Source organism: Enoplosus armatus, chromosome 3, assembly GCF_043641665.1.
Source record: "Enoplosus armatus isolate fEnoArm2 chromosome 3, fEnoArm2.hap1, whole genome shotgun sequence".
Taxonomy (NCBI): Eukaryota; Metazoa; Chordata; class Actinopteri; order Centrarchiformes; family Enoplosidae; genus Enoplosus; species Enoplosus armatus.
Genome location: NC_092182.1, coordinates 7111937 through 7247564, shown reverse-complemented (window position 1 = coordinate 7247564; position 135628 = coordinate 7111937). Strand labels below are relative to the sequence as shown.

At 42.1% G+C, this 135628-nt stretch overlaps 2 protein-coding genes across 2 annotated transcripts; both read right to left on the bottom strand.

Annotated features, from left to right (window-relative positions):
- Positions 1-22313: 22313 nt before the first annotated feature.
- LOC139282278 (uncharacterized) lies at positions 22314-23141 on the bottom strand (the record flags this gene model as incomplete). Its single annotated transcript, XM_070901885.1, has 1 exon — positions 22314-23141. A coding segment is annotated over one exon (828 nt), but the record flags the coding sequence as incomplete, so codon positions are not given.
- Positions 23142-43593: 20452 nt separating this feature from the next.
- On the bottom strand, positions 43594-127713 carry suclg2 (succinate-CoA ligase GDP-forming subunit beta). The gene is given in 12 exon segments (XM_070902370.1): positions 43594-44673; positions 52900-53020; positions 84183-84325; positions 85639-85800; positions 90149-90245; positions 91827-91916; positions 93029-93181; positions 94826-94916; positions 95912-96011; positions 111401-111542; positions 127565-127698; positions 127701-127713. Coding segments are annotated over 12 exon segments (1359 nt in total). The 3' UTR covers positions 43594-44560.
- Positions 127714-135628: the final 7915 nt, after the last annotated feature.

Genomic DNA, 135628 nt, shown 5'->3' with positions numbered 1-135628 from the left:
AAAAACCTTTTTGTGAGAGTCTAGTTTTTTTGTTTACACTCAGGTTTTTAGTGGATGGATGGATGAGAACATATTTACACACTCAATTTATTCATTCTGTCAATGAACAATGACTTTGACATTTGATTAACTGTTTAAATCATTTAACAAGCCAACAAGACTAAGAGTCTTTGGGCACTATTCGGACCCAGCGGTTCTTTGAGCTAAATGCTAACGTCAGCATGCTAACATGCTCACAGTGATGATGCTAAACATGCTAATGCTCAGCAGCTATAATGTTTACCATGTTCACCATCATAGTGTAGTGTGTTAGCATGCTAACATTAAAATTACAAAGTATTGCTGAAGCGTACAAGTATGTCAGTATTTTGTGGTAAAAAAACCCGAAGTATTAACATTTTGACCTGCTGGTGGCGCTAGAGGAAAAGTCAGGGGCTCACCAAAGTGCACACAGTCTCATTGTATGATTCAGTCTAAATATTCGTCGAGTGAATGTTAACTTCTTTCTCATGATCATGAATGCACACATACGCTTTTCTGTTTCGTGCTTCCTAACTATTCACTTCACAGTAATCTAATCAGACTATGAAAATATTAATATCCAGTTTTCTGTCCTGCTGCTTCCTGATCTAGAGGAACTGGTGCTTAAGCAGTTTTAAACCATCTGAAAGTATATGTAGACAGGTAGCATGTGTGCATGGTTGGGAGAGAACTGGCTGTGGACCACTGCCCACCTCTTCATTATCAAAACGGGAGCAAAATGCTCAGCTGGCATTTCAATTTCCAACGCCTGAATGGCCCGAGTAATGGCAAATGGGGGGGGGGGGGGGGGGGGGTGCTCTTGCTCCTCCTCTACCTGGCTTTGCCTCCATATACACCTGACCTGGGGGAAGTCTTCACCCTCTGTGTCAGAAAACCCAGGATGTCAACTTCATCTGACAGATCCAGCCCCTCCTCCCCTACTAGGGCAGAGGTTGGGTGCTGGGTAGTAGATGGAGTTGTCCCTGCAGCCACAGGGGAGGGCATTGCCAACCCCCACTTGGTCATTCCACCAACACTACCTTTGGCAGCTCAGCCTGCTGTGGCTGCCCAATGAGAGTGGCTGGACGTTTACGTGAAAATGCCAAGAGCCCTAACCTCCCTCACTCTGGCTTGCAGGATAAAACAATTTCCTGCAGGAGGCCCGGCCCCCGACTGGCCATGCATGCATGGACCTAAGCAATGCACACAATTATACAATCCTTTGGCACCTTCAAACTGGTCAAACAGGTCAAACAGGTCAAACAGGTGTGGCCCACTGGACTTGCCATTTTCTTTGTACAACAAAATAATGTGAATGCTTGTGAAACCGTCCAGTCCCCGTACATGTGGAATATGTAGGGTGGAGAGCGAGTCTCGACACGATAGACAACCTCAGGGGACTGCCATGAGACGTTTTTCACTTGCAGTGTTTACATAATAAAACTGGCAATAAGTTTCGAAATACTGTAGACATGGAAGTATTGCCAATGTAACTAGAGGCTTTATCTCCTCTTTAGTCACTGTTAATACATTGTGAATAAGTGCTTAAGTCTGTAATGCACATACAGTAAAAAGAAACGGTCACTGAAGTGTGATATTGGCTTTTGATCGTTCTCAGATAATACTGTCTTTTTACATTTTTGTCAGTATTGGTTTAATTTGAATTTTGATGCTGAAACATTATAAACTATGATGTGTGTTCCACTGTAATGTAACAATTCTGTGTTGAGGGACATTTAGCAGGAACATTTGCTATTTGGGCGAGAATGGATTTGCATGCACTGTTAAATGATTTGATGCCGTGTGTATTTGTGAGTGAATGCGTTTGTCGGAGTGGGATAGACAAAATGATAATGTGTATTACAGATAATCCAAAATCCAGCTAATGTAGGTTTATATTTGAAGGTGATGGCAGCTTTTTGGGATTCTCTGTGTTCCAGAGAATTTAATGAAAGCTTTATTTTACTAGTTTGATTATTGTAGCTGTATTTCAACTTCTGACATCTTACACGCACATGTGGTGTACAATGTACCATTGATACTATGGATAACACTACACTGTCAAACGTAATAAAACTCCCATGTCTGTCATTCTGTTTTCTTTATATATATATTTATATATATATTATGATAGATTTTTGTCGTGTTTCAGAAATTTGTCTTGCATCAGTCAGACCTATTTGTTGTGGGTGATGATTTGTTCTACAAATGAGGAGAATAAATAGTCCTGTCTCATTTCCTCCGTCACTTATTGTTGAGTCCAGGACATACGAAAGCAGGTTTTTGCATTCCACATTCAAGCAGCGAGGTAAATGACACTCAGACACAAGAGGAATGCCGTCCAACCGAGATCTACCACGCGGCGTCTCAATGTTGGTGGCTGTGTCCAATTTTTCACGACAATTAGAAGACTGGGGAACAAGTTTGGAAATGTCAGCAGCTTAAGGGCGTGAGCACCTAATGAAGCAAGGCCCGGATGTTCCAGGCTAGTGCTCTGAGCTGCATGCGGCCCTGCACACATCAGCAAATCAGTGGGCCAATAAATTAGAAATGCACGCGCAAACACACACATGCGCACACATCTCCCTTCCCTTTTCTGAGTATTATACAAGGTCTTTGGACATGACAAGGTGGAAAGGCACCCCAGAGACGAAGCAATGGGTGCCGTGGCCGGAAATCAGTTTATCATTATTATATTTCCTCTCACCTCCTGTTCCCCTCTGGCCTGCTGACCCTCCTCTACAGCCTGCCCTCTCCGCAATGTGTGTTCTCTCGAGCTTGACCGTTGTCCTCCATGCTCAATGGTAAAAAAAAAAAAAAAGACTTCTGGGTCTCCAGAGGGTGACTAGGCTGTGTTGCCAAAAAAACTTGAATTATTAACAACATGCCTTCAGGAAGTTTGATATTCCCCTTTATTGTGTAGCAATTTCATATTAAGTGCAATGTTACAGGGCACATATATGTTTCCCTCCACTGAGATTAATAGAAGCCTCCTCAGTACCTTTGGCTTTCAGAGACCATGCAGTTTCAGGGCCTTGTTAAAGACGCCTGAGTAGGATTGAGTAATTTTAATTGCAAAATGGCTGGATTTTAAGTGGCATCCATGTCTGCAAATAAAAAAAAGTGAATTCATAAACAGGAAGAGAGGCTGTGACTGAGTTTCTTACTCATCTCTTAATGAGGACTACAATTAGAATGTATGACCATGTACAAACTCTAATTGACAACTCTCAGTTAACTGTCAGTCCTGGTTAAACTAGTAGCCAACCTGTGAGTGCGTGATTGTAATTGGGTATCACTCTTCATGAAAACATCCTGCCTGTGTGCAATTTTGTGTTCATCTGCGTCTGCCTGCATAAATGCAGCGAGCGTGGACAAGACACTGGTTCTCTGGATGTTGATAACCAGCCCGTCTCCTGACCTTTGGATCTGTGTGAATCAGATCTCAGTTGTTTACAATAGGTTGGCTGACCTGATGAATCTGGAGTGGTCTTACACAAGAGAGGAGTCGGAGACAAGCGGGAAGGAAAGAATGTGCTCCCAGAGGGCTCAAAGAGCACTGGCATCTATCAACAGAAGAAATTGAATGGGATGTTTCAGAGCAGCAGAGATTAGATAGACCCAGGGTGTTGAGCAAGCACAGGCTACCAATGTAATGCTTCCCTCGCCGGAGTGAGATCAAACTTACAGAACACGGTGAAGCAAGGGCAACACACACACACACACACACACACACACACACACACACACACTGAGCATCCTACAGTGGCCTTTAGGTTTGAAGTAGAGATGTGATGCTTTGTTATTTGCTCAGGGAGTACACTGAAGGATAATGCTAGATAACACTAGAGATGTGCCATTTCCACATTAGCCACGTCAGGTATCATGTGATTCCCAGTGGAGTGTTAGTATTAACATCTGAGCAAAGGTTCATCAAGAAGGGCTTACATAGTAGGTTTCATCAAGCGCCGTTTGAAATGTCACAACATGTTCCTGTGAAGAAGGTGATATTTGTTTTTAGTTGACAGACTCCAAAACTTTGTCTTGAACATAGAGAACTCCTTGAACCATCTAAATATCTTTCGATTCAAAGACCTAGTTGAGTTATTTGGTCACACATCATTCATTCATTCACAATCAGCCCATCTGCCCTCTACAGGCCCTTAGAAAACATTGCAATGCCTGATGACATACGGATCATTCAGTTTTCTTCTCTAAGTATTACGTCTGAACTTTGTAAGGTGACACCATGTCCTTAATTTCCTTTTGAATATAAAGCAAACCAGAATGAATGAATATGTTGAGGCAAGGACGGAAAATAAAATGCTTGAATATGAAGTTGACACCCTGCTGGTGCTATCACGGAGGATTGATGGAGCACTCATAGCGATGTTAAAGAACAGTTTGGAAATAGGATTTTTGGAAACGTACTCGCTTTTTGCCGACTAGATGAGAAGATTGATAACAAAAGGCCTTAGATTTTGACACATATGTGTATAGTGAGCGTGAGATTTTACATTCGAAAAATCTTTTCAGTGCTCTCTGATGGACAAACTGTAATTGTGATACTGTTTCTAAATGACCTTTAACCTAATTTGGCATTTCTGTAGCAATTTCTTGTTACTTATCAGCTGACAATACCAATATATCTGCAACCAGCCTGCCTTTTTATCGGTCGGGTTCTAGTGGACTTGCATCATAATCCATTTATCTGCTATTGATTCATATGTTCAGTTGTAGCTCACAGAAAGATTTGCAGGGGAATATTCCTCAGGCGTAAAGGGTTTGTTTGCTTAGCTTAGCTCCCCCACAACTCCACCTACTACCCACTTTCCTCCCACTGTCTAGTCTTTGTCACAGTACGACAAATAATGGTCACTTGTTTGAGTGTTCATGCTGGGATCATCGATGTTTGCATGGGAGAGAGAGACAAACAGGGACAGAGAACCACAAAATGTGGAGTGAATTGGTGCAAAATAAAGAATGAAAGGGGCGGGAAAAGGGTTGCAGCAAGTAAAAGAGGGGTCGTTTACTACTTGGGGAGGTATAGCGAACCCCTTTTCCATCCATCATCCCTGTCTCTGTCCCGTCCACTGAGCAGGAGAGGTAATGAAAGTAATTTAACGTACATCTATAATTAATATGCTCTCTTTGGGCGGTGTGGCCGGGCCGAGTGGGTGATGGAGTGTGTTTATTATGTGTGTGTGAGGGAGCTGGCATGACGGGGCACTGGGCCACTGACATGGTAATTCACTAGCCATCACTCCAGCAGCGCCGAGGTCAGATTGGTGCAGCTATATGGGACACCGCCGGCCTCAGCGCTCCCATAGGTACGGATGGAAAGTGGGTTTTTGTTCTTTCCCGTCTCTTTTTCTTTCCTCCTCTCTGAGTCTCCTGAAGAAAGGGGAGAAAGGAGAGAAAGGAGGCGCAGCACGTAGCAGCGCCCCAGGCCAATGTTCTCCCTCTATGTGTCCTGCTCTTTCTCGCTTTCTTTCTCTCCCAGTCTTTCTTTCTCTTGCCTTCCTCAACTCTGTCTCCTAATATCCTCTCCTCCTCCAAGAAAACTCAGTGAATGCACTTCAGGAATTCCTTCTTTTTTTTCTTCTTCTTCTTTTTTTAAAGGCAGACTGCTTTGCACAAACACAGTTCAAACCCGACTGCCCTCAGTGCTGTCTCCTTTTGAAACTCCCTGCTCTTTGAATACCATCCGTTTGAAGAGAATGCCCTCTGTGCACACTCTCTTTGCATTTGCACACACACACAAACACACAGGCATATTAGGCTCATGTAGAAATACGCTTACAATCGCACATGCACACATAACCCACATTCACACTCACACCAAAACACACATGCATGCACACACACCTACATCAAATTTCAGCAGTGTCATTGGTATAGAGAGTGAATTTCTCCTCCTCTTTGAACTCATACTCCCTTATTTCATCTCTTTCTCTCTCTCAGGCTACACTTATATGCATGGCCTTACTCCGGCTACTGGCCATTCTCCAGTAAAGGTCTAATCAGGTTAAACTACTTACATGCTTCTTTCACACCCTACAACTGTGTGTTCTTGTTGTTGCCTTGAATAAAGCACTTAAGGTAGGTTCGCTCAAATAACATATTTTCCTACCTGCCTCGAGAGGTATTGATCCTTGCAGTTTGTGTTTTTTTGTGTTTTTTTTTGCCCAAGGACTCGTCTTTCTAGAGACATTGTCACCACCAGGTTTCATAGGGGTTTTTATCAATCACAAGTCGGGAAATTCAAGTATCACAGCAGCACAAGTACAAGAACTGATGCATAAAAACAAAAACTGGAGTACTATATGCATTATGAACATGTGAACAGTGTTGGGTAAAGTGTCCTGTGTTGCATATAGCAGTGTTAGCAGCTTAAAATACAGTTATACCGATAACTGTATAATTCAAGTAGTCCCACTGTTCACAGTGAGGTCTATGGATTATGTGGAGTTGAACACAGTTTCTGGAAAAACAAACCGCTGTGACATTTCAAAATATCATGTTTCAGTGATGTGAGCACCACAACCAACACTCCATTTACATCCATTGTATCAGGGTGGCAGCTGAAATGATTGTGTGCTGTCTGTGTTGCCATAGACACATCAATGAGCCACGGTGTTGCACTACGTGACATGTTCCTTCATTATGATGAACATTGGCACTGTAGATTATTTTGAGTTGATCCCACAGACACCATGCCAGAAATACTCACTAGCGCGTATTAATCCTCAGTTGAAAGTAGTCCCCTAGAGAATACTGTCCTGAGTAATGTTTGCTAAAAGCTACGGTGCCCAGCTTCATGGGATTCATTAACAGTAAGAAACATCTAGAATAACACCAGTATTACCCTTTAAAACTTGGACAAATAAAATTGCCTCTAAAGGTAAGTGAAATTTGAGTAAACTGACTCCCTCTTTGCCATTAAGACGTTATTATTTAAGTAATTTGCACAATCATACTTTTCTATCTTGACAGCAAACTGGTGAACGATAATCTTGTGAGTGTCTCCAGATGTGGAAAACCAAAAGTCAAATTATTTTCTTTTTTGCCTGCCTTCCCCTGTCGACTGTCCTTTCCCCCCTCCTCTGTGCCGCATGTGTTTAAGGCTTTGTCAACAGATGTGGAGAGGGTCACTAGGTGTGTGGACTTTGCCAGCCAGAGTGCCCACATGTCTGATTTTAATGGGCAGCATATGGAGGTGGTGACTGATGAGTGGGACTCGGCCGCTGACAGGTGCTGAGTCGTCTGTTGCGCTGACCCCTGCCCCACAACGGACCAAATCAGAGGACACCTTCATTCAGCAAGGCCTGACCCTAACACACACACAGGCACACACACACACACACACACACACACACACACACACACACACACAAATCTCTCTAACTCAGTGTTGGCTTTACATTTATTTGCTAACTCCAAGCTGGTAGAAAAGCATGTTCACTCCCACGCTTGCACTTATAGAAATATATGGAGAACGTTCAGTCCTTGCTGTACATGTATTATCTGCATTCTTGTTTTTCTTGGGCTTCTGTGTAGGTGTAAATATTACACTCTGAATGCCAGTATTTCAGTTTTTATTTTTGAATATTGTTCTGTTTTCAAGGATTCAAAATTTGTCCAGAAACTTCAAATCGTGGATGCATCAAAGTTGTCTTGTGTTGAATAAAGTTTCAGAGTATGACCTCAGACGTAGACAGGGAAACGCCCTGCATGGCTTACACACACTCACATCTCATAGACAGATTTAGAGCTTCAATTCCAGAGGCTCGTGTCTTTAGACGGTGGGAGGAAACAAACACGGGGAGGACACGCAAACTTGACACAGAAAGGTCCCAGTCGAGTTCAAAGCCAGCATCTTCTTGCTGTGCTGAGCCCCTGTGCTCACCTTCTGCTCACGTACTCTGCTTCAGTTTACATTACATCTAACGATTGAGGTTGCTGTGGTCTCATCAGTCTCTGGTTAACTAATTCAGGAAGGAGTTTGTTGTAACATTTCCTTCACCTGGAGCTGTGTGCTTGTCTAATAGGTGTAGTCAGCACTCCAGTCTGGATCTTAGTTTCTCTCTTTGGATCTTATTTTACATTATTATAATAGACGGCAATTCAGAAGAGCTCTCAGAAAGGTGCCGCTTCATCCGGCATCCCAGCTATTACAGGGTTGATTCTAGGCTCATGGAACCAGCTTCATCTTTGGAAAAAATGTTTTTATATTAGAGATGCATTTTTTGACAAAATACACAGTCAGAGAACTTGCCGTATTAAACCTCTGCACAAATGTTTTGCAGGTCCTTTTCTGCTTGTGAGATCGAGAAAATAACTGAAACACCATCTGAATATTATGCTGTTTACGTGGACAAATCATGAGCACATTGTTCTAAAATTGTAAATGTTTTTATAGAGCGGTGAAAACAAGTCTGCGTCTTGCAAGTCAATACCTCCATTTCCGTGTGAGGAGATGATTTCGTATACAATATAATTGGGTTTTCTGAGGTAATGACCTTGCAACCCCCCCCCCCCCCTTTTCTCTCTTTCCTGTGATTTAGAGATGGGAGAAACAGTTTGACGCAGGGCCCAGAAGATGCAGTTGGATTCTATGGCAACTGGCGCCTGCAATAAGGTCGCATAGGAGGTGTTTAATTAGTGGGCCACAGCCGTCCCTGCAGAGGAGCTTTTTATTACCTCAATATGTCATAGAGTGCATCAGCTAGCAGCCACACAAATACACACATATGCACAGAGGCAGGCATCTACACATGCAAACACACACACACAGCAGTGCTGCCCAGCCAGAGGATGGCAGTGCAGGAAAAAAAAATCTGTGTGAATGAGTGTTTTGTGTGACAGAAAAAGCGACAAAGAGAACGGCAGAATGAGAGAGTGAAAGTGAGAAAAGAGGAAGAGATAGAGGGACTGAGTGAGGCTCGGTGAAATATCAGCTAAGTGAGGATCAGCCCCAGAACTGGCAAGAGCAGGGAAAGGACAAACAGAAAGTAGGGAGGGAGAAACGTGGCCACTGTGGCGACGCTCCATGCTGAGTTGTCACCCAGCAGAGCATTCACTCCTCTCATTACTAGCTCGCCGAGATTTTTTGAGGTGCTTAGCCAGCTGATTGCTGGGTCACTTTGGCCGGCAGAAATGAGTGGCATCTGTTCAGTCCTGACTGTGCGCGCTCGCCGCTAAGCCAGTTGGATGTATCACTTTACCGTGGGCGTGGGGTGCCAGGGCCATTAACACATGCCAGCCCTGTGAATGGCTACGCAGCTACGTCGTGCGTGCCAATGCATCATTAGCCGAGGCAGAGGATGACTGTGAGACATGAACACACACACACACACACACAGGGAGACACACAGACGGCGTATGTTTTTGTTATGATCTCTGATAGCTGTTTGCTCATGAGCTGGATCTTTTTTTATGTGTGTGCAGTTGAACAAACAGACCTCATGTGGATAATCAAATTAAAGAAAGTGTGTGTGTGTGTGTGTGTTTGTGCACATTTAAGCATTCATATGAGTCCGTGGATAAATAACTGGTCAGTATGAAAGTATACAGCGTTGCTTCATAGTATACGTGCCTTTACTTTAATCTCCGTAGCTGAAGATGTTAATGAGCACTGCGAGGACCCCTGGGGCAACTCCTTTCTCCACCCCAACCACGCTCCAACTGCTCCATCAGCTTGAGGTGGCATTCTCGGTGCCCGTCTGAAGCTTTTACAGGAGAATGGAGTCGTGCCATGGGGGTCCTGAAGGGAGAGATGAATGGTTTTGTGGATATGGATGAAAGTGAAACCCTGCCTGTCATCTTTACGTGCTCTTCTCTCCCTGCGTCTCTCATTTCCAAGTTCACTAAAATCTCTTCCCCCCGGTGACCTTTTCCTGTGGCTGTTGGTGGTGGGGTGTTAAACTGTGGAACTACATTGTGGGTGGCCCACATTGGAGCAGGTGATTGATTAGATTTTTACAAGAGCAATGTAGAACCTGAGCCAGTAATTGGCACAGTGCTTTGTGTTTTTTTTCTTATTATTTCTACTCCTCAGCGTGCTTGATCTATGTTCCTTCTTGCTCACATGGCGGATGATTTAAGAAAGCAATTTTAAAGCCACTGGTGAGGAGTTTAAAGTGTGGAACAAACACTGACAAAAAAAGGTGTGTTTGCCAGCAGAGGTCAGTGTTGCTCCATTGATGAAGTTAAAGGCCGGTTACCTCTCTCTGTCTGTCATCCCTCCTTCATTCTCTGTCTGTTTTCTCTCTTTACTGTCTCACTCTTTCCATTCATCTCACCCTCTGGATCATGCTCTAGGAGTACTGGGAACATTACGTGGTAATCACAGTGTAGCATACATAGTGTATCTTCTCTCCTCACACCTCCCTCAAACACAGCCCAGCAGACACTGTGCTCTCGCTGAACAACCGTGAGCTATAATTGCATTTGACTCCACTTAATCTGGTGGCTTTACGAACAATGGAACATAAAAGACGAGCCTTAAATGGGGAAATCCAATGAGCAACGTTGGAGAGAAATTAATAGAGTTGAGTGTTAGAGATGCTAACAGGATATTGACACAGATTAAGACACACACATGAGAGAAGAGAGATTAAAATTCTGCCATCAAAGGATCCCTCCCATCCCATATTGATTGGTGAATGTGTTGTTGTCAACGTTTAGATTTGATTACCGCTGACACGCAGGGCTGAGGCTGAAACACAAGGCTGGTAATGGCCGCGATGCCTCGTGCATATCAAATATAGCCCGAATCCTACCGGAGTAATTAATATCGCACTGTGGTTATGAATTTCCTGGCATAAACGGCCAATTGGATTTGCATGGCTTGCACGGCGGTAATTAAGATGAAACATCAGGGAAAATGTTACATGAATGTTTCAGCTAATGCCCCCCCCCCCTGTGTTCCTTTCTTTCTGGTAGGACTTCTCCTTTAGTTTCAGTTTTTCTTAAATATTTGCAGAGTAAACGAGGTGTTGACATTTCGCCTTTTCATCGTCATGCAGCTCGGAGGAGACACATTGGGGTAATTTCACAGCCGTGCCGGGTAATGGCAGGGAGTGACACAGGCCATGCCGAGTTACTCCTCAGAAAAAAAATGCTTATGGTGGGTTGTCACAAAATGCTTTCCACAGCTCTTGATTTTCTCATGTTTCAGCTCCCTTTAGATGGCTGGAATGCTGTGTGTCCCTAAAGGGGGATTTGGTTGATTTCTTTCTTTTTTTTTTTTTTTTAAACCTCCTCTGTCCCATTTTACACTGGATTGTATTTCCTGTGTGCTATTGGCCCAAACCTCCGGGGGCTTTGATGGCGGTTTCTCAAAAATCATCCCATCAAAAAGCTGTCAGTGTAGTTTGAGATCAGCCGGCTGTCATCAGGTGGGGGCAGATATTGACCTTGTGGTAGGTAAGCTACACCACACACCACTATTTTCAGCCCATCACGGGCAGATGTGGTGATCATTGGGCCATGTTAACAATTGATTTTGTTACTATCTTGTCTCAGAAGACGGCGCATGGTGGTGACTTAAACGTAATAATGAGCCCTTTAAACATTCTAAAGTCAGAGCTTACAAAACAAGCATGCTTTTTGTAATTAATGTTTTAGTGCTGTAGGGACCTCAAACGAAATTCCATTCACCTCAATTGTGCTGGGAATGGAAGCAGAAATCCATTCAGATATCTCAAAACGCATCATTAACACATGCAGTATTATGGTGTGCTTTTTCTGAGTGGGGTCGAGGGGTATGTTTTTTCTATTTGTCACATATTTTTTGGGAGTGTGGCATTTATTAAGTGCCTTTTGTGACGTTTTAATGCAGAAATGTCTTAAATCCAAAGACAGTTTTCAAAAGACAATAAAAGCAACACTGACCCTTAAACTATCTGCATGACTAGAAACTGTACCACTGGATGTGAAAAAACATGTACATGTTTTTGTAATTTGGGTGAACGCAAATTTGACATGTTTCATTTTTTTTGCAAACCCGCGTGCTGTATGAATAAATACACTCATCTGGGCACCGCTGAAGAGATCAAGTGCCCCTAATGTCCTAAAACCATAATCGGCCCGAATCATCCCCAGCATAAACGTTCTCTAAAGCCATATTCAAAAATCACACATGAAATATTATATTCTGGTGTGTGTGTGTGTGTGTGTGTGTGTGTGTGTGTGTGTGAGAGAGAGAGCGAGGGCATGCATGCGTTTCCCATGGTGAGTGTGTGTGTGTTAGCCCGGCGGTGGGGCGATGCGTCTTTGTCCTTCCTCCTCTCCCCCTACAGATGAGATGACTGATTCTGGGGTATGGGGGCTCTTCCCTCACTCTGTGTCATTTCCAGGCCAGCGCCCCCCGGGGACCCTCCACGACGTTCCCTACCCAGCAGCCCCTAGAGCCCTCCGGGCCTATGACACACATAACACATTGGCTCTGTCACCACCACAGCTTATTTTAGAGTGGCCTCCTTGGCTGCTGGCAGAACTTTAACTTATGTAAATCATATTAATAAATTTGCGGGAGTTGGGGGGGGGGTGAAGTTGCTCTGAGGATTTCAGCACACATGCCAGCGCCAGAAGGTGAGCGGGACAGTGACAGTAAGTCGACAGATGAAGGTAGAGGAGGAGGAGGAGGAGAGATGGCATGCAGTACGGTCCAGTAAGTATTGTGCTGGTGCTAGAGATACAAAGTAAAAGAAGGTCAGGACAAAAAAATGATTTACAGTGGGTGCAGGTGGGGGTTTGTTATGGCCGGTGATTTTACAAGTAAAACAATGAAATTGAAGCCAAGTGATGGATAACAGGACAAGTACAATACACCTGCTGCAGGATCTGAAAGAAAAAGTAATTATGGTGGAAAATCTGCTCATTTTTTGGAGCAAAAAGACTACAATTCCATCATTCATTGTAACTGTATGTGTGCTCATGTGTTTGCATGTTCATCCTTTGATAGGATTGCATTCAATTGGCTATGGGAAACCAAGAAGACGCAGTTTTTCTATTTGTTCAATTGAGCCCCCGCTGCCGGCTTCTAATGGGTCTTTCCTCTGAGCTCATCTTCTCTATTTCATCTAACACCTGCCTCCCTGTCACAGACGTGGAGAGAACAAGACAGACGGAGACCTCGTCTCTCAGCTGAGGGTCAAATGACTGCTGTAATTCCTGATCTTCCTGTTCTTCTTTCTCTCCACTGAATGATAAAAAAGAAAGGTAAAGAAAATGGTAAAAAATACCAAAAAATAAATATGAGATTTCATGTTTTCTTTTCATCATTAAAACGATTCAAACACATTCATTGCAGGTTGTATCAGCGTACAATGTCATACACGATGGAGACAAAACAGCAGCGAGACAGATAAAAAAGAAGCCGGAGAGATGTGTCGATGTGATGATGTAAGGTGAAATCCTGCATGTTGAGCACCGCTCAGGACGGCAGAGAGAGCCATTGATCGGCGAGGAGGAGATACTAATGCAATCGATGCAACACACTGATGAGAGTGTTTGCAGGAAGTGAAGCCCATCATCTTCCTCTCTCACCTCACCTGACATCCACGTCAGGGAAGCAGACTTAACTGACAGGGAAGCAAAATGTGAATAGAAGATGGCTGGACGGAGTTGCTCTTAGCTCACGTCTGACAGACAGTTAAACTTTATTTACTCTGGCTAATATGTGATGAACATGCCTACTCAGCATGCCGCGTGTTCACTTACTCTGACAGTGTGTTAAATGTAGCACTATGCATTGTAGGTGAGCTGGAGGTTCAAATGACGGGCGTCGGGTCGATTCACTTCTCTGTATGTGATATACAGGATGCATAATTAAACCAACAAGTCTGTCTCTTAATACTTTCCGGCTACCCCGTTGTCCATCCTCCTCTACTTAAGACGTATCTGTGCAAAGAAATTATGGTTAGCATTAAGTTTAGCCAACTAAAACACTTGGTTATGTTAAGGGATTGAGTCCTTTAGTCCTTGTTTATCATGTTAATGGCAGCTGGAATGAATTACTTTTTGAATATATTTGTCCTGGTCAGAGGGTTTTTATAACTGCAACCTAATGGGAGGAGTTGGAATGAGTTATTGAAGGGGTGTGTGATGAGGGCTACTGGACTGTGATGGTGTGTGTGGAATTGCCTCAAAACAAACTACAGAGCCCACGTCATAATGAAGGATCAGGTCACCCAGTGCAACAGTGTGGCTCACTGATGTGGAGAGGCACAGAGGAATAAGCTATAACAGGCTTTGACCACACAGACATTGTTGGTTTTTAGTCTTTTCATAATATTCCTGGACAATAAGAAAAATCTGAAATATTGCAGCCTGACACTTTAAGATTTACGTATATTTAAAAAAAAAAAAAGAAATAGGGGAATGGATTTTCCAGTTTATTTTCAGGGTTAATCTGTCCCCGTCTCGCTTTATTACCTCCATGGATAATACTCACTCACTGTGTTGCTCCGTTGACAGACACACACACACCCACTCTCCTCCAGTGTGTGGCTCTTAATTACAGGCAGCCTTTGGCGGGGCGGGAGTGACGGCAGACAGAGTGAGGAGGCAGTGGGGTCTGCGTGCACCCAGAGGGTCACTGTCACACCGCTCTCTCAGCTTGCTGACGACCACAGACTGAATACTGATCACATCTTACACACTGGAGGCTTAAACACGGGGAGAGTGAGTGGGAGAAAAACTGGCTGCCAATGAAATTAATTAGCCTCTGCCAGCTTCATAATAACGTTTGGGTCAGTTGTATTCAAATGACAACTGTGTTTGGATTTGTTTTTATGTTTGTGTGTGTGTGTGTGTGTGTGTGTGGCTGTACAAATTGAAAGGATAATCCTGTCTGTTCACACAGTGTAAATCTGATTTTGTTTATCTCTTTCAGTGGAGAAGGAGCCATGAACTTCTCTTTTTGTTGCTTCTTGGCTTCTATATCTGAGCATGTTTGTGCACTTGTGTGGGTGTGTAATTTGGACACACTTGCCTTGCGGTTTACCTTATTTCCCTCGAACCACAGAGAGAAGAAGAGCCTTCGTTCGCTGGCAGTCGCTGCAGCCTCGCAGCCCATGTGTTGATTACAAGGCCCAGCACACATACATATGTTCCCTGTCTGTGTGGCTCAACAAGATGCAGACTGGTTACATGCTTTACTAATCATTCCAACAGCACAATCTCTCCAGGGACACGAGCCAAACTCCATATTTCAGCACACACTTGTCAACATAATGGTATCAACAGCCTTAGAAATACGATATTATAGGAGAGGAGGACAAACAGCACAGTCTGCTGCCTGCCACTGTCTCCTGCTTCTGCAAAGAATGAGAGAAATGTGGTGCTTTAAGCAGATATTGCAGACATTTGATTGGCTCGTGATTGGTCGATTGGCTGCTATGACTATTTTCATTATTGATTAATCTGCTGATTGTTTTCTCAGCTAACTGATTAATCGTTTGGTCTATAATATGTCAGAAAATTGAGAGAAATGCCCTTTAAAGTTGCCCAAAGTTTCATCTTGAAATTGCTTGTTTTCTTCAACTAACAGCCCAAAACACAAAGATATTCAGTTTACTATCACATCAGACAAAGAAAAGCAGCAAATACTCACAGTTGGGGAGCTGGAATCAAAGCGTGTTTGGCATTTTTGCTGAAAAAAAAAAAGAATCAAAATAGTTGCAGATGAATTATCTGTCAGTCGATTAATTGATGAATTGTTTCAGCACCAGACTTACTCGATGTACTAGCCTTTATTAAAGATAAATCCATGAGACTTGCCTTGACCACATTGTTAATGCCATAATAATAAAGCAATGAACAAATGCAAAAATGTCAAAAGATCAATTAAGTAATCATACCAACACTGAATTTCACATTTAAGTTCAGTTTGTCAAGCATGTTGAATGTTTTGTTCTGATTGTATATGCTTCCTATTTGTTTTTGTTTAGGATATTGTTAGAACCACAGGTTTCTTGCTTATTGAAAATGTGTATTTATTTATTTTTAAATTTGTTTTACATTTCTTTCTTTATGTTTTATTTTATGATGTTTTCATTTACAGAAATTGTTATATTTTATATAATTTAATTACATTTTATTTTCAATTTTTTGTGGCGTTGGTAGTGGAATATCTTTGTCGCCTGGACTGCTGCCTTTTCCCCTGACTTTCTGCCCCCCCCCCCATCTCCTCTGTTTTTTTTTTTTTTGTACCTCATTACTATTTTATTCCTTCGTTTCTGTGTGTAAACACTGTGCAAATACACCACTGTGAACATGAGCAGTAATTTACTTCATTAAGACGAATCACACTGCGAGCACAAGATTTGTTTGGACACAGAGGAGAATACAAAAACAATTATTTCCTAATCTTAACTCAAATACATTTTAAAGCATTCCAAATAAAAAGTCACAATTATGTCTACATGAGTACAGCTAACAGCTTCTCTCAGTCCTGCTCCAGCACACAAATCCAGTCGTAACACTTTCTTTTTTAAACCTTGTACCATTTAGGCTTATCTCAGCAAAAGTACAGGGTGATATAATGTTATCGTTTGAATTTCTGAGAGCTCTAGCTGATGAATAAAAGTAAGTAATAGTCTAATATACTGTAACCCCTCTGGGCTGAGAGTATCACTCCCTCAGATAGAAACCACATCTACATTTCTACTGTCGGATAGTAGGACTTTGGCACTACGGGCTAAATCTTTTTTTAACATTTATTTATATTTAATATTTTATTTGTTTGGAAATGAATGTGTTACAAGTGAAGATGAGCAGAAACAGATCACGTACTGTCGTATAAAACTTGTTCTCTGTGTAAAGCTCTCGGGTCTCTGTGGCGTAAAACTGGAGGAGCGGAGCGTTAAATCATCTTCACCCTGTCAGCACAAAGACAAAGAGCTGCCTCCGAGCAAGCAGAGCTGGTCATAGGTGAGTCACACACACACATAGATACACACAGATAAAGACACAAGACCCACGTGCTGCGACACAGACACACCCACTCCCACACATACATACACACACTGGAGACAAGGCTGGCTAGAAGAGTGGCTGGCTGGGGTGCCCTTGGCTTGATCTTCAGGCCTGGCCACTGTTAATGGACACAGTGGCTACACACACCACCCTCTTTCCACACACACACACACACACATTTTCATCATGCCCCACCATCCACTAACCTTTGTTGTCCCTCTGACCCCCCACCTCGGGGCCTCTGCTGTCCTGTCACACTGCTGTGAGATCACCCCCAGTCTCCTGCTGGGCAGTCAGGAGGTGGTGATCGGAGTAGGGGGCACGGTGTGTGTGTGTGTGTGTGTGTGTGTGTGTGTGTGTGTGTCGAGGAGGAGGAAAACAGTTCTGGGAGCACGTCACGTCTCTGTGGACCTCACTAGTGGAAAACCAGCTGATATCTTGTCCATTATCTGTCTGTTATTCCACTTCTCCTTTCATTCTTTCATTTCCTCATGTGTCCATTCGAGCTTTTTCCAAAGGTAGAATGGAGACCTGCTGTCGTCTCCTCGAGTGACCCAGTGGCTTGTATGTTTGTTCAGGCTGCATAATTCATAAAGCTGCTGGGCAGGTCATGTGACCCACCCGCAGCAGCTAGCAGTGAAGTGAAGGGGAGGAGGGGGAGGAGGAAGGAGGGAGAGCTGCGGTGGTGGTGTTTGGTTCAGAGGTGAGAAAGGCCTCACACTCCCTGTGCTCTCACTCCCTGACGTGATTCCTTCCTTCTCAGCCAATCCCAAACTGCGGATCGGATTCTCGCTGTCTCTCTTCCTGTCTTCAGGGAATGTTTACGTGTGACCATTTGCAACAAACTGTTCAAGTGATTTTTTCCCCCCCTTTGAGTGCTACAACCTAAAACTACTATCTCACTCCAACCCTTTGACTCCCGGATGGATAGATAGATGGAGAGCAAGGGGTCAAGAATTTTTGAATAGAGAACTGGAAACTGGCCCCTGGAAAACAAATGTTTTTGTGGTACAGCCCAAAAATGATGCGACTACTTTTGTGTTTAATTAATTTAATTAGCTAAACACACATTTTTTTAGATCTACAAGCCGTACTATAATGCTAATAAGATGATGATGAATCAGGTTATAATCCCGTTATTTTATTTTTCATATTGATGGCGAAGAAGACTTGGAGGTTGTAGCTCCAGGTGGAATGCTTGGCACCACAGCAGTCGCATCCAGGTTTCCTCAGGAAATTGCTTTAGTCAGGGATCTCTTTGCAGCCACTGTAGACAGGAACAATTACAATGACCAAAAACTATTTCACCATTTCAATCTACATGTGGGCATGTCTACGGAAGAGTATTAGTGCCAGGCATAAGAAAAAAATAAATCAGAGGAGGAGAAATAAAGTCGAAATGTCAAGAATAAAGTTAGCGTAAACAGATGAGAGCTGTCTGTCTTTCAATTAAATCAAATTCAATTCAATTTTATTTATATAGCGCCAAATCACAACAAAGTCTCATGACACTTTACAAAATAGAGCAGGTCTAGACCGACTCTTTATAATGTTATTACAGAGACCCAACTGTTCCCACCATGAGCAAGCACTTTGGCGACAGTGGCAAGGAAAAACTTCCTTTTAAGAGGCAGAAACCTCGAGCAGAACCAGACTCTAGGTGGGCGGTCATCTGCTTTGACTGGTTGGGTTTGAGAGAGAGAGGGGGGGGGGGGGGGGGGGGACAGACAGACAGACAGAAAGAGACAGAGAGAGAGAGATAGACGTAGAGACACAGATAGACAGACAGACAGGCAGAGATGTATGGCAGCACTAGCAAGAGAAATAGCAGCTATAGTAATACTGGAAATATGACAGATAATAGTAGTTACAGCTGTAATACTAGCTGAGATTAATAATAGCAGCTTTAATAGTAACAGAACTACGACTAAACATAATAACTGTAGTGATGAGAGTCAGGCAGGCCCATGGCGGCAGCACCCAGGCGTACCAGGACCACGATCCACAGCAACCTGCGAGACAACAAAGCACAAAGAAACTCCGAGGAAGAAATAAAGTTAGTAACATGCATTGGACTGTGATGAATGTGCAAAGATGAAGAGGGAGAGGAGGAAAGCTCAGTGCATCATGGGAAGTCTCCCCAGCAGTGTAGGCCTATAGCAGCATAACTAGGGGGCTGGTCCAGGCAGGCCTGAGCCAGCCCTTAATTATAAGCGTTATCAAAAAGCAAAGTTTTAAGCCTACTCTTAAAAGTAGAGAGTGTGTCTGCCTCCCGGACCCAAACTGGGAGCCGATTCCACAGGAGAGGAGCTTGATAGCTGAAGGCTCTGGCTCCTGTTCTGTTTTTGGAGACTCTAGGAACCACAAGCAACCCTGCATTCTGGGAGCGGAGTGCTCTAGTGGGTTAATAGGGTACTATGAGCTCTTTAAGATATGATGGTGCCTGTAAGCTTTGTAAGTCAGGAGAAGGATTTTAAACTCTATTCTAGATTTTACAGGGAGCTAGAGCAGCGAAGCTAATATAGGAGAAATATGATCTCTTTTCCTGGTTCCTGTCAGTACACGTGCTGCAGCATTCTGGATCAGCTGGAGAGTCCTCAGGGACTTATTGGGACAGCCTGATAATAAGGAATTGCAATAATCCAGCCGGGACGTAACAAATGGACTAATTTTTCTGCATCTGTTTGAGACAGGATCTTCCTGATTTTTGCAATGTTACGTAGGTGAAAGAAGGCAGTCCTTGAAGTTTGTTTTACGTGGGAGTTAAAGGACATGTCCTGATCAAAGACAACTCTGAGATTCCTCACGGTGGCGCTGGAGGCCAGGGCAATGCCATCTAGGGTAACAATATCCTTAGATACTGTGTTTCTGAGGTGTTCAGGGCCGAGAACAATAACTTCTGTCTTGTCTGAGTTCAACATCAGATAATTACAGGTCATCCAGGTCTTTATGTCCTTAAGGCATGCTTGGAGCTTGGCTAACTGATGAGGTTCTTCTGGCTTGATCGATAAATATAGCTGGGTATCGTCCGCAAAGCAATGAAAATGTATGGAGTGTTTTCTAATAATATCCCCTAAAGGAAGCATATATAAGGTGAATAGTATTGGTCCAAGCACAGAACCTTGTGGAACTCCATGACTGACTTTGGCGTACATGGAGGATTCATCATTAACATGTACAAACTGAGATCGATCTGATAAATACGACTTAAACCAGCTTAGTGCGGTTCCTTTGATGCCAATTAAATGTTCCAGTCTCTGTAATAGGATATGATGGTCAATGGTGTCGAATGCAGCACTAAGATCTAACAAAACAAGTATAGAGACAAGTCCTTTGTCTGATGCAGTTAGAAGGTCATTTGTAACTTTCACCAGTGCTGTCTCTGTGCTATGATGACCTCTGAAACCTGATTGAAAGTCCTCAAGCAACTTATTGTCATGTAGAAAGTCACACAGCTGGTTGGCGACTGCTTTCTCAAGAATCTTGGAGAGAAAGGGAAGGTTAGATATAGGTCTATAGTTGGCTAAAACCTCTGGATCAAGAGTGGGCTTTTTAAGAAGAGGTTTAATTACAGCTACTTTAAAGGACTGTGGTACGTAGCCTCTTAATAAAGACAGATTGATCATGTCTAGTAAAGAAGTGCTGACTAAAGGTAAAACCTCTTTGAGCAGCCAGGTTGGGATGGGGTCTAAGAGACAAGTTGATGGTTTTAGTAATTTGGTGAAGGTCAATGGGAGAAAAGCAATCTAAATATACATCAGGTTTTACAGCTATTTCTGAGATTCCTGTGTTTGAAGGTAAGGTACCACCTGAAGACAGGAGGTGATCAATTCTGTCTCTAATAGTTAGAATTTTATCATTAAAGAAGCTCATGAAATCATTACTGCTGAGGGTTATAGGAATACATGGCTCCATAGAGCTGTGACTCTCTGTCAGCCTGGCTACAGTGCTGAAGAGAAACCTGGGGTTGTTCTTGTTCTCTTCTATTAATGTTGAGTAATAGGCTGCTCTGGCTTTACAGAGGGCCTTCCTATAAGTTCTAAGACTATCTTGCCAAATTAAACTTGATTCCTCCAGTTTGGTGGAGCGCCATTTCCTTTCAAGTTTCTGCACTGTTTGCTTTAATTTGCGGGTTTGGGTGTTATACCATGGAGCCGACTTTCTTTGTTTTATTATCTTCTTTTTAAGAGGGGCAATAGAGTCACGTGTCAATCGCATTGAGCCTGCAGCACTGTCACAAGATTGTTCATTTGAGAGGGATGAAGGTTAGCATAGGAGTCCTCAGTTGTATTGAGACATGGCATTGAATTTAATGCAGATGGAATCACTTCCTTAAATTTAGCTACAGCACTATCAGATAGATGTCTGGTGTAAGCTTTTTTGTCTAATGGTGTGTAGTCCAGTAATAGGAATTCAAAAGTTATTAAATAATGGTCCGATAACAAAGGATTCTGTGGAAAGACAGTTAGATGTTCAATTTCAAGTCCATATGTCAGAACCAGGTCGAGGGTGTGATTAAAACAGTGAGTGGGTTTCTGTACCCTCTGACAGAAGCCGATCGAATCCAATAAAGAGGTAAATGCAGTACCAAGGCTATCCTTATCAACGTCCACATGAATATTAAAATCCCCTACGATAATGACTTTGTCTGTTTTAAGGACTAAACCTGATAAAATCTCTGAGAATTCAGATAAGAATTCAGAGTATGGACCTGGAGCGCGATAGACTATAACGAATAAGACTGGCTTCAGTGTTTTCCAGGTTGGGAGTGAGAGACTCAAAATGAGGCTTTCAAATGAGTTATAATCCAGTTTAGGTCTAGAGTTCATCAACAGGCTTGAGTCAAAGATGGCTGCAACTCCACCTCCTCGGCCGGTGCCTCGAGGGATGTGAGTGTTAGTGTGACTGGGCGGAGTGGATTCATTCAGGCTGACATACTCTTCATGACACAGCCAGGTTTCTGTCAGACACAGTAGATCAATATGATTCTCTGATATTAGCTCGTTTACTAATACAGCTTTAGATGACAGAGATCTGATGTGAACAGTCCACACTTCATTTTCCTATTGTTTTGGCCTATAGCAGTGGTGGTCTTAATTTTTTATTAAGTTTTTATTAATGACTCCTCTCCTGTTTAACTTTGGTTGAATTAATTTAAGTGGTCGGGGGGCAGACACAGTCATTATGGGGTTTTGGGTGGGTAACTGCTCTAATGGAAGCGCAGAGAAGCGTGTAGGAGTGTGACTCTGCCTCCTGGTCTTGACTCTGGGTTGTCACGGTTTTGGTTCACTAATAACGTCGGTCAGATTTCTAGATATGAGAGCCGCTCCATCCAAAGTGGGATGAATGCCGTCTCTCCTCATCAGACCAGGTCTCCTCCAGAAAGTCCGCCAAGTATCTACGAAGCCCACATCGTTTGCTGGACACCACCTCGACAGCCAGCGGTTGAATGATGACATGCGGCTAAACATATCATCACTGGTCAAATTGTGTAGGGGCCCAGAGAAAACTACGGAGTCCAACATAGTTTTTGCAAACGTACACACCGACTCCACGTTAATTTTAGTGACCTCCGATTGGCGTAACCGGGAGTCATTACCGCCAACGTGAATAACAATCTTACTGTATTCACGCTTATCCTTAGCCAGCAGTTTTAAATTTGATTCAATGTCGCCCGCTCTGGCCCCAGGAATGCATTTCACTATGGTCGCTGGTGTCGCTAACATCACGTTTCTGACTATGGAGCTGCCAATTACCAGAATCTGCTTCTCAGCGGGTGTGTCGCTGAGTGGGGAGAACCTGTTAGAAACATGAAGTGGTTGGTGGTGAACCGTGGGCTTCTGCCGAGGGCTATGCTTTCTTCGGACAGTCACCCAGCCTCCCTGGCTTCCCGGCTGCTCGGGAGCTGCCGGGGGACGGCTAGCAGGAGCTACACTGAGTCGGTCCGCACCGGCTACTGGGGGCTGGCCGACTACAGCCGTCTCCATGGTGCGGAACTGCGCCTCCAACTCGCTGAGCCGCGCCTCCAGCACGCTAAATAAACTACATTTATTACATTTACCATTATCGCTAAAGGAGGCGGGGGAATAACTAAACATCTGACACACCGAGCAGGACAGAGCAGGAGAGTGAGAAGGAGAGCGAGAAGGAGAGAGAGAAGCCATCGCTAGCTGCTAAGCTAATGTAACAGACAGAACAGTGTGTAAACAACTGTGAGATTAGCGAAAAAGTCGCTAAAAGAAGGAGAGAACTATCAGTGTTAAGCAAAACTTTTGACACTCATTTATGTGTCAAATGAGTGATGTTGATGACCTGGCCTGACCTGATCTTACTATTGGAGAAAATGAAACCAGTTACATGATGTATGAGTCAATATGAAGCAGCAGCCTGTTCTATTCTATTCTATTATGACTTTATTCTCGATACAACTTTTCTTCTTGAAAAATTCAGACTTTTTTCTTGAAATATTATGACTTAATTCTTGAAATCTCATATATTTTTTATATGTAAACCTACCTCTAAGTACAATGTTAATTGTAATAAGATGTTTTAAGCTTCCTTAGAGAGATAAGCATAACGTCCTGGTGTAATTTCAGACAGCTAAATGTAGCTTGTTTCAAGTACAGTCGAGTGTTGTTGTGAAGTTCAGTATATGATTCTAGCAGCCTTGACCCACTTATATACAGGCGGTTATGTGTACTTTAATGTTGCTTGACATTAAGAAACCTGTAAGTAACTGAAAAACAATGGAAATGTGAGATATCGGCAGTCATTTTGTGGAATGGTGTAAATTAACTAGTATACATTTATAAATAATAAAAATACATTGTTTAGATATTTTCAAATCTAAACTTATTAGACATTTTAAGTAGCCTGCCTGTTAATGCCAGATTTCCTAATTCTCTGTCCTTCCACAGTGAATGACACCTCAGATTTTATTCACCATGCAGCCAAAATCTCGGCAGCTGGGCTTCTAAGCCGGGACCACGACGCCGACCAACTGTATTGCAGAGATATGAGTCGAGGCCTTAGGAAGTGTCTCCTGAAGGGGGATTTTTTTGGGGGAAGATTACGGAGTGCTCAGTAAACCCCGCTCAGAGGGAAGCAGTGGGCAGCCCGAGCAGAGGACGGATTAATTGGCGAGAGTCCTCCCTGGGTGTCCTCTCCAGTCTTCACAGCTTTTTCCAAGAATGTTTTTTTTTTTCTCACGTCTTGGCATCAGCATTTTCTTACTTCTCAGTTTTGCAGTGTTTATTTTTTTGACCTTGCTTTTTGCTCACAGTTTTGATCTCTTGTTGTTTTTCTGTTTCTTTACTGCAGTTTGATTCCTCAACTTGAAGATGCCTGACTCTGCTGATCCTGGCTCTGTCTTGTATTTGAAAAATATGCTTGCTTGGATTTCTGCTCCTGTATGCATAAGGTACACCCATATGCATCGACGCATGTATGTACAGTAAGCAATGTGTGTCTCTACTGCTACCTTCCATAAAACTGCAATTCCTGGCCAAAGAGGAGCCTGTCCAGAGCCGGGGGACCTGCCCTCTGCACCCTCCTCCTGTTCCTGCTTTGATTTCCAATATGTCCTCGCATCACCACAGATGGCTGCAGAGGAAACATTTCCTTGGCCGACGGTGCTAGAGAGGCCCCTGGGCCCCCGTGGCTGATAGGGGGCAGAAATTGGAGAATAATGTAATAGAATATTTGATTGGGCTCTGATGGGCAGGACACTGGGAAGACTGCCATAGTAATGTGTCTGGCTTGGCTGGAAGGGTGCATTTCTTCCCTCCGCCCCCCCACCCCCATTTCTCATCTTCGACTAGCTGCAGGTTGTGATTTAATAATATTTGCTTCTTGGCGCTGCAGCCCAGGGGTCCGGGGGCCCGGAAACAGGAGCCCCGTGCTTCCTGTGGGCTGTCAGAAAGATGCTAACAACATGACAAATGTCTGGCCAGGCTGTGAAAGAATCTGAAGGTGAATAAGTGGAGGTGTCAGCCGAGGAATTTATGGCTTCACCTGGGCCAGGGAGGGGATTGGCCGGGTTAGAGATGAGATAATCCATATGGTTAGGGACACACACGTAGAAACACACACATGGTGTACATGCTCTGACCTCACTTGTTGTAATGCCATGTTTGTCGGTACAGATATAGATAACCCTAACCCTTCATGTAATGAGAGAGATACTTACCATTTAAAGAGTTTGGAGGGTGGCGTCTTCTTTGAGCCTTTCAAAAACCAAAAACACACAAATCAAAATGGTTAGGAATGAATAAAACAGTGTGTTTATCTGCTTCAACGCAAGCTACAATCATTAGTATGTCCGGCTAAACTAGCTTACTACCTACAGCGCTAACCAAGCATTGCGTCCAAGGTATCATTAACTAACTATATCATTTTGTGGTGTTACATGTTACATTAACTCTAAAATGCATGGGTGTTTTTCAAACATTCCCTCAGGTCTTTGGCGACCCAGCAGATTAAGCCACACATTAAAGTCAGATTGCTTGTAAACTTTTCAGAACGTATCATTAACAATAATGTATGACACTTTTACAATCATTTATAGAAACATTGAAAAGTCAGCCAGAGACAGCATTTTCAAACTACTCATAGAGATAACTAGATAACTAGCTCAATTAGCTAGCTAGATAGAGCTGATATTATGATCGACAGTCACCAGCTAGAATGAGAAGCCTGCTTTTGTCAACTTCTATGTGAAATCAAGCCATTGTTTCAAAAATGACAAAAGGATTTTGACCTAAACTGCATATGCGACAATGAAATGCTCGACAGGTGTGGAAACTGTAGTTAAGGTGTGGTGTGGGCTTAGCGAATGGAAATGACGTAACCTTTCTTTTGTGAATTGAGCTCTAAACTGTGACTTTTTTCCAAACCGGGTCTTTTCTGTCTTTTCTGCTGTTGTCATCCTCCAGAGTCAAAGCCAAGCAGATCTGAGGTCTGACAGAGAGGAGCCAGTTGTAATAGCAGCTCTGGTCTCGAATGACAGACAAAAAATGCCTCAATAAAAAAACATCCAAAAGAAATCCCACCCCCACCCGCCATCATCTTCCGCTGAGACAGGTGCCCAGAAAGCCATCCATCAGCAGGGACAGGCGCAGCCAATCACGCCTTCTCAAACCAACCTGACGTTTACCCTCGCTCTGGGTGGGCGGTAATTGCCAGGTGCAACTTTGCCCACCTGGCAAGCTGCCATGGGACGCAGAGAGGTAGAAGACTGACACGAGAGAAGGGTGGAGGCGATTGAGGGATATTTTCATGGAACAAACAGACGGGCAGGACTGGCATGGAGACGAGTGGCTGAGCAAACGTGATGACTCATCTGAGACACGCAGTACGACACTCCTGATTCCATTGTTATGTCACTGTCTTGTCTCGGCTCCCCGCTGAGTTTGGCTTGCGGCACTTCCCCCATGTAAACACCCCTGTTTCAGCTCTGCCATCCCGGGCCAGTGTGGTGATTGTCATTATGCTGCCTCAGCAGCGCCGTGCCCCAAAGAGAAGAGCAATCACGCTCGTGGAGGATTTTAAATTTCACATCCGTACTGTGGGAGGGAATGGGACATGGGGGGCTTCGGATAAGGTGCTAATTGAGGAGGCGATACACCACCTGTGTGTTCCAAGGCGAGCATTCATCCAAATAGCTGATGCAGGGGCTTCAAACTAGGCTGTGAAGTGAGGCGTTGGCTCGGTGCTTTCCTCACCCGCAAGGATGCTGAGTGAAGCTATTCTGAATGGGACCCCAGATATACTCGAAAATCCGTCTTAATTGCTCTTGAATGTGGAAAACAGCCGGCTTATTGTTATTTCATGTCTGTGTGGGTGTAATACACCGCAGCCTTCCAAAGGCGCAATTGTTTTTCATTGCACGGGCACACAGAGCAGTGCAGGCACGTTGAGCTGTGAGATCTGCCAGTGGCTCTGGAGCTGGATGGCGGCGGGCCCGATTCAAATGTCCACTCGGCGATTGGGGCTGTCACATAGGCTGGTCTGGGGAAATCGGAGCAAAGCTGAGGACTAGTTCTCCAGTCATCAATCACCTGCCTGTAGCCGGCGTGCGAGCCAATCCGCCCAGGCCTCGGGACCCCAAGATTCATCAGAGGGGACAAGGCCTGACATCCAGAAAAATGAGTTCAACCCTCCACGCGTCAGGACAGATCAGAGCCCAATGTCACCGACTCGCTAAGCATCAGAGGTCTCTGTTCAAAAGGGATAAAAGAGACAGAACATGTGTATCCATACTGTATCTCCCTCTATTTTTGTTCAAATTCTGACAGCTGGTCCCCCATGATCGGCCATCTTGGCATTCCTATAGCATGGAGTTGTTGAAGCGCTGCATGTGTGTGTGTGTGTGTGTGTGTGTGTGTGTGTGTGTGTATGAGGGGCAGAGTGAGTGAGAGACAAGCACATACACACACACACACACACACACACACACACTCACCCGGGTTGAGGAAATGAAGGGGAGAGTCATCAGGCTGAAAATGATTAATGCACCTTTTGTCCATCCTGGCATCTGGAGCACATCTGCCCCGCTGGGACCAGGACAGATATGGTACCCGCTTCAGGGATTAAGCTGCCCTTCGCCCTCTCTCCTGAGGCTGCAGGTAAGGGATCCATCCCTGCAGTCAGCACCGCCCCCTCCTCAAACCCCCCCCAGGATAGCACAGTCTGGGCCTACCTCGGAGCTCAGCACATTAAGCGGGGATGATATTTATGATGTGGAAATGGCCTGCTATTTATTCAGCGTACAGAGGGATCGAAGTCCCTCAGACTCCTCTCTCACAAATCTGTCTCTATTCAACTCTTCTCTCCTCCTCTGCATTTAATACCCTCCTCTTCCCGTCTTTCTTTTTCTGTCTCTCTATCTGTCAGGATTTTCCTTTTCCACATTCTAAAATATATTCCCTGTGCACTTAATATTCACAGTTTATTTTATTATTGATGCACAGTCTGAGGGCCCTGAAGTGTACCTGTGCGTCAGGTGGTCATGTGATAAAAAATAAAAAATAAAAAGTTGTGTCAGCTTGCTGGTTAATATTAAATTCAAAATATCTGTGCGGTTTTGGTGTAGCAAAAGTAATGTGTAGCAGCCTGCTGACAGAGAAATGGTGGTCCAAATAAGAAAGACTCATCAGTTTAAAGCAGTTGGAAGTAGGCGTGTACATCCAGGTGACATAAAAGCTGACAGGAGCTACACACCTGCCCCACCTGCAAACACAATCCACATTCAAAATATTCTGTTCTATTCAACTTTGGGTTGACAGAAAATTTTACCCAGAGGTGTGTCCATTGAAATAGTTGGAAAATCATTAATAAGTTATTATTATTAATAACTTAAGTCTGCTCGAATCTTCCCTCAGATCTCAGATCATTTTGTTGGGTTAAAGATTTGTATGGAGGTATGAGACACTGTCTTAGATCGTGACATGTGTCTCTGGCTACAGTTTTTATTTATTTCTTTGTATTACAAAACTCTTCGACTCTCTTCACTCTTTTTGTTAGCTGTGTGGTTTTATGGGACTGGGAGGAGCAATTTCCATCTACTGACACACAACTGAATTAACACATTAACAAAAACAAGTACTCTTATCTTAAGTACTCTTAAAGTAGCCTAGATGATCCCAAAAACACTAATTGGGTCCTTAATTTCCTAATTATTATTATTTTAATTACAGGGAAAGTTGTTCAATTATTACACATTCAATTAATGAATTCAGTGTTAAGTGTTTTAGTCACAGCAGGTCAGCTGAACATACAAAAATGGGAAATTTGTCTACAGACAGAATTAGTCTAAAAATAGTTTCCAATAAAAATGATTATTATTAATTAATAATATATTTTGTCAAGGGTATTCCTCTAGAAATTGGCCACTACTTGTAAACTCAAGAAGACAAAACCAAACCAACTAAAAACAATGAAGAAACATAACTTTGTCTCTATTTTTGCTGTATTTAAAAACACCAAATTACAGTTATTTTCCTGGAAACATCATATAGAATGATTATTTACGGACTTGAAAAATGTAATGTCATCAACATTTTTTGCAAAATGTTCTGGGTAAATATATCACATAGATCTGGACTGATTTGCTCCGTCTTACATGCACTGTACTGTGACATAGAATAAATGCTCCATGTTCCACTGCGGTTACGAGAAAGACAGATAGACAAATGAAAGGCAAAGGTCAAGCAAAGTGTGTGTGTGAAAATCTTCACTTCTTCACTTAATATCACATTAAGTACATCATTTCTTATTGAAAAAGGTCAGTCAGTCAGTTGAGTCCTGCCTAGTTGTCCAGCATGAGGTCACCGTGAATGATTCACTGTTTCCTGGAAGTTAAAGGCCCCATATAATGGAGTGTAAATGATCGGAGTTCATATTTTGAACACATCCACAGCATGGTATGGATGGCTATAAATAGATGAAAAAAGAGATGAAAATAAATAGAAAAATAATGCAAAAGCCAAAGCCCACAGGATATACAGGACACCAATAACACATCAATACCACCAACACGACATCATGGGACCTGTGACCACTTTGGAGAGTATTTTTTAGCCTGGCTGGCGCGCGCGCGCACACACACACACACACACACACACACACACACACGAACTACCCAGGCAGCTAAGAGAAAAGAGAAAAGCCGAGGGGAGGAGTGTGTGAGAGTATGACAGTGGATCAATAGTTGTGTTTGTGGCGGTGCTCCCACAGGAGTGGGGCAGTATATGAAAAGCCGCCGCTGATGGCTGAAGGTCCTCTCAGAACATTCCCTGTGTGTTTAGCCCAGAGCCAAGGTTAAACCCAGCACAAAGACGCCACAAAACCTCAGCCTGCCTCCCCGGGGCTACATACACTCACACAGGCAAGGGCCCACAGGAGCCTTTCTTCTCTCTGTGTGTGTTTGTGTGTGTGTGTGAGAGAGAGAGACACTGTGTGTGTGTGTGTGTGTGTGTGTGTGTGTGTGTGTGTGTGTGTGTGGGAGAGAGAGACACTGTGTGTGTGTGCCTTGTGGCAACAAAACGGTGAATCCTCAAATATCGTAACACAGGCCGGGACAGAAGGCTTAACGTTTTCATTTATTTTGTGTCATCATTAGTGTGTTTTATTACACTAACTGTCTGTAATTAAATTAAGGATGATAGTGGGTCAGAACAACACAGAGGATTACTGTATATGACAGCTACATTAGCACATTTCCATATAGGTTCAATCCTCTTTGTTGTAAATAAAGTAATGAATTTCATTGAAGGCAGACAGTAATCGTGAGCCAAAGCAGAGTTAACCTCTGTGATTTATCCAGACTTAATTTCCATCTTAACACCTCTTTATTGCTTTTACTAGCATTAAACAGCCCCTCTGAGAGAGAGGCAATAACTGCGGGGCCATAACACTGCTAAATCATGCATTTAAAGCAGTGCAATGCGTATATGGAGGTTTCACTGCACCCAGGGTGACTAGAAACTACACTGACTCAGACGAATAAATGTATAAACGTTGCTTTCCTCTGGTTGAAGTTAGATGTAAGAGGGAAAAAAAAGAAAAAGTCACTCTCCCGGGGCTCATTTTCCTCCCAAAATTATATCTTATCCACCAGACTCTCCCCAGACAAAGGATTGGTGTTGTTGCTGATTACAGAGACGGAGAAAAATAGGAAGCTTGTCATGCTCTCTACAGTAATGATAGGATACTCTGTCAAGCAGCTCTCAAGGTGTCTGCATTCCTTCACTCCAGCCATCCTCCTCGCGCAGGCCGTAACTAGCTGCGATGTGCCTCGACAGGCCGTCATCGCCGCAGAGGGCTGATGGAATACTAATTAGCGTGCCACCACTTGAATTATTCATGCATCTTAATTAGGGGAGAGATTTCCCATTAGGCTTTTAGATGTGACTTAAGAGTTTGGCTCCTATTTAGCACGGGAATCACTGTGTGTGTGTGTGTGTGTGTGTGTGTAAATAGATGAACGCACACACACAAACATAGGCTGCTGGGCTGCACACTAAGACCTCTTCAGTTTAAATTGGGTATACATCACTCCCACAACATTTAAAGTCGATGTGAAGAGAAGCTTTTGCAAAAGTGCTCACAAAATGCCAAATCGCCACAACTTTTCTCCTCTTAAAAGGACATGAATAATAAATAACAGCTGCTTCTCTGCAAGGCCGCACAGAAAACACACACACGTCCTGCTGCCCTGCTATAGGGTTCACTAATTAACTAATGTGCTACCGCTAAGACGGCAGACAGTGGCTACCGGCGCGTGATATTCCTCTCCGTCTCTGTGCGCTTTCTTTTCTGCTGAGGTACCACGCGCTAGCCGGCTCGAGCCAAAGCCACATCCATCTGCTGCAGTTTAGCAGGGAAATTAGGCACTCAATGTAGCATATTTGTTTAAGTAATTGGAAAGTAATTAATAACCTGAAAATATAATAATGTGCTCAGCAGCAGCTCTTCTTCTCCAAGCCATTCAGGGGAAAAGTAGCGCCAAGTGTGTCAGCGTATTACAGTGCAGCTGCTTTATGCATATCTGGGTAAATAGGAATGACAGTCGAAAGGGGAGAGAGGGGGGAGAAATCAAGTGTTGATTCATAGGTGAGGCACCGACGAGGTGCTCTACATGACATCACTCGGCAGGGTGCTCATTGGCCGCCCGTTTGGCTGTAGACACTGCGGCACTGGCTCCCATAACCGCACAGCGAGGACAGCGGGGGAAATAGGAGCCCAAGGATTAGGCCGACATTAAACCCGGCCTCTAATTACGCTGTTCGGAGATTGTTTTTTATAAATATTTGATGAAATGTCATCTGCTGCTCTGAGGTGCTGGGAGGGAGGTGCGTAGAGGGGGGGGGTGTAGTCTCAGTTTTCACACATTCAAACACACACACACACACACATACATACAGTACATGTAGACAGGCTCACATACAGAGATATTTTTTTTAAGCAGTTCAATAAACTTGACTCCGTATTTCCATATATATATATATATATATATATATATATATATATATATATATATATATATAGAGAGAGAGAGAGGTTGTAGGTGGATCAATATTGTTGATTAGTTTTGTTGACCAAGTGGTTTTGGTGCCTAAACAAAACTGAGCTTCTCTGGTTACATAATGACAGTTCAACGTGGTATTTGGAAGTTAATGGGAAGGATGGCCGTATCACCTGCACGCAACATTGAAGTTTGGCGTACACAATTTGAAAGTGTAAAGTCCTGTTATGTACGCAGATTGAAGAGGCAGGGTTGCTGAAACAAAGAACGAAAGCCAGGTGCACAGAACACTACATTGGTCGTAACACTCATACATGTTGTGCATCTTGTGGGAACTGGTACTTCCTTTGGAATATCAAAATGTGACGATATATTTTGTAAAATATTTAAAGTCATCTGTTCTTCCGCTCTTATATGTCCCATTGATGTTACTTATACAGTAGCTTACGTGGGCATAGAGGTTTTGAGCAGGCTGAACTCATGTAGCTGTATACAGCTATATAACAGGTGGGTATCAGTTAAGAGAAAATGCTTTGTTTGCTACATGATGTATGTGAGATTCAAGTCCCTTTCATGATTTATTGCTCATTATAAGATGTTTTGAAGGAATCGTTCCACATGTTGGGAATACCCCTATTTGCTGTCTTGCCAAGAGTTAGATGAGAAGATTGATAACACTCACTTGTGTAGGTCAAAATCAATCCGCCCATCCATCTGTTGTTTTTACTTGCTTGCTTCAGTTTTTGTTGAGATGAAACAAATGAGATATAACGTGTTAATTATTACATTACATACAGAGATGTTGGTAGGTGGATTTTGTTATCTGTGGACAAAGCTCAGCTAGCTGTTTCCAGTCTTTGCCCTAAGCTGAGCTAGCCGGCTTCATATTGAACACACAGACATGAAAGTCAATCTTCGCATCTAACTCTTGGCAAGAAAGCAAATGAGCTTATTTCTCAAAATGTTGCATTGTTTTTTTTTTAAGGGCTTTCAATAAAACGTCGACGAGTTCTTCTGGTTGAATGATTATAAAAGACTTGAGTTCAGTATTTTAGGAAGGAAACCTTTTTTGTGGCAGATTTTATTTATAGAGCTTTAGACAGGAAACAAAGTCATTTGTTAGGAATGTGTATCTTATAAGTTTTGGGGTCCTTGTGGGCAGGACGCTTGTAGGTGTGTTACAATAACTAGTAACTAACTGGCATAACTGCAAGACCTGCAGCTAAGCAGGTCGCACAGTATAAGCTAGTGTCACATCTGATGTGACAATAATCTGCTTATATAACAGGAGTGCTACATATAGTATTGTTTATGAGCTTCTTATTTTGTTTTGCTTTACAGCAGGTGTTTTAGCTCTGTGGTGCCATTACTTTGTTTTCTCTACAACTGACCTGCACCTCCTGGGACCTTCTCATTTACAAATTAGGAACTGTATACAGCCTGTTCTTAGATCACTTGGTAAATCTACATAAACACACAATGTCATTCAGATAGATGCTGTTCCTCTTTCTCCCTTTTTGTCTTTCACACACACACACACACAGACACACACACACTTCTCCCTGAGCGGACACCTAAGCAGCTGCTGCACAGGGCTCTTCTCGGGATCGTTGCCTACATTATCGAACTCCACCGTGGAGTTTGTCAGGTGTCCTTGAAAGTGTGCGTCAAGGGCGATGGATCCAGGTGGAGGAAGACAGGAGGGATCTCCCAGCTCGCTGCTGCCGCTTTGTAGCTCCACCAAGTCGGCAAATTGACAGCTGTTTCGCTGCTTGAGAGAAACAGCCTATTTTCCTACTCTCTGTTGAACCACAGTGAAATGACTCATGAAGAACAGTGGGTGACGCCGACACGTTGATCCAAAGATCTGACAGGTACATTAGGGTCAATCTGCTGTGTGGTCTGGATATCTACAACTAATAATATGGGCCTTGGCGTGAATGTCAGTGGACTATTGCCTTCATACTGTATTTTTCAGTTTCAGTGGCTTGTAGGCCAATATTCAATGTTGTATTTCTATCAGATAATAATATCCTGTATGTCCTATATACTACAGTTTTACTTTCCAACCGACATGTATTGTTTTCCTGTTCTGTACTGTGTCATTTGGTAGTGCTGGTTCTTGGCAGCAACACTACTTGGTAACAATTGCAACCAACAATTCTTTGCAGTCCTGTCAAGTAATGAAGCTAAACAAAAAAAACAAAAAACATTTATTCAGAAATGATCTCACCATTAGATGTTTGGGGTTAAAGGAAGCTGGTTCTAATTCTACGTCCATTCATTGTTTTGGCCATTAGTCAAATTCAATAAGTCCTCTCCGATATTGTGGCCATTCTCCTCTCTAAAGGAGAGAGGACTTCACTGCGGTAATACAGAGTCACGTTTGTTGGCTTTTCTAGGGTTTTATTCAATGTTGTCTGTCAAACAGTAATATATCGAAGAGTCCGGTGAGCGTAGGTATACTGATATGGAGAAAATACATTTGGCTCCAAGCATTTAACGTTAGCAATTTTTGTCTCCAATAGCGCGCTAATGTAACATGATTCAAACAGTTTATACCCAACAGTATCCATTTTAAACTCATTTAAAAATCAGGATTAATTCACACAAATATATTAATATGTGCTTACATGACCTGTAACAACTAGCCAACAAACTTTTTCAAATATTCTTACCTGAAACGGAGAGGACTTTTTAAAGACTTGAATTAACTTTATTTTGGCCTATTTTTAAAATCTGTACTAAGGTCTTCTCAATTTAAAATATTGTATAAAGCCTTCAAGAAAGTCAATTGACTTTTAAAATATATTTTTAATGAGCTAAATTACATGTACAAGTCCATGTGCAACTTAACGGGGGAAAAAACTACAAGTAGAAAGACCAACTTCTGCTGCTGATGCTGACGTGCCCACCATTTGGTCTGCAGCTAGGTACTCCTGGAGCTGAGATGTGGAAAGATAGCACCATCGCTACAGAGACATACGACGGGAAAATAAACACAAGCTGTCTGATGACCATGCAGATTGTCATTTGGAGGAGGATACTAAGGCAAACGGTAATTATTACCCACCCTGACTGTGATAAACATCCATCACAGACCAATTTACTGGTTCAACATTAACAATGAGACATTTCGAATGCGCTTGCTTAGGTTTTACCTTCTAAAAAGAGTAGATTAGATCCAGTGTGAACGAATTTCTTGCCTTGTTGGACTTCACTAACTCAGCAGTTACTTTAGTGAGTACAATGTTATCTTCAGCGTTAATCTAGTGTAGCAACAGATTCAACACATATTCTTCTCCCAAATGAACTCCCTTTAGAAAATGTCCGCCGGCCATTTGCAGGCCTCATGGCGTCATCTGATTCAGTGTGAAATACTAATATTAATCCCCCTCATCGATCCAGATAGGATCATCGATGGCAGCAGACCAGATAAATATGTATACTTTATTATGAAGCTGTGCCCTGAGGCTGCAGTGGAGCCTCCACCTGATACCAGCAAGAACAGGTAACTGGTGTCTCGGGGAGAGGGAGCAGCGTTACACAGAGAAATGCTTGTGTGGCGATGGAGGAGTATGTTTATACTGACCTTGGAGGCAGTTTTGTGGCTTGATGTGCTTCCACACACACACTTCTAAAAGATGGAGAAAGGAGCCTCTGCAAGCACACGCAGTCTGCACATACAAAAGGAAAATATATTTCCACGTGTCGGTGCCATATGACCTTGTCGGCTTACCAGAGCTCATTACAGAGGAAAGCAGCAGTGGAATCGGTGGCAATGAAAAGCAGACACGACCCCCACAGTGTCGGAGCCGACATTAAAGATCAGCTATCAGGAAGAGAGAGAGAGAGAAGGGGTGGGGTTGGGGTTGGGGGTACTGTAAGAACTAGGGAACCGAGCTGTCCACAAACTCGAATGTGACCTGTACTAGTTTGCATAATTTAAGGTTAATGAGGAAACAACGGCAGATAAAATCTCCCCCGTTTTATCCCAGTTGGCTTCGCTCTAGCGGGACGCTTTTCATTAAAAAGGCATCAGAAGCAGTGCTTTAATGACCTGCGAATTCATCAGAGTTTCACCTCATTTTATATTATGCCACGTACATGGATGTGAGAGAGTGTACTTCCTTTTTCAAAGAGATGCTCGGTCTTATTTTGCTTCGGCGGATCAGTGGAGCAAACATGCAGTAACTTCTCCACCCCTTTCCAACCTATATTCTAATGTTGCCATCCCCTGATGCTTACATACTGTGAGATTATATACATATAAACACAGATAGGCTTCCTAGGCAACTGATTTGTTGATAGCCAAACATAAACATAATGGAAGCTCTTAATTGCCTTTGAAAGAAATGTTAAAGGTTAAAAGGAGAAATATTACAGCTTAAATACAACTTACATGAACAAATGATACAGAATGTCCAGTACAGCATGAAAAACATCATGTGCTTTACTGTTAATTTAACAAATAGTAAAAACATAGCTCAGTGTGTTGAGCGTGTGTGTATATGCATGAATGTTGTGTCAGAAATACACAAAACCCTAACTCTTAATGAGTGTTTCAGAGGCAGAGGCAGCTTTTGGCCCTCTCTTTCTCAGTTATCCTTACAGAGGTAATTGGACACACCATTCTCCTCTCTAACAGCCCCCCCCCCCCACACACACACACACACACTCCCCCTCCCTCCATGTGCCTAATCACACCTCCATTTGCATGGAGAGCCCCAAGAATCAGCCTCAATAACACTGTGCGGCTTTGAAAGATGAGTTTTTAATCTGGGAGAGGAGATGAGTTTCTGACCCGCACCTGTTTGTTTCCGTAGTTTCTCTTTCCTGTCGTACAAAAGTGACCTGCGGGTAAATTCGCAGAGGCAGGATGGCTGCTCGGCTCCCTAAGTACTGTCATTGTGCATTCATTAATATCCCCATATCTGACATGGCGGGGAAAATGGTTCTTGGCGAAAAAGGGCACTTGTCGTGGTGGGTGAGACTCCCTAACAAGCAATCAGATGGGCTGACAGCGAGTGTCAGCCGGTGTGTGGGGGTGTATGTGTGTGTGCAGGAAAAGTGGAGGACTGCGGTCTTTGGGAGAGGTGTGGGTATTTATTCTTCTCCCATTGCCCTCTATTGACCCATGTAATGGAGAATTTTACAAGGGGAAGTGTTTGAAATATCCTTTGGATGTAGGTAATGTGTTCCTCTAGGAGAGCGGGCCCTGCTTTCATGCCTATACTATCTGCCCCTCCGTTTCTCACACACATAGACATATTGGTGTAGCCTGTGCAGGTATAACATAATACTGCAGTATGTAATATGGTTAAACACACGTATCTGAGGTTTTGATTATACTGTATTCCAAAAAAGTATAATGGTACAAACACAGAAAAGTGATGTTTAACACAGTTCTGTCCTAGTATTTTCTTTTAAAGGGGGCCTATTATGCTCATTTCAGCTCTATATTTTTATTCTGGGACTCCACTTTACATGATTCACAGATCTAATAAGTCATTATTCATCTTATACTGGCCCTTCATGTAGCCCCTCAGTTCACCCTCTGTCTGACACAAGCCATTTTGCTGGGCCGAGGCTTCCACTAATGAATGTGTGCTACAGTGTAAACACACTGGGCCTGTGTGCTCAGCAAAAACTACTGCGGGTAAACAAAGGTAAGACAAAGTTTACAATTAGTCACCGTGCTGTCTAACGCATTCAGTTCATGCAAATTGCTGCCATGTGATTTAAATGTTCCAGGACAAGATGCATTAAGCTGGCACGAGTTTACCTTTTTGGGAAAAGCAATTCACTTGCAAACTCTGAATACAAACAAACCTTCAAGCATATTTCACTACACAAACAGCTCATCATATCTTCCCACAGAGAATAGACGGAACACACACACAGGGAACACAAATATGCACCGATTTGATGTTCAGGTAGATTTTGACACACATTCGCAATACAGAAAAAAATAAAAACACTAACACACCTACTGTGATTACCCACAGCTCCTGCATCAAAACAGATTCTCAACAAGGCAGATCTTAGCGCACATGCTAAACTTCATCACCTTGTTTACGGTGTCTGTTTATAGCTGGATGTGTGAGAGTGCTTCAGCGCGGCAGCAGCCTTCATCTCCCCATTACTTGCGCCGCTTTATATTGTTGCCAAAATCACAGGTGACAGGCCACTTTTCCCGGGCGCTCGGCACAAACCCTCCTCTGAGCGCTCGCTGCCGGCAGAGTCATTTGACGGCGATAGCACCCGACACGCACCGGTTTCATATATTCAGTCGGAGTGTGAGACGGAAGAGGGAGAAAAGAAGGCAGTGAAAAGCAACCGTTATCGCTATTAACTGTCAAAGTCACCTTCACCCCGAGGCACAGCCCTCGCTGAACACACACACACAAACACACACACACACACACATTCATGTGCTGCAACGAGCATGATTCATGAAGTTGGCGGATCAAGTCGTGATGGAGTGAGTGTATGTTACTTTGAAAACCAGCCCAGCACACCTCGCTGTTCACCAGCAAACACACATTCAGCCATCTGGAAAAAATGAAAAAGAAAAAGTGTGAATGACATAGGGGGAAAAAAACAACTCAAACACAACAAAGGCGTCTCCCTGAATTTCTGCGCCGCGTTGTCATCACATCGCCATACTGTCGGCCCCTCAGGATTGCATCTAACCTTTCTTTTTTTACTCAGCAGACAGCCTGGAAGCGCAGCATTGTGGGACAATAGAGTGTCTGAGTGTGTCAGCTGAACACCTGCCGAGCGCTCCACCAGGATAACTCAGGAGCCTAATTATCAAGCAATTTGAAACAGAATTCTGTTGCCTCTGCCACTGTTTTAATTAGGGGGCGTTGGCTTTCAGAGGTCACAGCAAATGAGTTTTTAACTACTGTCATTCCAGAAGATTTCTTTCCTTGCTGAAGGCCGCTCTCCTGATGCTACTTTGTAGGCGACAGATTCTCAGGAAGCTCACCAAAAACAACAACGTAGCGGGAAGAACATTTATCGTGCAAATGGAAAGTAAGGAATATTGTGAAGTGTAGGATGTATTTAGCCCCACTTTCTATGGAAAAGAAGTGTGATGGAGAAATGGGATGATACACGCAGGATGGGATCACAAATGGGAACTAAGATACAGTACAGTTAAGAAGTGTCTCACTCTAAGGAGAGTTAAAAAGTACTGAGGTAACTAAGGAATGAGGCAAGCAGGAAGGCAGGCAGGGAGGAAGGAAGGGATGACAAAAATGTGGGAAAGTAAGAATTATGAAATGAAGGACTATGGAAAGAAGGAAGGAACTGCAAGAAGGCAGGAAGGAGAGTAGGAATGTGGATCTGAATGAAGGGAAGAAGGAAGGAATATGTCTGGTGAACATCCTAAATTTAAAGGGTCTGCAGCCATGCTAGCAGCTCTGAGGCTGTATTTAGGCACAGCGGTGCTTTGAGCTAAATGCTAACGTCAGCATGCTAACATGCTCACAAAGACAAATGCAAACATGCTGATGTTTAGCAGGTATAATGTTTACCATGTTCACCATCTTATCATGTTAGCATGCTAACATTTGCTAATTAGCACTAAACACAAAGTACAGCTGAGGCTGATGGTCATTAGTTTTGCAGCTATTAAATCATAAAGCAAAGTATTGGACAAACTGAAAGTGACATAAATGTCTGTACCAAATTTCATGGCTATCCATACAATAGTTGTCGAGACATTTCACAGGATAAGTGAAAACTTCATCCTCTGGGTACCACGAACGTCTCTCCACAATTTCATGGAAATCCATCCAGCAGACCACCAGACTGACTAGCACTGCCGTCCCTTGAGCCCCGCCACTATCAGGATGGGGTTTAGGAAAAGGATATAGATGATGGGCAAAGTTCAGAAATACAGAAAGGATGACAGGATATGATGGATAAAAGGACAAATGGATTAAAGTAAGAGAAAAGAATGAGGAAAAAGGATGGAACAGAGTGAGTGATAAAAGCAAATGAAAGAAAAAAGTAATGAAAGTAGAAAGGACTATCCTTCCTTTCTTCTTACATTACTTTTTTCTTTCATCACGCAAGGATGAAAAAAGAGGAGACAAATTAAGATTTGATTGACGGAAGGAAAGCAAAGCATGATGGGAAGGCTAAAAGCTCGGCAGAGCAGCTGCACTGGAAACATCCCAAAAATTATTTTAGACAAAACTTGCCTGCTCAAACTTTGCACTTGAAACGAGAAGAGACTCACATTGTATTGATTGTGAGAGTGGCTCGGAGAGCGGCTGAAAACAAGACATTGTCATGGAAAAAGGAAGATTCAGGAGGTGTGTTGCTTATTGCAACTTTTTAAATCTGCCTCCTCTTCGCTCAATTTCTCGAGACAGCCAAGGTAATTTAAATCGATTCGAAGTCCTTCAAATACAGACACACTGACAACAGTTTGGAGAGAGGGAAATGGATTTTTCTGCTCATCTGCGAGCCAAGGCCAAATCTGAGGACCTCAACAGCAGCGCAGTGCCGACAGCCTCGGCTCCTCCTTCACTCTTGACGTTTTTACTCTCTCCCCACACTGTGTTGCTTTTCCTCCATAAAACCTGTCAACAACTATTATTTATGGTTTCAGACTGGTGGTAAGACAATAACGGCTGTGGAGAGGTGAGGCCGGAATGAGAAGAAGGGAAAAAAAACAAAACAAACAAGCAACATTTCTGTGTTTCGATGATCCAATGGGGAAGAAAAGGTTTGCTGTCTTTACATGAAAACCTCAAGAACATATGTACGAACACGTGCACACAAGGATGGATACATCAATATGCTGACGCACACACAGGCTCATGCTCCTCATCTGCCCACTGCCTGGTCGACAGATGCACAGGCAGAAAATTGTAAATATTGAGCAACCCCTTGTCCCTGAAAGATGAAGTACAATAGCCGGAGGCAATCATACCGCTATTGCTTTATTATGAACTAATATGTTCATAGTTGTTGCTTCCAAATGACTCAATAAATATCCAATACTTCCTGAGAGACGGCCTTGACCCTGTTGTCTGAAAGAATGCTTTTCACAAGCACCGGCTCTCCCGACGCACTTAAACACTGACGGCAGCTTCATAAAGTGGCAATTACAGTTTTGACATCAATTCAGAACCACATAAACAACCCGCCGCATTTTGAGAAAACAAAATGGACAATTACAGAGACAAATAAAGCGAGCCACCAAGGGTGAAAAATAAAACTCCCCCTCCCCCTTAATTAAAGGAAAGGGTCGCTTTAGACAACACCCCCTTTCTCTCACTTCCAGAGGTATTAGCAGAGTTAAAATCAGCGAGCTAACATGATAGAAGTCTTCAGGCTTGACCTCCAAAGCCCCCCCCCCCTCATCTATATTTATATGAAGGAGCGGCACTAATTCTGCCCAGTAAATCAGTGTGCACATTTCGTCGTGACCTCCAGCTAGACACTGAATTAAACAATATCAGGGCCCCGAGAAGCCCGCTTTAACAAGCCTTAAATTCCTCCGTCCAATCCATCAGCGGAGATATTTCTGACACACGGAGGGAAGAGCATGAAATAAGGCAATTATTGAACCCTTCAGCCCATTTCTACGGCTTGGCTGGCTGGCACGGTGCAGCACAGAGCCACAGACCTCTGCATTTGTATCTTGAGATGACTGTGCGATAAGGACGCTTAAAATTAATAAATTATAGTAGTTAGCCAACAACTTCACTTAATATCTCCCTCTACTTTGTGTCAAGGTTGGCCCTTCCAACTCTACAGAAAACAAAGATGTGTAGCCACCCAGCAATTACCAGAGGGCCCCGTCTGGAGTCCTCTTGACTTTCTTCGGTAAAGTTACCTGTGTTTAGGAGAAGAGCTCCAGTTTGAGACTCGTTTTTTTTCTGAGAGGAACACTCAGATGAACTCTCAGAGAAAACCTCCTGGTGCATACCAGAGGGGGGAAAAATAAAAAAAAATCTTTGTGTGTGTGCGTGTGTGTGTCTTTCATGGAGGTGGCAGTCGATCCTGTGCGTCTGGGCGTCCTCTCAGATTGCCTGACAGATAATCCATCACACAGTCAGTGTGTCTGACAGGAAGAGGTCTCAGTCAACTCTCTGTCTCTCTGCACTGCTCACACAGGGCCTGTGAAGGACAGTCAGTCCTCACAAGTCTCTCTTGGGACGACGCACACTTGAGTTTCATTAGAGGACTGAAGGTGTGTGATTTGAGGAGTTTAAGTGTGTGTGTGTGTGTGTGTGTGTGTGTGTGTGTGTGTGTGTGTGTGTGTGTACCTACCCACAGATGAAAAGCAAGAATAGAAAATGGTGTAATATGTGTAAACAGTATGCTGTATCCTACACGAGCGAGAGTTCTTTGTGGAAACCTGCGCTCATGGGCAACCTTTCTACACCTCTGCAGATTCATCCAAATTTTAAACACAATTTATATAATAAATAGAAAGATTCATGTCTTGGTATGATTTCATCCTTGCATGACCTTTGATTAAAACGTTTTTTTAAGCCAGCAAAGACCCTGGAGATGTTGTCACAAGGTAACACTGTTTAACACAAAATTCTAAAAGACTTCTGAAATATCCATCTTTCTTTGCTCATTTGCAAATTGTTGACAGTGAAACACAACTTCATTTTGCAGATCAAGAGAATCTCATCCACAACAGTTTTTGCAATGACGTGGGTGAATGTTACGCTTGAGTGTGTATATGTGTTAATGATTATCTCCCTTAAAGAGTTTCAGTTTCCTTTTATGCCACCATGTCACAAAATAAAGTAGAGCTGCAACAATTATTCGATTAATCCATTAGTCATGTGATTTTGCCGTGAAAGTTCAAATAATTTACCAGACTTACTATAGCAATATTAGTCACCTTGGGACAAATGTCTCATACTGAATAAATGTAATCATCATATGATTTTGGACTGTTGGTCGGACACTTGAAGACATTTGAAGATGTCACCTTGGACTGTCATGTTTCATAGAATAAACCATTAACCGAGAAAACAACTGGCAATTAATTGATAATGAAAATAACTGACAAACTAATCCACAAATGGTTGCAAAGTGTATTTCTTACGTTTTCTTTTTGGTGTCAGAGCTACAGCTTTGGTTAGCTGCCACACGGTGTGACCTGTCAAAACAAAGGTGAACTCAAATGAAACATATCCTTGTTTTTAAACTCAAATGTCCGTATATCTGATCTGGATTTTATCATAGTTTGAAACTAAACATATTAGACGTACAGTATACACATTAAGATGACATAGAGGAAGTTGATCTAAAGCAGAAACTTGGAATAATGCTGTAATGATGTTGGTAAAAAGAACTACTATCTGAAATAAGCACCTACTGTATATTTAAAGTTCACGTCAAGTGAAATCTCCAAACTGTCCAAACTGCTGAGGGTCTGCTTTCCCCCACTGACGTTACATTTATTCTGCAAATTTAGAAACAATGACCACGTCTCTCTTACTGTCCAACTGCTTCTGTCCTTTTCCCCGAATACTTGAACGCGACGTGAACAAATAAACAGGACAGTAATCTTGAAATATTTGTTTTTAATCTCTCAAATTATATACACAGTTGTCACACTGTATTCAAGATATCCTGTCAATATACATTCATGATTATAAAAAAGCTAAGTACAATTGTATTTTTTGATTTAGTTTTCTCAACACCTCTGTGTGAAACTACTGCTGGGACTCCAAGAGTTGACGAGATAGTTTACAAAACCCTTCAGCCTTCATGAAATAGGCACAGACTCGAGCAGTTAACCCACTGTTTACCACAGAGCACTTAACAAGTAAGACATGATGTACAAAATTCACAGTGTGGGTAACTTCATCCACCTCATTTGAGACACAGATAAGGCATTGGATGAATGAATGGATTTGGACAAGTCACTGAGAAGACAAGACTGGTTGATCCAAAGTTAACTGCTCGCTGTAATGCTGCCTTTTTGTTTTAGCTAAGTTCCATCACGCTCATACCGTACCTTTAGAGTGCCTTAAGCCAAGACTGGAGGTGAAAAGGGAGAATGTCTCTCTTAACTAATATTCCACACAAATGCCACAATAGGCAGAGAGACAGCCACGCACTTAGCCTTGGAAAATGGAATGCACGAAGTGTTGGGTCTCCCTCCAGTTCGCTGGAGCTTCATGATATTCCACGACAAAGATGATGTTGACTTAACATTACAACAATGTAAAATAATAACAAGCCTGAGAGTTACCGAGTGATTTATCCCAAATAGAGAAAAGAACATATCACAGCTAATTTGCACTACACAGGGAAAGTGAGTGTGAAACTTAAATTCTGTAAGGCGCTGAAGTGATAGAGCACCTCAAAACCTGTGAACTAGATCCTCAGTTAGCGATGGAATATTATCTGGATGCCATTGTTCGGAGTCCTGGAGGTCTGCAGGTGTAAGAAAAGGCTAACGGTGATGATCTGAGGCTGTTATGGATGTTGGTGACGGGCGGACAGAGTGTGGGTTACATTGAGAGTTTTCTATTTCCTGATGGCGGCCACTGCTTTCTTGGCGGCGTCATCCAGGTTGTCTGCTGCTGTGATGGGCAGGCCGCTCTCGCTCAGAATCCTCTTGGCCTCGTGGACGTTGGTCCCTGGAAGACACAGGAAGACCCCCGTTACAACAGGCAACAACAGAAATGACAAGAAAACAAAACTGGCTTAGCAAGGTTAAAAACCACACTGTGTGAAAGACGAAGAGTTCCTTTGGAGGAATCAATGCACATGATGACAGATGGATGGAGTTATGGGTGAACGGTGGCATATTCAACTGCTGATCCGAAAGCAGCTTAGTCTGTGAGCAATGTCATGGAGGCAAGAGGGCAATTTGTGTGTTGTGTGTGTGTGTGTGTGTGTGTGTGTGTGTGTGTGTGTGTGTGCTCCCCTGGCTGCAGCGAGGTCAGGGGTAGCAGGTGCTGCTGGGTGATGTGGTGGCGCCCATGCCCCGGTAGACCCGCAACCAGCCAGAGAGAGAGACACCCGGAGACGCTCTCCACAGCCCTCGAGGCTCTACACACTGAACAGGCTGCCTCCCTGCACGTTGCACAGCCACACAAAACCCTGACAAGCCTGTCACAACACAGGCACTGGGGGGGGGGGCAGCCGGAAGGACACGGGGAGGGAGAGGAGGATGGCAGAGAGAGGGAGTGAATGAGAGGGAGAGAGAGGGCAACAGAGCAAAAGGTCAAATGAAACAGCTAAAAACAACAAAAAGCCAGCTGTTTACGTGGCATTTACTGATTTCACACATGAAGACACGAAGGCAAAGAAAAGGCCATTTACAGAATCTGTCTGATCGGGTATCAACAGTCCTCTCCTCTACTCTATCTGGTCTAATCTTTATCTTTAGTCCAATTCTAATTCATCGTTCTTATTTATCATTATTATTATTATTTACAATTACTTCTCTGTCTTCATGCTGCTGCAACACCCCACCGGGGATCAATAAAGGTTTATCTCATTTCAAGCAGCCATTGGGTCATCACATACCACTGAAAAAGTCAAACTGCACTGTGTAATCTGATTACTTTGTATCATCTAAACCTCTCTTCCCCTCAAATGTCTTGGAGAAATCCATCAAACAAGAACCCTTCTTTAAAAACGAATCTAGTCAGCTCCTCATTCACATATTGATACATTTTACGCCCTACATGTATAGCTGCAACAATTAATAAGCAATGACTTTGGTAATAAATTGATTGTTTAAGCCATTATTTGAAGTGAAAATTCACTGGTTCCAGCTTCTCATATGTGAATATTTGCTGGTTTTCTTACTTTTGGTTTTGGACTGTTGGTCGGACAAAACAAGTCACCATGGGTAGCTTGTGATGGGCATTTGACATTTTATTGACCAAATCATTAACTAAAAAGCGAATCTGCAGGTGAATCGATAATGAAATGAATCATCAGTTGCAGCCTTACATACATGTACAGGATTGACTGTATATGTGTAAAAGCTTGGTGTGACAATAACTGCCACTCGTGTGCGTCGGTGTCTCTCTGCATTCACTCTGACCAAATCTGTGATGTTAAATGGGAGAAGATGTTGGGGTGTGTGTGTGTGTGTGTGTGTGTGTGTGCATGCTCAGACGCTTACAGGTTGACCTTAGCTCTCCTGGCTGGCGTGTAATTAAGACTGCATGGTATGTGAATTCTCCGGAGGCTTGGACACCCTGATCAATAGACCTTTCATGAGGAATTCTATTACCAGCGCCACTTAACGCCTAATATTTCATCTCTTTTGTCCAGCCAGATAATAAGTCATTCCAAACACATTTCTGCAGGCTCACACGCCAAACAATCAATTCTGCAATGTAATTAATTAGAATAAGAGCAGGAAGAGACCTTGCTCTGGTACATAAACAGGGGATTGGGTGTCCCAAGTCATTTTCTGATCAAATTGCACAGAATATTCCCTCTCGGCGATGCTGTCGCTCACAGTGAGGAGAGAGGGGCAGTACTGTACGCTTTACATTCAATAGGCAGACCCGGGAACTTCATTGGGATTGACGGATCCATATTATCATACTGACAGGCTTATCTGTCAGATGATTAAAGCCAAGTTGCAGCACAACAAACTTGAAATGACAGGAGATAAAACTGTGGGAAAAGCAGCCATATGTGCCCACAGCAAATACATAATGCAAGACATATTCTGAAAAGACAAATATGCCTATGGAAAGTGTATACAGCACTGGAATAAAGTAAACAACATGCATTTGTACTATTTTTTCATCCCATACATATTCATGAGAAGCAATAGTATGTGGCCTTGTTTAGATAAAACCTGTGTTATCCATGTAAAGTGTGAGAGGGAAATCACACATCTGTGGGAGTGAGAAAGAAGAGACATGCATTTCTGTGGGTCTTCTTCTGCATACGTGTGTGTGTGTGTGTGTGTGTGTGTGTGTGTGTGTGAGAGCTGACTGCAGTTCCACTGTGAGCAGTAGGGAGCACTGATAGCTCACAGCAGCAGAGGCAAGGACAGAGCCCAGCGGGATACAGCATCACTAGGTGTGTGTGTGTGTGTGTGTGTGAGCATGTGTGAATGCGTGTGCGCGTGTGTGTAGAGTATGCCAAGTATATGGATGTGTGTCTTCACCTGCAGCCACTAGGTGCTGCCAGAGACCTACTCACAGCCTGGACCCAGAGACATACAGTGTACAGTAATGCATGCACACATGTGAGGCGCAAACACACACACACACACACACACACACACACACACACACACACACACACACACACACACACACACACACACACACACACACAGACACACACACAGACACACACACAGACACCCCGAAAGACTTTAATTATAAAATGAAATGCAGTGTGTTCAACTGTAAAGAATGACCTTAGAAAGGGGCAAAATAAGTTTGTTTACTGTGCTGTCATCATGACTGTTAATTACTAGAGCAAGTGAGATTTCTGGCTTTCAAAACTCACTTGCTGGTCTGAACTTTGTTTTCTAACAAGCATCTATTGAAACTTAAATTCCATCCCAATCCACAACACCACTGCTTTCCCACAACTCTGAACGCTGTCCAAAATGCTGAACGACAGATCAGCTGACCAGCCTTGCAACGCAGCTCAGCTCCGAGTCTTTAAACACACCGTAACACACCAGCACAACAAAAGGCCAGGCAGCTTTTAGTATTTCGCCATGTGATATATTGCCACTTCACAACACATTTCTGTTGGATCTCCGCTCTAATTAGCAAGCTTACTTGTGACTATTGTGAAAACGTCACTTTAATGTGTGAGTCAATTACAGGCCACCATATTTCAACAAGATAATAAGGCTTGGGGCTGTGCCAAAGACTTGCACCAGGGGAGTTCTGTTGATGCTGCAGTTCCTAAATTTGTGCCTAATCCTGTCTGAACGAGCTGAGTTTAGTGAAGCTAAAATCTGATGAGAGAAGACAAGATAATCGCGGACCTATAGTTCCTCTAATGGTTCCCTATTCAGTATGTCACGGCAAGAGAAAGAGTGTGTTCTTGTATAAGGTAGAGATAAGAAAAAAAATGATGTGAAGCTTAATGACTTGTCTAAACCGGTTTCTGTGGCTGTGAAGCTAGCTTGATCCATTTGCTCTGAACTTTGTTTTCCATTAAAGTGAGACCATGTTGCGTTTCGCAGAAGAAATAAAAGTATCTTCCTTTTATAAATGAATAGTTAAATTCATAAGTAATAAAATGCACCCTCGTATCAATTGTTTATATTTTGAAAAGGTAGAGCAATAGTAATTTAATAACAAACACAAAGTATCAGAGTTTAACTACCCCAGGACCAAAAGACGTCATCCATCCCTCCAATGTGAGACCAGACCTTAATTCATAGATTTACAGATCCAGTGGCAACCTGTGACAACAGGGTATATGCACATCCAGTAAGTCTCCTTTCCAGAATGAGGCCACCCCAGGGCACTCCCAGTAAATGAGCCCACAAGGCCAAAAGTACATAAATGACAGAGTTTCATAAGGTAGCGTTTTCTAGGAGTGAGGTAAAGTCTATGTAAAAAAAAAAATCAGTAAAAAAGTTTGTGATTAGGGTTTTTAGATGCAGTCCAAGTTGTCCCAGTCGAAGATCTCTTTCCCATACCTGATAAACAGCAAGAGGACCACAAGACGAGTTCAGTTAGGAGGTATAGAGCTTAGTGAGTAGCTTTCTCTATAGTGTGCCAAGTTGATAAAAGGAAAGACATCATGGGGCTCAGTTTAGATTTGGAGAAAACCCTTGCTCACTTCAGTAAACGAAGAGGTTTTGTTGCTGCAGCCACACTTGGTCTTGTGTGGCTAATGGCGGCTAATGTTAGCAGACTTTAGCTAAGTATTGCTGTGTAATTGACATTATTGAGTAATTTTGCTGACTCTAAACTCTACTTGAGACATTTTGACTGGATTTGACTGTCATAGTAAAATAACAGGTGTCACTAATAATAACAGTAGCTTTGTTCTATTCAAGTGTTCCAGTAAGCCATGACAGTGTGACAGCATGCACAATAATTCAGCCATCACCAATTTTGGTCACTCTGGCCGGTGTTCACCAAAGGTTCCATAGCCGTGACTTAAGAACCTGTGCGATCGTTTTTTCTTTTGGTTGCTGACACCACAAAAGCTAAATCATAACACTTTTCAAGAATTCAGTGTTGTAGACTTTCTAATTAGCTTAATATTTGTGTCGTTGTCCCGACAGATACTTTTTGGCCATGTTAAATTTGGATAATTTACTAGTTTTGTTTAACTGTTTCTTAGTAAAGCTGGTTTGAAACAGATGATGGAGAATCCTCATGTGTCTGAAATGTTTGCTGAGGCTTTTTGGCAGATACTCAGACCATCAGGCATCAGGCTGGGATTCTCCTTCCATTATTTTTTGACACCATGACTTACACCAGACTAGTCTGATAAACTATGGGCAGTTTGTATTTCTGTGTCCTGCCAGATGTCTGGCTTATCTCTCATGGGGTTACAAGACACCGCTATTTTACAAAACATACATCTTCCAGTAATATAACCCAACAAAAACAAGCAAAAGAAAAAAAGATTACCACATTATAAGGTACCTCTATATTCTTTCAAATAACATATTTAAATGACAGATTTCAGGTGGACTGTACACTGAAAAGAACTGCTACATACCTTCATTTTATCCTGGTATAGAGTTTTTTAACTTATCTAAATGTTTTATATATGATATGTATATATATATATATATATGAAAAAATAACCCCCCTTAAACAGTCCATATTATTATTAAGAACAGAGACACTAAACCTTTTTACAGCAAGCATAACAGAAAATACCAGTGGTGTGGTGTTACCTTGAATAACCGGTGTAAAAACATTTTCTTTCATCACTGAATGTCATCATACTTGTTCTGACTTTGATTGTTAATCCTCATAATAATCAGTACCAAACAGTGAGAGTTTTCCCTTCACAGCCAAAAATGGATGAGCCCTGCTCCTCCCTCCTTCATCCTGCGTGTCAAACATCAAATGCTTCTCATTTAAAACGCAGAGGGAGATACCCCTGAACGGTGCAGACGCTCTGCCTTTGATGTGCTAGCCAGTCATTAATCAAAGTTTTCATGTTTCTTATGTTGTCTGGACTCTTGTTTAAGAGAGACACCCACTATAGCTAAGTACATTAGATTTAAAGAGCATTTCTGACACTGACACTTTTATAAAATGCATCTAGTCATTAATCCGTGTTGACTCTAATAAAGAACCTCTTTGTGTTAACAAATAACATCACTGTATTCAGTTGTTGTGTTTCTGAAGCAAGTGTACGGCATTCATTCTCATGAGCTATTCAGTTCTTGTCTTAAAAGCAAAGAGTAAAAATAATAAACACAATATTTATTTGCAACTCAACATTTAGTAAATGTATAGATTTAAAAGGCTAAAAAAACCCAAAGGACTGGTCAGATATCGGTGTCAAACCAATCAAATCTCTCTCTCTCTCTCTCTATGTATATATATATATATATATATATATATGTGTGTTTGTCTGTGTGTATACCTGCAGCAAATGGCTATGTAAGCTATAATGACACTGTCAGTACTGAAAGGGCCATCTCAACCTTACTATAGGACCTTGCATCTCTTTTTAATTAAATGGGAGAAAAACGGCCAGATCTGCTTTTAAGGAGAAAACAGCCTCCACTGTTTGACAGACAGTCTGCTCTGTAAATCGATAGGCCAGGGAACAGTGTTAAGCGAATGCAGTCACCTTTTTTCCCTGGACCCTGAGGGCTATTTAAGGGGGACTTTTTCCATAGTGGCAGACAGTGTCCTCCCAGAGCAATATGTCCATGTTCCCACTGTGGCCAAAGGGGGCAGTATAGTACTTCCTCAGGTATGTCATTCCCATCAGTACCTTAAATATTTGTGTGTACAGGTGTGTCTGTATGTCCATTCTGTGCTGAATCTATTAGGGGGAACTTGCAATATGCGAACATAAGCCCTAATACTGTAGCCCACGAACTGGGAGTGTTTTAGTCAGACTCTCTATCAGCCCACAATAAACACTTCATGCAAACCCTATCAGCTAATTCAACCCTATCAGCATCTAGACCACATGGCATTTCTTCTCCACATTTGGGAATACATAACTCTCCAGCAATACAATCAACCCAGGCCTTTTAAAAGAGCCTTCCCAATTAAAAGTGTGCCAGTTAATCCATTCTGATCCCGTTGAAGAGCGCTGGGCCGTTCTCACTGCCCTGCGGTCAGACTAGCAAGCTGAGCTGATTGATTCTGAACCAATCTTCTCCAAAAGACTGCGGCCCAGGATGTAATGACCCACAGCTAAAGCTTGGATTAGGCCCCCGCCAGGAAGACGTGGTTGGACCAACCACCAGCAGTGACCTTCTGGACTCAGCCTGTTTGTGAGTCAGGTCGAATTACACGGCCCAGTGTGAGAAATGTGTGGTGACTAATTAAGAGTCTGTTTTAATTGCCAATCCAGTCACTTCTATGGAGACACATTTCAACAGTTGTGTACTCACTCTTCAGCCACATGGTCAACAAGAAGACAGACCGTGGACATAAATTGCACCTTGAGTATTTGAACTGGCACCAATGTTTCCGTGTCAACTTTGTGTGCAGTGGTAATTTGTGGGATTTGGGTTTAAGCCACACATCTGTCTTGTTATAGCTTCAGTTTTGTTATTTCAAGCAAAAACAGCAATATTATTTTGTTTAGGGGGAAAATAGTGAAAACAATGTCACAAATTCTTAAGGGATGGTGATCGTTATCCTGATCTGACCTTTGCTAAATGTATCTGTCATGTGTGTATATGTTAACAGGCCTTATTTGACTGAGAAGAAATGCTTTAGGTGTTAATTTGACAAATAAACTTTCCACACTCTGTTGCGCTCTCAACAGCCATACTGCACTGTAGTGCCTCTGTGCACAGCTGGGTTTCTAGAAACCGCTTACATGCCCTGACCTACAAACCATATTAGCAGAGTGTGTGAGGACATACAGTATGAAGTGTTGAAGGCTAATACACACACACACACACACACACACACACACACACACACACACACACACACACACACTCCCCTGCTCTCTGCTCTGGACACACCACTCAGCAGGATCTTGACAATTAAGCTAACCACCAACTGGCCCCACGCCTCCGGGAGTCACCGCTGACCCCCCCCCCCCCCCCCACACACACACACACAACTGAACAGGTTTCATTAGCATATACAGGTGAAAGGTGAGCCAATCAGTGCCGTATCTATTGTTAGTCTGGCTGGTGCTAATGACGGGTGCGGCAAAATGTGACACGTATGAGAAATGCACTGCTGTTCACTGGGGCCACAATGAAGATGGATATGCTCCTGAGTACAGCAGCAATAATACAATGGCTCCAAAGTTGAATGCAAGATGGGAAAGAGGTGCTTTAAATCCTATTGCACTTGTGCTGTTTAACAATTACACTAGTAATATATACATTTGTAACTTCAAAATAGTCAATAAATACATTTAAAATTAGATATAGTCTAGCTACATTATGAGTCATTATTAGCCTGTATTTGCATGCTTTATTCCATGGAAGTTGATGCATGAACTTGGTTTTAAATTGTAGCTTTAAGACCAGCGTCATTAACCAGCATCGTGAAATCCTCATGAAGGTCAAGTGCTTTCAATCCAGGCTAGATGGAGATCAATGGTCCATGTTTCTTATATTGTATATTATATTATAATGAGTGTCAGTGGGGACCAACTTGCCAAGAGGGTCAGACAGACCAAACCTAGATTTCTTTGTGTTTGTGTGTGTAAGTGTGTGTGCACATTCCTACCCTCAAGCCTGACCACCAGTGGCACCTTCAGCTCCAGCTCTCTGCAGGCCTTGGTGATGCCGTTGGCGATGATGGCGCAGTTGACGATCCCACCAAAGATGTTGACCAGGATGGCCTCAACCTGTTAAAGAAGAGAATGAATACATGATGACATACAGTGGTGGAGACACACCTGTGACGAAAAAGCAAACTAACTAACATGATGGTTATACTGAGCCCCGGAAAGCATGTGGAAAAGATGTAGGCTACATTTGTGTACAATGTCCAACATTCATTATGATGGGTGTCCAAACTGAAGCACAGGACAGTCAACCATTGACTAATCCTTTGCAAAGTTCACATGGCGAACACATATATGTCCAGTTCAGATGGAAACACGCTTTACCACATGAGTGCAAAACTAATTGTTTCAAGGTTGAAATGAGTATTATTTCTGTAGAGCACCCGCACCACCAACTTCGTCTACACTGTCACACTGGAGGCAGATATAATGTTGACGTTAAGAGGGCGGCAGCAAGTAAAAAAGAGGCAACACGGGCCAAATAATAATCAAGCAATATTTCAATGGGTATGTGGTGACAAACAACAGAAGCTACACACCTGGCTGGTTTTCAAACCCTCTAATGTGGCTGAATCATGCATCATATTTAGCCTTTACAACTGATTTATCTACCATATGTGGTAAGAAATAAAAATAGAAAAGTACACACACACAGTGGTCAGAAGATCCAATAGTCAGTCCCCACCCTACTAGAGACCTTGTAAATAAAATTCAATTGTTATCATTTGCAAATGTTGAGATGTCCTTAGCTTTCACAATTCCACATTTCTGTAACAGCTATCAAGAACAAGTTTTGAACACGCTAAGTTGTGCCAAACAATCTCACTGTCTGCACGATGTTAACTTCAGCTGTCTTGCAGTTTCTTTGCAAAACATATCTTCAACTTTCTTACAAAATGAGCATGAAACTGATATCCCTAAGTAGTGAAGCAAGGCGGCTAGTGTGTGTGTGTGTGTGTGTGTGTGTGTGTGTGTGTGTGTGTGTGTGCGATTACACTAACAATCTAGCACTTGGTAATTACCCTGGCTAGCTCAGTGGAAAAGTAGACTGAGAGCACACAGGATTAATCCTCCATGTTTGTTTATAATCACTGCTAATCTGTTAGCGCCGATTTGGATGAGCAGCTTGTGGGTGTGTGTGTGTGCGTGTGTGTGCCTGTTGTGAATGTGTATGTTTTCAGTGTGTGGTAATGATGTTTATAGGGAGAGAAGATCAAGGACTTGGATAGCTATCAGAGCGACAGCCATGGCATTGTCCTCTACGTGCTATCCAAATGAGCATCTCCTTATGAACAGCAGAGAATAACACAAGACCAGCAGAGAGCTCCAAAACAAACACAGATGTAGGCAGTAGCATTAAGACTCAGACGCAACGCAAAGGAATTGAGCTAGCTGTTAGGTCAACACAGAGTACTGTTTCATGCTGATTAAGTATATCACACAGGGATGTGACCAGGAATGCAAAAAACAAGGAGGAAAAGGCAGGCAAACATTAGCCCCAGACTGCGAATGAAAACGACTCAGGTGTTCAAAAACAAAGAAATACCAAATTAATCATGACCTCTAGATTACAGGTGTAATAATACATGATGAGGTGTTCTAATATCTTAAAATAATGGATGAGGTGGAGGCAAACAGTCCATTTTTTCAATAGCAGGACACATCAGATAAGCATTTTCTTGCTTATACGATGGCCACTCACCAAAGAAAAAAGGGCTGTTTTCAAATTATTATCCATTTTGTAAGCTTTTGTTGCAATCAACTTAAAATAGGTTAGGGTCATTTCATCAGTGAGTTAGTGTGGTTGTGGTCACTATGGTTACTTGCACTTTAATATATGTTCTGTGCTCATTTAGACTAATAACTAAACTCTTGAACAAAATGATGCTTTAGTGTCCTGATTTAGAAAATGCAATCTCTTTTGCAAAAAAAGAATACTTTGTACGAGTTTGTATGAGTGTATGAGTGCTTAACTGTTTATCATATCTTAGTCCCGTTAAAGAGGCCTTCCAGCGATTTAACATTGCACATCCATTAAGTTGGGGGAATAAAAAGAGGCAGATTAATACCAGAACGGTCAAATTAAAACCAGCAGAGGCAGAGATATCCTGTCTTTTATGTTGCCTTCAAATGAAACTCGTGAACTCATTACAACATGGGAAGTCTTGTACATGATATTCTGGGCGTGTCATGAGAACACCGCTGCTAGGCAACGACATGGACGCCAAAAGATTCTCCTCGTCCACTGAGGCTAACAATTTAGAAAGCTAGCGAGTGGGTAATGTGATGCAAGAAAATGCAAAGGTATAATGAAAAGATGAGGTCGTAGAGAATATCAACATTTTCCTCTAAAATTACAATATACTAATTTACCATCCGCTGAAAAATTACCTTCCACAGCCTCCACCATTTCTAAAAACGTCAATAAACACGTCACAACACGTGAACTCAGAGCTCTCATAAAATTTCGACTTATGAGGTCGTAAATACCACGAGAGGGGTGTTCATATGGACTCTACTTGTAAACACGGTAAACATGACCCCATTTAAAGGCACCACTAGTCCCTAGTATGCATCAAGCTCGAAAAAAAAAACAAGGATTCTACATTTCCCACAATACAACTCAATAGTGTCTTTCGTTAGGCCCTACCTGCCTGGTAATCTCTTCTAGTAAAAGTCTTTCAAACCACACATGGCAAATTCACAATATGAAGTCACCAGCCCAATCTGAGACAACCCTAATGACGTCAACAGGGTTACTGTCCTGGACTTTCTCTAGAAAGAGCAACTGAAGACAATATACAACTGTTTTCACATGAGTAGCACTCCTCGGAACAAGTAAACTCATCTTCAAGTCAAGCCTAAAGGTATCCGTGTTGTTCATTTGTCTCTGATACTACACTAGTGATGGGAATCTACTTCCAACACACATTCACCACATTGATGTGTGCACGTGTTGACTGGCAATCCCAGCAGACATAAATGTGGGTGATTATAGCCTCCAGGTACACAGCCAGATGTACTTACAAACATCCCTGCTTGTACAGTTCTATTATGGATAAATGTACAGTCAAAAAAAGCTACGTTCAAACACTTTTTAAAGAAAACTACTATATTAGTAATATAGTCTACTCAATGGCCGGCGTGAAGGCAAATGTGTGAAGGGTGGCAGACAGTGAAAAGACCACATGAGAGTTTAGCAGTGGGAGAAAGGCAGACAGAAAGAAAGAGGTGTGAAATGATACCGGCGCATGGGTTCTCAAACCTCACCTGTGTATTGAACAGTTCTTCTGACAGCATGTTAGGTGCGATCTGCAGTTCACAGTGTGTGTGTGTGTGTGTGTCTTTCTATACTCTCTGCTGCCTTAGGGCACGTGTGAGTGTGTTTCCCCACTGTCCTGTGCAGTGTGACCCACAGCATGAGCACAAGGTCAACTTTGCCATTATGAATTTGCACATAGCCAATTAAAAAAAAAGGAGAGATGCAAATCTGGAACTTGAATATTATTGATCAAATCCCCACGCTTGAGTCTGTGTATGTACTGTACAGCTTTTAGCCCGACCACCAGTGATCTGCAATAGATTTACATTGCTTCACACTGCTGTACATATGCAGAGTTTTAAACAAAGCTTCTGTGAAGCAAACAACAAACTTAGATGAAATGACTGGAGGTAAGAAGTGATTGTAGCTGTATTATTAGCACATGCAGAGCGCAATGCATCAACAGAGGAATGTATTTAATAAGACAGTGGTGTTAGACTGCTCCTCATGTTAGATAGTAGACACTGAGCCACAGCAATGTGGGACGCCACATTATGATATCAGTGTTATTACATGAAGGTAACTATACAACATAGTGTTTTGGGTGTGTAAGACTTCACATACTGTTTCACAGGATTTGACTCAGGGACTCACAAACACACACGTACACACATGGCATTATATGGCCCCCACTGGGGGGCAGCAGAGATTTAGATGCCTTTAGATGCCTCACTGGAGAAGGCTCTATTCTCGCCCTATCTGCAGCCCATTTTTCAACTCTGTCTCTATTGGGAAGAACCATATTTCTTCCATTCATGCGTCTCCTATTGACACCCATGTATATTAATGATACAAAAGACATGATTTATGTCGCTTGGCACAGAAGTAAATGCAGTTTATAAAAATATGGATGTGGCGAGGACTGAGTTGCACTTTGCTGGAAGTTAGTTTTTTTTCTTCCCTCATAATTTCTTTGGTTTTGGTTTACAAGCAAATGTGCAGCCTAAGGAACATTATTTTCCCGATACAAACCGACAACCAAAAATAAGCAGACATTTGATGTTAAAGTTCTACCACTGCCTGTTTCAAGTAAAGATCACAGATCCAGAGCAACACCACCTCGCTGTAATGCGACGTGAGATAAATTGAAAATATGCAGAGACACTGGAGGTAAAAGAGCAGGAAAGGCCAAAATGTGTGCATCTTATTCCTCATGTTCTCTCCTGGGACAGCTCATTCAGTTCTAAAATGCAATATTTACTTTGGTCAAGCATATTGGACCTTTTGTGGTCGACTGAGCTGTGTACATTAGTTGTAAAACACGGGGTTAAAATGTCACAATGATGAAATGGCCGAAAGAATGGGAGCCACATTTTACGGTCAATCTCCTTGGTTCTGCAATCAAAAGTCTAACACTGCTCTGCTCCATTCAGCTAACAGCGTCTCAGAAATCCAGCCGTAAGGTATGAAATAACTTTGCACACGCCAATCTGTCTAAAATCTCCAACATCACACTCTGTAGTATTTTACCTCCTGCCACAGAGCCAAGTGCTGCCTTTCTCCTTACAGGCATTCATTTCAGGTGAGCTAACTTGACAGCGGGGTGGATTTCTTTCATCAGAGCTCAGCATAAAGGCATCAGGTGTAATGTGCCAGCTCGCTCTTTTTAGGAGATCTTTGTGTGTTCTTTCAGGCAGTGCTATGGCATGAGCCGGTGCCTTCTACCTGGGTGCCGGTGAAATTATTCAAATTTTACAAAATAGGATCATTGCTGCCGGCATTTCGATACCCTGCCAAGGTTTTTTTTGTGTCAAAGTCAAAAAAGGGCCTTCACAGGAGAAACAGGCTTTTCTGCCTGCTATTATACGCCTCACTAACTGCATTTAGGGCAAGTAAGAAATGTAGCCCAGACAATTTGACATGCTCATGTGGCCCTGTATTGTACTCCTCGTGCCTTGTGTGTTTTCATGAAATGTGTCTTGGATGCATGTTTGACAAAATATGTGTGTTGTGATGTCTAATTATCTATCATATTATACATTGATGGTCATCTGTATGGACTGAAATATGAAGACAACACTGAGAAGCAACATTACATGTTCAGAAAGTCTTCATATTCCTTCCATAGACTGCTAAAAATTGCAAAACAAACATGATGTACTTTTCTCCTCCAAGTTTCAGCCCAGGGGGGAATAAGAGCATTGTATCCCTTCTCATTCTGCAGGGCTCCTTGTCACAAGTTGTGCCTGCGTTTCTGAATTATCACTCAAATACACATTTTCATGCCCATACCCTTGTTAAGCGCCGCTAATCTCTCAGCAGGAAAGAAAGAAAAGGGAAAGCATCTTGTTTCCTTTGTTACCAGAAAGCAGATAGGAGTAGAAAAAGGCAGGGCTGGAGATGGGTGTGTGTCTCTCTGTGGCCTATTAAGGTCTATTGTTCTGTCTTATCTACTGGAGACAGCCTGTACTGTCACCGCCTGCTCTGGCAGGCATTGTTTATTTGTTTTCGATCTGCTGGGGGCCCCGCGCTCAGCCCTGGGGCCACAGGTTAACATGCATGGCTTCCAAATCAAGGCAGGCCTGCTGGCTCTTATAACACATCTTGGACTACTGTTTGTGAGAGACTTATTATTATTTTGTTTCTGTCCACATTTGAAGTTGCTTTACGTGGTCAACGTGTTGTTTAGGATTTCTTAACAAATATTTAGCTTGGACTTCACCGCTTATACCGGTAATGGTGCATCCGAAGTATTGAGCTTAGCTAGACAACATTTATGTGATGGGACAGCCAAAAGGGGCGTGAGATCTACATACATCTGGGCCCATCAGTAATTCCACTGATGGAAATACTGAATACACAACATTTCCCCCACACAGAGCAAAAATTGTGGTGGTATCAAATAATCACTGCAGAGCATTGTTGTTATGTGTTTGAATATAGATGACAAAAATAAAAAAATTAAGCCTTGTCTACATACGCTACACAAATAAGCAGCAATATACTTATCACAACACAGCATTCAGACTTTAAACACAGCCAACAGCATCTTAGAATTATTTCATTCCTTGAAATTGCTCACACTGTGTGACTGTGTTTCATGCCAAAGCAGAAAGATAAGGCAGAGAGGATGAAAGGAAGAGCAAGATTTCATATGTTTGCCATGTAATAAAGATGTTCATATCTTTTATGCTACATTTACGACTTTGAGCATCAATTCTGTCAAACTGAGGAGCTATTTTGCCTGTGCAAATCTATTCTTAGAGAGGATACAGAACAAGAAAGAGAGAATGACACAAAGACAGACCGAGGGGAAAGAGGGTCTTGAAGTCAGAGAGTGATGCGAAGTGAAACAGATGGAAGAAGAGAGATGGAGAAGAAAAGAGACGAGAGAGAGGTGATGGGAAGTGGTGCGGTCCCTGGCTTCCATTGAAGGCTAGGATTGGCCCTGGCAAGGAGGGATAAGAGAGAAATAATTATCCGGCCTGCTGAAGCATGACAGCCCCTTCTTGGGACTGCAGAGAGAGACTGAGCATTATGTCAAAGATTGGCCATGTCATCGGCGGAGACACCTCTTGACAGACAGTGGCATCTTAAGTTTCACTTGACAGTAAAAAACCCACTGCAACGGGCAGCTAGATACCTGCCTGATCGATGCCTGGTGGAGACAACGTTTCATCTGGGGGACATAAAGATGTAATTACTAAACTCTAGTCTACCATCTACATTACCTTATGTTAGTTCCTGTTTATGTGTACCATTGACATTTCCAAGCCTTTGGACTGGTTTCATGTTATGAATAGGATTGAATTGTAACCCAGCTTTTTCAAAATGCAATTCTATATCTATGTATCTACAGAATACACTGTACTTGCTGTGGGCAAGTTATCCCGAGCCAAAATCAGCCACAGACACACACTACAACTTCTGAGTGCTCATGTCCTGCAATGGGAACAGTACCATTTTACTGCCTGAACCCTACTCTGCATCGATATGTCTCACTCACATTTATCCACATCATTGAGTCTTCTCACATCTGCCCTGGACAAGAGCACTTTATGAGCACTCAGCCACCTCCCACCTCCAGCCCCCTCTGACTCCATTTTTCTCTACAGGCCAAAGAATAGAAACTAATCAAGGCCTGGAACAGCTTTGCTTCCAGACAAAAGAGGTTTGTGTGAAGGTATGGGTGGGTGAGGGAAATAAGGAAAGGTGAAATCTGGCAGAACCCATGTGACCAGAGACTGGATCCTGGAGATGGCCATTACAGACTTAAGGTTTGCCATCTCTTGTCAGTGAGCAGCGGGGTCATGGCAGGTGCCTGGAGACCGTATGTAACCGACCATTCTGCCCCTGTCCTTTGTCATAGAAATAAGGCAGTATTTTTGCACTAGTTTCAATCAATCAATCAATCAGTCATTGCACAGTGGAGTTCTGTAGAAGTTCTATTTGCACTTACTATTTGACTCAATGGGCTTTGCAGGCTTACAAAAGTAGCAGTTCTTCACATCTTCACATTCACAGACAAATCCAAGATGTTATGGGTAGGGTAGGGGTTGGGGGGGGGGGGGGTTGTCATTTGACGGGGCACCTTGGATATGTGGTGCCTGAAATGGGGTCAGGTTGGGCAGCTTGTTGGAGTATTGGTCGGGTTTGCAGTCAGAGATTTAGTCATTTTATGGGCTGAACACGAATAACAGTTTTTGAGCCACTAACATTTATGATTTGGGGGTAATGACTGATTGTACCAAATGGGATCAAGTCCGCTCCAGTCTGGGCCAGTTGGTGTTGACAGTTGGGAGATAAAATAATACAGCATGTGGTATCTAATGATTGTAATCGTCTGCCTTCTGATCCAGTCACTGCCAGCCATTCCCATTAAGATTATTTTAAACATGTTTGACAGGTGTGAGCGGCACAAATAATACTAATTAAAAAAAAACTGTCAAAAGCCCCGCGGTTGTATGCCTCCGCAAACTAGTTAAGTTGCAGTTTACACCCATGTCTGTTTCAGACTCATATATGTAGTGAATACTTGGAAGGAATTGAATAAAAGGCATAAAGTGTATTTTTTGGCAGAAAGGAGGTTATCACTATATTGTTGATACATGCATGATTCCAGTGAATATACATTGATGAACTGATTAACGAAGGATTATCAATCCCCCCCAAAATGGGTTTAAAAATACTAGATTTTCCCCTTTAAGGTTTTTGAATCCTGGTCACCTCACACACAACTTATTTTCATCAACATTCATAGATGTGTTAGTCTTAATAGTCAAAAAGAAGCACATACCCAACAACCAAATAAATAGAAAAAAGTGGTTAACTGACTTGAACTACAATTAGAACATGATTAATACGTGTCACTAGGCAATTTAAAAATACTGAAATTACCCTTTAAGGACTTCTCCCAGTTTTATGAGAACCTTTTCCACAGGGCCAGCATAACATTTTCTAGCCACGCCATGACAATGTGCATTTTGACTTCAAGATCAGGGCTGAACAGTGATAGTCCCCTCACTTAACCATGCAATGTCTGATTGGCTCAACGTGTGTGAAGGTGGTTAGAGAGAAAGCACCATTGCTATGTTTTGTAGCTCCTGTGTAACTAATAATCTGTGTTGTTTGGAGTTTTGCACCACTTCTACGTTCCTGTACTTATTTTCATCTAACAGATAGCATCCACACTGCTAGGTGGAAGAACCACAGGGAGGTTTTGATTGTGAAGCAAGTTGCAGGAAATGCAATGAAATTTACCACCTAACAAAACAGTGAACTAGTTAGATGAAGAGCTGCAACCTCCAACACGTCATCAAGGTAAACAACACCTTTTACCGTTGCATCCCTTCGCATGGAGAACTCATGCTGTGAGCACATCACACGGTCTGATTGCAGTTGCTCACTGCATACATAGCTCAGCATGGGTATTTCTGTATTTCTAACTGTTTGGAAAAATGTCAAAAGTTAACGGAAGTCAACCGAGTTTGACTTTGAATGTTGAGGCAATCTGTGCTTTACGATGGGTTTACAATGGCCATGAATGGATGCACCAAGTCAATGTCTAAGTATGCTGTTGTGTTAAAATGAAAGGGTGCCAAGTAAACATTCCTTGTACCACAACACCACCACTGCACATAGCTGACACTAAGCACAATGCCTCAGTGGATTCATGCTGTTAAACCTGCTATCAACATGTCAACAAACCAGGATTTGTCCAGGCGGCATTTCCACTCTTCCCTCATCATCACCATCATGTGCACATGTAGCTTTGTCCTTGCTCTTAGAGTTTAGAAATGTCACAGCATTCTCAACCCTTTCTGTATGCCTTCACGGAGTTAATACATCACTTTCACCTGCCTTCAGATTTTTGATGTGCAGTTCATTTGTGTGGAGTTTTTGGTATCTCTCACATAGCATAAAATGCCACATTCAAGTAAGAGTCGAGTATCAGTATCAGACGTGACATGACAAGGAGTTAAAAAAAAAAAAAAAAAAAGGTGCAATCTTCATAAAGACATTTCCAAAAACATACTGTGCAGACATCCAGTCATCACTGACATTATTATGATTCACATGTCAAAAAAACAAGCTTTCATCTTGACAGTTTGAATTTAAGACAGACCGTTTGTTGCCTCTGGCCAAACTGAATTTGTTTGTGAAGCTGTGTTTGGTAATGCAGCTCATCTTGCCTCTTCTGCTGCCTTACATTCTAGCATTTTATTATAATACTTTGGTAAAATAGAGTGGTAAAAGTTGTGAAAAATTCCCATGGTAATAGCTATTACTTTAATATTGCCATTCCACGAATAATGTACATATTTCACTAGTGTCAGTGTCATGACAGTGTGTATGCGTACAGTATTTTTGTTTTTTTAATGCACTTTTGGTGCCTGAAAGCTGAATTTGAAGGTTGTTCTGAAAAATATACTTTGTCGCACCTCACGTATCCCTATGTCATGGAGATGGCAGGGTGTGCGTGGTGTGGGCTTGGTACAGTGGGGGGATCATCTTGTCGATGAAGGGTTTGAATGGTCTGTGAAATCCCTGGATGCAGCAGTGGATATTTTCAATCAAGCAGATATTGAGCATTCCATGATTATCTTCTTTTTTTGTGTACTATTATCAACAATAATTAACAGGAAACTTAGGGGTGGTATTGCCCCTGCCTCTTGCTCAGAACATAACCAATGCCTTATAAAAGGCAACCACCTCCAAAAAAGGTACAGTTGCCATTATGTATAGATCATTATCCTGTGTAGCACCCAATGCCTACAGCACTGCTCCACACAGCTTGCATGGGAACAGGATTTGAATACGTCCTTAACTAGTACAGCCTGGGAAAATATATGGAAATAGGCTATTAAGTCCACTAAATGTGTAAGACATAAGGTAATTCGGTATAAAATTTTGTGCAGAGCTTATATTACTCCCTTTAGACTTTCCAAAATTGAGGACAATCATCCGGATTAATGTTGGAGCAGGATGTGGGAGCAGGGGTTCTTTCTATCTATTCTTTTCATCTATTGTGGGAGTGTCCATAAGTGTGAATTTTCTGGTCCAAGTTAGTTTCGGTAATGAATTAAATCTGTTCATCTGTACGCATTCTTATCCCATTAATGCATGTTACTAACTGACTAACTTCTCTTTCCCGTAGTTGTGTGCTTTCTCTTCCCTGTCCTTCTGTTGCTTGCTGCAGGAGGTACAGGCCTCCGTAGAGTCTGGATCTATGATGGAAAAGCCACGTACTGTTGTTGTTCCAAGTCCTATTGTTTTTGTGCTGGTTATTATTGCTATAATTATAATGACTATTATTATTTTTATTGATATAATTATTATTACCACTACCTTTATAGCTCAGGTTTCTGCCTGTTAAAAGGGAGTTTTTCCTTGCCACTGTCACCAAGTGCTTGCTCATGGTGGGAATTGTTGGGTTTCTGTAAACAATATTATGAAGGCCTCAATATGAGAAGTGCCCAGAGATAACTTCTGTTATGATTTGGCGCTAAATAAATTAAACTGAATTAAAATTGAATTGGATGTAAATTTGGCGGTTTGTCCTGTTCTATGTCTGCTGGATCAGAAATTTGAAGCGGTTGGCTCTTTTCCTGCTAAACCTCTGTGATGTCTCTCTCTCAAAAGAAAAAAAAAAAGAAGAATCCTGATAAACTGGAAAGAGCGCAAACCATCCTGCTGTGCAACATGTGATTGGTTGGAGGACTATCTTGATCTGTTAAACATGGAGAGAGCAGCAGTTTTTCTCAGACACTTTGATGAAGGCCTGGGCGGCCACTGGGACATAGTTAGGGAACTTCATAGAAACACACAATGAAACTTAGTCTGTACTGTATTATCCCATCAATGTTCTGTATGAACTTCACCCCCCCACCTTCCTTATAGTGTCTTGTTTGTTTGTCTGTAATATGTTGTCTTGTATCCTGTAACCAAATGGGAGAGCACTGGGAATGCTACGGATGTAAAAAGCATATTTAACGTTACTTTGAAATGGGCAGAAAACAGATACAAAGCAATGGAGACATACCATGCATGACGCAGAGTGAGGAGGAGACACCGACCTCTGCGGTGAGCGGGAGGTTTGTCAGATGTCAGTGAGGGATGTAGAACACGTCTCCTGCTGCTCACCTCAGGGTATCAGAATGCCCCTGAACCCACACACAACTTACTGTACACGCACCAACACACACACTGCAAACCTATCAGCAGGCACACACACACACACACACCACCCATGCACACACAGACCACTTTGCTGTGAATTGGACTCAACAATTGGAGCCAGTGTAGGGCAGGCATATTATTCATCCCCAGAGAGTGTTGTGTCACCGCTGACAGGCAGACATAAATATTCCTCAACCTCTTCACCAAGGGTTAATGGCTGTCCATCAGGCAGCAATGAGACATACAGGGCCACACGGGCCTGGTGTAGACACACACAGTGTGGGCACTTTCTTTGGAATAGCAAGGTCACTTATGGAGATGGGGAAAAACCAGAGAGGACAATTTACATTCAAGTGCACCCACACAGATTCATGTGGATACTTTTTTTTTGCTCAGTCAGACTGAAGCTTTACCTAAAAAGTTGAGTTTGGTTCCGTGTCTTGCTGTGTTGTGCTCTACCCTGCTCAAAGCAAGAATTATTTTATTAAACTGAAGAAATTCATAATAGTTGGGGAATGGCATACATAATCACCTCGGAGACTGGGTACAACAAACCAGCAGCTGAATATAAAAGAGCCAACATTTCCCGCTTTGTTCCTAATGCTGCACGGCCAATCAAAATTAATTTATTCTAATGTATGCACACAGAAGGTCAATTATCCAAATGATTCCAGTTCAGATTGCACCTGATCTCGGGAGCCAATGAGCCATCGAAAGGGCAGATGGGTGTGCTTTGCAAGGCAAATCATCGCCCCAGCCCTCGTTTTTTGTCACCTCCCCACCATTTGCATGTCTAAATGTGCAGGCCATCCGCTCACCTTTAGTGAAGTGCATTCCACTAATGGATAAACAACTTAGCATTTAACTTGTGTAGGAGGAGTCAGGCCACAGAACGAAATCCTGTATACAATGGGTGTAGCCATGGTCAACTGCTACAAAAACAGTAGCCACTGAAAGCTAGTCCGACCAAAGTATTCCAAAGGTAATAAAGATTTCCTTGTGATTCTATCTCTCTGTTTAAAAGTTGGAGTAAACGAGTCAAATGGAGAGAAATGCTAATGACAAATATCCTGATTATAAGTTGTTGAGAAAACACATTTCTTTGTGAAAGCACTAATTCCTCTTTGACAAGTCAACGGGGGAGGCTCTGTGTGTTTACAGAAATTCTCCAGTCTCTCCTCACTTCCCTCCTTCATGCCTATTAAAAGAGTCTTACAGCAACACAGTTGTGGCGACGCCTGCTGCTACCTGTTCAGGAGTTTTATAACTCTCTTCACTGTTCGGTTGACAGGTTGGTCATCAGTGCCCTTTGAACACTTACGTGATCCCAGCCAATAAAATCTTGGTTCAGTTACTCACGCTCTCTCCCTCTCTCCTTCCCCCTCAAGCGGGCCCGTTGTTTATGTGGCGGCGTCAGTTCCTCCTCGGTTCACTATCTTTAATTTCATGCACTTCACAACATTCACACACCATTCTCACCCTCCACGCACACCCTACACTACTGACACCACTAATTTACACACCCCATGCCTTTTGATGTTCTGTTGTGCGCTTAGTTTAGTTACTTTTGTTAAATAAATTATTGTATCTAATCTTTGAAATGGTGTGTCTCCCACATAGTCATCCGTAACAGCCAGGTTATGACAACAATGCAACAGTTTTCTAAGAATACGTGTGAAGGCTCTTCCAAGCTGTGAGAGAATGCAACAGCAGCCAATTAAGCAAGAACAAGCAGATGACAATCGTCTGGGAGATTTCACCATGTAAAATCAGACAAAATGTACATAGCACTGCCGTAGGTTACATTATGGCCAACAACAGAGAAAGCAAAAAACATTCATCAGGGCTGGAATAACCTTGAAGAGCTATAATTCTGATGAATGGGAGGTTATTTTCATATGGCATTCTCAACCTTCCTCAAAGCCTATACTTTCTACAAGCCCACTGATTTGTTTTTCATCCTCATCAATGACGGAATCACGGCAGTTATTGAAATGGTGATGGCAATGTTTTTCGATGGCACTCAGTTCCGGCTAAATGAGTAATTTAGAAATTGATGGAACAGATATATTTCTCTCTCCACTCCAGCCTTCTCTCCTTCCCTCACGTTCACCCCCTGTGGGTCCTGCGAGGTCTGGGTAAGTGGGTGCTAAATTGCCAGAAACACCCAAACCTGGTCGAAACAGATGGGCACAATCAGGGTTTAATTTTCAAAAAGCTAGACACGGATACATACACTGATTGGGCATGTTAGCGCGCTTACCCCATACTTTCTTGCTACAGTGGGAGCTGTTACATAAAAATTTCCCATGTCCTCAAGTCTCATCAAATGGAGAAGTGGTCCGCTCTCATATGCAAATGCAAAGGATTTTTAGTTGTCTTTCGGGGGAGGGGGGCGACCAATGGCTCCAAGGCTGACATTTTGCCCTGCAGACATTTGATGGAGCTCTGGAGAACAGAGCAGCATATCAATTAGCTATTAAGGGTTTGCTCAGGTATTAGAGGGATCAGAGGAACCAATAAAAGCCTCAGGAGGAAAAGGAAGAGGCTGAGTAGATTCCAGATCGATGGGGGTCTCAACTAGGGGCTTGCCCCATGTCAGGAGGGGCATATAAGGTGGACAAATGATGTGACCTTTGAACTGCAGGCACAGGCTGAGGGTATTATCCTAATGAAGACCTCAGACCTTCAGTAATTTCACTATCCCTGATTTCTTGTGGATGTTTGAGAGCTGTAGGTTCAAGCTGGTAATAATGAACTTACACAACACATATACAGTGCATCCGGAAAGTATTCACGGCGCTTCACTTTTTCCACATTTTGTTATGTTACACCCTTATTCCAAAATGGATTAAATTAATTTTTTTCCTCAAAATTCTACACACAACACCCCATAATGACAATGTGAAAAAAGTTTTTTGAAATTTTTGCAAATTTATTAAAAATAAAAAACTAAGAAATCACATGTACATAAGTATTCACAGCCTTTGCCATGAAGCTCAAAATTGAGCTCAGGTGCATCCTGTTTCCACTGATCATCCTTGAGATGTTTCTGCAGCTTAATTGGAGTCCACCTGTGGTAAATTCAGTTGATTGGACATGATTTGGAAAGGCACACACCTGTCTATATAAGGTCCCACAGTTGACAGTGCATGTCAGAGCACAAACCAAGCATGAAGTCAAAGGAATTGTCTGTAGACCTCCGAGACAGGATTGTCTCGAGGCACAAATCTGGGGAAGGTTACAGAAAAATTTCTGCTGCTTTGAAGGTCCCAATGAGCACAGTGGCCTCCATCATCCGTAAGTGGAAGAAGTTCGGAACCACCAGGACTCTTCCTAGAGCTGGCCGGCCATCTAAACTGAGTAATCGGGGGAGAAGGGCCTTAGTCAGGGAGGTGACCAAGAACCCGATGGTCACTCTGTCAGAGCTCCAGAGTTCCTCTGTGGAGAGAGGAGAACCTTCCAGAAGGACAACCATCTCTGCAGCAATCCACCAATCAGGCCTGTATGGTAGAGTGGCCAGACGGAAGCCACTCCTTAGTAAAAGGCACATAGCAGCCCGCCTGGAGTTTGCCAAAAGGCACCTGAAGGACTCTCAGACCATGAGAAACAAAATTCTCTGGTCTTATGAGACAAAGATTGAACTCTTTGGTGTGAATGCCAGGCGTCACGTTTGGAGGAAACCAGGCACCGCTCATCACCAGGCCAATACCATCCCTACAGTGAAGCATGGTGGTGGCAGCATCATGCTGTGGGGATGTTTTTCAGCGGCAGGAACTGGGAGACTAGTCAGGATAGAGGGAAAGATGAATGCAGCAAAGTACAGAGACATCCTGGATGAAAACCTGCTCCAGAGCGCTCTTGACCTCAGACTGGGGCAACGGTTTATCTTTCAGCAGGACAACGACCCTAAGCACACAGCCAAGATATCAAAGGAGTGGCTTCAGGACAACTCTGTGAATGTCCTTGAGTGGCCCAGCCAGAGCCCAGACTTGAATCCGATTGAACATCTCTGGAGAGATCTGAAAATGGCTGTGCACCGACGCTTCCCATCCAACCTGATGGAGCTTGAGAGGTGCTGCAAAGAGGAATGGGTGAAACTGCCCAAAGATAGGTGTGCCAAGCTTGTGGCATCATATTATAAAAGACTTGAGGCTGTAATTGCTGCCAAAGGTGCATCAACAAAGTATTGAGCAAAGGCTGTGAATACTTATGTACATGTGATTTCTCAGGTTTTTTATTTTTAATAAATTTGCAAAAATCTCAAAAAAACTTTTTTCACGTTGTCATTATGGGGTGTTGTGTGTAGAATTTTGAGGAAAAAAATGAATTTAATCCATTTTGGTATAAGGCTGCAACATAACAAAATGTGGAAAAAGTGAAGCGATGTGAATACTTTCCGGATGCACTGTATGTATATCATCTATATATTAATTAAAAAACATTACCAATACCAGCTCAAAATGTTTCCAAAACAAATCAAAGATACCTGCTTACCGAGTCACAAGCTTCATTCTAAGTTTAAAAAACCCAGGAGGAGACAAAACGGGACTGTGACGTTTGTTTCCACAAGGTCAAGAATGAACCTTCAAGACTTCTTCCTGTGCCTCCTCAGTTTAGTTCTCTGTATGCAATTATTCTATCTCACACTTCCTCACACTGCCAACAGTAAAATCATTACTTTAAGGAAACACAATCATACAGGTATCTTAACTCTCAGCTGCGATCCCCAATAGCAAATTAAAGCTCAAAAAAAGCATGAAAATCTGCCATAAAAGTTGTAAACACTGTTAACATTTCCACTGGACATTATAACTGTGCCACAGCTATGTCAAAACTGAATTGTGAAATGTGTGTGATGGACATTAGAGGTTATTCACTGCTGCGAGGGAGCATGTGGCTGTGGTATATTGGCTGCATGTATCCTTTGTATTTTAACATTTTAACTATGACTTTGACCTGCATCCCAAGGAAGCACGCCTATACAGTCCTCTCACAACCCTGAAACAGTCAAAATAGGGTTAAGGGGGTCTTCAGTCCCACATATTCGTTCTGCCACCTACTGTAGTAATTTTTTTCCAGTCCATAAACCCTAAATCTAGCACCTTTAAAATCACCAGCGTGGACGCCACTCCTGTCTTCAGTGAACCAGTGAGTGAAGTGCCACACTTGCTTCCAATCCCAACCTCTGCAGATAAACTCTTTCAGTTCCTCAAGAATAAACAGGAACCCCCCCATCTTACCACTCTATCAACCGACTGTCCCATATACCAGTCAACCACGGATGGCTCGGACCAGCCTGTTTGTGTGTGTGTGTGTGTGTGTGTGTGCATGTGTGGCAGAAAGCGAATGGAAGTCGTCTCCGGCAAGATGAGCTCCAGTGATTACAGGCTGAGACAGTTTTCTAATTATTCTGTCAAACATCAATCCTGTGGGCTGATGCAGGCCGTCCTGTGGCCTGATGGACAATGTAATCACTGCTAGAATCCCCTCCCACCCCCACTCCTCCACCAATTTTACCGCTCTCTACACCCGTTTCCTCCCTCTCTCCTCACCCTCTGCACTCTCTCTCATTTTCCTTTCTTTATCGCTCTTTTCAACACAGTTCTCTCAGTCACTCCCTCTCTGCCAGTGCTCCTCTACTCATCTCCTTTCTCTACACACTGTTTTAGTCATTCCCATGCTTGCCACTATTAAAAAGAAAAAAAGAAACTCGAAGAATAGGGCTGTTAAAAATGATACAGCCGGTTGTAGGAATAAAGAAACAACAGAAAAAAAAAAGGAAGGAAGGAGGAGAGACAGAGGGACGGAGCAAATTCAAGTCCAGCTGCTGTAGTCTATAGATCAAACTTTACGACTTTTGGAAATGTATGGCAACTATAGAAAAAAAAAAACTCTTAAAAACAGTTTATTGCAACTACCTAAATATGCAAACACAATTTTAACATACTGTTGGGCAGCACCACAATCTTTTTTTTTTTTTAATAAGGAATGGGCTGCGTCTTTGTACAGTTCACAAAAGACCAACAAAGTGTCGAGTCCTTTCGCTACATAAATGATCTAGATGATTGCTTCAAGTAATCTTCAGACAGGCAGCTAGATTGTAGCTCCGTAGTTGTCGAGTGTAAATGACAGACATTTATCAGTTAAACCTTTGGCCACACCACATCAGCATTTTGAATTCATCACCTTAAGATCTGAGTCTGGACCTTCAGGATTGAGAGCTAAGTTAGCTCAATCAATGTAGAAACAAGATACATTGATGATTTTGCTTGATACTGACCACAAATGCAGGCCTACAAAATTTCATTGATAGGAAACAATCACAATGCAATTGGCAATAGCGATATTGGTGTCTGTGCAATTCGATTTTTTTCTCAAATTGTTCAGCCGTATGTTCAGTAAACAACACTATCAGAGAAAGTCTATCCTGTACGTTCAACCAGTGAAGACACTTAAAATATGACCACTCAATATGAGCTCTCACAAGGAGATTGCACTGTTGTCTTCAGATGGCTATAAGGATTTCATTAGCTGAAAGGGCGGACCTTCATACTGCTTGCATGCAGTGGATGACAAATATTTAAATGCATTATTTGGTTGAAGAATCTATAATAAAAGAGTTTAATTACATTATTCAGGTCTTTCTGTAATTGCTATCAGTTTTGTCCTACATTTTGTCAACTATCCAAATCATCAAATGAAAAACAGACATCCTTGAACTCTTGTGTCAACAGAATGTCAAAGACTTTTTCAAACCAACACCAGGCCAGGTGTTGGTGTGAAAACTAAAAATACCAACATGTTGTAGAACTGCAATTTGTCAGTTACTTGCTGTTCTCAGTCAAATCCCATATCTCTCCACTCCAACATACTGTATAAGCCATAAGTACGGGAACTGATTCCCCCCTGTTAAGGGTAGGTGGACACCACATGGACACACATGGACTTGCCTGGCCACATCCTACAGTTTAGCTAAAAGAAACCTGTGCTGGCATGGCAGTCAGAGTACATAAGCTGGTGTGCCTTAGGCTGAAAGTTTACTGTTCCCTCTTGATTAAATCAAACCATATCAAAAGGGACAGTGAGCAGTAGATGTTACAAAATTGGACTGAATTGGGGATCAAAATGGAAACTTGAACTTCAACATCCACCTGGACCCATTATGAATCCATTATGGTGAAAGAACGTTTTTACAATGGGTGCATTAGTCCAAATTTTGATTGTCACAAGTCTCAGGCAGCTATTTGCCTTAATCCAAAATTTACTGATAATTCAGAGTACTGATGTTGTGTGTTATAGTGCTTAAAATAAATCTGAGAGAAAAAGGCCTCTGAGGTTGTTGTCTTGGCAACCAAACCTCTATGAAACAAATGTCATATCACCCATAACCACCCTAGAATGACAAGGAATAAAAGGAAATGACAGGGACATGATAGAAATTCTGTACAAATGTAGAAAGTATTAAGAAGGTGTGAATGTTCTCTCAACTTGGGCCAAAACATTTTAGCATATGAAGCAAAGAAAGGTGTATCTGTAGCTTGAACAGAATGGCACAATTTCTTTTCCTTTTGTTTTGGTTGACATAATTCTCTATCTGCAATTTTCTAGTATTCAATGTAACCTGTACGTTTTCATTGTGTTGAAAAATTAGGATTTTGTAAATATGTAAATTTTTCAAAAATTCTACAAACTACTTCTGCTGCATAACTTTCTTTTCCTTCCTTTAGAGTGCTTCTCAGTTTTCCTCATTGCAAATCTCTTGTCCATCTGTGTCCTCCTCTGGCAGTAGCAGATATCGACTGCGATAATAGTGTAGGAGAGCCGTGTTCTACATTGCCTTTGCTGCTTGGCGAACAAGGCAGACTGCTGCACCGGCAGACAGTCATGTCAGCTTGAACAGCGGACTAGGGACTGAACTGGATCACACAATCTGATACCAAATAATTCCCACCGGCTGTCACTTATCAGGAATGATCTGGATAAGGGAAATGTGAGGTGATACATAACGGTTGAGCATAGATAATGTATAATATAACATATATATTAATAATAAGTATTAACTAACCCTAAATCCTTGCACATTTAGGAATGTTTAAATACATAGACGGTTGTATACAGACAGTTGATATAAGGTATGTCGTGTTTGTTTTCAAAATTCAAGACAATATGTGTCTGCTTCAATGTATGTGGGTACGCTGTGAGTGCTTCGTCTTCACACAGATACACTGCTTTCTATCCTGACCCTGAGCATAGAAACAAAATGACAGAGGCGATTTCTCTGGAGATACGGTGAGGCTCAACGCTTGTTTCATGTGAGCCTCAACGTCTTTCCATTACGCTCGATAATAAAGAAGTGTGTGGATCAGACAAGAGGCTCGTATCAAATCAGGCCTGGAAAAGCCAATTACACTGACAATAATCTCTCGCTGTACTGCTGCCGGCATGTCTCGCCATACAAAGCAACAAATACCTGAACCACGACGAGCGAGGAGGAGGGGCACCGAGGAGAGACAGGACATTTAAACAGACAAAGTATATTTGTGAATGCTTGCATTAGGCTACACAGTTGGTGGAAAAGAAGCCACATTTTAGGAGACAGCGTCTTTGGGATTTTGTTGGACAAAGACGTTAAAACACTGGATGAAGCAAAGCACTACTGCTGCCCTTGCAAGTGTCATACTGAAGGGTGCTGTGGAGGTGGATGGCAAAGAGGAGCTGGTGGACAGGAGCTGGTGTCTCAACCCATGACCCTACCCAAACCCCAGGGGGCTGCAACAAGAGAGAGGGCAGAAGGGCTGTTGGATTTGAGAGCTGGGTCTGACTAAAATCAGAAGGTTAATGTGAGTCCTTTGGAGCCTAGAGGGCCCTGTTCGAACAAAGACAAGCTTCAGGAGCCTGGGCCCAAGCATATAATCTACAGACAGGAATAATCAAACAACTGCATGCATACACTGATACTAAGTGGTGCAGGTTAAATATGCTCACATGAATCCTAATCTTAAAATGAGCCATCTATCCTCATTGTTGTTTGGAAAATAGTATCAATGCTCACTTGAATCTCTACTCAAGTAATGTCCTCCATTACTGACCCCATGATATGCAATATTTGAATCAGTTTAAGACTAATTTCCAAGTTAAAGTTAAGGTCCAAGTAAAATAAATGGGGCATCTGCAGTCCTGTAATAAAAGCGTGAGGACTTTAATCCTCTTCCAGTGAAAACTACATCAAAAACATTTATATTATTTGTCTAGGCATGGTAACAATAAAGTTATGTCCGTGCTGTAAGCAGTAATACATTTCCACAGTAAAAGAAAATAGTGCAGGTTTTGCAAATAGTAGCCTATTAGCATGATGGCAGCATTTAGCTGCAGTTTTCTATCCCTCTTTTGTGAGTGTCATCTCTTACCAATAAGGTTGGGCAAGTCTACTATTTTCAGACTGAAGGGGCACTCCACCGATTTTACACATAGTAAGTTCAGTGGATTTAGTTGTAGGATCCAGCGTTTGTGGAGCTTGACCTATACCAGGGACCAAAAGGCAGTATTTCTCGGCCTCCTCTTCAATTCTTCAATTTTGACAATTCTTTGTTGTCAGTTATCCAACTTTACAATACTAAAATCGCTGGAGCACCCCTTTACAAGGACGTTGCAGGTGCATCAACTTTTATTAATTATCCTTTCAATCCTCAACAGCCACTATGATCCGAAAAAAAGCATCTGTTAATAGACATAGGTATTACTGCATAAGCACTGTTCTACATGTGCCTCATGAAATCATCAAGCTTTACAGTGACTCATGCTGCAGTTAATGAGTTGAGATGCGCTTTGACCACCTCCAGTCAAGGAGGGAAAGAAAAAAATACACTTTCAAGGGTTTTAGCACATTGTTAGTTTGTTGGCTTTATCCTGCTAATTAATTTACAGCAACATTCAACAGCTTTCATTGCAATTAACCTGTGTTTCAATGATGCAGGCTTAACCTCGACAAGCGACTTCAAAAATATCTCCCACATTAATAGCCCTAGAGGACAGGAAAGGGCACAGTGTTTGTGGTGTCAGTACATGGCTCAGAGAGCACGAATGATCTCATCAAATGGGGTGTTTGAATGGCCTCACATAATCCCCCAGCATGTGCACACATAAGCGCCAGGGGAGCATGAAATGAGGGAGGTCTAACAGTCACACTTCTGCCGCAATGTCTCTCAGCACTGGACATGGCTGTCTGTGATGGTGACACTCCCTCAAGTCTTGGAACAAGGACAGATGGAGAGATGGTGAACTGGAATGGTGGCAAAGGGTGGAGCAATGACAGCAGATGGTTTGGATGGAAAGATCCTGCGTTTATAATAGAGAGTAGAGTAGAAAAGCAGTTTGTAAGGATAATACTGGCTAGCAACAGCATGCCACATTTAATATGAGGCATTAATGTGGGTTGCTGATCCGTGGCTATGTTGAAACCATGTGTGAAGTGTAAACACAGCAGAGCCGCCGCTCTCGTGGCATGATATTTATAGCGGGAGAGAATCGTGGGCTACTGATACTGCCAAGACAATGTTTTAAGTTAATTTTAATTTATTCTCTGGATGTCTCTTGGTTAGCAGTGGGATGTGAAATACATGCAAATGGATGCAATGTCCATTATGCAGTGTTCTACCAAGGACCTGCCTCACTGCAGCAAGTAAAAAAGTGGAGTCACATGAAACCCAGAGTGATAATCACTACTGCAGATTCAGACCTCCTAAACTGTGCAGCAGAAGATACATTTTCTCTATCATCAGGTGAAGAGGAAGAACCATCAAGTAGCTCCTATAGGAGGCACATGAGAATAAATGAAGCCCTTCTTTGCTATGCCCTTCCTCCGAGTGCTCGACTTCACAAGGTCGCTCAATCACACGCAGCTCCCCTCCCTGTGGCATCCAAAGGCCCTATCTGATCGCTGGCTGGCTCCCCCTGGCCCCATGGTGTGAACCAGGTGCTGCGATGACAAAACGCTCCTGGCAGCAATAAGAGAACAGAGAGAGCAGAGCTCAATTAGCCCAAGCTCCAATCCCAGATCCTCTATTGATTTCCCACGGATGAGGAATGGCAGACAGGAGAAAGCTCAATCAGACATGCCCATGGGACCTGTCTGTGTGTGTGTGTGTGTGTGTGTGTGTGTGTGTGTGTGTGTGTGTGTGTGAGAGTGTGTGTGAGAGTGAGAGAGTGAGAGAGTGAGAGAGTGAGAGAGAGAGAGAGAGCAAGAATCAACAGGGGACGAATTGGTGCCAAGACAAGGTGCTAGGATGAGGTGAATACATTAGCAATCCATAGTCTTTATGCATACAAGATGGCTAAGTAATAGTGTTGTCTACTGAGGGCGCAGTGGAAAATGACACAAGTCTTTAAAAGCATGCTGTGCTGTCCTAACCCAGATGAAATGGAGAAGGGGACAGACAAGGCATTAGTTCCCTGACGGGCAAATCAATCTGACAAGTCATCAGCTCCATGGTGCATCTCTGGACGATTCCTTCACTTCCTCAAATTAACCTTCACAAGAGGAATGAGGGGGAGAATGTATGGAGTCAACCCCATTTGTCCTTCACTTATGGCTTGAGCCTTCCTCCTTTAGCTGCAAAGTGTACATTTTTGCCCAAATTCATGATGCGTGTATGCATTTGTTATTTGGTCCATGACAGTGTACGAATGTGTCAGGACGATGCATGTTCAGAGTTTGGGTTCAAGAGTTTAGGCCATGGGGAATGTGTGCATGCATGTCAGTGTGAGAGAGAGAGCAGCGGCACCTGTGTGAAATATAATGAGCGAGGGCTGTTGTCCCTTCACATGTGATTGCCCCGTCTCAATATACAGCCATTCGAGTTAGAGGTATGTAACTCTGGCCACGCCCAAAGGGGCCCATGGAATTGGAAATATAAATGGATTAAAATGCAAAGAATATATGCATCTCAATCTTACACACATGCATGACTCTGCAGCCGAATCATTCTTGCTCGCCCACTCGTGCGCTCTGTGTGTCTCTCTCTTTATCTCAAGCTTTTTAGACGCCAGAAGTCAGGTCGTTCGTTAGAAATAGCTAAATGTTGTTAAAAAATAAAATAAAATAACAACATCAAATGAAATTCCCATCCCTATTAGAAACACCTGCTAACTGAGCCAGGAGTGAGCCTCGGAGCAGCGTTGCCCAGATTCATTTAGATCAACTGAAAGGGTAATCAGTCTTCCAGGAGAACTTGCCTATGGCACATTATTGAATAAATACAATATGTTTAAGGTTAAAATAACTATTTTGCATGCTTATATGCTACTGAAATATATTTTACATGTACAGTGCAGTCAAAAGTTTGAGTAAACATGCCTAATCATTGAAACAATAACATCAAAGAGTCAGTACACAATATACAAACCAAAAGCATCATCGCAACTTTCTCTAAATAGCTCCACATGACCAGCCATTACATTAGTAACTGCCTCACTTGGCATGTCTTTCCAGCTCTTATGCAGCCATTTCCAAAGATGTGTGCACTTATAGGTGGATTTGATTCGACTCTCCTCTCTTCTGTGGGGTTGAGCTCTGAAGGTCATGTTAAGTCAGTTTGAGCTGTCCTTCCACATTCACTCTTTTACCAGCAGGTGTTTTTACAGGTTTGAGGTGTGTTTTTTCCCGTTTGTTATCTTGCTTAAGAACTGAAATTCTCAGCTGGCCAAAATCCTGGTGGCAAGGCACGCTAATGAGGTTGTCCCATAGCAGACTTATTTTTTGAGATCGCTGTGACCCTGGTTAAGTTCATAAACTCTATCACCACTAAATCAAAAAAAAAGGTTGATTGTGACATATGGCAGCAAGGAAGAGGAACAGACAGCAAGTGTGTCTTCAAGAGTCACAAGTAAAGAGTGGATGGCATTATTACATAGAGAAAGGCAAGAGGAATGAATTAAGTGGGCATTCATTTGCTTATATGTTCATATAAGTGGAGTAATTAAATGAAAGTGAGCGGTGAGTATATGCTATATATACTGTACACAGTGAGAACAGATATCAGAAGACATCTATAATTCCATCATATCACCATTATAGTACAAATACACTTGATATTTGAAAGAATAGAAAGCCACACCAGCGCCAACACTTGCTGTGACATGAAACAGAAGTCTACCAACTCCAACATTACAACTGTACAAATGTTTTATTTCCTTTAATACCAAAACAAACTTCACGTACCATCAACACAGTCTGTGGATATTTTTCATTACCTGCTGTTATTTGTATCTACAGTACAAAAAGCTTGTTTAAATTTTCTTTCGAGACTACAATCTAAACCACTCAACACTTCAACACAGCAGACATGCACTTGCCTTCACTTTAAAGTATAATCACTTAGTTCCGCAGTCCCAAAAGGCTTGTTCATACAATATGTGGTAAACAAAACACATCTAAATCGAAAACTATTGCTTCCTGTCAACTGGCCTCATGTTGGGGAAAAAGTCCACGACAACTGCTGGCCCATCTGATACGTGTTCATGGAACAAAGGGGTTGCGCAATTGAGTTATGAACTATCTTGGAGACTTTCAAAGGACAACCTTGGAACCTATAGTTATACACATATACACTACACTATAAGCTATATGCTCAAGTGGAAAGAAACCCCCCACACATTAATATATTGAGCTGAGAGTGTGTCAATGTGTATGTGCCCGCCAATTACATTGCATCAGGCTCGTGGTGAATACATTTCAAGGACTAACACAGGGTCAGTGCACTCTGGGTTCAGCCTATAACATAAGCTTTCCACACTGGTGTAGTGATTTTAAATGTACTCGAGCAGAAGAGGTCCCATGATAGACAAAAACCCTAACCCTATATCTGTCACTGAAGCAGGATTTTAATGCACTGTAAGCAAATCTGCAGGAAAACCATTACATGAGGCAGAGCCTTTCTCTTATAACGGTAAACCAATACAATGACCTGCACAGCATATAACTGAAAAAATACATACATCACCCGGGAGCCACTTCTCCCTTGCAGCACACAACCCCCCCACGCTGTCTGCCTGTTACAAGCAATGTTCACTCTGTGGCCTGGCCTCAATATGGCAGCCCCACTGTGCTGGCTGGACTAAGTACTCGTCCCTCCATGGCCGGCCACCTATTTAGTACTTGTGTAATATTCTGCGCGCTGGGAATGAACTCCATTACCGTGCTAGCTTGTTTTCTCCTCTCTCTCTCCTTTTCTCAGCGGCTTTGCATCGCTTTCGTTTGTAACACAGGGAACCAGCATCTCCCACAGGCCCTCAGCTTCAGGCGGAAAGGTGATTTCTTTCCGTCTAAAATAACACACCATGGGGCTCACACATCGCAGGCGACTCTTGTGATTAAAAGTTGTTGGGGTCCCTGGAGGGCTGCATGTATGACGACATTACAAGTGCATATTTGCACCTATTTGCGTTTCTGCACAGTGCCTGAATGAGCTGTGAGATTTCCATTACTACCATGTGCTCTAACACCCTAAGGACACAGCCATGTAAAATAGGGCTCCTTTTCCTTCTTTCCTGTGTAGCCTTAAGACAGGATGGTGCACTTTTCACAACGCATTTCTCTGGTTCACCTGGCTTGGACCGGAGCCACTGCCTTTTTGTGACACCATACATGTTGAAGCACATTAGACATGGGCTCAGACATCTCCATATGGGGATGAGAAAGGCAGTGCCCGGGCTCCTGCAGGATTTAGCTAGCAGGCATGAAACTGAGGGGAGCTGCTCACATTGAGTTTAACAGGATTTAGATAGATGAAAGGGTACAGGGAAGAAAAGAGAGATACAAAGAAGCAGAGAGACTGAGAGAAAGAACAAGCTGAAATGGAGGGGAGAGGAAGGTACCAGAAGAGGAAATGGTGAGATGACTGACCGGCAGGAAGGAAGACACACTGGGGCACAGCTATAAATGTCCAGGTGTGTATCACCACATAAGTAGTGCTGAATAATACCAATAAATACACTTTCACAGAAGACAGTGAAAGGTCGAAATAGTGGTGTGTCCCCTGTAGAGGGGGAGATGGGACTTGGAGCTGGCTGGGCTCAGGAGTGTCACTGTAACAAGAAGGAAAGTGGTTAAACGGGGGACCACAGGTGAGTTACAGCAGTCACTGAGCTGCAAAGAAGGAAAATAGTATGTAGTTTTGCTTGAGGGCAATGGGGGCTGAAACACTGGGGACATGCATAATAATCCCACACAAACAGGAACTAAAACTTACCACACACACACACACACACACACACACACACACACACACACACACACACACACACACACACACACACACACACACACACACACACACACACACAGCCTGAGCCTTCCAAATTGAGATCACACACATGCCAGTGGGAGCTGAAAAGATGTTTCATGATCAACAGCTCGATTATGCAACAACATAAACACATGCATACGAACACACCTCCATATTTGCCCGCGAGGTGGGTCACTAAGCTGAACTAATGCAAATGTGTCAATCTGTGCCTCTTTCACCTCCGAGCGGAGCCTCCTCACTTTGCATGCCTGCTTCGCCTTAAGCAACGCAGCAGCAGCAGAACGGCGAACTACAGCAGCATGCACCAAGCCTACGGGTAACAGCCGAGAAAGAAAGCACGTGCATGCAAGCTGGTAAATGGACTTGACTTTTAAAACTTGCGTTATTATACATAATATTTATTTGCCAGTGTCATTGGAATAGTTTGGATTCTGTGAAAAGGACAGATATTTTATGGTTTGTGAATAGAAACACGGAACAAATCTGTGTTATGATATTTTATCTCAAAATGTGATAACCTTGGAGAAGAAACACTATATAGCATGTGAGTATAGGATTATGTATTTGTACCAAAGATCGGAGACGTACTTTTGAATTTGGAAAAAAAAGGTTACAGCACAATAAAAACAGACACATAACATTTATTTTGAATATTATTTTTATAATGTTATTGTAGTTTTTTTCCATGATAATTAATAGTTTGATATAGTGGTGGCCCTTATACAGACATACACCAACAAGGGTATGTTTTAGAAACATGTCATCATTTACTCTAGCACATAAAAATGACAGAAAACTGCCTTAAGCCCTGAGAACAAAATGGATGTCGAGTTGGACAAAACATCCATCTGCCACTTTCTTTATGGCACTGGCACAAGGCAATAACGAGGTTATTTGGCTGTTGGTATTTGCTGCCTGCTCCTGCTCTGTGCCTACAGGTGATGTGAGGGAAACCTCAATAAATTCAGCCATTCTGTCAACAAACTGTTCTATACGTGGATGAAGAAAGTGAAGCTATTTATTTTAGCATGAAAAATAAATATGTCCCCGCTTAAAAAGCCGGGGGCCGAAAAATTCAAACAAAGCTGAATGGTCTAGTACACCCAGCTGAGCTACATAACGTATCACATATATAACACACACACACACACTGGGCTACACACTGCTTTATGATTCTTTTTTTCTGTCTAAATCATTTCACTTTTTTTTTTTCTCTATGTTGTTCCCACTTCACATACAGTATCCCCATTTCATCTGTTTTCTCTTCCCTACTTTTTCAGAGAATAATAATGTTTAAGGTAATGAATGCTGTAAGGGTAGATACTGGAGAAGCGAGCAAACAAGAAAAAGGAGGCTTTGTCATCTCAGACTCCGTCTCTGCTATTCGGTGCCAGCAGTACACTCACATCACTTCTACTCCTCTCAGCACAATGAGCCTGAGACATCAAAGCGGACACTGAGAGCGAAAGAGACGGGAGGGAGAGAGACAAAAGAGGAAGAGGAAGAAACACTGAAAGAAAAGACAGACACCAAAATACCTGTTTTTGTGGAAATGTATGGAGTCATTACAGCAGGATATTACTGCCTGCCTGGCTGCTGAATGCACGTCTGTCTTTTCTACAACATATGCACCATTATAATCTTCCCAGTCCAAAGTCAGAGTGATCTCTAATGAAAAGCTCATATTCATGTATCCAGCATAACATTAATGGCCTTTCCTTACAGCTGCTATCAAACTCATTTTATGTACCAGTGGAAATAAGCCTTCTCATAACATACATAGTCAAAGCTATTAGCTGAAGAGAAAAAGAAATGTGGTTTTGAAATGCAAGTAAACCAGCCCATCAGGGACTTCAAATGGTGAAACAATTGTCAACAAAGGGCTGCATATTTGAAGGCCATAAGCACTGATTGCCATGATATTTAAGGCAAAAAAGCAGAACAACGTTCTCTCCATAACTTATTGACACATGGAATCAATAATTTTTGCCTTGTCATATTCACCTAGCCCAGGGCGTGATTTTAATTTAAATTTCTGCTCATATTTTTGAGTTTGGGAGTGGTAATTGGTGAAGAAAAAGAAATAGAAAACTAGATGCAAATGAGTAGCTCTCTCTCGCTCTTATTGTGAAATGATTAACATTCCTTCCACAGATCAGAGCAGGTTTCTCAGTTCCCCTGGTTGAAATGCTAATGGTGCTTCCAACCCAGTTTAATGTCAATCCTATTCCACTTTTTTCCCTGTTAGGGAGGAGCTCCCTGTCTCTATTTCCATACACAGCAGCAGGAGGGACAGACAGCAGGCTTACTCCCCCATCTGGATCTGGGGAATCAGCCCAAGACAGAGAGAGGAGGAGGAACAGGAGGAGGGTGGAGGAGGATCCTCTTGTCCATGCGGGAGTGTGTTTTGGGGGGAGAGCAATGAATGCAGACTTTAAAAACTGATTTTGCCTCTGAAGAATGCCACCTCATTTTAAAAGGGTTCAATAATAATAGATGATGGCCCCATACCAGGAGAGAGTGGGAAGTCTTTATAGTTTTCTCTCTCACCTATTGATCGCATTTCTTTTTTATCCACCATATTCACTTTTGTTTTCCCCTACAGACCATTGGGTTGAATTCATGTGAGACCAAATACAATTTACACACAGTGGAAATCTGAGTGAGGCAGTGTATCAGTGTTAAGGTTGGTAGGTTTTTAACATTCATCTATAAAAAGGTGCAACGCCGATCTGTTCACTGCTGTGAGATGAATACGAGGCAAAACTCAAAAAAAAAGAAAAGAAAAAAAAAACCCTTTCAAAAGGCTACTCACACTGAGACGTATGTAAAATTACAACTAAGTATTTAGTATTTATTTATGAGTTTTCTAGTGGAGTAATATTGACAGGATATCTATTTTAAGAGCAGACTGTGTGTCACAGTCGATATATCTGTATTCACCGCCTTTCCATTGTTCTGGATGTTTAAATAAAGTAATGTAGCATTATTCTACTTAAGGTGAGAAAAGTAGACAAATGTGAGAGTGTGAGTTGCCACCTCTATAGTAGATTAGTAACCTGCACTGGAAAGCTGCGGTGGATTTTAGAAACTCTCAGATGCGTATGCATCTTTTAAAATGAGTGTGAAACACATTTTTGAAAGCATTTCCTGCCAAGTGAAATCAACATGTGTAAATAAAGGTTTTAAAAAGGGGGGGGCAGAAGACAGAATTGGTAACAAATGCTACAACTGTATTCCATACAACCAAGCCCTGCCAGAGATGCTAACACAGAAGCAACCGCAGATCAGTCCAGGGATGTCGGAGTGACAGCAGCGGGGGAATTAGCGGTGTGATGACTGTCAACACACAATCAGCATCGCGGTATCGTTTCAAGGCTCATGTTGTTTGGTTTGGAGTTATTAGCTTTTTGAATACAGAGCTGAATCACTTGTAAAACACCCCAAGCTGCCACTCATCCTGAGCTACTAGACTTTCTGAGGCATGCTTTCAGCTACATTTATAGGTGCGCATTCATTTTGAGCTGCATATGAACGGCTGTTGTGTGTTAATATGCGTGTGTACATGCGTGGGGATGCATGTGTGATAATGAGTCTTTAAAAGCTGAGTTTTATTGCAGAGTACAGAGCAGCGATTAATCATGCAACTGCAACTGAAAGCGATGGCATATAACCACACAGCCTCCCAGACTCCCTCAGTGAAACATGGACATATGCCAAGGTCCCATTGTTGTCTCAGTGACAAAGCGCTTACTAGATAGACATTTGCTATGACAAGATACATGACTGCAATATCAAAGACAATTCAAAAGGTGGTAAAATACCTTTTTTTTTATTCTGACTTTTACTTAGATATGCAAGAACAAGATATGCTTTAACATAAGGAAACAATTTGGCTTATTTACTCAATTGTTACAATCTTGCGTGGCCAGGGGAAAAAAAGCACACAATCCCTATTTTAACAGTTTGTTCCTACCTTAGGGTCAGCAGTGAGCAGCTTAAAGGCCTCGTACACCTGCCTCTCTTTGACTCCTCCCCCCAGGTCCAGGAAGTTGGCTGGCTTTCCTCCATGCAGGTCGATGATGTCACATGTGGCCATGGCCAAACCGGCTCCATTCACTGTAAAAATGTACTGTCAGTCAATCTATATGCAAAAATGTATACTGAAATACAGAGCGTAACTAAAAATCAGACATATATTTAGCCAAATGGAAGGTGAGATTATGATGTCAGGTGAACTCATTTTATATGCTGAGTGAGTGTTAATGGGACTATAGCCTTATAATGACTTAATGTACAATGTATTAAATGTATTTTTTTTTTTAAGGTATAATGAAGCTAAATCTGAGCATTAAGTCCAGGCTAAAGTCCAGCAACTGAAACAAAAGTCCCTGAGAGGAAAGTGTGATGCCAGCAGCCATGAGTTAATTAAAATAACATTACAGCCGCTGAAGGAAAGACAACATGCACCGTAGGAACACCCACAAAGGAATCCAGCAGTGAATTATCAACCAAAGACGAGCAAATAGCTGAAAAAAATGTCGCACTTAAAAAGTGAATCGGTTGGAAATCTTCTAATCAGGAACATTCAATGCTTGAAGTCGGGCAACACAGAGAAAATTTGATTAAGACTTGACTCTCGACTTCAGAGAAAAGAGCGTCGATTAAAAGAGGCTCTGCCACGCTTTTTTGCGGCCAGTGTCATCATTTAGCCAACTGCCGGAGCGGCTATCCTGCTGTGTTGTGCGGGAGCCAAGTGCACAAAAATGTCTTACCTCATTTGGTTTAGCCAAGCTGAACTTGTGTCCTGGCAAGCTCCCCGACTGAGGTCTCAATAAAAGGGAAATTCGCTTTAACAGCTGTCACTTTGGTGGCTTATAGAGCTCTCAAGGAAGCTGCAGGGCCTTAAAAGCTGTTGTTACTTTAAGAGAGGCTGGGAGCTGGGGATGCAGAATGGGGTGTGTGTGTGCGTGCGTTTGTGTGCGTTTGTGTATGTGTTTCTGAGGGGGGTAGTGCTAACAGACATCTAATGTGTTTATGAGGCTACGGGGTAAGACGTGAGAGCACCTGTTAGTGCTGCTGTACACTGTAAAAGCTTTGATTTATGACAAGAGAGGGGGCCTTTAATGAGAATGCTAACAATCTGGCTCACTGGAGACTTTCTGGGCGGATTATAGCTAATTAGAACGCATTGGTTACGGCAGCATTCCTTCTGGAGTCTTCAGAAAGCTGCTTTTAATGTGGACTGGAGAAGAGCCCAGGCTGCCTTTACTTTGACTAAGTTTTAACTGTGTCCGAGCTCTTCACTTATGTGACTTAAGAGATGCATTAAAGCCTCATGCCGGGAGGGGTTCGCTTATGGGAGAATTCATTTAATGGTTGTTGTTGTGTGTGTGTGTGTGCGAGGATGCTGTGGCGTTTTGTTTCCATACCAAAGCAGGCAATGTTTCCGTCCAGCCCGATATATTTGAGGTCCCACTTGGCTGCCTCCATCTCTGTGGGGTCGCTCTCAGTCATGTCGTCCATGGCAAACACGGCTTTCTGACGGAACTCAGCGTTGTCGTCAAAGTTGATCTTTGCATCAAAGCAAACCACTGGAGGAATGGGGAGATGACAAAGACGGAGTTAGGAATAAAGAGAGCAACAGAGGAAGCACAAAAGTAAGAAAGAGGGAGATGGCAGGCAAGGGAAAAAGGAAGAGAAGGAGGACTTCAGACATAAAAAGCCAGCTAATTATCATTTCTAAAACCTGATATTAATGAACTGAGGGATGTCCCCTCGGCCTACTGGTCTTAATTATTTCAGAGGTTGGCTCACTAAGGGATGGGCTTTTGACACTGCCTCTAAGGGATAGACAATTATAGTAAATGGACATTTTCTTTACACTTCAAAGAGAGTGCATTTCATGAAGCTACCTGGAAAAAAACAAGGTGTAATAAATTAGTCGATGGCCTTTTCGTATACACAACACTTAAATAGTGACTGTAACTTAAAGGAATAGTTGGACATTTGCTTATTTGCTTCCTTGCTGAAACCTAGATTAAAAGATTGATATCAGTCTGACATGTCTAAGGTTGATATGAAGTTAGCACCAGCAGGCAGCTAGCTTAGTTTAGCATAAAGACTGGAAACACCAAGCCCGGCTCTGCCCAAAGGTAACAAAACCAGCCAACCAGCACCTTTAAAGCTCACTAAGGAAAAATCATGTTTGTGTATTTCATGCAAAAACTTAAAACCAACACATTGCAGTTTTACAGGGGGATATGTGCCGACTAACTACTTCTTGGTTGGTTGGGCTCAGTGAGCATCACTGCGCATGGCCAAGATAGTCCAGCACATTACCCCACGTAAACCTGTAACGTTTTCCCACTATTTACATACTTTGTGTTAAGCTAAGCTAACCAGCTGCTGGTGCTAACTTCATATCAACCATACAAATATGAGAGTGGTAAATCAGTGTATTTCCCATAATGTCAAACTATTCATTTAAAGAAATGAAATTCCAGCTAGTTCTCAGCAAGCTGGGATTTGTTTTTAATTTCTCTGAGTGTTGAAGGAATCTGAGTTTAAAGACGACGTATTATGATCACAGATCAAATAAGTCCTTATTCATCTTATTCTGGCCCTCAGTTCACCCTCTGTCTGACACAAGCCGTTTGAGCGCCTGTCTCTTCAAGGCCCGCCTCCCTAAAAGCCCACTTTCTTCTGATTGGCCAGCTCCCTGCAGCCCATGAGGGTCAGGGAGACGCCTCTGAGCCCTGAACGATTACTTTAGCAACAAGTAAAGCCATCTGTCCATCAAGAAACGACCTACTACCGACCTACTTTCCTTCTCAACAGAAAAATCTCTTTCTGTGAGACATACTGAGCAACCTGAGTAGTAGTAAAGAGCAGTCCTGAGCAGAGCAGCCCAATAACTCAGACAGACTGAGCGGGTGGATGAGCGCGTCCCTCTACTTCGTGGGCGTGCTTTTTTTTTTCTTTTTTCTTCTTCTTCGTGGGCGTGCTGTCACTGCTGTGCCCTGGGATGTATTTCGCAATACATCTCACGGAAGTAAGACACGAAAAGCAAAGCGAGCGTTCCGAGCCGTCTGAAGACTGAGCTTTTGGCTCACAGGGATTACTTTTACATACGTTTTCCTCATTATTTGGCAACTTTGGTAACGTTTAATAGAAATACCCAACATTGTAACACTATGTATATGACAGAAAATAAGGAAAGGCATAGTAGGTCCTCTTTAAGTTGAGTCTAAATTGAGAGTAGTTATAAAGGACTGTACACTTATATTCTTGTCTATCCAAAGGACAGCCTGTAAACTCTATTCAAAATATAACTATTACAGTTTTAAGGGAAATTATGGTCCTGTCTGTAAAAACCCTCTGCATCATCTTTTCTAATGAATGGTACATTGCAGGTAAACAGACAGCCAGACAACTCTCATGTAATACTATAGTAAGAAAAGGTAACAAAGTTTAGAAACTTGGGCGATGGCTTTGGGAGTGACAGACGAAGAGGAACATAAACAAAACACATACATAGACAGACGCTACATGCAGCAGGCAGACTCTCTTGGGACTGGGGAGCAGACATGTACTGTGTCCTCCAGGTAAAGCAGCACTCCCGCTACACAATTCCTTTGTTTTTGTTTTGACACATCTATTATTGCAGTCCATCTACAAAATGAATTCAGCTATTACCAAATGAGACAAAAAATACAAATTTTCCACCCTTGAGAAATGTTCCTTTCCAATACACGTCTGTTGAATGCCTGCCGGAAAATAGCTGCACTCCCTTGTGACTTGTGAACAAATCGAACCAAAGAATGAGTTGATTTTAACGTGAAGCTCGTCTACAAAGCCTGCCTCAATCACAGCCACAGTTTCCTACTGCTGGTAGAAAATAGGAAACTCATACCTCTCAGTGAAAATTCACCGTTTGGAGTAATTTTATTCATTAATATTCATAACAAATCATGAAACAAACTTCTCTTGTCAATCTTTGATAAAGCACACTTTGAGCAAGACTCTGCTTTTGAGGAGACTAAATAACATCAAAGAATGGATACATCTTCAGCGTGTTGTAATAAGTCTCGATAGGAGACATCACAGTCAATCTGTGTTCAGCACTACAGACAAGACAATCACTCTTATATCTTTGGGAGAAAACAAAGTTCAGTACAAGTTCAACAAAAGCAGCATTGCAACAGCTAGAATATGCTTCATTACTATGTACAATGTCTTTCTCATCTGAATGATGAGCAGTTGAAATGCTCACCTGATAACCTCCACTTGTGTCATGTTGTGCCAATTTATTGTGTTATGAGACAACAGGGGACGGAAATGTATCATATCTCTGCTTTACGAATTCAAGTGTTTTCATCTATCAGGGAACACTTAAGACAGGGAGAGAGGGAGGAAAACATATGCAAAGACTATAGAAACTGGACTGAAGCAGGCTTTGAGCCTATGAATTGAAGCTATTGTAAATCATTTGACGCATAAGAAGCCTGGTGCCGCCAACAAATTGCAGAATTGCTCCCAAAAAGAGAACACACACTGTTCAGACTTGTACTCAAGCGTTGTATTCAAAGTTAAAGATGTTTTTGAAGACCAAATATAATAAAAATAATCTATGTGTTTTGGATGAATGATGTGGGAAGGTTTAAGTTGACAAATGCCAAGAAAAGGGGAAATTCTGTGATTGTGGTACAATAGAGAGACTGGCACTTGTTGTGTGCCAACTGCCAATTTAGACCTCCATTACTATAACAGTAGTAGCACTATTTTACACAGCCTTTCCAGCATAACTATGATAAACTGAAGAATTCAGTCTCACGGTGACAATTTATATTTGAAGCACTAAGAGTTAAATAAAGACATTATTTATTGCTCGACTACACAATAACTTTAGCCTGAATCTAATTACTTCATGTTCATTTCAATAGAATGAACATGTAATAGGCTAAGCTACACTACCATAAAGGAAGTGAATTGAGGATGATAATTTCCTAACGTTTTAATTTATTTCCTATTCAAAGACACTACATATCTCTCTCCTAACAGAAGCATTCCAGGCTAGTGTACAAAAGTATTTTTGGTTCAGCTCACGGTTAAGTAACAGAATAAGTTAGATTTACAACTACAAGATTTGAAAAAACGGTTCCTTTCGGGCACAAAAAGGTAAGTGAATGGTGTGATAAAACTAACAATTATTGATTTTTGAATAGGGCTTTACGCAAGTATTAGGATTTACTCTTTTTTTAATTCCAAGATACAAAGATCAGAACAGCTAATTTTCCCACAGTTACGTTACATTAAGCAGGCTCAGGGTTTTATAAGCTATCACATGTATTTAAATGTTAACACTGAAATTAAGACCAATTCAAATGCAAGTCATTTCAATGACTTTTAAGGCCTGACATACAATATGTATACAATGTGTAAAATGAATTCATATTCATAGAGTATGCTTGAGTGGTAACTCTTTGACGACCGTGGAGTAAATGAGGGATGTGTCTGTAGCTGCTGCTGTAATTACTAGTTGATGATAAGACTGTGCGCCTTCAGTTAATCATCAACAACTAGGAATCATCAACAAACATCAACATGCTATGAATATGGAAAGCTCCGCTCCCTGAAGCCATTTGGATTTTGATCCAGACAAAGTCACGCTGACAAGAAACTGACGTCAATATGTTGCAATTACACTTCACATTCTTAAATGAATTCAGACCCGAGGAGATAGTGTGCCTGTATCCCACCGTCAGTGAGCAGGAGGAGTCTGCATGTTTGCATGAACATCTATTTAAAGTGTTGAAAATATAGCAGATGTTTAACATGATTTCAGGACAGTTAAGACTGGAAAAACACATACATGCAGGGACATGCACGGACACACATAATGCACACACAAAGACAGACATTTTCTATGATACAAGGTACCTTGTCCTTCGGGAGTCTCTCCGAGAGGATTGACTTCGACTTGAGTGGCGTCGACTTTCAGGAACAGATCATAGAGCTTCTTAATCTGATCTGCCGCCTGTGAGGTCCACATAGGACAGTAATTACCTGATGGTTCGGCTCTGAGCAGCCGGCCCCGCCAAGGCCACTCAGACTCCCACACAGGCTACATAAAACATGGTAAATCACCTTCAACATCACGCTGTCTGAGTTTTACTTTGCATGCATGTGTATGTCTATGAGCTGAAAGGGAATATGTTTTTCACTTTTTTTCCCAAAAGGCGTGACGAGAGGCAAATAGGACATGGATTACACGTCTAATGTGGTTACATACAAATATAACATTATAATGCACGTTTCAGTAGATTCCACCTGGCTGTAGCATCCAAACATGTGCTTTTTTTGTTCATACAGGATCGATATTTACAAACAGCGTATGAGCAAAAGATGCATACAGCCAGTGAATACAGCACAATGCCACAACACTTAAATTACCCCTGTCAAAATCTCCACTTTAAAAGGATCTCAATTGATATCTCTATTGCTGCAACTATTCTTTGGTAATGAAGACAGCTTGACATAGCACTGAAAGACTTATCAATGCACAGTTCCAGACACAGTCCACCAATCTCACTTACTTTTTTTCTGTCACACACACACACACACACACACACACACACACACACACACACAACCAGCATAGGCATGCACACACACTTGCATCTACACAAAGATCCTGACATCCCATAGCTCATTTAAGATAGTAAAAAGTATTTTAGAAGATCTGTAATTACCTCTGAATTAAACAGTCTGATAGCTGACTCACTGCAACCAAAGAAAAGCATACTGCCAATGCAGACACTTAACCAATCACTTTCTATTCCTCTCCTTGCCCGTTTAAAATCAATGCCCATTCAGTATCCTGCAAAAAAAGGATCACACACAAGGGGATGCAACCAAAGCTCAAACATCTGACTCTGAGTATGCTTCTCAGAAGCAGATTCACTTGGCTGATTTATACGTATTCCATGTGTTAAGATACTGAGCTAATCTGATTTCTCATGCCACGGTGCCTGTGGAAAAGAAAACAAATTAGTGATCTGATGCCAAGAGACAACTGGCTTTGAAATGAACTCTATATCTAAGCACACGTACCCATTCTGAATGTGAACACAGGGTGTGCTATTCCTTCTTGGCCTCATTTTAATAGCCAATGCTGCCTGAACAAGATTTGTAAAACTTGAGGGGACGAGAAAAAAGGTTTTGTCTCACTGTCCTCAAAATTATAGGTTGCCCATTGAGATGGGTTTTGTTTCCTACTGCATTCACTCACAAAATCAATGGCACATTCTATCAAATAATGGTACCATTAGCAATGTCAGCTCCCTCAGCCTGGCACAGCGCTGTGCGTCACTGCCAGATATGACAATAGACCACCTGGCAAGTGAGTCTAGTGTAATGATGCTTCCCAACTTGCCTCTGGAAAACTAATAATAGCCAAAGTTTGGTTTGTGTTGTTTGTGAATGAGGGCACGTCTGTCTCTGTACATTTGTGTGTGTGTGTGTGTGTGTGTGTGTGTGTGTGTGTGTGCTTCGTACATGTAGACCTCTCTGCCCCTTCTTTGCATTGTGACTTTAAAGCCTTCAGTGCACACATTACCTGTCTCTGCAGAGGTCCTTTGAAACCCAAATTAGCTGCCATGTGAAGTGCCTGGTCGTCTCGCACACCTTCAAATATATCTATCACTTCCTGTAAGATTTGTAGCGAAAGAGAAAGAGAGAGGGAGAGAAACAAATGGAAAAAGGGAGAGAGAGAGAACAAGGGGTCCAAACGCTGGGCTATAATCTGACACAAAGCGGATGTTCAAATTAAACTGCCGACATCATAATTAAGTAGTGGCAAGCTGCCAGACATAGAGAAAGGGGAGACTTGGGACTGAAACGATGGATTTATGATCATCAGACCCTCGTATCTTTGACTTTCAGATAGAGAGAAGCTCGCTTATAAGTTTTTTCATAGGTGGAAAAAAATGGATGAAGGATTTCAGGGTGCACAGTGGCGATGAAAATAAAGTATAAAACGGCAGCTGTCGTTAGCTGGCATGAACCAACTCTGTATAGACTAGGTCTGGGCCATATAGATTTTAATGAGATGTGTGAGGGGTGTGATGCGCCATCATGCGTGTTAGATAGCAACACCACAGCTGTGTATTGCATATACAATGTGAAATCTTCGGTAGACATAATGAATGACATAAATCTCAGCAGGATCTTTACAATCTGCTCTAACATCTGTGGAGTATAGCAAAACAAAGATATAAAACAATAGGAAAGGCAGGCAAACTCCATCTGTAATGCTTAAACTGTACATCTGTTAACAATGACAAGGACCTGTTTCCAAGTAGCCAAGTGACTACAGTGGATTGAGTTCTGTAAATGGAATCTAATTAATAGCAATATAAAACACAGAAGGCTGTGTGTTTGTGTGTATTTGTTCACGTGAAGCTTCAGTGTATTGCTGTACGTGCGCATCATGTTCAGCTGCTGCAGTGCGCATGCAGACAAGGCAATAAATGATAATTGAATTAGCAGAAAATACGAGACAGAGCACAGCTTCCATCGGTAAGACCCACTGGGCAATCCAGTCCTGGCATGATTTCAAGCCAAATAAAACGTTTGTCAATTATAGAGTAAGATCTTTGAGCGAAGATGGTGAGGAGCTTACACTTTTTAAAGAGTTCCATTGGAAAGATCAATCCATTTCTACTTCTGCACTGTTTTTGAGGCAGATAAATATAGTTTTCTTACTCTTCTCATTTGATATTGCAGTGATGGGTATAAACATAAACACAAATCACATACCTTAAAGATAAGTTCTGGGGTGCTGGCGGCTACCTCCTCGATATCCATACCTCCCTGGGGGCTTCCTACCATGACAGGACCATTACAGGAGCGGTCCATCAGAATGGCAAAGTAGGTCTCCCTGCTAATGTCCAGGGCCTCAGCAACCATCACCTGGACATGGCACAGCAGGAGAAAGAAGGGCTGATGGAGGAATGCAGCTAAGATACTGACTTGACTTCATAATATCATAAAAAGGTACCTACTGTCGCACTTATATTTGGCAAAACTTTGCAAGCTATAATTTTTACATCACAGTGCATCTTTAAAAAGGCTCACAGTAGATTGAACACAATGAAGGCAAATAAGCAGGGTCCATAGATTGGCATAATCTATGAAGCATAGCTCTGAGAAAATCTCATATGCTCCGAATGAGCGAAAGGGAAAGGCAAACAGAGGGGAACTTGGAATGTTTAGATTCCAGTAGATAAGCAGACCGAGGAAGCAAGCAAGAGCCTCTCACAACTGACAGGAAACCATCAGTTGTGTGGTGGTTAATGGGCTGTGGGTTTTCTGGATGGGGCGTTTGTTTGAACATGCGCAGCCCCTGTGTTCTGCTTCCACCCTATCACCCAGCGAATGAGGATGGATGGCCTTCTCTATCCTCCAAGTTAACAGACAGCGCTCCTATCTGCTTGTCCAAATGTTGTCTTCTTCAGTCACTCAAACGTTCTCTTAGGTTCCCTGTCATTTGACTTGTAGCCTGATTCTTCACTCAAACTAAACATATTCTATTCCCACTGTCTACTTCTTTTCCCCTCAACCGCTGTACCTGTTTTAGTCTCCTAAAGTCGTCTTCCACAACCATCTTTTACACACCCTGTCTCATCTTCCCTTATCTTCTCTCCCCATCCCTCAGTCCATCTCTATCCATGACAGCAAATCCATGTAGATGCTGAAGTGCTGCCCCCTTTTCCTGTGGTGTTCTCTACTCTGTGGTACAGCATGGGTTGACGGTTGACGTGAGCTCCATTGGCAGGTTGACAGCTAAGCTCTGGCTGTCATCAGGTAGTGACTACACCATTACTGTACTCAGTCAACGGCTGCTCTTGCCAGGTCTGATTTCAGTGCCGCAGGTGAAAGAGGGTGTTCTTGGTAAGACAATTAGATGGCCAACTGAAAGGCATGTCTCTTGCTCATGTCTAATTCAAGTTTTGTCCTGTTTATTTTAGTTGTTTCTTTGCCTTTTCCTCTGCATCTGAGGCATGGAATTCTGAGCTTGTGAACTTGGTTTTTATAAAAATCACAAGTGTGACACTCATTTGATTCCACCTAAACTAGGAGCAGGAGTTGGGTGGAATTGGGGGGTAGCAGGGGTCAACAGATATGGGGAGAGGCAAAGAAAGAGAGAGAGAACCAACACACAAGTCACAGACTGAGAAGGCTTCATCACCTGGAAATGTCTGTTTTGAGGAGATGCTGCATGCAGCATGCGAGTAGAGAAAATGATATTCCTGCTTGTTAGTGGCACATAGAAACAGTTGTTTACCAAACACTTTAAATTCACAGTGGGCCCCGCAATGAGCCATAACACCAGCCAGCGCAAACCCACAGTAAACAACAGTGGACAGCTACTATTTAAACCTAGCTGGGGAAAAAAACAAAAACCATAGAGCCAGACTGCCTTCACAGTCATTAATTTTACAGAACTGCATTACTGGACTCAAAATGCCTTGAAATGAGGTCACAAAAAGAGGGGGGGGGGACAAGAAATAGCAAAGTATATGTTTCCTTCTTTTAGTCTGCTCAGCGGCTCACCGTTTTCACTTTAACTCCGTCTTTCGGTGTCTGTTTGGTCGTCAGGTTGAAACCCAGCATCTTATTGGCCAGTTCCCCAACCACTGCAGGGCTGAAGGAGAGAGATTACAGGTCAAACTATATTAATTTAAAAAACAATCACTGAAAAGAAAAATGAAAGATGAGAAAAGCCGGTGAAACTGACAGTATAATAATTTATAATAATATAATAATAATATGAACAGAGATATGCCTCAGCACTTTATGGGCATTAATGTAACATATTCTGACAAAGCACAGCTTTTGGAGTCACATTGCTGTGAATGAACCTCTACTTATTCTCTTTAAAATCAGCCGGCATGCCGGAGCTGCTTCCGTAAGCCTGCCCTGGTTTTGTAAATGAATAGAAATGAAGCCAGGGGTTGTACTCATCCTTTGATAGATGAGGGGAAAGTGAACTGTGCACTCATGTCACTGTCTGGGGATGATGAACTTCAGCATATCTCACTTTGAAAAAGTTTCCGGCCATTCCAATCCCTGAAGTAGGGTGACGATGATACATGTCTGGGACAATTGTCATAAATCACATTTTTGCCTTTAAGGCGGCAGTAAGTGGTAGGTACCTTTACTAAAAAGATAGCACTGTTTTAGTGCATGAAAACGTGGTAGAGGGAAATGCAGTACCTGAGCAAAGAAAAGCTCTTTCAAGCCTTTTGAAAAATGCAGATTTTCAGTGTGAGCCTTCATTGGAGGAATACACCCATCACACTTTGTAATTCTAAGCTAGAATAAAATAAACCTCAGCAGCAGCACAAAACCAATCAACCTACGAGAGGAAAACTCAGTATGGGGTGCGTAACACTCCTGTTGACCTTAAAATCACTTTTTCAACATTTAATTGAGGGTAGTTATTCGAAAACGAGACACTGGAAGAAAGAAAAACTGTTTATTTGCAGCACAAGTAATCCTGACTGTTTTTGTGCCTAGGGAGCATCTTCAGAGAGCTCTTTGAGCCTGTTCACTCTAAAAGCCGCTGTCGTGGGAGAAATAATATGAATCTATCTCCTACAGTACCTCACAGTGTGCAATGCGCATAGGCATACTTACTCCTTAGTTAAGTGCACTCCACCTTTAAGACCACTGTCAAACACACCCTTGCCTCTGCCACCGGCCAGAATCTGGGCTTTCAGCACGATCTCCTTGGCATCTGAAAGACATACAGAGACGGATTGAGGGAGAGAGACAAGAGGAGGGAAATAAAGACAGAGAAAGAGAGACAGAGCACTTAAGATATAGGCTCAGCACCTTGAATGCCCCCTTGAGTCTGCCACTTATCTGTCTATCTGATTGAAGGAAGGAGGGGAAGAGGGAAGGAGAGGGGTGAGTGCGATATGTGAAAAGATTAGGGATTTTGTCGGCAAGAAGTTTACACTCCAGAGTTCAGCACCCATCCACAAGGAAAATAACCCCAGCACTACTGATTACACTGTATAATAGGAATTACTGTACCTATTATTAAAATGGACATAAAAAGATCTTTTAAACAATGGCAAGAGACTCTGTGAGGCTGTACTAAACAACAAAGTCTTTAGGATTCTTCGCCTGGGAATCATGAATGTCTGTACTATATGCTGTGCCAGTCCATCGAGCAGGTGTAGAGATATTTCACCCAATTACAGTGTCCACTTGATCCGTTTCATTGGTGTGTTTCCTTACGACTGGCATCTGGTTACAATTTCAGTGCAAGGAGGGAAATACGGAACTGCACAACTCCTGGAAACTTTCACATGACCTTGCTCCAATTATATAACCACCCTGCCTCCCCTTTGCTGTCTCTGCCACCTTGCAAGAACTTGCACATCAGGAGGAGGCCCCTCAGCTGTCTATTCAGCATCCTGCCCACAATCTCCCTCTATTCAAATGGAGCGAGGACACTTGATGAAAGACAGTCTCAGGCTAGGTTATTATTATCTAGGTGGGGGAGATCAGCCATTGACAGGTGGCTGCCATCAGGGTGGGAAGTGGGTGGTAGGGAGAGTGGAGGGGGATGATCTGCCGTGCGATGGCTAGAAAGACACCTTGACCTTGATTGCTGGAGACAAGCTCCTCCCCCCTCGACTGCTTAAAAAAAAAAAAAAAAAAAAAAAAAAAACTTGCAAGGTAGAGAACGTCTAGACGGGAGCTGGTGAGCCGAGAGAGCCTAAAAACTCTGGCTGTGCTCACTGCTGCTGTAGTGAGAAAAGGACCCCGAGAAAATAGCCTCTGACAGGGTGGCAGGGATTAAACTAACACTGTATTAGAGAGGCCCGTTCTCTGTGGTGAGTCGAAGGCTGAGAGGGGAGGAAGCAAGCGAGAGAATGAGAGAATAAAGGTGTGCTCATATGCAAAGGGCTTTGAGAGGAGTCATAAATGAATAAATATGTTAATAAAAAACTGCTACTGCGCAAAATTAAAAAGAGTTCAAAGCAAGATGAAATAGAGTGTCCTGCGGGCATGTGCGGCGGAGAGGGACGGCACAAAGGAAATGACTTTTGCTTTAAAGAAGAAATAAAGGAACACGTGGAAGAACAAAGATGTAGCCCAATAGGGAGATTGCATTGTGTGAGGTGTGGAGAAAGGTAAGAGTGGTATTGACATAATCATGAGGACCTTAAAAAAGCAAGATATGGTTTTAAAGTGGAGGTGTATTAAATATATTAAAAGGCATGTAATGTGCCAGGGAAGGTAATGGAGTGAGAACGAGGCAGGTGTTCATTCCTGCTGCACTAGTAATTGATAGCAAACCTGCTTATTATGCGGCACACAACAAGATATTGTAGCAATATCAGCAATTATGAATGGGCACTGAAGGAGCAATGTGCTGATAACAAGAGGAAACTTTATAAAAGAAGACGCAAAATGAGAAGAACTAAAAGATATAATGTGATAAAATGCATTCACGGTGCATCTCAAACACTGTATGATGAAAACAAGTATACCATTCTCACAGAAAAAGAAAGAAAGATCTGCAGAACCAAATTCTCTGGTTAAAATTGAAACACCACTCTCTGTGGAAATACATGGAGAGGATAATGATGTCCTCAAAGATCACAGTGAACATGGTGCATGGTAAAGAGCAGGGCGACCATTATCTGGTAGTATGACAGACATGAGATGGCCTCTAACACTCAGACAAAGGTTGGTCCCTAATGAGTGTGGAGCAGAGTGGGGAGTGGACGGAAAAGCAGTAGTGGTATGTAAAATCATGCTTTTATGTTCAACCCAGACACTGCGATGAACCAAGGGGAAAGAAGGGCACATGTCTGAAGTTAATCAGTAAAGACACTGTTTCAAAGTCAGAGCTTAAGGTGTTCAGACCGTGAAAAACATGCAATATTAAATCTGTAAACTGAGAGGTCACGCTAATGAAGGGTGACACACAGCATTCTGGGTCTGTTCTCTCAGACAGCAATATGTGGTACATTCTGCCCAAGATGCTTCCTCCAAAGTGTGTTTTCATAATTGTGAGTGTGTGCAATACGCAGAGCCTATATGTACTAGTTGCATAACAAACCATTTCTTTACTTGTTGCAGCCACAATAATTAGAAATACCTCCTGCAAAAAGTGGTTTGGTTATTAGTGGAAGGAAAATTCTTTCCTTGGGGGGGGGGGGGGGGGGCGCTGTGGTTGCATAATCAGTTCTCCACTTCCATTTGTATCTGAGAAAGATTTTCATCTCCATTTATTTTCTATATCTTGGGGACACAGGGGAGGAGATTAACATCGCACAACATCTCCAATCACATCACATGCAATCGGAGTAATGTGGTCATCATCCTCAGGCCGTACTCACTTCCCAGTAATGAGTGCAAATCAACTCCCAGTCTGCCAGTGACAGCAGCTGGCAAAGAGGATGTTCTTCTACAATCAGTGTCTCGTTCACCCCCCTTCTTTCAGTGCACTTTCCTCACTTTTCTGTGTAGCCCATGGGTGGCCAGCAGCAGAGTTAGCTTTGGTCTGATATCTAATTAAGCCTTCGAGGCTGTGCCATGAGGGGGGTGCTGGCTGGTAAGGGACAGATGTAGGCTGTGCGCCAATCCAGAGAGAGTAAGATGTGGCTACCATCTGCATGGAGAGAGAGAAAGATCAGGACGGCCTTCCACAGCGTGCATGTGTGCTGTAATGAAAGTAATGTGGCGGCTAAATGGAGAAGACTAATCAAACTCTTGGGAGAGAGGAGAAAACAAACACAAGCGCACACAGCCACAATCAAACACCACAGAGAGCCTGAGCCTTCCTATGGATAAATGCCATTAACACCAGAGGAAAGAAAAAACAAAAACGAAACATCTCTCAACCGTAAGCGTTTGTGCTCTTCATGACAGTGCACCTCCTGGTTATGATGCATGAGAGTGTTGATCGCTGCCAAACAGGCGGAAATTAGTCTTTAGAAAAAATAAAGGTCTTAAATGTCAGTCTTCAAGACCATTAAAACAAATAATGTAGCCGTAATTATTCTTTTCCCAGAATTTTTTGGAATTAGTTCCAAGCAGCTAAACATAATTCATAATTCAGGGGTATTCCAGTACTATAAGTAGAAAGAACAACAATCTGTGCCTAGATTTGATTCCATCTAGTGGCACATGGCGTGTTTTTAAATAAACTTCAATTATGTTGTCAACTGCGTATTGATAGCTACAGAAAGCTATTGGAGCACTCACTTCACCACGGGGCTCTGTGTCACATGCATGGCTCACTGATATTGGGAACAATGAACTAATAACCTACTATAGCAAAAAGCAACAAAGGCAAAGCAGAATATTAATGAATATGAATGAAAACAGGGCAACTATTTAATAAGCTTCACTAATTGCATAAGTAGAAGACTGAATATGTAGCATGTGGATTTCCCTTGCATGTGTATAAAAAGGTCAACACTTATTTCTGTACAATGTTCAGTGGAATAGCCTTGACAACACATCATGTTTTAATTACACTTGGGCACCGCCAGGTCCAGCAAATGGAACAGGCCGTTGTTTAATATTTAGGCTCCTTGTGTGATGCTTGCAGCGGTATCGCTGGTATTATCTTGGACAAGTTCAGCTTTCCATAAACTTTTACCATTTCCAATTCTGCCAGACTGCGAAAAGGTCAGACAGAAAATGGCTCTCCATTCATGCAGCGATGGCATGTGAACCAAAAAGAAAACCTTAAGTTTTTCTTCTAACTTGACATATAATGGCCTTGGAATGCTTAAAGCTAAATACGTTTTCCTGTTCAGTTGAGGTTGAAAAGTCAACAAACATTGATAAATCCTAACCATGCTATACAAAGTCCTGATGCTGGGACATCTGTCAGACCAAATGTTGGGAATTGTATAACAAGGGACAAACAAACGCACAAAAAGCCAAAGATAACAACAATTTGACCTCTTTGTTCACTACAACTAAATCCATCATTATCATCTCGCTGTCTTGTCTGAGCCCACTGTTCCTGTGTCCGTCTCTGCCTCTAATGATGCCATCTCAGTGCTACCCAGTGGAGGAGGATATCAGCATCCCGGACCGACAGTGGCACCTCTGTGTGGCACCTCCTTCAGTCACCGCTTGCATGACTATTGAGTCCTCATTAGAGGACAAGTCCACCATGCTTTCAGACATAGACAGCACTTCTAATGACATCCTGAGATGGCCCTGGTCTCCTCTCAGTGACAGAGAGGTGCGGTTTCAAACCCCTGGCTGAGAGTTTTTCATTGCCATACAACCAGAGGGGTGACAGTAATGATAATGGTGTTGTGGAAAGGTGGGTGCTAAATGACCACGGGGATATCTGTAGGGAGAATCATTTGTTTGAGAAGGAAAAGCCTCTGCAAAGACGTTTACTTGTCTCAAGCTACATCATGAGACAGCTAACTAGTAAAATACTACCTCTGGGTGGTAGACAAACAAGTGACCAAGAGTCTACACAAACATGAGCTGCTCATTTCTCATTATTGACTGAACATTTTTCATCAGCTCAACTGAACAATAGCAGAAAAAGCTATTCTAAATGCAACCAACATCTGCTGCTGCTGCTGCTGCTGCTGCACTGGTGGGAAGGAGGACTACTTGCAATGCCATTTCTACTATACGAGTAATGAAGCGTGCCTAATGGTTAGAGGTCCCTACAACAAGCATAATGATGTTTCCTCCAGTGCAATTCCTTTTGCTGAACCTGACTTAACTCTCAACTCCAACTAATACCAACATGACTAGGTAGCCTGTGTTTATGCAAAGTACCCTGACAACAAATAATAGGCCACATGTTCACTTTTACTGGCACATTAGTATCATCCTAATACGATAGAGGCGATGTGTGAGAAATAATTCCATGTCTCACCCACAATATGAATAGGTTAGGGTGCGTAATGAGGAGGTGGAAACACTAAGCTGCTTACAGAAATCAGCTCTTTGAGAGACAGGCCGCTTTACCCTGCAAAGCCTATTTACAGCTGTTAAGACAATTTCAGATGCATGGCTTTTTCTTACCAAACGAGAGACCTAAGAGCCAGCTAATGTATGGCATGACAACAGGTCCTTGGAGAGGCCAGCGTAATGTGTGTCTGTGTCTGAGCTCTTGTATTGCATATGTGATTCGGTGCATTTTTGCAGTTATTATACAGCCTAAAATGTGTTTCTGAATGAAGCTGGTGCAGGGTCTGTCAGTGGGCTGCTGTGCCGGTGTTGATAACCTTCTGTTTCAAACCAGCCCCTCCCCATCTTCTCTCCTCATCGGGTGTGTGTGTTATCTTGGCAGATAGTAGAGACAGGAAAACTGCAGACTAACATCTGTCTTCCTGTGTGACAGGCCAGCCCTCTGAAGGGACGAGAGCTTTTCTGTCCATCAGCGGGAGCCCTGCAGGGAGTGGGATGGTGAGGGAGAGATGCCTGCAGTTCACTCCAGCTAACTCCCTACACTCATTTATTTCCCCTACAATGTGATCAAAGTGGCAAACAAAGACACTGACGTACTGGTGTAGTACTACATTTAATTTACAGGAGGGTGGGGTATAAATTCAGGGGCGTTAGGCACTACAGACAAAGACCAAGGAGGATAAGTAAGGGAGAGCAACAACAGACCGAAGTAAAAGGGGAATGAAAGAGAAAAAGTGAACAAAAGAGATAAGAGATGAGCGGGTTAAAAACAGAGGGACTGAAGCAAAAGTGAAAGGTCAGAATGTGTGGGTAAAATGTAGAGGAAAGAGCAATGTTGTTTTGACTTGACATTACCAGTTAATAGCTATGTAAATGGACTTCAACCCATTTATGTATAAGTTATTATCATAATGCTCATTTCAAACCCTGGCCACTTAAACTGCAGCAGCATGGTTAATGGTTGTAAATTTGTCAAGTGATTTTCTTTTATTATTGTGCACAGACCAGATCAGTGTCATAAGTATATACAAGTAGTATAATACCCAAATATTCCACCCAAGTGAACAAGAAATAACAGTGTGAATTCAAACAATCTATTATTCCACTTTGTTCTTCTGCAAACAGCACAGTTGCAGTGTACAGTTGACACAAAGACAAAGTACTGAGTATATATACTGAGTACAAAGTGGTCAAATGTCTGTAGTGTAAAAAGAAGTCATCTCAGTGGAAGTGGAAGTCAAAGGCTCAAAACATGAAACAATCAAATCCAAACACAAGCACTCTGTCACATGCAGGCCCGTGTGAGACACAGTGGCGCCACACGTGTTGCGTACAATGTGACAGTATTCATTTTACGAGAACTGATGCCATAAGAGCACAGTGAAATATACTGTATGTGCAAAAGCACGGTATCAACAGGTCAAATTTAATGACATTTAAATGTGCAGGGTGTTCAAGTCAGTTTCTTTTTTTGGTCCATTGGTACTGGTACATATACTGCTGTATATTGACATCTGTGAGAGCACATCTTCTGTGATGTTAGAGCTGTCACAATGGATGGAGAGAATTGTATTGAGCTATAACAATATCCTGACCTCCATGTCCTGGCATTATTAAGATAACATTAAAGAAGGAATTGGTTGCCATAGCTTTGGTTCTTGGTTCAAGTAAAATCAAGTAATCAAGTAAAAAATACCCACTAAAGACTCACGTAAACGTATATACTGTGCATGAAGCTACATATACTGTGCGTGTCTGTTGATGATTGCTTGCAAGTGTTTTCTCAGTTTGTAAGTACACTTTACAAAGTCTTTGAAGTTTCAACCACCAAACACTTTCTCATCTAACTCTGACACTATGCCCGGGGCTGTTGCAGGTAATCTTATCATTGAAGAGCTAGTTTACTTATCGTGTCTTGCATAGTTTTATAACTCAATAGCATATACACAAAGTCCATTGGGCTTTTCCCCTCCCACGATGACTTACAAGCTCATTTGAAATGGACATCATTAAACCAACAATAACTTTGTTTCTGTTGCTATCACAGCCAGGCTGCCATCATGTTTCACAAACAGCACGGCAATGGTAACCGCTCGCTGATGGAAATTGAAAGGCTGGCAGTACGAGTATGAGGACGGCTACAACTGCAACATCCTGTAAGACTTCTTTTGAAGTTCAAGAACCCATTGTAAGTGCAGTTCCCTTAATAGACGAGCAGCTGCCTCAGTGGCCTCTGTCCAGTAGACCAACGAGAAGAGGACACGACGAGGTTCCAGCTGGTGTTCGTACGAACACAAATTTACAAAGCTAAGAGGGTCGTCTTATCCCTCACTTCTTCAGACAAAGACAGAAGTGAAAGGGCCATGGTTGAGCCAACTCTACGCAGTACTAACTGCTACTGTCAGCGCTTTTCACCAGAGACTCTGCCGCATTTTCTGAAGGGGGAAGATGAAAGTGGTCTTAAAAGCCGCTTGAAGTATTGAAGTGCATGAGGCGGCTCTAGTGGGGACTGTGAATGAGAGGGGAGGGGATGCACAGTGAGGAGAGGTCTGGCCATGTTCCATGTCTGACAGTGAGATATATTTGTCTGTTCCTAGTTGAAAAGGAAGCGGGTCCCATGTGTCCATAAGGTGTATAGTACAGCTATGACTTTACTTCTTTTTTGTTTTTATTCAACACACTATTAAACGGTTGGGTATGTCCAAACTTTTCTTAGTCACTGGTGAGACAGGATTGGTATCACACACAGAGAGCCAAGCATAATAGAATTTGATGACAAAGGACCCAGGTCTTATTCAACACTGTTATCCAAATCCAGGTAGTCAAAAATTGGAACCGAACTGAAGTGAATACAAAGAAAAGGCACACAGAGGGAAAGCAATGGGGGAAAAATATCACTGCATGGCTTCTTACAAATCCACTGCTCAATGAAGCATGGAATAGCCTTAATAAAACATGCAATTTAGGGCCAGTATTATCCAGATAATGGCTTTCTCACTGAGCAAGTGTTGGGACACAATGACATAAAAGAGAAACTAAAGCATGAGCTGCTGATGTGCCACAGTAGCAAATCACTAATCAACACCCACGACAGGGCTTCAGAATCTCTTTTTGATCAGTGAAGCCCCTCTACACTGCATTTATGATCAAACTTTAAATAAAATGCAACTAAACACAAGTTTGATTGACACTTTTCAGTCACGTTCAATTCATTCAAATTCATGCGAACAGAGCAGCCTGTTTCGCTGTTCCGCTACCTCACTTGAGAGACAAGCTAACAGGTGACTTCAGATATGCTGCTGTGGTAATGTCACTGTAAGGCAGTTGCCTTTTTAAAAAAGGTAACAACATTTTTTTTGCTGTATCCAAGACTTTTTACATTGAATTTAAAATGCTTCCACACATAACTTCTCATCACTTCTCCTGACGCGCTCACAACTGCTCAACATTCGCTCGCTCGTCAAATTGACTTGAGACTTTGGAGGCGGGGATGGAATAGAGAGTGGCTGATGTCTCCCCTTCTTCTTTGTGCAGCATTCAAATACTGATTTGGACGTCGATTACCATGGCAACGGTAGAAGCTTTGAAGCTTCGAAGCATTCGGGTCAGCCCTGGATCAATTTTTTGGTTCAAATGATTGTCAGTTACAAATGAAAAGTGACAGCCCTACATGTTCATTAAAAAGTATACCCCGAAATAGTGGTAGACATTAATGTGAAAAATGATTCCACGCACAACAAACAGGTGGGGCCTTCCAGCTGCCATACTAATGGTCCTCTCAATCATCGAATATGGAAACACGTTAAAACAAAAGTAGACGTGACTAAATAAACTGAGAAAGCATAGAAGAGCACCTCCACTGGCACATAGGCCAGTCAGGAAGGGGGGGGGGGGGGGGGGGGGGGGGGACTGGGTAAGATGCAAACGTCACGCATGGATGAGGAACTCCTCAAACGGCTTGTGGTGATGCCCATGGTGGAGGAGTGTTTCTATGACAGATGGTACAGCCTAGCAGTGTGTTGGGTTAGTAGAGAAGCATATGGTACTTTCTAGATGATCTCATACACCAGCGCCAGGCCCAGTCGGAGGTGTAAACGCTTCTCTGCACCCTGCCAGAGAAAACAGAACCAAAGATATCACCAGCAAAAAAAAAAATTGTGTGACCATGTGAAAAAAGTGTGAGCATGTGTGTTGTGCCATATCTTATGTGGCTTTAGCAATTTATTTCACTCTTACTAATAAACCTAATGTATCACCACTACTGAGAACTGAAAATTCTATAAAATCAAAGCAAACATCCAGACTGATATTAGAGATAGACTTTTTTGAATGTTCATTGCACACATCAAAAAGTGAATCAAAGATTCCAAAGTAACCTTTTGTTACTTTGTTACATGTTTGACCAGTAATTTCAGTGCATCATCTCCATACATCTGTGGTTATAGAACTGCAACACACTGAAGTGCAGGTACCGGCCACAAATATGCAGGATTTTATGGCTGGGAACTTTCTGTCTGACCTCCCAGGTGCTGTCACAGTTACAGCTGCCCAGGCCTTTTACGCCACTGAGTCCCTCCAACTCAGTGGAAAGATGCTAGCTTCTGGTTTACAATGAGAGTGGTCTCAATTTGCAGATCACAGACCAGAGACATAGGGGGGTCTGAGCTGCCACAGAGAGCAGAAAACTAAATTAGCAGACAGAAAACAATCACTTTAAGATACACACAACAACAGTGTCCTTGGCCTTGAGCAATTTTCATTCACACATCATCTGAGGCACAGTGTGAGCCTCATTGACTTGGCTTTTAGAGCTCTTGAAGATGCCCAGTAGCCAAAAAAAAGAGCCTCTCTCCTTTTTGGAAAAAAATTAACCACTACAGAATTGCCAACAAAATGCTTTAGTGCAGGAACTGATGTGTACCTCAGCCAACAACATTTTGAGTGCTTTCAAGCATGGCGACTTAAGAAAGCAATGCGCGGCGAATTGAAACTGATGGAGATGCATTTGTCAGATGAGTAGATCCTACAGATCTCTCTCTTTTGCTCTCCCTCATACACTATCACAAAAAGCACAAGCATAACCAAATCTGCACACCTGCATACACACATACACACCCCGCGCCTCATCAATGAGCTAATGTCAAGGCAGCTCCCTATTATTCAGTACGCCAACATATCAAACTAACTATCCCTCTAATAAGCACACATGAGATTTGACAGCCATGCATAAAAACTGCTCTGTTTACACTGAATATTCATAACTGAGTGAAATAAATTAAAATGCGTCCTACCTCTGTTAATTGTCATTCTGGCAGCAAGGCTGTGCTAAATACAACAAAGTGAAAAAGAGCAGCAGAGGCAGACGGAGGTGAACGAGGAGTAAGAGAAATTAAGGTAACTAAAAAACTGAAAACAAGACAGAAAGAACAAAAACAGAACAGAAATTGTAATCGCAACACAATTTGTCAAAAGGAAAGTCAGGAGGATGACAACGGTAAAGAAGGACAACATATTCCGAACATCATCTGATATGAGGTGTTCATATACACGAGTGTATGTTGCTCCCATTCATCACACAAGCTCAACATGCGGTGAAGATAAGAATCCAAAGCAATGTTTTCTTCCATCGCCACTTTGTCAATGAATGATTGCTGTGGGAGGCAGGAGGCATGGCAGACATGAAGGGCTCTCTCAGCAAGGAAGGGGAGGGAAGATGTGGTTTTGATTTAGAATTCGGACTGAAAATCCATCAAGATTTGCTCAACAGATGCATCTGTCAAGCAGGTGGCGACACACAAAGTGAACTGCATAATCACATTCTCTTTGACTGTAGCAGGGGCACAGGTATGAATGTGAGTGCGTGTGCATATTTGTGGGCATGTGCATGGCCGTGCATATTTGCTTCGAAGGTAAAGACGAAATCTATATTCATTACTGGACTATCTCAAAACTGCTAGATAGCAACCAGGTGTTTGTGAAAAACCTGCATAATAGTATATATATATATATATATATATATATATATATATATATGAGTGTGCTCACATTACTGCAAAAGGAAAGGCATTTCAGGCTCACATTGACTGACGCTATATACCGTTATCGATTATGTATGTAGGCCATAAAGAAGGGGATCTGCCAAAGAAGACACCGCTTCCAAATCTGTATACCCACAGATTTTTCAAAGATGTGGTTATTGGAATAGTGGTACCAAGTACTGGTGATGCATGAAGAGCCACAAAACTCCTTCAGGTGATTTCCTGGAACAAGTTCTTGCTCCATTTCCCAGTACCAGTATCACCCTCTTGCACACCTCAAAGCAGGTACACACTTGCATCATGAGATGTGTATGTATTGCTCCACAGAGTGCTTAACATTGTTTTTGAGACGGATTGACAATGTGTCTTTACTCAAACTCTGACTATATTTTTTATTTGTCCATCTGATGACTTTATGCTTTCTTTACACTAATTGGTACTATTTCTAATTAGCTAATTGGTTGTTTCATGAACCTGATGAAGCACTGAACTAAATGCGCTAATAAAAGATACTTCATCCAATGTATTTTTAATGGGCTGAGTGTTGGGTTCCTACCACAACATTTTGTAGCTTAATTTTTCTGACCTCTTTAAGGTCACATTTTAAGAAGCCTAGAAATAGAGGTGCTGCTGAAACCTGACTGCAGCATGCCATAGTAGCATCACATTACACACATCAATTATTGATTCTGCAGAGAGACATTTGCGTGTACTTTCCCCATTTGCTGAAGAGCGTAGCACACCTTTGGAAGAATAAATGAGGATTGTCTTAGTTCTATAACCAGACAAAAGAACAAGATAACCAAATGCCTAAAATCTTTTGAGAGACATTTTTTATTAAAAACATTTAGATATTAAATGATGTTATACAACTTCAAGGTCCAAAAGTTTATTCTTCAAAACTACAGCTCTGCGTTTGGGACACAAACACACACACACACACAAACATTAAATGCTTGGGTATGAAACTAGTGGATCTGGGTCATTGGTTTTGGACCGACAGCAGGAGTTACTGTGCCATTCTCCCAGTGTCCCAGTGGAGCACACATTAGAAAAACTTTGGACTTTCTGATAACTCCCTGCACGGCTCACCCAGTATGGGGCCACAGAAATCAAACCCTACTTTCCATGAGCCATTAGCTGGTTGCGAGTCACCCATCTGCCACAATGTAAACTCTCCCCTAAGAGTTGTCATTCAAGTTAAAAGGGAATCAATGGTCCATGTCGGATTTTTTTTTTATGTTTTGATAGAGAGGGAGAAAGATTTTAAGGTATTTGTCCTCAGCGGTAATAGACCAAATCAATGTGTCCCTTTTAGTGGATTTGGGCCACTCTAAAGTACATGAGAGGAGTGAGAGGAGTTTTTATATAGCATAGCTGCAATTGAACTGTCAACTTAAACACTTCATGGTTAAGTGAGTGTAGCAGAGAGGAGAATACTGGTTGGTGTGCCTGTGTGTGTGAGTGTCAGTGTGGGTGTGTGCTCATATGAGCAAGCTTACCCTACGCATGTCATTCATCTGGGTCTGTGCCTCCATGCTTGACTGGCTCATTCTATTGTGTATGCAGGGAACCAGGGGCTCACAGCAGGATATCAGCACCACGCAGAAATCCATTGGAGTCGCTCCTGGTCAGCTAAGATACCCAGACCATCCATATCCCCTGTACAGAGCCATACCCCGTGTCCTCTACAGTGGAAAGCCATGAAACGAAGCTCCATCCAGGGCTGGCTTCACACCCGGGCCTCCCCCTCCCCCTCTGGGAGTCAGAGCTTGACACTCTCAGTTTGCATTTCAGCCCAACAGATCTTAACTAAAGAGGTTACTGATCTCCCTCTTTCTCTCATTCTCTATCACATTCACGTATGACCTAACACGGCCCAAGAGTGAGCCGTACGCAAGACGCAGTGTGTATCTGAAGAAATGAAGCGTCAGTAGATGCTCACTTGCATGTTTTAATCACGAGCCAGCAATTGTCACAGAATACAAAAAGTGGGAGAAATACACACACACATGTACTGGGACACTGACCAAAGCTTAGTGTCCCAGTGGAGATGAGAAGATAAAGCAGCACGCTGGGGGAAAAGAGGGGTTGATTTACTAAGCAAGCCAACCGCAAATTACTGTCAGAGATGCAGAAATCTGCGTTGGCGCATGTTTTCAATTTCGTTGGATATTTACTAACACTCATGATGTAAGTGGTCACAGCCACAGTCGAGTTAATGTGAATGCACTGCTGCTAATTAGGACCTGATGCTTCACACGTCTCTTGTCCACTTGAAAGCAATGGAGCGTAAAAAAGAAAGTGTTCTGCTACTGAGCCTGACATATTGGTTGAAGAAACCAATAAAAACATTTCTGAACTGCATGCAATTCACCTGTACTGCAGTGGGCAATCTGCAATGATAAATCACTTTCAGCCATCCATTTGTATATAAAGTTTATTTTCCTCTGCACATACACTATTTTGCAGCTCAACATAGACTCGGACCTAAAATACATTTTAAAATAACACAAACCTGCAATTTTTTGTATTGTCAGTTTTCAGTTGCCAAGACAACTATGTCATAACTATGGACAAATGCTATCTGACTTGTTAGTGTTTAAAACAAGCATCCTGAGTTATAAGTAAACCAATCCTCGAGTCTGGCCTGGGTTTTATTAAGCTGCCTGTTCCCTTCGAACTCCTTCGTTCCGAGTTTCCTGTCTCTCCATTTCTTCCCCTACCAAGCAATATAGGTGCTGTCATGAAAATATATATCCTCTTCCTCCTATTCACTTTATCTCTGTCTGCATTGTAACCAGAGCCACTGAAAGCAGCACCCCAGGCGCGGGAGCCCAAAGGCAGCGGTGAGAATGGCACCTCACTGGCCAACAAACCTAGATGCACTATCAGAAAGCCACTGGAGATAGTTGGAGAGGACAATGAATAAAAAAAGTAAAGCTGAGGTTGGAAATATACACCGTATGTGCTGGGCAGTTTGGTGTGTAGGAAGAAAGTAGAACAGGGAAGGTAGGGGATGGAAGAGAAAGCTATGTGTGGGTGCATACAAATGTGTGTTAAACCATCTTTGCTCATGCGAATAGTTTCAGTCACCTCCTTGCGTGGCTTTGTGTAAGTGTGTGGGGGCAATAATCCAAATTGTAACCAAGGATTAATGATAAATACATTCTAAAAAAAATCAAATAAAAAATAAGCAAAACGTGAGAAACTGAACATGAGAGGATGTGAAACGAATTAGCGCAGATGAGTGCGCGATGAAAACCCGAGCAGGCACAACCACTAAGCTCAAAAAACACAGGCTCCCACACATAAGCAAACAGCATAAAGACGCGATTAAACTTGATAAAGCTTCAACCCTGATTAACCACAGCCATTTGCACGTCCTGTAGCAGGGCCAAAGAGCCATGCAGCACAAATAGGACTGTTAAGGTTTACACAGTGTACGGCAGTACAATTACACAGTAATTACAACCAAATCAGTTTACAAAACGTATCAGCAACACTAGAGTAATAAAGAGTAATGTGTAAATCCATACAACATGAGAATAGCAGTGAAGCGATGTTGTGCCCACGTGGGACGAACAGACAATTTCGTTAGTATTTCAACACTACTTATTCCTTATCATATTGCCCATGTCATCAGAAGACTGAGATTGTCAAACATGACATTTCAAAATAGTTTGAAATAAAGGTAATTCTACTGAGCCTAAAGCGTAAACAATCACCAGCATGCAGACCCATCAGTTTATTTGTCACACAGCACGGCTGAGGACCACCGACCCAAATGCGTCCACAGCATTGAAACTGCATTGAGAGTTGAAACTGTGGAGTACCCAAAGTTAGCATCGAATGCTGTGCCGCATCTTGTTTGCTTCATTCTTTGATCAGATGTTTCCTGATTTCATTTTACAATATTTTAATTAAGCAAAGTTCTTGTAGGCCATGGCTGCTTGTGTTCATACAGAATTAAACACTGCTGTTTTAGAAGTCTGGCTGGTTGTGTTAAATGAACAAAAAGGATTCAAGGAAAACAAATTCCTCAAAGTAAGGTTATCGTTTTAACACCCAAGCCTAGAAGGCATGCTGCTCCTTTCTCTGTGGTCATAGTGCACATAGATGGACTGGATGGCTCTTTGTGTGTCTGTGTGTGTCCTTTACTCACTGAGTCTCTTCGCAGCCTCCAGGGCCTCAGAAGCTGTGTCGGCCACATAGAACCGTTGGACGGCCACGCCACTCTCTTGCATCAACTTCTTGCTCTGGTACTCTTGCAGATTCAGCCATCTCCTGGGACTCAACCAGGTGCACTGGAGGGAGAGGAAGGGAAGGAGGGAGGCAGAATGAGTAAGTGTGACTTGTAAGTGAAAGATAGTTAACACAGTGCTATAAAAGGCACCCATCTCGAGGGTTCCATCATGCCTAATGATAACAATTTTTCCTCTTCAGCTCAACATCTCTGCAAGCCCGCGCACTCTCTGCTGCGGCGTGTTACATTATACAACACCAAAACATGTCTAACACCTGCCTCGTGCACAGGCTATATCCTTTCCTCCTCTGCTCCTCGCCCCCACGCCCCTCCTTCCACCTCTCTCTCTCTCTCGCTCCTTTTCCTGTAATGAGGTAGGCAGACGGGCCTAAGCTGCAGGACGGCTCTGGAGCTGTTTGCTCCATCAGCAGACACAGGCCCTGTCAGCTCCAGCTGTTGTTGCTATTAAAAGGAAATTGGCTTTTTAATGTGACGGGGAGACACGGGCTGCGCTAGAGTTCGAATCCCTCCGCACCAGCACACACTACTACATGCATGGGTGTCTGTGTCAGTGTGTGTGTGTGTGTGTGTGAGAGAGAGAGCACATATGGGCATGTGTGCGTGCATGCAAATGTTTTCACAAGATCTTCAGGGAGTCGTTAAGGAGTGAAAGGCCATTAAAGTAAAGGGAAAACAAGGTTCAGTGTGTAAATGATGCTTCAGTGTGTGTATTTCCTTACCCAGAGAAGATTAAACTAACATGATAATAGCATCAGAATTGCACTGCATTATGTTGCTGACTAAGTCAAGTTAAACTAACCTAAGCTGATTATTAGTTATTTGAGAACACTTCATGAATATTATAAAGCAGAAGATGATGACATCTTGTGATACTGTTAAGATGTTATTGTACAGTAGCATGTTGTTGGCACATACCACCATTATTGTCCACTACATCAGTATAGCAAAATCAAATGCTCCATCACACCAGCTGTGCCTAAGTCTGCACGGTCGATATTCTGCTCTTAACAACAATCACTAGTTTTTAAAAGGAGCAGCCAGCTGTTCCAGGTCGATTCTGTGGGAAAAATACATTTCTGTGGGAACAAACACACAACCTTAAATATGGCAATTGCATCAAGCAGCGCACCACACCTTGAAACTGAGTCTGCGTCCTTCTAAGCCGATTGACAAAAAGGATGGCAGTCAAGTGGAATTATGTTGAAACAGGCGACAAAGATGGACTGACCGACATGACCAAATGTTGATGAAAATATTGGTGCTGTGAATATTTACATGACCTTAGTACTAGTATCTAAGAATATGGTATTATGAAAGAAAAGTTTGACAAAATAATCTGAACTCAAAACACAAAAATAGTGTCTTAAGTGGGACAGTTGAACAACAGTTGGTGTTTTGGGGACACAAAGCTGAAAGCAGCTTGACCACAAACATTAATAACATGAAAGAGATATCTAAAGCGATACTGGAAGTGGCTATATGAATACTCTTCATTACGTTAACTCGCAGCAGTGAATTTTACATCTGCATTGAATCACACAATAGCGACAGGCAGCATGTCAAGTCTGCATTAAATGACGTCGGCACTTATCAAACCTACATTTTGGGGTTTAGGGAACTGGAAAAAGACAACAATAAACCTGCATATACCACACTCATACCACACTCACTATATCACTATATCACTGAATATACAATGAAAGAATAATGAAGGAGGAATTCAAGAGCAACAAAGAGAGAGGAGCTGATCAAGCAAATACATTTTTTAAGACATACAGCAGGAGCCAAAAAAAGAGACTACCAAGATGTTTTTCTGATCATGTGTGTGCATGCACATGCACAGTGCGTGCATATTTATGCTGCGTTTTGATTCAGTGGTGCATGGGCCGTGACAAGGCCACTCTGTGCCTTTTAAAGTCGTCAGTCAGTCCATCATTCATGAGGGAGAAAGAATAGGAGCACAAGGGTGAGGGGGTTTCAAAGGGAGTGTATTTGTTCAACATCTCTCAACCATTAAGTGGTTGAGGGAGTGAAATGTAATCCCGACTAACCCTTAATGGTTATTAGTGATTAAAAGCTAATGAGCTTGACGTGGTCACTCTAAAAGGGAACAGCCAAGCCAAACCTTTTTTTTTATCTAGAATTAAGCACAATCATTAATTGGCCTCAACTGAAAACAAACCGCATCACTGGTAATTCACAATCCACGCCAAAACAACCCTGTCTGTGCCACAGCACACTGTATTAGCATGCTTTCTCCACTGCAACTCTGGCGAGAGCCTGTCGGGAGACTTCATTAGAGCCAAAATGGGTTGTTTTCTAGGAGAACCGTACACACTGATCCACATTGGCCTCTTCTCTCACATAACTGAATACAGTAATGAGGGGCATCTGCGGGTCACCTCTGCAGTCTCGTCAGCAATACCATATTATTCATATGTTTCCATTATTGCAGTTTGTATGTGTACATGTGGAGCTACACTTCAAGTCTATCCCCTACAGCACTCTATAACAGCCAATACTGATGATGTGACTCTCTCGCAGGAGTCTGCAGGGGTTCAAAGACAGGGCAAGAAATGAACTGCAGGATTACATAAAGATCTGCATAGCAATATAAATAACAAAAGAATCTCAATCTGAAAAAAAAACATTATAGGAAAGACTTGAACAGAATTTAGGAAAAAACGAAATAGATTTGGACAAAATGGATCCGTCTGTATCTGTCTGTCTGTTGTTGAGAAAAACTTGCCTAGGGTGTATGACTTTAAGCATTCACTCTTTTTCTGCCTGTGGCTCATTCCTACACGTCCACTTAAGCGGAACATATCCCACAGCCTTAACAAGCCAAGCTGCAGAACAAGTTTTCTCTGTTTTGTGGACTCATTTGACTGCTGTCAGGTACCTGCAGGGCCTCCTCTCTTAAAACATCCTCTTCCCTTGCCATTCAAACTATTCGCCTTGGGAGGATCAGCTCTGCTGCCTGGGCGCATGTCTCCATATGTCAGTCTACCTTTTGGTCCACATTTGACAAAAGCAAATGGCAGAAGGGAGCCTGTCGCAGGACCAAGTTACAAGTCTTTTCAACAGGAAGTATCATCAGATCACGCCGAGACAGGTCAAACCATCAGGATTAGATTTAGGACAGCAACACTCTAAACTCAATATGGACACACTGGTGGTTACATCAGCAACACCACATCCTACAGTCAGTCTCAACTCTCCAAACTTTTGAATGTGAAACTCATAAAAGCAACTTGGTGTTAGAGACAACAATTCATCTAGTTTCTCTAAAAGTGAAGCCAAAAGTGACGCCAATGTGCCGTCACTTTTGGCTTCACTTTAAGAGAAACTGGGAGAGGTTCAAGATAACATTAGCAGCATAAATCCCCCTGCTGGCTGCAGGCTCCAGCCCCACTAATTCATGCATCACTAATTTTACCCAACAATTATTTATAACACTGCTCGGAAATATTAATGTGATCTAAACACAAAGTTAAAATAAAATTCTCAAAAGTACAACAGTTAGGTAATTCTGCCACTTTTGATCACAAAACATCCACTGCAAGTAGAATAGAAACCATGTTGGCCATTACAGGAAAGTCCTAGGAAGGTTGAGAATACAGAAAGCATTCACTGCCTCTTAGATAGAGCAGCATTGTTGTGGTACACATACTCAAACACATGGGAGAATGTCCTAAACACACTGAAGGACAAGAAAGGTCTTTGATCCCAATTCCTGCCAAAATTAAGGCACACCTTTGTAGAGAAAGATGCAGCAATCACGTAAATCTGCTATTAGCCTTTCCAAACCATCTAACTAGGATGCTCAAACCAGTACATGTCAATTAAAATGGTTCCTCTGTCACCCAGAAAAGGGAGGAGTGAGGATGGGGAGGAGAAAGAGCTATGCAGACTTCCCAAAAAAAAATAAAAACACCTTACTAGAGAAGTCAAGGGGGGCAGGAGGTGTCCCTCCAGGCACTGACAGTTACCTTGGGCAAAACACCAGAGAATGGAGAGTAACCTAGGGCACTTTCTAGTATGCACCAGACCTATAGACAATTTGTATCATTTGTATATTGTATATTGTATAAAACAATGTCGTTCAGATTATGTGTGGTGATTCTTCCCAGCCTTTGTGTGCATACTTTTTAGATTTTACCTTCAAATAAGCTACCAAAAACGTGCATTAGACTCTGTGCCAAATTCAATTAGTAATAGTAATGGTATAGGAATAAACTGTAACCTCTATATTTTAGAGTCAACTCTTTATTTATGATTAGCCCCCCAAGTGTCTTAATATTGCTATGTTTTAATGTTCTTACATTTAAAGTAACAACAATTAAAAGTTTCTTGCTCTTAATTTATGTTGTGAGTATTGAAGCTGAAGACTTTTTTTCCACATTGTGGGCAACTGCGGCTGGCAGGTACAGACTGCAATGTGAGTGCATTGAGGAAGCAGGAGAAAAATCTAACCAGTGACAAATTGCAATTTTTGACTTGATGATTTTCAATATGCCATAATAAGTCCAAAATTGATACTAATAGACATGTAGTTGTTTTTTTACTACATTCAAAGTGCATAAAATAGCACTTGGCTGAAATGACACATTCACTTGGAAAGTGGAAGTGGAAAGTAAAAACTTGAATGATAATGAAAATGCACAAATGACAAAGTAATGCATTAATTATGAATTATTTTGTGAACTTCATTGTAAATACTGTAACTATTGACTGATATTAGAGATTCAAAGAATGATGTTGAGATATAATTTTTACCTGGCTGCCATTATTGATGATCTGACAGATGATTAACTTGTTGTATTAATGAACTTTTTGAACTTCACCTGCATGAATGTTGTATTGTTAATTATGCTCTGATGATGCCAAAATCTCAGTTATTAATGAGTAGTGAATTGCAACAGAAAGTCTATCTTTCTATTGTTTAATACTCTCTTACTGTGCTACAAAGACTTTTTGGCATGCGCAGGTATTCTTGACTGCTCGAATTCAGAATGAAAGAGATGAAGTGAGGCTTGGTATCACTATGGCTGTGAGTGAAATCTGGAATGACAAAGTCAAGCAATGCTGCAATACAACCTGCATGCAGGCACATCTGGCTTGACACCATCCAGAGGTAAAACACTGAGTATGAAAACAGGAGGCAACCTGTTGCTTTAGCTGCCAATACATTTTATGACAGATGTAAGAGATTATTTATAAAAAATAGATCTTAACCTATAAAACAAAGCAACACGGTGCTCCGCTAATTAAAAGAAATCTCTATAATTAAAAGCACTGAAATATCATGGATTTACTATAAAAATAAAAATAAAGTAAAAATAAAGTATGAGGAGATATTTCAGGCATCCAGGGTTTCAGAAGGAAAAGTTCAACATACAACATAACGTAACTGGCAACTGAAGTGAAATCATCAGTAAAAAAGATAAACAACTATGTTAGAAAATCTTGGGGCGTTGTGATGGGTTAGTGGTTAAGACACATGCCATACTATGATCACCACGTCCCTGGTTTGATTATGGCTGGGGACCTTTCTTACACATATTGCCCCATCTCTCTCCCGGCCATAAAATGGCCAAAACATATATAACTATAGTATTGTGAAATTATCGAGGAGACGGGAACAGGATAACACTGAAGAAAACTTTCAAACGTGAATTTACAGTGTGACAAAATACGTCCATACCCAGCAGCTCCTCCAGTTGTGCAACTCTGTACTTCAATTCATCAATTTGCCACCTTAACAGTAGATATATAAAGAGTCCCTCTTATAGAGTGTAGAATACACTATCCTTCAGACTAATCCTGACCACAGTTATGGTTTCACTCAGTCCTAGTCATGCTTAATGCTATCAGATAGTCATGATACTGCTGAGGTCTTGACAGGAAAGGAATAATCCGAGTGCTACGTGTCTGCCCTGGAAGGAACCAGTAAATGGCGAATGGCAGTATGGCAGAAAGGCAGGCAGGCAGCTGGCCTGCAGTCTCCTGAGACACTCTCTCTACAGTAATTATCATCAGCAGCACTCTAGAGACAATCCTACCCAGTCCTTTTACCTAACTACTGCTCTACTTATTCTTATTATACACACAAAGAAGACGAGAACTCTGTGAAGACACACAAAACAAAGTTGTATGCCCTGACATGGGCCCTAGATGGCATAAATATTCACAGCAAACTCCTCGACACACAAAAGCACTCAAGATCTTTCTCATGAATGCATCCAAGTGAGGAGAAGTGGGGTGCAGTGGCAAGAGAGAGTCGGAGTGGTGACAATGATAAAAAAGCAATATCCTCTATTAATATATGGAGATGAGAAGAAAAAAGACATTTAAGGAACAGGTCTCATTCATTTGGCAAATCAAAACGGACAGGATTTGTCAGTAGCGCTAAACACAAAAAAAAAAATTGGAAATGCAAGCATGTACATTAGTGACAAGCCTTTATGAATCAACAAGAAAAACTCTCCTTTAGCTTTCCAGTATTTGTTCAAATCAGCCATTCTGACAGGGAACTTGCCTCACCGTCAAAACGCCAGAGGCAGGTTCCAAAAAGGGCCCAGGAAACATGTACCTGGCTTTCCCTTTAGGTCAGGGACATGTGCATTTCCAGGAGGTAAAAATATGCCATGACTAAACCCATGAAGATATACAGTATTAATGTGACACCACTCCAATAATAGCACCTCATCGTCTCCATTATGTTTTACACTTGTGCAACGGTATTTCGCTTTTGATGCAAAAGCACAGCAAAAACCTTTAAGACAAAATCCAAATTAGGCAAAGGAGAAAGAAGCTGAAGTCATACCAAGGAGGCACTTATTCTGTGAAAGAATTTTGCTTTCAGCAGGCTTGCAGCAAGAGTCTTGCCTTTTAGCGAGTGATCGCAAAATGTCACGGCAATACACTGTAGCTGACATGGATACTAACTCTCTTTTTTCTTTAAAGCCAAACACAAAAGTCCTACTTTCAGACAGATCTAAATGGTGCTTTTGATTAATGTTTTGATCAACATGTCTAACTTTGAGAACACTCACAGGTGCAGACCGGTGTGACTTTCAATACCAGTCCATCAACATTAAAACATGTTGGTGTATGAGGCTATTTCTTGTTAAACAGAAGACAACATTTGATAAACATAGCATGGTGTACTGGAGAAGACCTGAGCAATGTGTTTACATTTTAATGGATTTGCATTTGATTAATGGCTCAAAATAAAATTTTAATCTCCAAATCATGAAAATGTATTTTAGATTTTTACACTATCCTATACTATAGATACAGGTCATTTTAAATATTTTCTGTTCATAATAATTCAAGCAACCTATGAAATTTGATCCACATTAATACTGTAATAGATGATACTTATATTGCCTCTTAAAGCTGGAATTTAGTAGCCTACATTTAAAACACTAAGTGTAGCCCTGTCAAGTGTGTTAGTAAAATTCAGAACTCTGTAGAGGTGATCCCCTGACACAATATAAATAATTTTTCACCAGATAAACTACGAGTGATGTCGCAGTGTGAGGAGGGGATGAGTTAGTAAGTAAATTAGTAAGTAAGTTATTTATTCAGAACTAACATTCTTATCTAACATCAGCCTTGTTTCTACATTGTTGACAGTTTACTTACTTGTGACTCCCAACAGCTCCCTGGTTCCCCTTCACAAGTCTTCCTTTTTGATGATATAAAAAGGGTGCTGTGGATCATATAAGATATTTTGACCTATGATAAGAGGCTCGAGGTGGAGCATGTGAGTGTAACCTTCGCAAAAATAAAGCCAGGCCGATTAGCAAAGATTATGATGTTTACAGGGTCCTTTGTGCAGGATTCTTGTGTAAAAATGTTTAGCAAAAACCAACATTAAAAATGACACAGCCTATTAACACAATTTGATCAAAAACTATATGGTGGGAAAATGTTGAGATAAAGGCAAAGAATGTAAATAGCTAAAGTAAAGTAGGGTAAAGTAAGCTAAAGTAGCTAAACAAACCCAAAGACAACAACTCACAAAGACATTTCCTAAAACTGTAGACATCCATAAGTAAAATAAAAAAAGAACAAAGGATTCTTTGGAACATTGAAATGTGCTGAATAAACTATGTCACCATACGGCCGCTCTCTTTACTGAGCACTCAGAGTGGCTGTGCCCTCACACAAAGACAGAGAGGACAGACAGTGCTATGGCAGCAGCTGCATCAGATTGCCAAGTCCCTGTCACAGCTGTACTGATCCACGAGTGGCATTGAAGGACAAAATCTTAGAATAGTCAACGCTACTCCCAAAACACTTCTGTGGCAGGTCCATATGGTATTCAGCACAGCATCATGCAACATCAGGACTTCTCCAAAGAGGCACAAAATTGTGCAGTCTCATGTTTGCTTGAGAGCAGCATGCACAATGTCAAACCGCACTTGTTGTGAGAAGTGTCATCACAGTGAGGGGATGTCTCATCTTGGCACTTTGCAAAGTCATTTCAAGACATGCCACTACTTTGTCGTTTGCCCTTCTGTTAAACTTAAGGAGTCAATATCCTAGGGCTAATTTAAAGCAGTTGTCTTTATCACTATGAGAGACTGGAACAATGTCAAAAAGTCACCATCTGACAGAGTAGTTCTGGCTCCCTTGGAAATTTATTAGAGCCATAAGCCTTAATTTACAGGGGAAGGTTACAAAGCAGGCAATCACCTTTGATCAGGCCCATAAACAGCAGCCAGTCAATGCTGCGCTGCTCGTTAATCTGTCATTCAAAAATTCAAAGGGTTGACATGACAGGTCAAAAAATGCATTTATTTCTTGAATGGTAGTGAAGCCAGACAGGACCCTGCCAATAGTGAGTGAAGATGTGATTCTGCCCTGGCAGTTGGTAACACTAAGGGAACATTATCTCTGAACGCAGGCTATTTATCTGACCAAGGCTGTTTTTCAAGCAAAAAGATAAAAAAAAAATCTGATTGTTCCAGGTTCTCAAATGTGAAAAATGCATTAAAATAAATTGAATATTTTGGGGATTTGGCTATTGGTCAGACAAACCAAGACACTTGATGAGGCCATCACATATTGCGATGGGAATTTTTCACTGTTTGATAATGTTTTATAGACTAAACGATTAATCAAAAAATAAACAGTTTTACAGGTTTATTTTACCAGCTGTTCATATTAACTTTGATTGTTTGTTTTGATCATGACTATTTAATACTTGCGGAGACGCCAGGAGACAACAAACAAATATGGCGACGAGATCATTTCATTTCAAATATTAAAAGATTTTTGGTTTACATGAGTGACTATGTAGACGAAACACCAAATTATGTTGAAAATCAAGCATTTTTAAAGGAGTATATTCACATTCAAGCATATTCCTAACCTTGAAAACACAGCGGTTAAAATTAAGCATTTTTTCAAACTTTCAAGACTTTGTACAAACCCTGTTCATGATATAATGTCCCACCCAATTGAATGCATGACCTATTGTGCTTTTTCAGGCTGAGTGTTCTTTATTCAACCGGCATCAGGTTGAGAACCTATGGTACCCAGGGCACTGCTCGATGAAGTACAGCAATGGACATATTGGAAAGACTGCTCTGATTGATGATGTGGAAGACACATGCAAAGTGGTGGCTGCTGCATGAGCCAATCGATAGCTTATAGGACACCCGAACAAGAGTCTTCATCACTCACTACCCTTCAGAAGTCAATAAAAAAGTAACAAATTACTTTATTTTTTCAACGGTTTATAAATTATGAATACAGATAAAGCACTATGAAGAGCAGCATTAAGGCAGTAAAGAACAGTAGGGATTCAGAATATACCTAGAGCACAAGACACTCTGCCACTCACACAGAGGCTATCATCATTAACAAGTCTCAATGGCTGGATATAGTGCATAGCTCCATTTGGGGAAACTCTAAATATGCCAATCCAGGTTTGAAGAGAGTCTATGTGAAAATAAAAAAGGGCTTTCACAGCTACTGAGGCTAAGGCACAATTTCAAGCAGGCATATTCATGAGGAACTTGCAAATGTGTATTGACGTGGTCCGCATGACATGCCATTAAGAACAGGAAGATAAGCTTACAGGACTCCAATCAGGGGGGGTTCAAAGGGGCCTTTGAGATCATTTGAGGACTCTGAACGTCCTCTTTGTGACTGTCCTTTTAATGACCACAAGGTATTCCTCTCCTATCAAAATCTGAGATGGCCTACCTTAGTGGATTTTTTTCCTTAATTGTCCAGAAAAAAAATGCATCACAAAAAAATAGTGCAGTAGAAAAACTTGATGTAGAAACACAGTAAAAGTCTATCAGTGAAGACAACTGACTCTTTTTTTCTATGGATGGCAGTGTTGGTCTGTCGACACGTCTGTCGATCAACTACTTTGTTCCAAAATGAAATACCTCAACAACTATTGGATGGATTGCTATGAAATATGGTACACACTTTCATGTTCCCCTATGGATGAAGTGTGATAACTTTGGTGATCCCTGACTTCTCATCTTTGCCATCACCATCAAGTCACATTTTTTATTTGTCATTTATGACCAAATACCTGCAAAGCTAACATCATCAGCTTCAGGTGCACTTTCTGTTTAGTGATATTTAGCAAATGTTAGCATGCTAACAGGCTTAACTAGGACAGTGAACATTTTTAACATTATACCTGCATGTTAGCATTGTCATTGTAAGAAAGTTAGCATGCTGACATTAGCATTTAGCTCAAAGCATTGCTGTGCATGGCTGCGGACTCTTAGCCTTGCTTGTTGTGCAGTGGGTCTCTGGAGGAAGCGTGGGTAGATTTTATACAAAATTTGGGTTTTATTTTGCTTTTGAATTATGACATTGAGGGAACTGAAATTTTGCTTTGCAGTTCTGTGGAATTCTGTTCTAGAAAATACGTGTTTTATTCCTGGCCAAAAAAAAATCCCTATCTCTTGCCTGTACAACTGCTAACCACAGCGAGTGGACAACAGGAGTTTCCAGAAGCACTGAATAGCTCATATTCCCCAGATGTCTGTTGAGGTTAAAATCCTCATTACTTGTCATGGTCAGACCTTAACATTGAAATGACACTGCCTTATTAGTGACGACAAATGACTGCAGAGTTAATTAACCAGAATGCTCCTTAAGGGGCATTATCAAATGTTTAAGAAATTAACAGATTGCCAGTTCACCAATTCTATGTAATTGATTTGTTCCCATTCAGGTTATGAACTCGCCTCTTTTTCCCCATCCATTTAGCTAACCATCCGGGAAAACATTTAAAAGGGGAACTTCATAGTGTCCACTTCCATGAGCACAGGCTGAATCAGAGTCAGCAGCACTATCAAATCACTATTCACAGCACTATCACGCAACTATCAAAATCATTGCCATACTGATTGCAGTAGAATGTTTTTCTGCTAATGAGGTGGCAGTTTGCTACTTAGTTGCAACTCATAAATACAGGCTGTCTTGCAATTAGACGAGCACTGTGTAGTAAGCCGTGAGAGAGGTGACACACAGTAAAGGAAATGGAAGAGGCAAAGAAGCAGAGTTGATGTGGATTTTCTGCATAAACAGGCCAGTGTGAATCACAGGCATATTTCCACTTAAAGCCAGCCATGTAGCAAGAGAATGCCTCATGAAGCATTAGCGGGCTAATTCAGAAAGCCATCTAGCCTGGTCTCCTTTAACTAATAAAGTACTTGAGTATTGATGGCAGAAGTTTCTCTCTCTGTCCTCAGCTTTGGCCCTGCCTCCATAGATTTGGATGAGGGATTATGGCAAAGATAGTAGGGATGTAATACTGGTAAAAACCTAAGGCCACTCTGCCATTTGGTTTAACAAAAGCATAATGACTCATCCGCACAAACATAACACTGCAGGTTAATCGACTGCATTTACACTGCTAAGTACATCTCGGCATTCACAATTGTTAGCCTTTACTTTCTGTTTAAGCTGCTGCAGAAAGGTGTTTTAAACTCAAGTAAATGTCTTTCTATACCTCATAATGTCCAGGCTACTTTCTGATTATATCACACATCATGTTGACCATTCATCAAAGTAAAAGGACAGACAAATCATACAAGGTCGCATGTCTCATTACTGCTACCATCTACTTGTAGCTTTCTGTCCTTGCCTCTTAAAAGCTAAGGTTGTGCCCAGACCATTAGAGTATGGAGAGAGAAATGACATCTGTCTGTTAGAGAGCCGCGAATAGAACAGTAGAGCAGAGACAGAGGCGGGAGCAGTAGAGCATGGCTCCAGGATTTAGATCAGTGAGATTTGCATCATTGGCAGGTCTTTAGGCAGGGCAGGTCTAATCTCCTGCAGACAGGCTTAAGAAAGGAAAACCTGGCTGTTGTGTCTCTACAGATAGGGATTTCAGTAATTAGCATAGTTAATAAGAGAGGGTGTACGGAGTCATATTAAAAGGTGTTGAGTCTAAGGGGAAGATAACGCATAAATGAGGAGAAGGCAATACAAGCATATGCAACTATGTCAAAGTTCACCCCCATATACATCCGAGTGCACATGTATGAACATGGTCACAGGCATATTTATACCCTGGAGCCACATTCATGAATCGCTAACACAATGGCAACAACACAACGATGGCAAGTGATTCACTGGCATTATCATGTGTGGTTCATGATGGATCTATCAAAAAAAAGCAAACACAGTTTAATGTAAAATGTTTGCACCACTTTAACAATTATCATGGCAACCATGTCTAGGACAAACTAAATAGCTGGTCAAATTTTGACATTCAGCCAAAGCATCTGGGGCACTATCAGTAGGGTACAGCCAGTTGTGTGGAGACAATTTATCACTTCTTTATTGGTGTCTTTATTGCACTAGCAGCTGCCATGTTGCTCTGTAACACAGAGTGTACACTCACACTGTAACACTGCCATGACACAAAAACGATACAATCAAACTGCCGGATTGACCCTGTCAAAATTTCCATACATTGATGAGGGCAAGTCAGGTCGACGTGTCTTTGAAAAAAAAAAAAAAAACTTCATAGGGAGCAGCCCCAGGCAAACTCAATTATGAAATCCAAATCACACTTACAATATGTTTGGGGGTCTAATTTCAAAGATGATGAATAGGCCAGGATGGCAGCTGAACATAATCTTCAACATACTGCACTTTTAATGAATTACAGCTGTCAGCATCACTGACATTGTTTTCTCAACTAATTTTCAGCATCACTCCCACTTCTCCCTCATTATCTACGCTGGAACAACAGCAGAAGTTAAGCTGATAGGAGTGCATTCACTCATTGCATTCCCCATTTCATTCTGCCAACATTTCCTAATGATTGCAGCCCTCCTAAATTATTGAAAAAGCCTAAGCACCTCACCAGCTACAGAAATGGCTATTAACCTTGGTGAAGCGATATTCAAATCCAGTTAGAGCTAACTTCGTCCTCCAGTATCCCTTGCGGGGAGGAAATGTAAATGTGTTCTTGCTGAGACAGATGGGGAAGCCGCCCGTCGTTTGAAGTTCCAGCAAAAGAAGTCGTTGCAGGGGGCTCTCCACCCCCCTCTGTAAAATATTCAGGACCCAGTCTCATTGAGCCACCTCTCTTTCCAGTGTTTCCCTTCAAACCATGCTGGGCTTCGACACTGCTGGGTTATTACTAAGCAGGTGCACCTTACAAATTTTTTTTTTTAAAACTTGGCAAACGTTTACTGTGCAGCGACAGTGAAAAACAACCTGGGGATTATCTCGCTGTGCAGACAAGAATTCAGGAGATTTGATTTATGGGAGAGAGTGAAAGACAGAAGGGGAAAAAAAAACGGAACATACCACTCCCCCTTTAAGAGCATCCTGGAGCCTAACCATCTGAATACTGTGATGCCCTCTGCATTGTTGTTGACAAATCATCGCAAATTGAATTCCTCAGCTTAGCTGACATACTGTCAAAGCAGATTTGATTCTATTGTAGTGATCCCCGGCTGTCAATCAATTCAGGCTCTGATACCAGACCAGAGAGAATCCCTAATCAGAATCAGAATCAGAATCAGAAACTGTTTATTGCCAAGTAACATACATTACAAGGAATTTGCTGTCATTACTCTTATCACAAGAGAGAGAGAGCGAGAGAGAGAGAGACAGCCAGGTACAACAGCTAGTAAATGTGAGATTAGAAGTTTTGCAAGAGTTTACTTTTTAAAGGCATGCCAATGCGTACACCACTGAGTAAAACAATACATTTTGGGAACACTGGTCAACTTCCACATTATTGCAGATTGCATGGAGTCTTGCATGTTTGTACGTGATGCATGAACATGGTACAAAGTAGGTAGGCAAAGCAAAGTTGGGAGAAACACCTTAAACATCTGGGAGGTTGATTTAATTATAATAATATTGTGACATCGGGGCCAATACCAAAATGATGCTTGATATCACAGAAATTTGATATTTTTATATGGATAAGTATTTGTTAATATATTTATTTTAGCTATAATGATTTATTTCCGTTTAAATGTGACAATCCATTAATTTTGAATGGATAAAGTCCAGTTTCTAATATGGGTTCTAATGGGTGTGTGTAAGAACTTGAAGACTTCAGCTGAATTCAACATGACCCCTATCTCTAGATACTCCTTTATAATTTCTACTTAAATAATTAAAAACTTTGTGTTTTTCTAACTGTGGTTCAGACAAAAAAAGAAGCAACTGGAGGCCAGCAACTGTGGTTCAGGGAAGTTGCTGAGGGCATTTGTCATTATTTTCTGATATTTTTATATTAATAAAAATTATTACTACTAGGGATATCCCATGCTAATCTGGATAATCAGGACCAAATAATGTTTTAATTTATTGGTTTTCTTAATATACTGTGAAGCACAATATATTTCCAAAAACACTGCAATCCAGCCAAACCAGCAATCAAAAACACCCTATTGCACTCCATTTAAAAGCTATTTCAAGTTTCAAGACAAATAGCTAAATCATTACCAAAAGCTATCAGGGCAACACAGCAAAAGCAGATATGAAAAAGTAAATATGACATGAGTTGCAAAAGTCCAACTAGACTGCTGACACAGTGCCAAACAGAGTGTTCCTACTTGACTGGTAGTAACGTTTACAGTATCAACAGGTTCCTGCTCTGTCCTTTCAGTCAGGACATCTGTACAAGTCTTACAAACATTTATACAGACTGAGCTTCACTCAAGACCAGATCTCTGATCCTGGCTGAGAAGAAAAACATGAAACTGAGGCGCTGCTGGTATCAGAACATGCGGATATATTTATTTGGTTCTCTTGAAGCTTTCAAATGTGTTACGCAAACACAACTCTGTTTCTTCTCTGTAAGAGTGCATTTGTTTGGTAACCGACACAAGCCAGAGGGCTTTATTTCTGATTTTGCTTTGGCAGCAATTTGTTCCATTTCGTTCATGCTTTGACTGCAAAGCGGATGACGGTGTTACTATAATCATTTGCCATTGTGTATGTAGACAAACCTAATCGGAAAAATCCTGGGAGCTGTTGTTCACAAACAGACACCGGAGGATCAAAGTGCAAGACTTGACCTTTTCACTGCGGTCTTATCTGAAACAGGGCTGCAGTCAGAAACTTTGAGCGGTTATGTCCTGGTGGCAGTGTTCAGGTGCACCTCCCTCAGTTGGCTTTATAACTGCTGGTAATAATGAATCAACTGCTGACACAGCCCACTGCAGATATATTTAAACTAAACAAATAAAATATTGTGTAAAGACTGAAAGAAAATCTTTGACTTACAAGGTGCATTTTATAACATACATGAGTGACCTTTTCCACAGAAAAACTGCTGTTGAATAACAGTTTTTTGTTTTTTTTTAAAACAGCAGTAACCACACACTGAAGAGAGTGTGGTTACATCACCAGCGCCCTGTCACACTGATCAACTTTGATCTGTCAAACATCTCTCTGCTCAGACATGCTAATCTGCTAGCCACGTAGCTGCACTAACAGCTCCCTGCGACGATGACAACGGACATAAGAGAGCGGCATCCAGCCGCGAGAGGTTAAAAACCGCCCTCTCGGTAATGTAAGCTCTAACGGTACCTTGACTTTGTCCAGAAGTATGTGCTTTGAGGTTGCTGTCCGCAGTCCTCTTGCTACAGCCTTGGATGCCATGGAAGCCGCCATGTTGACACGGAAGACCAAAGAGAGATGACGTCGGGAGCATGTGCGAGTTACACGGAGCCGTTCATAGGTCAACTGGCAGACATGGGCGGTGCTTGAGGAAGAGGCACGCACACGCACCAACAGTCCCAAGTTCAGCGTGCAGGCATATTTAAGAGCTATTCAGTTAAAAGTTAACCTACATGATCCGATGAAAAATGCATTTGTCCAGGCTGCAAATGCATTGAGATCTGAAACCCTCTAAAACTCCCCTCAAATCTGAAAATGTCAACATCTACTTTTTTATTTGAAAAAAAATAAAAAATAAATTATATGTATATATACAGTTCTCTTAGAAAATCAGATTTTGTCTGATGTGATGATATTCAAGGCTTATTATTCTTTGAATGTTAAATTTAATTCTTTTTATATTTCATGGGGAAAAAAAGTTCGATTTTTGTGCTGGTTCCTCAGGACATTTGACAGACATGAACACAATACATAATATATTATTTTCCACAGAACGTCAAAAATTTGGTAAGGTTTGTTTGGATTCATGTCAGGATGTGTGTATGTATTAAATATCTTTGTTGGAGATATTTTGGGATTTTATACAAATAGGTTTATATAAATATGACATTCATGTTTTTCTAAGTAGTTGTGCTATAAGAAGTTGTTTTGTTTTGTTGCTGATTAATGTTGATTTATTTATTTACATTTATGGATGTATACTGTACACTTAAAGTGTACAGTAGTAGTTTAAAACTCAAAGCTCACTCAGTCCAATGAAAAAGATTGAAATTTTGAATTCAAGTTGTTCTGCAAGGCAGTTAGCTGTTTGTGGGTACATATAGACATTTTGGTGTACATAACCCAAGGTGGGATGGGTCATATAAATGACTGGACAAGAAAAAATATATATTATTCATTCATTCATTTACTATTTCATTCATTAATTCACCAATGAAGTCAGAGCAGACTTAACTCAGATTCAAAACACAATTAAATCTTCATATCTGTCAATGGGATAGAGTTAAATAATCAAATTGCTCATTTTAAGTATGAATATATTTTAAGTGAATTTTAAGAGTAGACACTGGAAGGCTCAACATGGATTTTGAATGTCTGAGCCACTTCAGCTCCACCCAGTGTGTGACCTTGTGAGTGGGACAAACAATCACTGTGCTCAGCTGAGAGGTATTGGTAGGGAGTCGAGTTAGAGAGCGTGGGATGTGCGAGCTGATCTCGTCTGAATAGCTAAATAGCCCACTCACACAGTCCTCCAGAGCCCTCATTACATGCTGCATCTTGAAAGGGCAGAGAGGGCAAACCGATCATAAAGAGCAGTGATTATGACAGAGGGAGAGAGAGAGAGACGGATGAGATACTCACTTAGAAACCATCAGTGTCAGCAGGCTCGGGAGGACAAGACAGAGGGGAGGCGATGATGAGCAGCTACAACCAGGAGATCTGTTTCTAAGCCCTGTTATGGTCAAATAACTAAATTCTACATTGTAAAACCTTGAAAAACTTCTAAAATGTGCAAATGTAAACCACTTTAATGTCAACTGGGAGGGAATTCATCTCATGTTTATTTGATATTTCTGCTCTTAACCCCCTTCTTTTTGGGTGAAAGCTTTTGATAGTCAGTGATCCATATTCCACACAGTGAAATATTCTTTGACGGACTTTAACTAGACCACAGTAAGAGTACAAATGAAGTGCAAAGTGCTGCACCGGCATAATATTTCAGTATGTCAACAAATCCTGCCAAATGCCTGCCCTGTCTCTGTGTCAGTGAAGAGTGGCAAGTCCAAAAACTCACTGAGAGCCAAAGCCAAGCAGAATAACTAAGAGATGATTCACTTGAACATTTTCAGGCTTTTGTTCCTTTTTTTCTTTGTCTCACCAGGGACATTTTCTCCTCTCAAGGGAATTGATATTCAGACAGGACTGTCAGAATATCAATGGCCCTTACTAATGCAATTCAACTTTTCTCGTTTGGGATGTTGTCCTGTCTCGCAGAACAAAACAAAAAAATGTTTCTTTTTTCTGCAGTGATAGCAATCATGTCATTTTTGTCCTAGAATACAAAGCAACTAGAGCGGCTTTTTCTTGTTTACAAACCATCTTAAATTTGCGACAAATTTTGGAATTTGAGTTCAATGGGCACCTTGCAAGGAAGCTACAAAGAATGTCGCATCCAAAAATCATAATTGCTTCCGCTGATGTGTGCTTATTTCCAGGATAAATAAAATGTGGAAAACAAAACATTATCAAGACTCTAATATTTACTAAAACACACCACTGGGAAAGCACGGTGTTTAGTTCTTGTACTTGCTATAAGGGCTTAAGTCAAACAGAAATCAAATCAAAGAATAAAAGCAAACACACTAAACAGACACTTAAATCTTTAAGTAGATGTCTAGCCATTGCCATAAGTAAATTAGCTGCGATACAATTAACTAACCAAACGACAAACAGCATATTAGGGTAGGCATCATTGCAATACTGTGAAAATCAAGATGTTTGATTTCAGCCACTACACACGTGATAAGTTAGAATGTGTACATTTTCGTCATACTTGGTGGTTATGTTTCCAGGTTGTACACTCTTAGTGGCCCTGTGGGTAATAATAATGTTGCATGTCCCATATTTCCTTCCTCTACTCCCCTCCCCATGAGGACAGTGAACTGATGCGGAGGCAGGGCAACTCATTTGAGGTTTCCCTCAATAGTGTATCGCCAGTTTCCACTCAGTGGTCTGCAAGTCATTAGGAATACCAGAGACGGAGAGCCACAGCTCCCAACAGGGCTTGCAGCTAAGAGCTGACACCCTAAGCCTGCCCAGAGTCTGGACCACGCTGTCGATCTCTGGTTGTCTGCCGCTTCTTTTTCATTTCTGTCTCAGATGTCTCTCGCTTCTCTCTGTTTCCACTCGCTGTGTTACTTTCACTCTTTGCTCGCCCTCTATTGTTCTCCCCTGCGTGACTTTGTTTCCTCTCCCTCTGTCTCTTCCTCACTGTGCGTCCTCTTCTCTCTGACCTGCCTGTTAACCACATGTCCCAGCCGTGAATTCAAAAGACAATTCAGCACGGGCCTCCTCACTGCAGGGCCCTCAATGAGACATTAATGTGACTGGCTGGACGGCACAGCAGATCGCCAGAGAGAGAAGGAAGAATCCACAAGCATCCGAAAGGTTTTGCCTCTCTGTCTGTCTGTCTCACGCTCTCTCTCACACACACAGAGCCTGGACACTTTAATGACCCCTTCTCTGACTGAATGCAGATAGGTCCATTTCATTTCACCCGACCTGCACTCACACTCCGCCTCAGCCTTTAAGGGAAGCAGACATGTCCAAGCACCAACTTACCAGGTTTGACCTCTGTGAATATATGTATATGATTCGCTGAGGCCAGGCTGCGCATACAAGAATGAGGGCCACATCAGTGCATACAAATTCTTAAAGTAGCTATTCAGCTTTGTAACAGTGCTGCGATTCTACTCAAAGCTAGAGTTTTGGGCTCTGTTACTACTTAATACTAATATTAATACTAACCCTGTATTATATAGATGTGGCATTAGCTTAGCGGAGAACAGTTTTGTTTTCTATCCGACACCAAAATATACCAAACGAGTGAGAGAGATGGGGAATTAATGCACTTAACTGCTGAGTCAACAAGCAAGGAATCCAGCAGCTTAGTCACACAGACAGCAAGCAGACTGCCCAACAGGGAAATTAAAATAGGCAAGAAAGTCGAGACGAAGACGGAGTTCGGACAAAGGGAGAAAGTAAAAGAGATGGGCAGAGGAGGGGACGGTCATCGCCACCCTGTGCTCAGCACATCTTTTGATATGACAGACGGCAAACATAATTAGTCATCATTTTCTATGCTAACCCTTGGAGTTCACAATGTCACAGCTATGCATATGTATGAGCCTGAGCCCTTCCTTTCATCCCTCCATTTACTCCCAAAGGGTTTAGACAGATTATGACCCAGTAAACATTTTCCACTCCAGAAGAAGAGCAGGGAAGACTTTTCTCCCAGTGCTGGCTGCCATACCTCAGCATCACCCACAACAACTTTCACTTTTCCACCGTAAAATCCACAACAGCCCAAGAACATAAGATTGTCAAAGCCTGGCTTGTGTCTGCTCTGAATGTCAGTGTTGGGGAGTGAATCAATACAGCGACAGGAGCTGCCACATCTTAGCTATCTCTCTCCCCCAGATGTCTGTCAGCCACACTCAGCTGGAGGCCCTCCATTAATGTGCTGTGGAATAACATAGTCAGTGGGTCTCCATGCTTGGAGACAGATGCATCAAACAGAGCTTGTGAAGTGTTGGGTCTACGAATGTGTGATGTTCCTGGAGGTTTTTGCAGCCGTTCCCTGGATGGAAATAACCAGCTCAGATCAAAGCACGGGGAGACATGATATTATGATATCACATGAGAGAAGCACTCACGGAGGTGATTGATTTGTTAATCATGTATGCATATGAGCGGATGCATGGAGAAACATTGGTGGGCTTCTCAGAACATCTATACAGCAGAGATCATATTCATTAAGGGGTTTAGCTGCACTGCAGAGGGAGGGGGTTATGGAGGCTTCCTTGTATTCCCACAATGGAAAACTAATGCTGACAAACTCTCAACAGCAGGAAGAGGTGGCATCTGAAATGTTGGCTTCAATAGATGGCCCTGTTTTATTTCAGGCTTCAATATCACACACAGCGTGGCTCACTGCACTGGGGAGCATGGGATTCATAACCCAAACAAAACCAAACATTGCACCTGATAGACACACAAACACACGGAGGACGCCCACGAACCCACACACACAAACACAAACAGCCATAAACACAGTGGCAAGGCCAGCAGAGGCTGGGAAAGTGCTTAGATGTGCATATGAGAGAGTAAGAGGAGCCAGATTCCTCCACAAGCCTCTCAGCATGCGGTGTGCCGCCTTTGTCACCAAAGAGGGACCGGGTCATGCTTTAAAACTTTTAGCTGCTCCTCTCCTGCCTTTCATTCCCCTTACAAACCTCCAGCATATCAGCACCCTCCTTGCCTGCGACCTCAAAGAGGCAGCGGGATGCCTCTCACCGTTCCTTTCTCGCTGAAGGCGATATCTTCACATGGACACGGAAAATGTGCAGAGGCAGACAGAGCTGTATTGGCCAGCCTCTAAGCTCATGGAACATAAAGTAAACATGATTGTTGCACATAGAGCTCCAGGCACACCACACTCTGAGAGACAGGGTCTTTTTTTGAGTGTTTTCATGACTTCTGTGGATGCATGCACTCGCCATCCCAGGTCAAGCATGAAAAATGCATGCAGGTGGGATGGTCGGAAATGTCAATAGAGAAATCAAAGCAATCAGGATGGTGCTGAAAGGGATGTTGGTGTGATAAATCATGTTGTTCCTGACGGAGGTCACAGGTAGGAGGAGGAGGAGGGGGGGGGCAGGGATAGTGGGAAGAGGGGTGCTCATGGCAAGGTCTCAGGGAATAGCTCGAAGACACACTTTATTCAACAGTGTGATTCAGAGTGTGACTCTTGATGCAAAGTCATTTGTGACACAGTGACCTTTGCAGGGCCCCCTTCTCTCTGTAAGTTATTTCTTTGATTTCAGTCTCATGTTACTGCCTCTCTCTTGGGGAATGATGACAGATACACCCATGGCCTCGAGATTAGCTCAATAGGACATTATTGCCTACATCAGAAAAGCTACTACACTGCAAGATTATTGATGGATGATAGCGCCATAAATGGTTTTCCGGGCGAAATGATATCCAAATGCATTTTTTAGTAGCAAAAATGTTTTCTGTTGTTGCTGTTTCTGCACAGGGACACATGATGATTAAACGTCTTGGTTTTCATCACATAATATAGCTGGAAATAGCAGTCGGTTGTTTACCGCACTGCCATTTCCCATTGCCAACTGAAGTATTACTTAAATAATGCAATGACCGCGAGCAGATGTGAATGTCATCTCAATAGCTAATGCTTACAGTTCAAACTCCCAAGGCTGCCAGCCCTTCCACCTTAAAGGCTGATGAATATCTAAGGCACCGTAACACTCTCCATGTGGATGCATGTGGATGAGGGTAAGAAAAGGGGGGAGTTATCTGAGGCTCCATTAACCTTGTTTGTGTAGAGGCACCTCCACTATCCTAAGCCTACATCGCGTGGGGAACCTCAGGGGACCCTCCACTAATTAACCTTGTTGAGACACCCTCAGTAGAGGGAGGCTGGGGCCAGAATAATAAGGAGGCCTTTGCCGGGCCATTAGCAGGAAGATTAACACATCCAACTTTCAAGTAGCTTTTTGACACAAAACCAATATTTGTCTGCCCTGGCTTGGTCCGGGGTTTGACGCAGCTGAATTCTAAGTGACACGTGTGTTTCAGCCCCTTGCTAGGCTCGTCCATCACACAGCCTTTTTCTTGGCAGCTCTATCATGAGAAGGTACGGTGTTTATCTGAACATCTGTAAATAGAATGTGTGCTATAAAGATGTATTTTTATTGCATTATCTTGAGCAACTCAATCTCTGCTTAGCATCTCGGTGCTCTTTGGAGCCAAAAGTGAGACAGTGTTATGGTGCACATTTGGTGTGTCACGTCACCGGTGCATGCAGCTCACTGTAGCGTTCAGGTGGGAAAAAAGCTTGATCGATGGAAGTCCGATACCAGACTAACACGGGAGGGAAATAAACATTCCCCCCTTCACACCTACAGGCAATTTAGATGCATTAATTCTCCTGACCCGCGTATCTGGACTGTGGGAGGAACCCGGTGAGAACACTGGGAGAACATGTAATCACAAACTGGGAAACAAACCGAGGAATATGTTGCTGTGAGATGTTATGGCTTACTTCTCAGCACCATATGGCAATGGGCTGGGTTCCATGCTGAAACCTGTTACCCAAAATGAACGAATGCATCTTTCAACAGCCTAATTTGCACATATTCCAATGGGGTATTATGTGAATTGCAAGTGGGGTCCGTTGGGAATAGTACATCTCTTTAATCTAAATCTTCTGTCTGTAATTGGTGACATCGGGTCCACATGGTCCACATGTGCTCTTCATTTCTAGTGTGGATTGTACTACTCGACAATTGGACAACTTTGTCCTTGAATGGTAATTATTTACTTCACAGATGAAATACATATCTGTCTACATAAACAACAACAAAACATACTTACTGAAAACTGAAAAAAAGGAAGTGGAATAAAATTGGAAGCATATCCCTCGAATATTTGAAAACTGTTAGTAAACATGCATGTCTTCGAGCAGGGGAAAGTTAAGATCTTTGACTGGTTTTTATCTCAGATTGCTTGACATGCTGGGATTTGTGCCAGGAGTTGTGTTATAAAAAATGCATACAAAGGTGAATGTGGCTCTGTCTCACTGGCTTTTTATCGGGACATGCCATCACATAGCTTGTTCTGCGTATGATCTGATTCCGCCGGTATCTTTTTCTTTATTTCCCCTCCCCACAGTGTGTTTTACTCTAACTTTATCTGCAAAACACACCTGCACAACGTTTGGGCGCTTGCCACATCCCTATCTTGCATCCCTTCACTAAACTTTACAGCAGAATAAGGAAGTTTTGCACTTCTACCCAAGAGAAAAACAACAGAAATCTGAAAAATCCAAGACAGCACTTTGAGACTTCAAAAGAAAAGGACTCAGTGCATTTGAATATCTTTTATAACTCCCCCATTCCATTTTTTTCATTCAACCTACACCCACAAGGAAAGAAATGTCATATCTGAAAGGTGACTGGCTGTTGGTCACACTTCAAAAAGGGCACAGAGGAGGTGGTCAAGGCTGAGAGCTGTAAAAATTATCACCTCTTAACCTCTCATTGATTTGGACGTATTTCATTGTGTTGTGCAGCATTGTGAATTCCTAAGGAAATGGTTTCGGAGTGACTTTGTACGTTGGAGCCGGGCGACAGCATGGTGCGTGCTCAAAGACCTTCTGGGCTTCAT